Here is a 144179-nt window from a genome sequence, read left to right on the forward strand (position 1 = left end):
CGTGTGCAAATACGCCCTGAGGCGCATTTTAAGTTGGGGAAATAATTCACCTTCAATCTTGAGGGACTCTGGGGGCCAACTAGCCCACCAGGTGCTTCCAGTAAGCACCACTGCGCTGTGTTGCAGAGAGGTGGTCTAGGCTGTGTCACTTTTTACATCTCTCTGCATCGCAGCGCTGTGGCGCTAACTGGAGGTACCTAGTGGGCTAGTTGGACCCTAGGGACCCTCTGGATTCAAGGGGACTTAATCTCCCAACTTAAAACGGCCACAGGGCATGTTTACACAGTGGGGAAGGGAGGGGACGGGGCCAGAGGTGACGTGTGCAAACACACCCTGTGGTGCGTTTTAAGAGGTAGTTTTAATCCCCCTGCCCTATTATATTCTAGGGGCTTACAGAGGAGGTCATGCTAATTACCAAGTATTTTAAATGTGCTTTCCCCCTGATTGACTTTTAAACCAAAACATACTTTTAACATTCTTTTAAAAGATATTTTGCATTTTGAGGCTGATCTTACTGCTTGTGCCCTACTAACGTGTATTTTGCACCGCACTTCGCGATTCTTGCCCGCCCGCCATCTTGGAGGTAACGTGGGGAGCAGTCTAGCGTCTGCTTCCCACGCGCTACTTAGAGGGCCATGGCGCAAGCGCGCAGCAGGCGCGCCGGCGGCACGCCGAAGGCGTGCCAAAGGCAAGCCCGTCTGCGCCCGTCCGCGCCAGGACACCGCCAGGCGCCAGGGCTTATGCCATTTCTACTCCCATTTTTAGTAAGTCCAAACTTTCTTACAGTGGGGCTGAACTCGGGCGTATTCGAGCTAAATCCTCCCTGGTTAGCTTGATATTCCCCAATGTGGGACTGCACTCTCTGGAAGGACCTACTTCCTGTATACAATGTAGATTTCGTAGCAACTTGGAAGCTGAAACCCCACAAAACGCCCCTTCAGCATCTCGTTCTGGGCAGTATGATATTGCGCCCCCTACCCCACCGGATATTAAAACTGCCAGTCATAGCCAGACCCCGACTCCTAAGACTACACAGTGCAATTTCTGGAAGGGTTTTTTTAGGGAACGTGAGATCACTCCCAAAACACGCCTTCGAGATCTGGGACCTATTAAATACTGACTTACCTGACGTGGGTTTCCTGACTGAGACCTGGTTGAAACCCTCTAGTGGCCCCCGATATCAAGATCGCCATTCTCAACTGTTACAAGATTCTGCGGCTTGACAGGCAGCTGAAAACCGGGGGGGGGGGGGGGAGTTGCAATCATCCATAATGAGCGTGCTAAAATTACCATCCTAGACCAACGCATTAACGCTCAAATTGAAATTCTGATTTCCAAAATGGAAATGGTCACTCTTGATTCATGGAGAGGGGCACTGGTCTATCTCCTCCCGGGCCCTATAAAGGACTTTTCCTCACAACTAATGGAAATAATAGCCCCCCATGTGATTGCCTCCAAGAACTTCCTATTACTGGGAGATTTTAACATACACAGCGAAAACCTTTCGCTTCCCGAAATATCAGCCTTTATCTCTGACCTATCTACACTGCGCCTCATTAAAAAGAATGATGGCCCTACACACACGGCAGGGCATACTATTGACATTATTTTCTCCAACACTGACTGGCTTATCTGTAAAGCCCCCCGCCCTATGTGTTGGACGGATCATGCGCTTTTTAACTTCCACGTGCAATGTCCCTATAAGTCCACTTTATCGGCAGCACACACCCAATTTTCCTATAGACAATGGTATCAAATCCATCCTGAGTCCTTTTCATTAGCTTTCATACCCCCGAGGTACCCCCAGACCAATAATATTGAAGACAATCTTACTCTCTAACGCTTCTGTTTCAGTGACCATCAATTCTATTGCCCCTGTAAAGATCTGCACTAAAGCACCCAGGAGTTCTCTGGCTGTCTGGTTTACTCCCGAATTACGTACGACTAAAAGCCGCTGCAAAAATTTGGAAAGAAGGTGGCGTCGTACCCACCTAGACACTGATAAAGCAAACTACAGAGCTGCTCGCACCCTTTACCATAATGAAATTAAACAAGCTCGCAGATCATATATAGCCTCTCAGCTAAGGCAGACAGGCAACGCCCCTAAAATTCTCCATCAAATTCTGCAAGATTTTATTTGTCCCAAAGCATGTGATTTGGACAATAATTACTCCCAGCTTCTCTGCAATAAAATCAGCTCCTTCTTCATTCAAAAAATCGATACCATCGATACATTTTCTAAAACCACCCACACATCACTGTCTGACACTGGTAAATCTCCTACTGCCAAATACACAACTCTGTTGGCCTTTCCACCCCTCTCACGGGACGAGACCATCACACTATTGTGCAATGTTAAATCTGGCTCCCTCCTAGATGTTATGCCTGCAAAAATCTCTGCGTCTGTCGCACACGTACTTGCAGACTCTGTCAGTTTACTTCTTAACTCCTCTTTAAGAAAGGGGCTGGTTCCCCTCTCTTGGAAAGCAGCACAGGTCATTCCACTGTGAAACAAGCTTCCCATGGATGACCTCTCCAACCTGCGTCCTATTTCCCTCCTCCCCTACCTGAGCAAGGTCCTTGAGAAGCACGTTAATAAACATCTTTCGAACCATATAGAGGCAACTGGTTACCTGGACCCGTCCCAATCAGGGTTCCGCGCAAACTATAGCACTGAGACTGCCTTGGTAGCAGTCACCGATCACATCAGACGGACGCTTGATCAGGGACAATCTGCCATCTTGGTCCTTTTAGATCTTTCCGCCGCTTTCGATACGGTTGACCATCTGACCCTGCTCGGAAGATTAAGAGCGACTGGACTAGTGGGAATGGCGATGAATTGGGTAACCAGCTTCCTCTCCGAACGCACACAAACTCTTAACCTAGGCCCTTTTCGTTCCACCACGAAAGCTTGAACAAGGATGTGCCACAGGGCTCCTGTTTGAGCCCAACGCTATTTAATATCTATGTGGCCCCCCTTGCTTCTCTTCTAAGATCTCTTGGGTTCATCCCCGTATCTTATGTGGATGACACCCAACTCATCTTCCCTTTTGACAAATCCTCACCGACAGCTCAAGCATCCTTCTCCCTAGGTATGCTACCTATTTCGGAGTGGATGAGTGGCAATTATCTCCAGCTGAATGCCAGCAAAACAGAGATTATCCTCTATGGAGATGCCCCCATTATGTGGTCACCCACCTGGTGGCCAACTGATTAGGGCCCCGCTCCCCAGCCTAAACTAATAGTAAAAAACCTCGGTGTTCGCTTCGACCAGGCCATGACTATGAAAGATCATGTATCTCGCACAGTCAGTGCATGTTTCTTCACACTGAGCCTTCTGAGGAAAGCCCTCCCCTACCTCCCTGACTCTTTCCGCAAGACACTTGTTCAAGCTCTTGTGTTGAATAAATTGGACTACTGCAATGCCCTTCTGGTCGCTGCTAATGAATCTGCCCTCAGTCGCCTGCAAGTGGTGCAAAACACCGCCGCACGACTGGTTACCAACGCACCGTTTAGATCAGCCTCTCTCCCGCTGCTTCAACGTTTGCACTGGTTGCCAGTGAGGAAACGAGTCATGTTTAAGCTCTGTTGCCTGACACACAAAGCATTGTGGGGCCCCGGCCCGATATTTCTGGCTGAAAGGCTCCACCAATACATTCCTAACCACGAACTGAGATCATGTTCTAAATCTCTGTTACTCATTCCGAGGATAAAGAGAGCACGGCTAGGAGGTAGATCCTTCTCCTACCAAGCCCCGCTGGTCTGGAATCGGCTCCCCCTCTCGCTTAGACAATGCTCTGACTACTTTAGGTTCAGGAAGATACTAAAAACCACCCTGTTCACAGAATGACATCTCACCAACGTTCCCGCACAGTTCTGCCAGCGCTGAGAGACCCCCTTGGGAGGGATTCACGCGCTTTACAAACTATCTAACATAACATAACAATCACAGGGGGACCCCAACGCATAGTGTTCCCTAGTGTATGTAGGTGTTTTCACTGTATTCTAAGTGTCTTTTAACATAGCACTGGCTCTAGGACTGGTTAGTCAGACTCAGTTACCACCAGTATCCGTCTGAAAAAGTTGAGGGTACTGGACGATTTTGCAGAAAGGCTTTTTTCTGCTCTGCTGTTTGTTCTTTCTGCACGTTATCCTTCTTCCTGCACTTTTCTTCGTCCATGAGGACTTCTGTTGCGTCTTTCTGCATTTCTTTTTTTTTCTTTCTGTGCGTTTTTTCTTCTTTCTTCACATGTCCTATATCTGTAGGCATAGTTAGAAATTGGCATTTAAAAAACCTTTGAAATTCACTGAAAAAACCATAGGTTTCAGGCACATTATAGTTAGCTGGACTTTTCACTCGTACTAAACCATTGAAATTCCCCCGTTATAGTTAGTTAGTTCAGCTAACTATAACTCGCGCGCCCGCAATGCACTGCTGATGACGTCACATATTACATCACTCATGACATGGTCCGTGACGTCACTGATATCACTGATGACATCATCCTTGTGATAGAGTGGCAGACCTCCTCTCACCCTAATATAACTTTTGATACACACATTCAAAAATAGAAACTAACATTTTCAAAACAATGGACATACCAATACCAGTTACAACAACCTATTCAGTAACACATCCACTCATTCACCAACAGTCCTATACAGTCACTCATACATGTACTCACTCATCATATGTACTCATACACCTATACATCCTGTTACACAATGCCACTCATCCATAGTTACTCACACACATAGTCACTCATGCTAATAAAGAATCAAACATCCATTTACTTGCGTATACAGTTATACACACACACCACCACACTTACTTCTACAGAAACTTACACATACTTAGTCTTTTAAAAAATCACTTATAGAAACACATATTTATTCATACAGGAACACTTCTAATCTCTCACTCTCATATATACTCACTTACATACACCAATAGTCACATGTACTAGTTTAAAACATATGTAGTTACTCATAAAGACACTATTGAGACAGTCACTCACTAACACATCCATACACACACTCATCCACCCATAGAGTCCTGCACACATGCTGTCTTCAACACATACAAACAGTGAGTCACTCATTCATGCATCTATGCACTACGTAATACCCCCCACCGAACCATACAGACACTCAGACACTCATACTGATACTCAAAAAACCAACTAATAACCTATATAGACACTCATGTAGCTACTCATCAACCCATTCAGCCACTTATACACAAAGTGAGAGACTGATACAGATATTTACATATTTAAACATTACTCACTAAGCCATGTATTCACTAAGATGCACTTAATCAGTCAGTTATACAATCATTTTTTCAAAAACAAATCATCCATTTAGACACTTATATACCCATTTATTCTTCCATCGACCTTGAGATATACATATATAATATTTAATTTTCAGAAAAAAACATATTTACTGGATGATGTCATTTGAGATGTCATGAGTGATGTCACTGACCATGTCATGAGTGATATAATATGTGACGTCATCAGCAGTGCATTGCGGGCGCCTGAGTTGTAGTTAGCTGAACTAACTATAACGGGGGAATTTCAATGGCTTTGTACGAGTGAAAAGTCCAGCTAACTAGAACGCCCCTGAAACCTATGGTTTTCTAAGTGAAAACACTCACACTCACTCTCTTGAAGCCCGAAACCGATTTTAAATAAACATCTTGCCTGAAACTGAGGAGGTCTGTGTCCCCTTCATCGCCGCCTGGAGTTGCGGGAGTTCGAGTCTTCTGGACATATAATATTCCTTCTTTGTGGTGATTTTGTTTGATACTAACACGAATTTGTGTTCACATCAGACACTATTCTGAAAGCTGTAGTTATTTCAGTAGATGCTCAGACTTTAGAAAAATCACAACCTTATTGCATTTGTTTTTAAGGCCATGACTTTAATGCGAATGGGCCTCCTAGTGAAATACTGATATAAATATGAGATGTACTCTACGGTGCTGCTGATGGAGAGGGTAAAACAAAATTTTGTATACCCCCCCATTCTGCATGTTTACACTGATGAGAATAATCAATTAATTATAAGAAGTATTCATGTGTTTGTTTGCTATCTAATCAACCCTACTAATGTGTGAATTACACGTGGGATTTGCATTTGCATGGCTAAAACAATTTGTAAACTAATATATGTATACATGCTAACACTAGAAAAATAAAATATTACATGGTATATGTTGCTTTTGTGATGTAATTGTAAGTTGCACCAGATGACATCATTGGGTGAGTATAAACGCTTTAAATGTCGCCAATATGCTAGATAATCACACACACATAAGGGAATTAGTGACGGTTAAACATTTTATTCGTTATTTCCATGTTTTAATTACTTCTTGTGTTTGTTTTGCTTAAGTTGACCAATTTGGCCTATGATAAAATGGCTGACTCATGGACGCGACGAAACCGCTACCATTCCACGAGGTTTCTGACTAAGTGCGCATGCTCCAGGCTCCTGAACAAGTGGCCTCAAGATGACCCACACAGACTGTACCAGAACAAGGTCATGACTGGACTACTGCCAAGAGCTTTAACAATGGACAATTTAAACAAACCGGATGGATCATGTCTGACAGTGTGACATCATAGACTATGGGAAACCAAAACAGATGATCTTAACCATCCAATCAGAAGTGCCTAAAACTAACTTTTGCTACATTTTATCATTAATTTCATTATAAAAAGATGGTAGATGTTGGACCTGCGATGGGCAAGGCCAGCACAAAGGGGGGTAGCTTGGCTCGAGTGACAAGGCGGTAGAAGGCTGTTGTGTTAAGCCGGCTATGACCAAATAATAACTCCCTGCATACCACATAAAAAGAAGGACACCACACCACTGTTATAGAAAAATACGTTTCATTTATGTAAAAGTTCTGGGTTGGAAGAAGTTCAATTAGTTAATCACATTCACCTTTCTTACATGGGTTTGATTAGCTGTGTACTGGTTGCTTAGGAATAAATGGTTGGACTCTAATAAATAAATATACTGGATAAATATCAGGATTCAATACATTTGGAATAAATATCAGCAATGACTGGAATAAATATCAGCAAAACATCACAGTTGCATAGCAAGTTAGATACCGATCGTTTCACATAAATATCTCAGGGTCATACTGGTATCGCTGCCACCAATTAATCACTTTCAGGGTAAACACATTTAGATTGCCATTTAATGCGGAATGCGTGCTCTTACAGTTTTTGAAGTGTTCACGGGTTCGGGCTCTCTGGGCACAAGATACTCGTGATAATCCTTTAGTTGCACTTAAAGCATATTGCGCGTGTATCTGGAAGATAAAGACATACAATGACTACGGCAATTACACTCCGCGGCCAGCTGGTTTAATACTACTGCGGCCGGAGGAGTCTGTGCGCTTCTGTCAACGCAGGCGGGGTCTCTGAAGGCGGCTTCAGTTCACGAGTCCTCAGACCGTCGAACGGGCTGCCGGAGGGGTCAAACTACCTGCGCGCACAGTTCAAAATTGGAGCCGCACCTCAGTCCCGGATCTATGCGGCAACTTCAGGGGAAGACAGTCCCACCTCACTTTAGCTGCGCCAGTAAGCGCTCCAGTCAGTATAGACCTTCTCCCAAGGGCGAAGGGGGGTTCCAGGGGCTCCGCGATCCTCCCTCCGATCTCACTCACGGGGGGGGGCTCGCCCACAACAACAGTCCCCAAGTCACTCGGGCAGGGCAGAGACGGTACTCTCGCCCAAATGAAGGCCAGCCTTTCCCCGCCCCAGCGCAGCACCTCACCTTCTGTCCACGATCAGCGCTTCGACGGCGGTGGGTTCGGAGACGTCCGAACGCCCGCCAGGAGGCACTTAAGTTGAAGGGGCCCTGTCAAGGGTCGCAGTCGCGATCTCACCACTGGGGGAGGCGGGGAGGCTCTAACTATGGCCAAAGTCTCTGAGGGGCAATTAGGCACTCGCTGGCCAGGCGCTGAAGGCGAGAGGTCACTGCTCGCGCTTCTGACTGGAACGCCAGTCAGGGTCCGCGCCAACAACCTCGGCTGTACTTCTGCCTGCGCTATCAGCTGCCTCGGGGGGGGGGGGGGAACAGGGCAGGTGTCAATCTGGTGTCAAGTCCTCTTCTATGTTTCTTCTCTTCTCCACTTTTTCTCATCATGGCCGCCAGGGACTGGGCCTTTTATAGCCAGTGCCCTGGGGTGCCAGCACGAGCCAGAAGGTTCTAGAACCTTCCCTGGCTGTGTCAATGACATGGCCCTTCCAAGGTGTCTTTTTGGTCATTAGGAGCCACCATACTGGGCTTCCTAAGGCAGCCATTTTGTGTACTTGTAACTTCTGAGGGGATTCCTGTCAGGTTTGCAGGTTACACAGAGTGCGCCAAAACCTCCAAAGGGTCAGATCAGAAGGACTCCAATGGGAGTCACTCTCATAGGGGACAATGGTGTCCACCATGTTAGGGTTGACAACCTCAGTGTGTAATGCCACCGGTTCCGTCAGGCGCCTTGTACATAGGTGCCAGGAACTTGGTGAGCAACTGAGCGTCAAGGAGCATCTAGCCCCATGGGACAACACACAAAAAGGTCTTGGTAGACAAATAAAAAGCAACAAATTTTAGGAGGCACGGGGGAACAAAATAAATCATGGTGTGAGGGGACTCTCAGAAGCAGACAGGTCTAACAGTAGAATAGTGAGTTGTGTCGCTCCTTTTTTTAGCTGATTTTCCTGTTTCCTGACGTTATGCTGACGGAGAGGACGGTGTCACTGCAGGACAGCTGTTTCCCTGAATCTTTGACAGACTACATTACTGCCCATTTTCCTGATGAACTGAGGACCCTTAGACTGATGGGCATTGATTGATGTGTACACGCTTATGGTCTAGACCCAATCTTTGGGACTGTAGCGTGCTGCATGACAAATTAACTGACTTAAGAGGACGACTAATAGCCAGATTAGGTAACTATGATGTTCTGTGGATTGATTAAAATTCTTACTGAAAATTTGCATTAATTAGGTAAAAATATTATTGGGTTATATATTATCATCTGAATATAAATGAAAAGGATTATAATCACTTTTCCAAATTCAACTAAATTGATCCATCGACTAAGTGGAAGGAATATCTTGAATTCAGGATCAAGATGTGTTGGATTAAGGATGTTTAGTGTATGTTTATGTAAATAGAATTTCTTTAGATTATAAGATATTCTTTTCACGCCAGCGTTTGGAACATCTATCTCTCCTGTAAGAGCAGAACAAATGTGTGTGAGTGTTGGTGTTATGGGCCCCACCAATGAATGTATTGAGTGAAAGCGTTAGTATGGTATCTGGTTTGTGACGAAGGGAGGATAGGAAATTCCACAATGGAGCAGTTTTCCTTGGTAGCAGGATGATGGTTTTTATTGTTTTGGTTTGGTGATTATTGCTTGTAAATAGCTTATTGATTATTGACTGTGGATAAGTATTGATTTATGTATTAACACTCTATGTTGAGTCGCGTCGAGTTTTATATTGTTTGCACGCCTTCTGGGATGTAGGAAGACGGAAGTTTGTAACGGTTCCGTAGTAGAGCAGAGGTAAGCGCTGCTCTGAGGAAAGACGGTATTGTTATTGCCCTGTAGGTACACGGGGAAAACGTGTGACGATTGAAGTTGCACAACACATTGTCTGGGTTCGATTCGGTAACATCGTCGTGTGTTGCCATTAGAGATCTCCTGTATGAAAGAAGTGTATGGTAGCGAAGGTCACCTGTTGAATTTTGGTCTTAGGTACCAGGAGTCCAGAAGGCACTCTGATAACGCTTATCACTGGAAAGGTAGTAGGTGCTCCCTAAGCTTGACAGAAGGATAAAGTAGAGGGAAGTGCTACTTTATTAACGAGTGTCATAAATCTGTAGTAGGACAGACTGTTCGCTGTTCTTGGGAAAGACAGATTTCTGTGTTAATGAACTACATTTTCTGTATGAAAGTGCGTGAATGAAATAGCATTCGGGTTAATCATGAAACTCTGGTTTTATTTCTCAGGAGCATTGGGTCTCCAACTAGGTGTCTTAATTCTGGAGAAACGGTTAGCTAATGCTTGTTAGAAGGGTAAGGTAGAGGGATGTGCTACTTTATCAACGGAAGTAACGATTCCATAGTAGGGCAGAGGTAAGCACCTCTCTCGGGAAAGACGGAATTCTTGTGAAAAAAGTAAGTAACTATCCTTGGTTAGCGAAGCGGACAATGGTGGCGTTTTTATCTCGTTACTAACAGATTTGTAAGTTAGAAAAAGCAAAAAGAACTTACCAAGAAAATTATGTAAAGGAGGGGTCAGTAGAAGCCGGAGTAAGAGCAGCGGCTGCTGACGTCAGAAAGACCGCGGTGGGATTGGCCAGTCAGCTGGAGACGTGAACGCTCCGGATTGGTGCGTTAGTGTGAGTCGCGCTAGGAGTGGAGAATTACAGGGTGACGTAGACGCTCCGGATTGGTGCGTTAGTGTGAGTCGCGCTACGATTGGCTAAAATAACAGAATAGTCGTAAAGGAGAGACTACCGATACACAAAAAGACAAAATGATGTATTACGATCCACCTGAAAAAGAGAAAGTCCTGGTTTGGAAAGATCAAGAAGTGGTTTAAAAAGGACAAATCGATTGTGACAAGGGAAGGACAGTTGCTTCCCCCACCGAAAACCCCTGCATCCTTTATGGTTGTGAAATACGGATATCACACTTGTATTTGGTTAGACAATTGGGTAAAATATACCAAGAATGACGGCGTTTTAGCATTTCCAGAGCATGGTTCGTTTAATTTAGCAGTTTTGAGAAATTTGAGCGAAAGAATGATGAATCTAGAACCGAGACCTAGACCAACACAGTTTGAAGCACTGACAGAATGGGAAGATGAGATGCATGACAGAGAAAGAGAGGAGTGGCGGAAGGTATAAATACATGTTTGGCAGATATGGGCATGATACTCATGATGAGAAAATGAGAAGGTGGCTGAATGCGAGTATGACCGATGGGTTGTTTCCTGTAAGAATGGTTGAAGGAGTTGGAGGGAAAAAATGTACAGAAAAAAGACATAATTTAGAACCAAAGGGGTATGGAGTGAATGAACTAGAGGATGATTTTCTTGATGATACGTTTTATAAAAATCCACCTCCTTATCAACCAGAATCTGAAATGTTGACACCAAGTGCCCCAATGAGAGAAACTTTGCGAGTCATTAAGACAGAACAAGTACCTCAAGAATTAGGGAAAAGTAAAACGATGGGAGAAATAGAGAAAAAATCAGATGAAAAAACGAATAGTGAAAATTCAGCAGTGTTAACAAAAACAACCTTAGAATTAACTGAAAAGATAAGAGAATTGACCAGAAATTTAGAAGCTGTAACTGTTCCGGTGACTATAGGCCCTGTGATGCCTATTTTTGACAAACAGAAGGATAGTGACCCATTGTTTAATGGTTCCTTATAACAGTAATAAACAAATTGAAAAACCATGGCAGAGCTCAAATGAGAATCAATGGAGACAGACAATGGGTACGATGGAGCTAAATGCCTCAAATAACCCATTGCTAGGCCCAAATGTAGCAGAAAGCCCTACTGTGAAGATGGAATCAGTATTTGAAACCCAAAGGGACTTAGAACAAACTAATGTAGAGAAACCAGTAGGTCCATCTTCAGAAGAACTGAGCGAATGGTTGAGAAGTCTGCAGAGAAAAGACAAAGAATCCCAATCAATAGATGTAGCCAAACTACGAATGGTATTGGAAGCGTTAATAGTAGGAACTATTCCCACAGAGAAGTTAAAAACTTACCAGGATGAGGAGTTGCTGTTTCTGTGTAAAAGCATAACTTGGAGAGCAAAAAGTCTCCATGAAAGATTAGAAGAAGTAGCAAATGAAATGGGTATAGACATGGTAAAGGCCCTACAGAAACCATATCGAATAGATTTCACTGAAAAGCACATTGAAAATTTGAATACCACAGAACGAATTAGTCAGATTAAGGAAATAATTATCCTGCTGAGGAAATGGGGAGATGTGGACAAATGGAGAAGCAGATGGTATCGAAAATGAGATGATGCCTTAGACAAAACTTTTGCAGCTTTCCCTGTTAGAGAAAAGGAGAAGGTAGTAACAGAATGCCCTATGAGAGAAATTGCAAGAGGAGGATATGTACATGTCCCCTGGACTAGACAAGATATTTTGTCATTTACAAATGATTTCCCTCGACTACGTGAAAAACCCGTCGAGTGGTATAGGCAGGTAGACAGATTTGTAAAATTATCTAAAGTATTATGGATTGATCTGAATAGTCTATTTGACATAGTACCAGCAGATTTATGGATGGAATGCAAACTTATAATAAATTGGCTCACACAAGAAATCCCTAGGGATCCAAAGACAGGAGCCCCAGACCCCGAGGTAATTAAGAAATACGAGCAGGTCATTGTCTTTTTGAAAACCAAAGTACCTCCTAAAGAAACAGATTGACAGAACTCATCAGGAAAGTAAGGAGTCGGTACATGCCTACTATGAGAGGTTGACTTTGGCCTTTAAACAATTTAGTAGTGATGAAAATTTGAGCGAAAAAGACTTGTCATTTTGCATATAGATTTGTATATGGTCTACGTCCAGAAATTAGTGAGATGATCAAACAACATACCGTAGATTGGCAAAACAAGAAAATAGATTAAGTATTGAGACATGTAAAATATTTCAGTGATGAGATTGAGGCCAAACAACGAAAGTTAAAAGAAAAAGCCACGTGGGCACAAGTAAAAGTGGCAGAGAGACAGGAAGCCCACTTAGTGGAACAAGCGAATAATATAGGTCCCAAAAAGTTCATTCCTGGGAAAGGTAAGTGGAAATTTTAACACAGAAGAAGCCAAAAAGAAATTCCCATGTCATAATTGCGGTAGGATAGGGCATTGGAAATCTGAGTGTAAGTTTCCCCCTTGTACTAACAATGAAAATACATCATTGAATCCACAGGTGCAGAATGAGGTGAGTGGTCAACCGCAGCGACAGCAGCAGGTTGTAACCCAACAGAATCGGGTGCCAAAACCAACTTTTCCACAGAGCAAAAACTCCCAGAAATATAGTAATGAAACAGGATTCTACAACGAAGAACAGGTAACTAAGCTGCCGCGCGCTAACCCTGTTTCGCAGTATTGGCTACAACGTGATGAAAGCGATTCGGAAGAAGGTTATTGACGGTGCCGAAGGGAGGGAGAAAAGTGCGTACTTAGCGCAACTCTAGAAGTAGACCAGACAGGCCCATTTGTGGATGGAAAGATAAATAATGAAAATGTTACTTTCCTGGTAGATACTGGTGCTACTAGATCAACTGTTAGGTCAGCTGGTGTATCCAACAGACAGATTAAAAGTTATCTGACAGAACCTGTAAAGGTTAGCATAGGGAAATTTTCTGAAATGCACCGCTTTGTTGTGTGCGATACCAGTCCTGTAAATTTGTTAGGAAGGGATTTGTTGTGCAAAATGAATTGCACTATATTCTGTACTCCTGATGGTATAGCATTTGAGACCCCTGATGAAGATGTGTTGTATAAGATGACCATGGCAAACAGAGAAACTGAGGTTACTGAAGCCTATGCTGTATTTAATTTTATTTTATTTATAAATCTGTTTATTGAAGTTTAACAAGGTTTACAGTACATTTTAAAGCCAGAGCAACTTACAGTAGTATTTGTATCGTTGGTATTTACCCAGGCAAGTGTACACTAATTAATGAGGGGTGAGTACATCTCCGTGTCCCATACCAACATTGGAGGCCTCTCGACTGTGGCGGTAACTATAAAGTCCCTGTTGGTATCATGCCACATAGAGACCACCCCGATAGTGCTAGCACTCCACCCACTCTCCCCTAGTGTCTCCATAAACAGTTAGCAAACCATGGAATAACGGGGCACAACATCAAGTGCCCAATCAAAACAACAACAGCAGCAAAGTCTGGCTTGTGTTCTAATAACGCCTATCCCTGTCTCTTAGTTCGTCCCCCCATCCCGATTCCCCTCATACAAACTGCTTTGCAGACAGTGTCACATTTGCTTTTGCGCCTCCCCTGGTCAGCTATGCCCTCGCTACAATACTCCATGCCTCTCAACTGGGTTGGCTGGTGTCTGGCCCTTCTAGGGGAGCGCCCACATCGCGCTCCTGACAAATCACTGCGGGATCCCTCTCTGATCGCATCACGCTCTGCAAAAGTCCCTCCCACTGATTTGCTATGGGCGTCTTCCGGAGGCCTAGTGTTTCTTCCCTCAAGAGAGCCTTGCCCTCTGCCTTAGCCCACACCAGAAATGAACCCCGCCATGCCCGTGCATGTGGCGAATCAGCCGCTTTCCAGCGTTTAGTGAGCAGCCGCTTCGCCACCACTAACCCCAGGTCGATAAACCGAGAGGTGACTTTCATAGATAGAGTTCTGTGAAAGAGGTGTAACAGGTAGGCTGGCCATTCGAATGGGATATTGCGACCTGTACATGCGTGGAACGCCTCACGCACTGCCTGCCAGTACGAACACAGAGCGGGACAGCTCCACAACATATGTATCAGTCCGGCATCTAGTTCCGCACAGCGAGGGCAGCCCGCATCCGTACGATGGAAGTATCTGTTGATGGATTCGGGCGTGAGGTACGCTCTATGTAAAATGAAGACTTGTATTTGGTGGAAACGCATATTCCTAGGGATCTTCGTCGGGCCTTGCATCACCCTGTCCCATTCCCTGTCGGTCATGGGCCGAGCCAAGTCCGCCTCCCATTTACGACACAGTGGGGCCAGACTGATCGCCACATGCGTACGCAGGGAGGCCGCAAACCACCGAACCAGGTGTCTCCCCCGCCCCATTACATGGAGGTATTGCATCGTGAGATGTTGTTCCTGTTCCTCTTAGATCTCCCCATCGGCTCTTAAGCGTCGCTATCAAAGACCGGTGACGAAGAAAGTGGCCAGGAGCCAGCCCCGTCTCCTCCGCTAGAGAGGTGAACGAGAGGAGGGCACCCTCCTGGTAAAGATTCCCTAGCGTTTGTATGTCTACTCCAGTCCACAAGTTCCGAGGCACTAAGCACCCCCTACCCACTAGGAGAACCCTCGAGAGGTATGGCCGTGGCGCAAGGAGTCCGGGCCCGGGTGAGGTAGAGACTATGGCGGTAGCATTTGTAGGCCACCATCACAAGGAGGGGCACAGGCCTCGACACTTTTGCGGCCGAGTGGAATAGTTTGATGATGTCAGCTAAAAGGGGTGCTGCAGTCGCCGTGTCATCTCGCCCTCTATCTGCCAACCACCGGGCTATCCACTGTAACTGCGCAGCCAGGTAATAGTGCTCAAAGCACGGCATCGCAAGTCCCCCTTGGTCAGTGGGGAGATACAGCTTGGGCAACGCAACTCTGTGGCGTGGATTTACCCCATATGAAGTCCCGAAGTGACCGCGCAAGGGCTGCGAAGAAGGACGCCGGTATATAAGTGGGTAGGTTAGCGAAGTAGTACAGGAGTCTGGGTAAAATCACCATTTTAATTAAGGCGACTCTCCCCGTGACCGAGGGGGAGGGCACCCCAAAACTGCATCTGAGTCTTGACTGCTGCCACGGCTCTGCCCAGATTACCCTCCACGAGATCCGCCGGCTGACGATATATCTGGATACCCAGATACCGGAAGGTCTCCGGCTGCCATTGGACCGGCACGCCCCCAAGATGGTAGTTCGGGTCTTGAGTGTCGGCTCGGAACGCTTAGAGGCAAGACTTGGCAGCATTCACCCGGAGGCCCGAGAGAGCAGCAAAGTCGAGTAGAATGCGCTCCAGTTCGGTCGGGATGTGAGCCACATCTCTGACGAAGACCAGAAGGTCATCTGCATAAAGCGATACCTGATGCGTCGCATCACCCAGAGGGATGCCATCAGTCCGCACCCTGCAGAGCGTGGCGGCAAGGGGTTCTATTGCCAGCGCGAACAGGAGGGGCGAGAGCGGGCACCCCTGTCTGGTGACACGGCAAATCGGGATGGCGCCGGACATGTATGACCCGGTTTTCACCCTCACCGTGGGATCCTTGTAAAGGAGGGCTGCCAGCTGAAGGAACCTGAGGCCCAGCCCGTAGTGCGACAATGCCACCACCAGGTACCCCCACTCCAGACAGTCGAAGGCCTTTTCAAGATCCAGAACCAGGCAGCCCGCCCCAGGCCATTGCTTCACACTGTCAGTAGTCACCCGGAAAAACCGTCGCAAATTGAGGGAGGTGCTACGCTTAGGCACAAAACCATTTTGGTCGCTGTGTACCGGCACCGTTGGCGCCAGCCGCTCCGCCAGCACCTTGGCCAAGATTAAGTCCGCATTAAGCAGGGTAAGGGGGCGGTATGACCCCAGGTTGGTGGGGTCCCGTCCGGGCTTGAGCAGGGATACCAAATAGGCCTTTTGCATGGAAGCGGGCAAGGTACGCTCCTCGAGCAGCCAGATCGAGAGCATGTAGTTTGGGTACTAGTGACTCCCGATAGGTCTTGTAGTACTCCGCTGGGAGCCCATCAGGTCCCGGCACCCTCCCAGAGGCCAAAGAGGCAACCACCTCTCAGATCTCTTCCACGGTGAGGGGGCACTCGAGCGACTCCCGATACTCATATGGGACTGCGGGCAGATAGGCAGCCTCCAGAAACCGATCCAGATCCTGCGCCTGCCGGCGCCCCACCGAACGGTACAGGGCCACGAAATCCCACTGCGTGTATACGAGCGACCAGTCGGGCCCGCAAATAGCATCTATTAGGGCATGAGCAGCTTCTTGTCTGAGCAGCCACTCGGGCCGAGTGAGCCGCATAATTGTGGCAACGCAAGCGCTCCAGCAGCTCAGCATGGCGCGCCCAGAGCCGCGCCAGCCGGGCTGAGTCGCGACCTCCGCCTTCGCCATGTTGTTCGCACGAGAGAAGGCGAGATTCCAGGCTAGCCAGCGACAGTGCAAGCCGCTTACAAATATTCCACGTCGCGCCCAGACAGTGCCCCCGGATAGTGGATTTATGGGCGTCCCACTCTGTCAGTTCACTGCTCGTCAATCCCTCATTCAGTTGAAAGAAATGCTCGATTGCTGTGCCTAGGGATGCACGAAATTCAGCATCCTCCAGGGCTGCCAGTTGGAGTCGCCACGTGGGGACTTGGGGGCGGCTGGGGTTCCATCTGAGACGCAGTCTGAGAGGGTTATGGTCAGAGTGGGTCCGACCCAGATATTCTGCTTGGTCTAACAGGGGGAGCAGAGAATGGGAGCCCACCACCCTGTCTAGACGGACGTGAAGGTCGTGCACCGTCGAGTAGTACGAGTCGATGCGGTCGTCGGGATACAGGCTGCACCACATATCAAATAGTGCCCAATGCGACTTCCAGTCGGTAAGGGTCCGCGTGTTCGGAAAGGACCTATCGAGGTGTGTATCCAGGACTGAGTTGAAGTCCCCGCCCAGTAGCCAGGGAAGACCCGCATATGGTGCCAACACAGTGGACAAGTGATCAAGAAACGACGGCTGCTTGACATTCGGGGCATATAAGGAGCCTAGTAATATGTGTTGGCCATTAAGCCTCCCACGAGCCAAGGTGTATCGCCCTGCCGGGTCAGCTACTACATCTGTGCATGTAAACGGTGTGCCCGCCCTCACCCAGATCAGTGTGCCTCGGGCGTGTGCGGAATACGTGGTCCCGAAGAGCTGACCCTTCCAACGGGCACGCAGCCGATCGAGCTCAGACTGTGTCATGTGGAGGGCTATGGCCGTCTTATGTCGTTGCAGATAAGCAAAAATGGAATAACGACGCGCTGGCGTGTGCATACCCCGTATGTTCCATGTGATTACATCGGTGGTAGCCATCTAGAGCATTTAAGGGCTGCATGGGCAATGAGGCCGGGGTCCAATCGGATGAGGAGGGGAACATAGGCTCTAAGTGTCATGCCGGTGTGTTGCAACAAAAAAACGAACAAAAGAACTTTTGTGTACTGCTGAGCACACGTAATGAAGATCAATAACTGTGTAACTACCAGAGCAAATCCCCAAATGGGCATTCATCCAAACTGCAAGTTAAACGCTTATGGAGAGTGAAAGTAAGCCAGGTAATGGCTAACGGGTGCGTGGTGTGGCTGTAGCTAATGTAAGCTGTTCCCCCCGCTGCGTTACCCCTGCATTCGCTATAGGCGCCTTCTGTGATGCGGGTGTTGAGCGTATGTGAGTAGCCTAACTATGTCTATCTACACCGCCTGCCGCTGACCTCGCATAACACATGACCCCCCCCCGAGCAGGACTTCCCGCCACCCCACTCGCACGGGGCGACCCAGTGAACTTAACTGCGCCAGCAGACAGCACTGCACCATATCATACATGGGAACCTGTAAACCAACAGTCGCCATGACACATTGTCCAACTCATGTCGACCCGCGTACTAGTGGGCGCCGCCACCTCACTGCTCTTGGCTCATACGATGTGGTCGACAGTCTGGGGTGTCACCAACAGGATAACTTGATCTTCTGAGAGCATGGTGGACAGGGAAGACGATTTGCTGGTCTCGGGTTCGCTATGCCTGCGAACTTCCGCTTCGCCCTGGCTGCTCGTGGACCCTAGGGTTGCTACCACCTCCAGGGTTCCCTGACGCTCCAGCCGCATCCTCTCCGGACTGGGTGCCACAGCGGCGCCCGACCCCGCATCCCTGCGGGACTCCCTCCACCACTGCTGCCGCGGTCTCTTCTCCTGTCGTTCACCAGCTCCCGGGTCTGGGGGCCTCTGTCCTCCGCACTGCCCCGTCTCCTCCAGCCAGTCCCAGACATCTGACGGGGCGTCGAAGAAACAAGTCCCCTCCTTTGTGACCACCCTGAGACGCGACGGGAACAGCAGGGAATATGGGATCTCCAGGTCACGCAGCTGGCGTTTCACTGCCAGATAGCTGCTCCTCTGCTTCTGCACTGTCGCCGTGTAGTCCGGAAAAAAACATCACCTGCCCACTTCCTACTGTGATGATACCCAGCTTCCTGGTCTCACGAAGCACCACGTCCCTGTCACGGTAATTGAGGAGTCTGAAAAGGAAGGGTCGCGGCCGGGCCCCGGGCCTAGGTCTCCGCGCCAGGACTCTGTGTGCCCGCTCCACCACAAACTGCGGGGAGAGCACCCCCGAGGGAAGCATGTCCCGGAGCCACCCCTCAACAAACTGTTCCGGGTTCCGTCCCTCCTCGCCCTCCGGTAGTCCCACCACTCGAACATTGTGGCGCCGGGAGCGACCTTCCGCATCCTCGGCACGATCCTCCAAGGCATGGACACGGTCAATCAGGTCCTGCAGGGTATAGTGTGATTGCGCACCACAGGCTGGACATCCTGGAGCGTTTGGCGTTGTTGGGCAACTGATTCTGCCAACTTGCGGTGGTCTGAGTGAAGGAGGGTGAAGTCCACCATAACTTTGTCTATCCGGGACTCCAAGGAGGCCCTTGTCTGCTCCAAGGTGGAGCCAATCCGTTCCACTGCCGCCAGTACTGTGTCCCTTTTTTCCGCAAGTGCCGCCACCTGAGGCTCCACGCACCTATCGTGACGTCCTGGCACGGAGCCCAGGCCGTCCGCCTGCGACCGGCCCTCATTCAACTTATTCCGCAGCCGACCCATGACCAGCTGCTGCGCTGAAGGCATTCGCTGGCAACCCCGGCATCAGACGGGCGATCCGAGCCCAGGCTCCCGTCCTACCGTGATATGGGAGAGTTGGCACCACTTTCCCTCCGCTACTGTGGGGAGGAGGGACGAGGGATGGGGAGAGCCAGGACCCTCCCGAGAGCGGCCGCGGCCACCGTCCAGTAAATGCCGTCTGATGGACTTGGCCCTTTTTGCAGGGTCATCCCTAAACTTTTTGCCTTCCTCCGGTATTTTTTCTGACCTGTTGTTGGCTGTTTTATGACTCTGGGCACCTTACCACTGCTGATCAGTGCTAAGGTGCATATGCTCTCCCTATGGTAAAAAGTATACATTGATTGGTGTCCATGTTTGGCTTATTTGGTTTACTATCAGTCCCTTGTAAAGTGCACCAGGAGTGCCAGGGCTTGTAAATATAAATGCTGCTGGTGGGCTTGCAGCACTGGTTGTGCCACCCACAGAAGCGGCCTAGTAAAATGTGTCTAGGGTCTGCCACTGCAGAACCTGCGCGCGGTCTGGTACTGTTGCGCTGATTGCGCAAGTGCACCTACTTGCCAGTTCCCAAACCTTCACTTAACTACATATTAGTCACCCCTCTGGTAGGCCCAAGGGCAGGGTGCATTGTAGGTATAAGGTAGGACATGCCCTGATGTGTGTGGCATGTCCTAATAGTGAATTACAGCCATTTTCGTTTTTCACTATTGAAGGCTACCTGCTCTTCATAGGCCAGAATGGGCTGCTGGAATTACTACACGCTGTAATCCCAGTGGACTCAGAGAGCATGGTAGAAAGTCAAGTTTAGTATGCCTGAACTCAGAATAATAAAATACTTCTTTTAGTAAAGTTTATTTTAATATCCTGTGTTCGTAAATACTACTTTTAGAAAGTTAGTATTTACTGACCTGGCCATTTCAGTCCGCCTCTGCTGTGTGTGTGTGTGTGTGTGTGTGTGTTCTGCCTAGTAACAGTAAAGGAGCAGGGCTGGGGAATTCCAGGAGACAGGCTGGCTGCCAGGTGGTGGGTAGAGAGATTATACCAGGATGGGTGGGAGGAGTACACCTTTGACTCTGAATAGACCTGTGCTCTGCCACCACAATGCCGGCTCCGCCCCCTGTGGAACGGCTGATGTCTCTGCCCTGCTGCTGAAAGGAAAGAGCAGAGTCACCACAACAAAGTGCTCCAAAACTGGACTGAGCCAGGCCCAGGCCCCCTGGCGACAAAGAACAAAAGAAACTGGGTATAAAAGAAGGAGCCCTGCTCCTAAGAAATCAGATCCTGTTTGCGCCAAGAAGAAACTCTGCCTGAAGAGAAGGACCTGGGAAAGCTGCATGGAGGACTACTGTCTCTGACCTGTGAGACTGGCCTGCGGTGGGTGCCTTGCTGCAAGAAGGAGAGGAAAAGACTAAAGGAAAAGACTTTTGAATCAACTTGTGCTTTGAGCAATCTCCAAGGGCTTGCTGGTGAACTTGCCCCCTGAACTGCGCCCCAGGAACAGTGGGTGCTACTTTCCCCCCCAAGGAAAAGAGGAGCTGCTGGAGGTGATCCTGTCACGCTGACCCCCCAGAGAACCTGTGTGCTCCCCTCTCTCTCCGAGCACCGCGACGTCTGCCACCGGGGCTGCTGTGAGCACTGCCATGGCCGGCCTACCTGGCCCTAGCCCAGCAAGCAACTGCCCCCCCGAGCCGTAGCTCGCAACGCAAAGAAGAGACCCCGGACGTCCAAACGCCGAGCCTCTGCGACCCTGCGCCGCTGAGATCCCTGTGAGGGCACCGAGCACCTGGTTCGCCACCCTGAGGAAAGCCGACAGTGCTGCCAAGCGCTTAGAATCACTCCCGAGACGCCCCTCCCGCTCCTGAAATCATCGTGGCCACTGAGATCCTCCCTGAGCGCCCCACGAAGCCTCACCGTCCCCTGGAGATCCGGGACTGAAGCGCGACGTGGGACGCCTTTGTGCGTGACTACGAGGCCGCCACGAACCTCCTCTACAAAGAACCAAGGTATTGTGACCAGCGCGCCTGGGTACGAGCCGTACTGGCCTTTGTACGAGCCGTACCTGCTCTGCTGTCCGTGTGCGGCGCGTCCCTGCATCTGTACGGACCGTACAGCACCAAAAGCATTGCCGGCGCTCACGCGGGAAGCGTGAGGTTTGGCACGAGACGTCCCGAACGTGTACGACGCGTACCTATGAGGGTACGGGCCATACGGTTCACGGCCAGCATACGCGTCCTCACGCGAGAAGCGTGAGAAACGGCACGACGAGACCAAATAGCGGTACGAAGCGTACTGGAGGCGCTACGAAGCGCACAATACCCCAAAGAAGCTTATTTTGAATAGAAAAGTGCCATTTTAAGAACTGTGGACTGCCTAAAAGCATTTAAAAGTAACTGGAACCTTATTTAAGTGAGAGAACTGTATTTTGACAACCTGCTTGAAGAAATCTTTTATATAAAGAACTTTATTTTGATATAAATACAGCCTGGTGTCTTTGTGTGGTGGGGTGGTGATTATTGTGTGGGATACCTTGAACGCTTAACCTAATGCCCTCTGGAAATCTAGCCTGACTGCTCGTGCCACGTTACCTAGAGGGTGAGCAGGGGTTATTTTTAAAGAGGTAATCCTACGCCCTGACTTAGAGGAAAGGGTCCCTGCTTGTCGCAAGTGCATACCTGCGTCAACCAGATACCCCGGATTCTAACACCATCTGTCTGCTACTCCCAGGCTCCGGAGGCCACCAGAACCGCCTTGCGCTATCCCCGCAATGCACCAGTGTCCCCCGCCGGGCACCTCTCCTCCGCCTTAACGTCTATGTCCCGCGACGGTCAGGCCTGACAATTGTCCACCTCCGCTGCCGGTATCCGCCGCCCCTGGGCTACTGGTAAGTGAGGGGCACCCCCCCCCCCCCGCCACAGGCACCGTGTAGACAGCGGCACGGCCCAGTTGGCGCTCCAGTCCCAGCTATGTCAGGGCCCTCCACTCTATTGTCGCCAGCAGGGATGCTCCCTATGCAAGGAGCCCCCGCTGGCCTGCCGCCGCCAGCTCCCGCAGCCCAGCTCGCGTCTCTCCCGCCTCCTCCGTTCCGCGCTGGATACAAACGGGCTTAGGCTCCACCGCTATGTGCCGGTACCTCAGGGGCGCTCAGCAGGCCCAGATGCTCACCACGTTGTAGCGCCAAGGCGGCTCCTCCCTCTTTCACAGCCGCTCACCCCACTGTCTGTGCCCTGTCTGGCCACTGTCCACTGACCAGGCCCCTTGCTGCAGGCCCCAGGAGTCCTGGGCTTCCGTTTCACTTCTGCAGGTGTTAGGGCAGTCCACCACACCAGTCTTCCACATCAACCTCCACCGGGCCCGCCGCTTCACTGTAGCACGCAGAGAGGCCAGCCTCACTCCCCAGGCCGCATCGCTGCACCCCTCAGCCTCACCAGAACACTGAGGTCGGGCCCTCACAACTCACCCGGGCAGCTCCATCAGGCAGTCCACCAGTTCTCTTGTTGAGGCACTCCAAGCAGGAATATCGGATGACACCCCGGGGGTATCTCTGCAGATCCGCTCCACAGCAGCGCCATGAAAGTGCGCGCTCCGTATCACCGCCAGCAGGCAGCAGCCGCTTCCTCGTCCTCCCCGCATTCACCACTTCACCGATCCCATCGGGCGGGACGTAGTGTCTATGGCAGGTCACCGTCTCTGTCGCATCCCACCACCACTGGTGCAGGCCTCCGCGCTGGAGAAGCCAGTCGCAGTCCCGCCTCCGCTACAGGGATCCCAGCCCGCGCGGCCTGGTCGCCTCGTGGAAAGCCGCGGGCTGGAGTACCTCCCCGTGGCCGGTCGCGGCTCACTGCCCGCTCTGCCTTCCTCACCGGCTTCAGCTTCAGCGCTGCATAACTGTAGCAGCGGACGGTCGCTTTCTCCAGACTTCTCCGTGGGGCGGCAGGAAGCCTAGATGCCGCGGCTGGCGGTGTCAGCGGTGTTGAATAACTCAGCAGATAGGATAATTATCAGGATGATGGCACCGGGCGGCAGGAGCTTCACTTACTGGCGACCATCTTGTAAGCGCGCCACCTAGCGCCCCCAAGCCTATGCTGTATTTAACCCTGATGACCTACCCAAAGAGTTGAAACAAACTGTAAAGGCAGACGTCTGGGACTTCACGGGAGAAGATGTGGGACTAATGAGAAATGTAGACCCAGTTAAAATAACAGTAAAAGAGGAAATAAATTATCCGAATATTCCACAATATAAATTGACACCTGAGATAATTGAAGGAGTTACCCCTATAATTGAGAAAATGATAAAACAAGGTATTTTAAGGGAAATAATGAGTAGTCCATGTAATTCCTCAATTATGGGACTGAAAAAACCAAATGGAAAGTTCAGGATAGTACAGGATTTGAGAAAAATAAACAAAATTGTTCCATGTTGTCCCATTGTACCGAATCCATCTGTGATTCTGTATCAGATTCCCCATGAAGCAGAATGGTATACAGTAATTGATTTATGCCATGCTTTCTTTTCCATTCCATTGCACTATGACAGCCAGCAGATTTTTGCGTTTCGTTTTGGCGAGCGTATTTTGGCATGGTGCCGAATTCCACATGGGTATACAGAAAGCCCCTCAATCTTTAAACCGATACTGAAGAAATCTTTAGAAAGCCTAGAGATGCCCGAGAATTCAGTGTTAGTACAATATATCGACGACCTACTTGTGGCGTCGAAGACTCGCGAGGCCTGTGTATCGGACAGTATAACATTGTTGAATCATCTGGCTGATGAAGGACTTAAGGTGTCTTAAATCAACAAAAGACACTGTTCCAAAGGAAGGGTGCTAAATAGCCCCTACCGGAAAGAAAAAAGAAAGCAAGGACCTAGGTATGGGAAGGGGCCCCGCACAAAGGAGAAAAAGGAAGTCTTGTCCCCTGTTGCCCTCACACACCCCGAAAGGTGTCATGCTTCATCATCGGGCATTTGCTCCTCGTCGGGCCCGGCGCTGCAATGCCCTACGGGTCCCCCGAAGGGTCACTTTAGCGGAGATCTTTTTGGGGAAATGCCGGATGGTGCATGTGGGTGTGTGGGGTGCGGGTCCCTAAAAGAGGGTAAAACAAAGTGCGTGCAAGATAAGTAAAATTTAATCCGGGGTTACAAAATCAAAAAGCTAGAGCAGGGATATTGCCAAAATAAAATAGATTAGAACCCCTCGGGTATAAAGTTACCCCTGCAGGCATATTATGCCTGTCGTGGACCAACATGTTTCGCGCCCCTATTGCCACCAGGGTCGTTGGCGCTTCTTCAGGATCAAAAGACAGATGTAGTGAAGTGCACGTGAAATGAATGATTAAAAGTAAATACCCTCATGATTGGTCAGGGCGGGCCACCATACTGTTTCCCAAACAGGGTGGTGAGAGGTTGTAAATGCTCCTGATAAGTAACCTAGGAAAGAAACAACAAGATAGAGGACACACAGTATGAGCATCAGTACAACTTGGTGCATCAAAACGTGCCACATTCGTGTGCACGACCTGCCACAATAAAAACACACAAGACCAGAACGTAGGGAACACCTAGTGTACCCCTAATGTCACCATCCCCCCCACCCCCCAGACTCGGGCCCATGTATGCTTGCCCAAAATTTCTAAATTCTCAAAGTTGCCAATCTAAAGAGGCTTATGGTGTCCATATAGTTGACACCATCCTTCGTCACAATCCCATCAGACAATGCACAGGTTAAGTATGAATTTAAAGACTAAAAACAGTGAATAAAATAGGGGGACTTCGCATGTATGTTAAATCACTGGGCATGCGTACGAAGAAAACAGAATCAAACGGCAGGCCTTACCCGACATTATCGGGGAAAGAAACCTCTCCTCTGGCCAAAGACGCGGGGCACCCGCTCCTTCTTGGACTACAAAGGAGAGCAAAGTGGGGAAAAGGTGATTCAAAAGCGAATGGAAAACAGAGGAACCGGTAAGGTCCAAAAGCTGTATACGGGCAGAGCACTCAGAACTCAATGTGCCCGTTCACAACAAAATGCCACTACTGTACTCACGGTTCTCTCTGGGTGCGGGATATAGAGAACCTACCCCGTCCTCACGTCTGCCAGGGGGAAGCACTCAAAACGGGCCACAAGATTAAATAATGTCTGGGGAGGAGCCAGGGCGGCACCTTCTTCCGGGACGTTCAGACCCCCTGGGTGATACTGCGGTTGCGCAAAGGATCAGTTTCGGATGCCTATGCGTCTCGGGGGAGAGCTACTCACCCACGCTTGCGCGACAGTATGGTAACAGAGGACAGTAATCTAGAAAGGTTCTACTCCACTACAGTGGATCTGGTATTACTGACAAACACCGGCCCGGAATATCCGAACCACCGGTTCTTTGGCTGCAGGTAGGCAGTACCCACTGTTTTCTAGGTAATATCACGGAATCACCGGGATGGAGGCTTGTAGTCACAAAGCAACCAATGTGCACTCAAGGCTGCACCTTTTAGTCGTATATTAAATCAAACATGACACCAAGTGATCACAATGCGCATAGGAAAAAGAAGTAAGGGTGGTGTCTGACACTACAGCCCAACGCGACATCATCCCACATTGAGGGGTTTAAAAGAGAACATAACATCGGCCCCCAATAGGGGTAGCAAGCTAACACCAGGTTGGGGGGTGGTGGTGGTGCAGTCTAGTGTGTGAAAAGGAAGGGAAATAGGAGGGAAAGAAAAGAATAAGGTCCCTCGGCTGAGCCGCCGTACATCTACTAAGTCAACACAAGAAGGGGGGGACCGAGGAGCAAATTATGGTCCAGTGTCTGCGCTCCTCTGACATGATACTTAAATCAACAAAAGACACTGTTCCAAAGGAAGGGTGCTAAATAGCCCCTACCGGAAAGCAAAAAGAAAAAAGAAAGCAAGGACCTAGGTATCCGCTAAAGTGACCCTTCGGGGGACCCGTAGGGCATTGCAGCGCCGGGCCAGACGAGGAGCAAATGCCCGATGATGAAGCATGACACCTTTCGGGGTGTGTGAGGGCAACAGGGGACAAGACTTGCTTTTTCTCCTTTGTGCGGGGCCCCTTCCCATACCTAGGTCCATGCTTTCTTTTTTCTTTTTGCTTTCCGGTAGGGGCTATTTAGCACCCTTCCTTTGGAACAGTGTCTTTTGTTGATTTAAGTATCATGTCAGAGGAGCGCAGACACTGGACCATAATTTGCTCCTCGGTCCCCCCCCCTTCTTTTGTGGACTTAAGGTGTCACTATCAAAATTGCAATTTTGTAAGAAAGAAGTACATTACTTAGGCCATGACCTCGAAAAGGGTCTGAGGAAAATAACAATAGACAGAATCAGGATCATAAAAGGAATGAGAGCCCCTATGACAGAGAGGTAAGGATGTTTCTTGGAATGGTTGGATATTGTCGTCAATGGATAAGTAATTTTTCCCTAATCGCAAAGCCATTGGTACGTCTGACAAAAAGTGATGTGAGAGATCCCATTGATTTGAGCAAAGAAGAATTGGCATCTTTTAAACAATTGAGAGATGGTCTGTGAGAAGCGCCAGCATTGGGAATGCCGGACTATGAAAAGGAGTTTGAGTTGTTTTGCAGTGAGAGAAATGGATGTGCACTTTCTGTATTAATTCAGAAACATGGAAAACTAAGAAGGCCAACTGCATACTTTTCATCAATGCTAGACCCAGTAGCTGTAGCTTTACCTGGGTGCTTGAAAGCAGTAGCTGCTACCTGTCGAAGCCTGGAACAAAGTGAAGGGATTGTGATGGGATATCCTGTGAAAGTGTTTGTACCTCATGATGTGGCAATCCTTTTAACAAGGTGTCGCACTCAATGCATGACCCATAGTCGGCTGACTAAATATGAGAAAGTCCTATTAGGTGCAACAAATGTGAGCCTTGAGAGGTGCTTGAATGTGAATCCTTCAACATTATTGCCTGATGCTGAGAAAGTGGAAGTCCGAGATGAAGCAGATCATAATTGTCTAGATGTACTCGATTTCTGTACCAAGCCACGTCCAGTTATAAAAGATATACCATTGTCAGAAAGTGATTTTGTGATGTTTGTAGATGGTTCTTGCTTGAGAGCAGATGATGGAATGTTGAGTGCAGCATATGCAGTATGCACGGTTGCAGCAGTAATGGAAGCATCCTATCTGAAAGGAGTGAAATCAGCCCAAGTAGCTGAACTTGTTGCTTTGACTAGAGCATGTAAGATTGGGAAAGGTGTGAGAGTGACTGTGATCACTGACAGCCAGTATGGTTTTGGTGTTGTGCATGACTTTGGCCAAATATGGCTACAGAGAGGATTTCTGACATCAAGTGGAACGCCCATTAAGAATGCTGAAGTGGTTGGAAAATTGCTCGAGGCGATACAGCTGCCTAAGCAATTGGCTGTTGTGAAGTGTGCTGCACATAATCAGTCTGGCGATTACATCGCTGTGGGCAACAAATACGCCAATGATATGGCTCAATACTGTGCACGAAATCAGAATTCAATCAACAGGGGAAAGGAAAAGGAAGTGACTTCTTTTTCCTTACTGTTTACTAACATTGTGGGTACCTGGGAGGAAGTGAGACAAGTGCAGGAAGAAGCAGGAGATGAGGAAATAAAACAGTGGGTAGCAGCAGCATGTGCACCAAGAGAGAAGGATCATGTATGGGTCTATCGGGATGGAAGACCAGTTATGCCTGATAGCATGATGTCTGCCATGGCACGGATGTATCATGGACAGGGACACATAGGGAGAGATGCCATGATAAGGCCGTTTAAACAGACCTGGTACAATGCAAAATTTAGACTTGTAGCAGAAAGTCTATGTCAGAGATGTGTTATATGTCAGCAATATAACCCAGGAAGAAAGACAGTGGTGAGCCTCGGAACAATAGGTCGAGAAGGAGGACCTTTTACCAGAATGCAAGTAGACTTCATTGAAATGCCTCCTTGTAACAGGTTGAGGTATGTTCTAGTTATGGTCTGTTTGTTTTCGAGATGGGTAGAAGCTTACCCAACGAGAAGAAATGATGGAATCACAGTGGCAAAATTGCTTTTGAGGGAATTTATTCCCAGATTTGGGTTCCCAGTAACAATTGAATCAGATCGAGGAGGACATTTCCAGAATGAGATCATAAAACTGATTTGTGAAGCATTAAGTGTACAGCAAAAACTACATTGTGCCTATCACCCAGAAGCTTCTGGTGTGGTGGAACAAATGAATGGTACTATCAAAAACAGGATAGGGAAAATGTGTTTAGCCACAGGTATGAAATGGCCTGATGTCTTGCCTCTAGTACTCATGACAATTAGACCAATTCCAGACAGAACCTGAGGTTCTGGACTTTTAGAGTCCAGAGGTGTCAGGGAAACAACACCCGAAGACCCCTGAGTTCCTCCTGTCCCGGTGCACAAATAAACAGAGACACGGGCTTCTCGATGGTGGCGTCAAAGACCAAGGTTTATTTACTGCAGGGACACAGAAATCATAGGAACCACACAGAGGCAGAATCTACGAGACTGTTCGAATTGCATTAAGTGGGTTACTCTTTAAATACACGCAAAATGTCTTTAGGCTACATTACACGAATATTTCTCATGCCCAACCCGGTATCCCAAACAAACAGTAAATTTGACATTAAACAATAATTAGTTGTAGGTTTTCGGTATTCGATCAGGTCCTCTCGACAGTTTTCCATTCTTTGTCCGATCCTCCCCATCATAAAAATCGTAACCTCCCCATTGTAAAAGCCCAGAAGGAAAGGAGCAGAGCCAGGTGCAAAGGATTGAAATGTAGGATAAGAGGTGTTTATGGATCATAAACGGGCATGGCTACCGTCTTCGGCCTTTCAGTCAGGACAACGGACACGAGAACCAGTACAGCAGGACTGGCCACAGGCAAGGGAGGTAGCTTGATTCTGCCTAGTCATGCAGCGTCAGCCTTTCTCGGGGCTCGAGCTTACGTGTCCTTAACAAGGTGACTCTGCCGGGGTCATCGTCCGTTCATTGACTATGTGAGGGCAAGAAACAAAATGGATGCCGTAACTAAAATGGATGCCACGACTTTACCACAGAATGCCCTATTTCTCAGTGAATTCATGCTAGTTGCGTAGCGAAAACACTGTCATGCATGTAATGGATCATTTGCGGTTCATTGGTACCGAAATCGTGTCAGTACTAAGATACCGAATTCACGGGTTCGGATCGCTACAGAACCTCAGACCGTCCTTTTGCCCTTACATAGGCAATAACTCACTCTATGTCAGAATCCATTTCTATGTTCATCAGGTCACTGATATGTTGTTGGAGCATTACTCTATCCCGTGGCGTATCTCTAAAAACAGGTGGTCTTCTTACGCATGTATTACATAAGGCAGGACCACACTGAACAATGAGACAGCACGAAAATAAAAATACTAATGCAACACCAGTGACTATCAGAACCTTCCATCCCCACGCAGACAACAGACTCCAGAACCATCCCATTAATGACCAGTCACCTTCCTCTACATGAATAGAGTCAGAGATCTTATGTAACTTAGAGATGGCCTTGTACACCGTTGGCGCATTATCTGGAATAAAAACGCAGCAACTTGATTGGATCATCTTACATACTCCACCTCGATCTGCAAGTAACACGTCAAGGACCATACGGTTCTGTAACGTCATGAGGCGATCCGCTTGAAGCTCAGCTGTCAGGTTACTAAGAGCACCCGCCGTTTCAGTGATAGTGGATTCAACTACCCGTGTTAGTTGACGTAAGTTTCTACTGTTGGCCATAGGCCCCCAGAACGGGAGGAAACCTTTGAAGAAGTCTCCTGCTTCTTGGCCAGCAGTATCTTCTTTACTGAAAACACCTCTCACAACTCTAGTTTTGTGATAGTCCGGTGCAGCAGTATATGTCGGAGGTAACAGTTGAGCGATGTAACATGAGCCTGAGAAGTCAGCAGGCAGCCATGTGTATGCTCTGTCTTGGCAAACAAAATAGGTACCCTTAGCAGCTAAGAATGCAGGGGAAGACTGTGAGGGGAAAACATATGTTTCGATACAGTCACTTTTCCCTAGTCGAGCTTTCGGATTCCTCCCATTTCCTTGCAAACAGACTTGACCTTGGTGGGGTACGACCCAGATCGGAGTTGAGCTCTTACGTTTGTTCTCACCCAGAGTAATGCCATATTCCGTAACATTCCAACCCATGTAAACTCTCAATTCATCCTTGGGAATGAACGGAGTATTATTGACATCTCTCACCATGTCAGTGATTCCTTTTACCAAGGCTCTATTAGCAGAGTTATACCGGGTGGAACGCGGAGGTCGTGGAGGATAGGTCTCTAGGGCATAAGCGAACATGGTCTGAACTGCCCAGAATGATCCATTATAACTAAAAGGCAGGACCAGATAGGGGATGCCCTTGTCCATGGTATGTGGTATCAAACCACACACCCAGCAGTTTGTTGTATTAACCACTAGTTGATGTTGGTGCAAGAGTTGAATGAAAGTGTTATTTATAAACTCAGAGCGTCGAGCTTGCTCGTGGGCAGGAAAAGGATGGAAAGAATGAAGAGAAACAACAGTCGGAGAAACAGGAGCATGGGGAGATACTGTAGATGCAACAGGTGTAAAGATCAACTGAATACCAAAAATTATTCCGCCTACCAAAGTTATTAAGACAATCAGAAGTGTCAGAGTACATTGCATTAGGAAACATTTACTGTACAATATGTCATATAATTTCGTCTTGTGCACATTTATGACATTAACCCGTCGCAGTTCAGGAAGCTCCATCTTCTACAACCGTTCGCAACGGATGGTTTGTACCTGTAAAAAACTTGCCTCTGTTTATCCTGGGAGTTCCCAAGACAAACAAAAAAACCGACCTAGTGTCTGATTGCCTGCAAATTAAAACAAGGCACACGTTACGACCCTACGGTAACCCAGATGGCAAGGTGAGAGAAACAATAAAAAAATAAAAAAAGATAAAAATTTTGAGCAAACTTCCTGACTGAATGGAATGCAGTAAGATCAAAACAGTTTTCAAACAGAAGGGTAATTATGCAATGTCATTAGTTCATAACATGAGAACGTAGATTATATCTGTACTTTCCGGGTCTTGTCTGGTCTTGAAATAGCTGGTCTACAGGTACGGAAATGTTCGACTCCACAGGTGACAAATGTTCATTTTGTACAATACTCGGTTCAGGATTCAAAGGAGCGGTTCCTGCTGGGGTGTCAAAGTTCTGTGTTTCCGTTCGTGGGTGGTCCGTTATGTACTCTGCATCACTGAATGGGATGTGCCTAGGAACAGGTTCTGTCTCGGATACACCAATTCCCTGTCTAACCCAGTTATCATAGGGGTGTGGAAGAGGGACACGCTTCGTATGGCTGGCGTGCACCCAATTTTTCCTTCCAGCTAGGCGTACTGCAGTTCTTGTTGTGAGGAGGACCTGAAACGGACCCACGAATCTTGGCTGGAGGTTCCGAGTACGTTCAAAGTTCCGAACTACCACTTGGTCGCCTGGTTTCAACGTGTGGCCTGGACTCTCCGGCAGTTTAGGCAAGGATTCGAATACCTGTTGATGAATAAGGCTCAATTTAGCAGTCAGATCATGAAGGTAATCAATCAACATTGGGTATTCAATTTGTTTGAATTCCTTTGGCATAGGGACTCCCCAAACATTAGCAGGGCGGCCGAACACAATCTCATATGGGCTAAGCCCTACTCGAGAGTGTACAGTCGCTCTGGTGGACAGTAAAGCTAAAGGCAGTGCGTCTGGCCAAGAGAGACCAGTGGAAGCTTGAATTTTCGCAAGTTTCAGCTTCAGGGTGCCATTGTACCCTTCAACCAAACCCGCTGATTGTGGGTGATTCGCACTGTGGTATTTTTGGGAAATACCCAGACCCGCACACACACTCTTCATAACTTTCCCTACAAACTCACTTCCATTGTCCGACCAAACAATCCGCGGCATACCATACCTGGGGAAGTATTCTTTTAGGAGGATTTTGGCAGTGGACATAGCAGTGTTGTCCTTTAACGGATATGCCTCAATCCATCTTGAGAAGGCACAGACTACCACTAGGACGTATTTAAGATTTACACCTATCCATGTGGATATAATCCAACTGAATCACTTCAAAGGGACAAGAAGGGGGAGCAAAATGGCCAGTTGGGGTTGCGGTTCCCTTGCCAGGATTATGCATCCGGCATACCATGCAATTTTTCACCACTCTTTCTACACACTTAGTAATTCCATCGTTCTTCCATACTGGAGCTAACATTTTACAGATCCCTTTCGAACTGATGTGCGCCGCTCCATGCGCCATCGTGACTACTGCAAGTACATACGCATCAGGTAACATCCAACGCTGCTGCTCAGACAAATCTACCCAACATCCACTTGAATCCATTTTGCCCGTTTTCTCCTTCCATTCATTCTTCTCATTTTCAGTTGCTTCATTCTGGATTGTTTTCACACTTTCAATCGTATTCTCACACATTCCTGATTCCGCAATCCATCTTGCAGACGTTTCAACGTACATTCGGCTCGTCATGTTCTTGGCCGTTTCTTTAGCGACCTCATCAGCAAACGCATTCCCACGGCCAACATCATCCGTAATCTTCCGATGTGCACTGCACTTCACAATTGCAACTTCATTCGGTAGAGTCAGGGATTCCAATAGATCGCTGACTAACTGTCCATGTTGGATCTTAGTCCCATGGGACGTGAGAGAACCTCTTTCTCTCCAGAGACGCCCAAAATTGTGTGCAACGCCGAAGGCGTATTGGCTATCAGTAAACACATTCACTCTCTTTCCCTCAGCTAAAACACACGCTCTTGTTAGTGCAATTAATTCTGCAGCTTGGGTGGAATTCTGACTTACTCTTGCAGTCTCAACAATCGTACTCAAAGTCGTAACTGCATATGCGGCCGTCACATCGCCATTCTGTAGTTTGAAACACGACCCATCGACATATAAAGTGCCGTCTGGGTCTAGTAACGGAGTGTCTTTTAAATCAATCCTACCTTTTGTTTCTTAATCAGTTCTGAAACAACAATCATGGGGCTCTGAATCACTCGACTCCTGAGTAGTCGGCAACAGTGTTGCTGGATTCAATATGTTGCATCGCTTGATCTGAATGTGACTTGCCAAAAGCGTCGGCTCATAGCCTGATAGTCTAGCACTGGTGAGGTGCTGAGTTTTCGTTCGATTCATGAGTGTATCCACAGCATGTGGAACCATGACTACTAACATGTTGTTCATGACTAGTCCAGCAGACTGTCGAATAGACACTGCAGCTGCTGCTGTAGCTCTCAAACAACTTGGCAACGCTCTGGCTACCGGATCTAATGTGGATGAGAAATATGCACAAGGCCGCTGTTTGTCACCAAATTGTTGCGTTAATACACTCCATGCACAACCTTCTCTTTCATGGACATATAGAGTAAACGGCTTACTGTAGTCAGGAGTACCCAACACAGGAGCTGAACACAGCGCATCACGTAAGTCAGAGAAGCTCTGTTGACATTCATCAGACCATGGCAAAGGGCTCGGAACACCTTTTCCAGTCAGGGCTACCAATGGTTTCGCCATGAGAGAAAAACTTTGGGATCCATTGCCTACAGTATGACGTAATACCCAAAAACGCACGCACTTCTCTCTGTGTGTTTGGTACAGTCATCTGTGAAATTGCTTTGATTCTCTCTGGGGTCAACCTTCTTCCCTCCTTTGACAAAAGATGACCTAAGTAGGTCACTTCTTGGCAACAATATTGCAGTTTAGAAGGTGACACCTTGTGATGTAAGTCTGACAAATGACGCAACAAAGAAATTGTAGCTGCTTTGCAAGTTTCCTTGTCATCAGCGGCTAGTAAAAGATCGTCTACGTATTGGATCAGAGCAACACCATGAGGGAGTACAAGGGCATCTAATTGACTCTTCAATGCTTGGCTGTAAATTGAAGGGCTTTCACAATAACCTTGTGGAGCGCGTTTGAATCTGAAACTGCGACCTCCTAAGGAGAAACCAAAAAAGTCTCTACTTTCCTCGGCTATGGGAATGCTGAAAAAGGCATTTTTCAAGTCGATCACTGTAAACCATGAAGCTGAGGCAGGAATCCACGTCAGTAATGCAGTGATATCTGGGACTACAGGAAACTGTGGAATCACTATTTTGTTAACTTCTCTGAGGTCAATCACAAATCTGTAAATTGGAGGTTTGGAAGGGTCAGTACGTTTCAAAATCGGCAGAACAGGACTATTGCAGACGTTTCCTCTAGTTTCCTCAATCACATCTTTCTGTATTAAGTCTTTCACAATCAGCAAGAGTGCTCGTTCACCTTCATTCGAAATCCGATACTGTGGGATTCGTGGGAATTTAACATTAGCTTTCAGACTTACCACATAAGGGGGAATTTCCAAGAGGCCTACATCATTAGGACCAGTCGCCCAAAGAGTATCAGGGAGAGAACGCAGCTCCGGTGGGAGCTTGTCCATCGACATATACATTGGAGAGATGACTCGTTTGCCTAATGTGAGCTGTACTCCCGAAGGAGAACAGTACAGTGTCGCGTGCAGGCGTTTCAACAGATCTAAACCAAGCAGATTCTCATTACAACCGGTTGTTAGGATAAGGGGTGCTTCTAGTTCGCATGGCCCAACAGATATTGACAAAGGACTAGAAACAGGATTGTGAACAGGGGCGCCTGAGAATCCTACCGAAGTGTTCGTTAAGCCAGACAAAGGTGCGCCAGGGAGTTTCGCATGCATAATTGAACTTTTTGCCGCACCAGTATCCAACAGAAACGGTTCGACCACGCCTGAGGTAACTACTGCGACATAAGGTCCACTCTGATCAACTGGAACTGATACTACTCCCTCTCTTTGCCTGCGGCTGTCCTAGTGCTCGCTTCTTTGAATGTCTTCATTATGATCATAGTAATCTCCAACATGATACTGTGGAGATCTACCTGGTTGCGTAGGTTGTATATTTCGTTGATCAAAATAATTCGATTGGCGATCAGTCTGTGGTGTCATCGTACCACGCCCTCTACCTCTAGGAGCTTGCATAAACCCAACATTACCTCTCTGAGCTGGGACACCACTAGTTTGTGGGTGCAGTACTGGGCACTCATTCTTATAATGACCCTCCTTTTTACAATAAGCACACTGATTCCATGCTAACTGTTGTCGGGGAAAACCATAATTAAATCTTTGGGCCGTCCCTTGCTGGAATTGTGGCTGTGGCTGAAACTGGGGTCGCTGCTGTGAATCTGACTGATTCGAACGAGGCGGATACGCCTGTTGCAGAAGAACTTTGGTCTTTAGATCTTTCGTTTTCTTTTCTGACTTTTCTTTCTCTCTATTCTCGTAATACTGAGCAGTTGCAAGTATCTGTGCTGTCGTCAACACTGCCCATGCACTTTCAGAATCCTTTAACTTGTTACTAAGCTCAGGTAGTAAATTAAACACAAACTTGTCGACAAACAATCTCTGGCCTCCCTCAGTACTCATATCTTGCCCACTGTGATCTACGAAGGTCTCTTCAAATCTAGTGAAGAAGTCAGAGACGCTTTCGTCCTTCTTTTGCTTGCATGCCGATAATTTATCCCAATTGACTCGTAACGCTGGCATCAGCGTTTTCATCAGAGTAATTATTCTGCCAGGTAAAGCAGCAATCAGAGGTTCAGGTTTAGCACCGCCAACTTGTTGCGCATCTGCCGCTATAATAGCTGCCCAATCACCTCCTAAGGCGACTGGGTGGTTTTCTTGCCGAATTTTGGCCCATATAGGCTGTGGCACCACATTACCAAACAACATTTCAATGTCTGCCAAATTCATGATACACGCTTGAACTGTCTGCGTTAACTCTTTGTAATAACCAGCAGGATTTTTACGTGGGTCTGGTAACGCTTGTTTTACGGCTAACACTTCGGCCCGTTTCCAAGGGATGTGTATCCACACTCTCTGGAAATGTGCCGGTGCAGCGACAATATTATTAGCCCCATCAGCTGGAACTGCATCACGCCATATCGGTGGAACTTCCCTCATCGGATATTGTCCTCGTCGTTTCCTAGTAGTAATCGGTGAACCATCAGGGTCTCTTGTCGCTCGAAGAGGGGACTCATCCCTATAAGCTAAAATCAGTTCTTTCGCTCCCCTTACTTCTGGACCTATCACCATTCCTGCGGCAAATTTCTGTTGAATATTTGTCAGGTCAGAGGGGACGGAGTCTAAATCATCATCTTCCCATTCTTCACGCACAAGAGAACACATCACGTCAAAAACATAACGTTGAGTTGGTTCATTCCATTGCATAAAGGTATCTAACACTCTTCGTGCATCATACTTCGTAGCTTTTGACATCCACCTAAGAGCTGTCGAATCTAACGTGTCTCGTTCCTGGGGACCAGGAAGCTGGCTACGTCTCTGTATAGAGTCAGAAACGGGGGTCCCAATTAAAGACCTGTAGAGAGGAGTTAAGATATTAGTTACAGAGTCGGTTATTTTCCGACGAACGGAAAGCGGAGTCAGAATGTTCACAGGGTTCGGGGACAGGACAGCTGAAGCAGATGAAATAGTAAAGGTGGGAGTAGCAGGTAAAGCAGTTTGCGAAACGACAGGCAAAGGCGGAACGGGCGCCCCAGGAAGAGGGGGTGCCGAAGGAACATTAACCACGGGAAGGATAGGAGCTGGAATCAAAGGAAGTGGAGCAACTATTCCAGGCTGACCAGCAGCTGGCTGTACAACAGGTAGCAACTGTGGTACTGTAATACCCTGTGCATACGGTGGGGGTGAATTCAACAGGTAAGACAACAGAGGATCCTTTTCATGATCCTCCATCGGCTTAGCAGGACATGATGGCAATACAGGGTAACATTTATCAATTGCCAAATTATATTTTCTATTCGCCATCTCCATTGCTTTCTCAGTCTCGTTGACATGCAGCTGCCTAGCAGACTCCATTAAAGTCAACCCTTTCTCTTTCTGTTCTTTCTTCGTTTTCCTAATTTCTCTCTGTTTGGCTTCTTTGCGCCATACGCGAAAAGAATCAAACATTGCCGGCCGGGCTTTTTTCTTGAACAACTTCATTTCTAGATTGTCTAGTATTTCCGTTTCGAAGCTACCATGCGGTGGCCAACTAAGGACACCATCTTTTTTGGTATAACGGGCCCATACTTCATTATACGTAATAGGACCCACACCATGTTTACAATAGAGCTCATATGTAGGAGTTCCAATCGGAGGAACCGAACACGAATCCTCCAACCGGGAATCCCCGTTGCAACGTACCCAGGACAAGAAACAATTACTACTGGTAGTCATGACAACAAAGACAAATTCCAACAAAAAATGCGCAGAGAACTTAGGCCTACCAAAATGAACTAATACCAAAACAGAGATTATCTAAACAAGAGCAACCAATGATAATCTACGAATTAAACCAGAGCAACAAGGAACAACCAAACTGAGCGTAGCCCACTTAATACTTAACTGAAATGTGGAAGACGTCACCAAGGAGAACCCGTCTACGTCTCGCCGTACTAAGGTCTGCACCTCGGGTCCAAGACAGGGCGACAGTCAGGGCAGCGGTCCTCTGTAGCCGTCTGGGAACGGGAACCCTCGTGGAAGAGATCGTCGGGCCACTTTTACGACATGCAGGGATCGATGAAGCGGGGTACCTCCCTCCGGAATCTTCACACGAAACTTCTCGAACTTTTCAGGCTTTGGACCGGTACCGGATGACGTCGCCCTACGTTGGGCGCCAATTTGAGGTTCTGGACTTTTAAGAGTCCAGAGGTGTCAGGGAAACAACACCCGAAGACCCCTGAGTTCCTCATGTCCCGCTGCACAAATAAACAGAGACACGGGCTTCTCGATGGTGGCGTCAAAGACCAAGGTTTATTTACTGCAGGGACACAGAAATCATAGGAACCACACAGAGGCAGAATCTACGAGACTGTTCGAATTGCATTAAGTGGGTTACTCTTTAAATACACGCAAAATGTCTTTAGGCTACATTACACGAATATTTATCATGCCCAACCCGGTATCCCAAACAAACAGTAAATTTGACATTAAACAATAATTAGTTGTAGGTTTTCGGTATTCGATCAGGTCCTCTAGACAGTTTTCCATTCTTTGCCCGATCCTCCCCATCATAAAAATCGTAACCTCCCCATTGTAAAAGCCCAGAAGGAAAGGAGCAGAGCCAGGTGCAAAGGATTGAAATGTAGGATAAGAGGTGTTTATGGATCATAAACGGGCATGGCTACCGTCTTCGGCCTTTCAGTCAGGACAACGGACACGAGAACCAGTACAGCAGGACTGGCCTCAGGCAAGGGAGGTAGCTTGATTCTGCCTAGTCATGCAGCGTCAGCCTTTCTCGGGGCTCAAGCTTACGTGTCCTTAACAAGGTGACTCTGCCGGGGTCATCGTCCGTTCATTGACTATGTGAGGGCAAGAAACAAAATGGATGCCGTAACTAAAATGGATGCCACGACTTTACCACAGAATGCCCTATTTCTCAGTGAATTCATGCTAGTTGCGTAGCGAAAACACTGTCATGCATGTAATGGATCATTTGCGGTTCATTGGTACCGAAATCGTGTCAGTACTACGATACCGAATTCACGGGTTCGGATCGCTACAGAACCTCAAACCACAGGGCTGAGCCCCCATGAAATTATCATGGGAAGAGCAATGCGCCATGTGTTCATACCAGTCAACAAGCTGTTGCCTATAACTGATGACATGGTGTTGGATTACTGTAAAAGCCTGGCTGACGCAGTTCATTCTGTGTTTCATCAGGTTGGAGTGGATGCCACCACCCTTGAAAAGAAGCAAGCTCATGACCTGAGCCCAGGGGACTGGGTAAGAATCAAAGTACAGAGAAGAAGAAACTGTTTGGTTCCAAGGTGGGGAAAACCACGACAAGTGATTTGGACTACAACAACAGCTGTAAAGTGTGCTGGAATCAAAAACTGGATTCATGCAAGTCACACGTTGAGAATCCCAAATCCAGTGGATAGCACAGAAAAGGAATATTTTGATGAGACAGAATCAAGTACTGAATCAGACGAGGAAGAGACAAGAACAAAAGAAAACCCTGAAAGGGGGGAATTGGAGATAGATCAAACAGTTGTACCAAGAAGTATTTCCTTGAAAAGAAGATTACAAATTTCTGATACCAGCTCAGACTCAGAGATTTAACAAGCAACTTTACATTCGAGAAAAGAAAAAGACAGCGAAAAGACAATTAAAGAAACTCTTGATAGAGAAATTCCACCGGAAGTAACAAAATTAGATGGACAGGTACTAGATACAGAGAGAGAGGGAAAGATTCTTGCGGAAGACCCCCGAGGAGGTGTAGGGAATTCCAACATCCAGTTAGAGAAAGGGACAAGTAGCCAGCAGGAAGATTGTGCGCAAGAAACCCGAGGAGGGACAAAAGTAGGGAAAAGGAAAGAAGCAAAAGAAAGAAAAGAGGTTGGAAGGAAAAAGCAAGTTGAAACAGTCGGAAGAAAGTGAAGACAAAATACCAGAAGGTAGTCTTAAGAAAGAGAGCTTGGAAGACTGAACGGAATGATAAAGGAAATAAACTGAAAAGATCAGCAAAAGATGAAGTTTGGCCGAATAAGATAAAGAAGTTGAGATACCGACTGACAAAAGTAAAATCACCAAGAGTTGAACAGGTGAATGAAATAACAAGTCAAGAAAAATCAAAACACGAAGAAACAGTTGTAATTTGAGGAAAGCAAAAGAACGAGGAAGCCTAACCAGAAGTATAAGTCGCCAGAATGGACATATGTAGCCCTGCCTGAAATTAAAGAAGAGGCAGATAGCCAAGAAAATCCAGAGGTGACTATACCAGAAGTGGTTGAGGAAGATGAAGAATCGGAAATCCTGAGAGTTATCTTATCCGATATTGGAGAAGAGACGGATGTTCAGGAAATCCTATATCTAGACAACGAAGGAAAGGTGAAGAATGATGAGATGCCAAACTGAATAAGACAAGAATGCTGCTGATGGAAAGACCATAAATAAGGAAAAAGATAAAAACTGGTAGAACCAAGTAGGTGCTTAGAGCCTTGGGTTAAATAAACTAGTTGTGAAGTAGAAGAGGCTAAGTCAAAAGTCACTGTTCATTTCACGAAAATGGCTGACACAGATGGTAGAAAAAGTAGATGTACATTTTTGAAACAATGGTGTAAAATGTGTTGTTGTTGTACAGGATAACTAATGCTTCTATGGAGTATATTCACATTGATGATTACATTTAAGGTTAGCTTTGGCACAATAGGAGAACATAGTGAAAACAAGACTAATATAGACCAGATTCAAAAGATAGATCACACTAGAATAGATAGAATTTATATGCATAAAGACGGGTCAATAACTGATTTTTCTAACCATGTATTTTCAAAATTACTGTATGAATATGTAAAGACTATGGACGTAAGGGACTGCTACGTCTGTATGCAGTTACCTGCATCTGTTTTAGAGGGAGTGACTTATCACCACCTTCCTGTAACTTATGGAATAACATGTAGTGTAATAGCTAGTTTATTTTATCGAACAGGGAAGTTAGAATATTATTTTTCAGATGTAGATAACATATTTTCACAAGTACCATCAATTAACAAACTAAATAAGGTAAAACCTGCAAAGGTATTAGGTGAATTTTTCTTAGAAACTAAAGAATTAACATTAGTGTTTGTGTATATGTGTGTGTGTATGTATGTATATATATATTGAAATAATTTGACTTGCAGTCTAAAGAAAGGAGACAGGACTTTTTTAGATATGGTTGAAGAAAGAAGACTGAAAATGCAAAGGAAGGTCTCTGAAGTGAAGTTAGAAAAGACAGTTTGGGATGTAGATATGGAAAAACACTTGAAGGAAGAAGCTAGTCCAACTATGGCTTTAGATTGGCCTCAGAAAGGAAATGTGTGTATTAGGAGGAATAAGAATGCATATGACAATTTCTTTGTAGGTAACAGTGAGTGCCATGATACATACCACATCATGGGTGGATGGGGATTTAAAGGAGGAAATGATCCAGTTTTTCCAGGATTATATTTTATCTGTGGGAACAGGGCGTATTATCGTTTGCCAGACCATTGGTATGGCACATGTTATGTAGGCCTGGTTTTCCCAAAGATCTTTCACATGGAAAGAGGAGAAGATGGTGTACATACTTTAGGTAGTTATTTAGCACGTAGAAAGAGAGAATCTTGGTCAGAAATTGTAGGTGATATCTTTGGAGCATTGATACCAGCAGTGGGAATATCTCTGAATGCAAATAAAATTAGAAAACTGTCAACAGTAGTGGATCGCTTGTCAACAAGCACCGCTGGAGGATTTTTATTGGTAAATACTGAAATGGTTGCCATGTGTGCCATGGTAATGCAAAATCGACTTGCCCTTGATATTTTATTGGCAAAAGAGGGTGGAGTCTGTGGAATGTTGAAAGTCCAACATTGTTGTACTTACATACCAGATGAAAGTAAAGATTTGAAAATTTATATTAAAAATATAACTGATTTGCATGACAAAATTGCACCACTGGAGGTTGAAGGTGTTTGGGAAAAGATTGTTAAGAAAATATCTTCTATTAAAGATTTCTTAGTAAATTTAGGTACTACCTTGATAGGTAAAATCTTATTTCCATTAACATGTGTGATTAACTTAGTATTAATATTAAGATTAGGATGTCTTTGTTATAAAAGGAAGAATGTTCCGAAAAATTTAAAAAGCAAACCTTTAAGGAGACAGAATAAGAGACAGAAGAGGGAATTTGAAGAAATAGAATTGGGGGGAGATAAAAGAAGATATATGTAAAACAGCCAAAATTGAAGAAATTGGGGAGACTGAGATGTAACAATAGCAAGATTTCACTTTTATTCCATAAAAGGGGAATACAAAATTTTAATGGTGTGGTGATAAAATCACCAAATGGGGGATTGATGTAGCGGGTAAAACAAATTTTTGTATCCCCCCCCCACCCATTCTTCATGTTTACACTAATGAGAATAATCAATTAATTATAATAAGTATTAATGTGTTTGTTTGCTATCTAATCAACCCTACTAATGTATGAATTACATGTGGGATTTGCATTTGCATGGCTAAAATAATTTGTAAACTAATATACGTATGCATGCTAACACTAGAAAAATAAAATATTACATGGTATATGTTGCTTTTGTGATGTAATTGTAAGTTGCACCAGATGACATCATTGGGTGAGTATAAACGCTTTAAATGTCGCCAATATGCTAGATAATCACACACACACATAAGGGAATTAGTGAGGGTTAAACATTTTATTTGTTATTTCCATGTTTTAATTACTTTTTGGGTTTGTTTTGCTTAAGTTGACCAATTTGGCCTATGATAAAATGGCCGACTCGTGGACGTGACGAAACAGCTACCATTCCACGAGGTTTCTGACTAAGTGCGCATGCTCCAGGCTCCTGAACAAGTGGCCTCAAGATGACCCTCACAGACTGTACCAGAACAAGTTCATGACTGGACTACTGCCAAGAGCTTTAACAATGGACAATTTAAACAAACCGGATGGATCATGTCTGACAGTGTGACATCATAGACTATGGGAAACCAAAACAGATGATCTTAACCATCCAATCAGAAGTGCCTAAAACTAACTTTTACTACATTTTATCATTAATTTCATTATAAAAAGATGGTAGAATAGTGAGTTGTGTTGCTCCTTTTTTCGCTGATTTTCCTGATTCCTGACGTTATGCTGACGGAGAGGACGGTGACACTGCAGGACAGCTGTTTCCCTGAATCTTTGAAAGACTACATTGCTGCCCATTTTCCTGATGAACTGAGGACTCTTAGACTGATGGGCATTGATTGATGTGTACACGCTTATGGTCTAGACCAGGGGTACTCACAAACTTTCTCTCGGGGGGGCCAAATTTAGAGTGTGGTTTGTGGCCAAGGGCCGCACCGGTGGGGGAGGGTTCAGTGGGGGAGGGGGCGGGGCTAGAAAAAAAAACTGTGACCATGAGCTTGAACACAGGCCCCTGCAGCGGATGCCTTCATCCACTGAGCCACCAGACCCAGCATGCACATCTCTCTCTCTCTCGTTCTCGCTCTCTCTCTCGCGTTCTCTCTCTCTCTCGCGTTCTCTCTCTCTCTCTCGCGTTCTCTCTCTCTCTCCCGCGTTCTCTCTCTCTCTCTCCCTCTCTCTGTCCCTGCCTCTGTCTGTCTGTCCCTGCCTCTGTCTGTCTGTCCCTGCCTCTGTCTGTCTGTGTCCCTGCCTCTGTCTGTCTGTGTCCCTGCCTCTGTCTGTCTGTGTCCCTGCCTCTGTCTGTCTGTGTCCCTGCCTCTGTCTGTCTGTGTCCCTGCCTCTGTCTGTGTCCCTGCCTCTGTCTGTGTCCCTGCCTCTGTCTGTGTCCCTGCCTCTGTCTGTGTCCCTGCCTCTGTCTGTGTCCCTGCCTCTGTCTGTGTCCCTGCCTCTGTCTGTCTGTCCCTGCCTCTGTCTGTCTGTCCCTGCCTCTGTCTGTCTGTCCCTGCCTCTGTCTGTCTGTCCCTGCCTCTGTCTGTCTGTCCCTGCCTCTGTCTGTCTGTCCCTGCCTCTGTCTGTCTGTCCCTGCCTCTGTCTGTCTGTCCCTGCCTCTGTCTGTCTGTCCCTGCCTCTGTCTGTCTGTCCCTGCCTCTGTCTGTCCCTGCCTCTATCTGTCTGTCTCTATCTGTGTCTCTATCTGTCGAACGTGAAGCGAACACGAAAAGTTGTTCCACCAATTTCAAATCTCAGGTATATTTTCCACATATTAACGCACCGTTGACTTAATATGTTCCTCACAGTGAGAACCTGTTAAACCGAAGGGGGCGTACATTTGGTTGGTACATTTGAAAAAAGCTGTTTTATCAATAAATACAACAAAAGTACAGTGTTTAATGTCATAAGAATTTGATATTAACTGTATGCTGGGTGAGAAATGTCGTGAAACGGTAATCTTACACGGCAGGGACGCTCGGCATCCTGTGATTCTGGGCAAATCACCTAATCTCCCCGTGCCTAACAAAATGCAAGTGTTAATCTGTAACGCAGCTGGTGCTCATGTAAAGCACTTCAATACCGTCAGGTCGAGTTCCCTGCTTGCTATATAAAACTCTCCCCCTCCCGCCCCCCCCAAAAAAACTACACCTAGTGCCTATACCTGAAGCTGCATCACAAACACTTGCAACTTGTGAAAAATATATATATATTGCATACATGCCAACATATCAGAAGAGCAAAGTGGGAGATTCTTTAAAAAAATCGGGAGAAAGGGGCCTTGAATTGGGTTACTGTCATGTATGGATGGGCCTTGGAAGTGTGCTGCTGCTGGATCGGACATTTGAAACGACACTCGCTGGCCTGGCAGGTTGCTGGCAGTGCATACCCCCCCTCCCCTCCCCCCCCCCACACCTGTGTGGCAGCCCAGGCACACACACAGCCGCCCCCAGTACTTCACAGGTCTTTAAAAGACCATTCACTTGCTAACAAGCCTTTGTTGTATTTCACCTCTCAGCTCCCCGCAGCTCCACTCTAACTATCGCTGGAATTGCCGGCCCCCTCTCGGATTCCGGGCTGCTGCAACAGCGGTGTTTGGTGACACTTTTTAAAAAGAAAGACAAAAAACACCGGTACGATGTCTGCAGGCTCCGCGGGCCGCCAGGGAAGGCTTGCCGGGCCGCTGGCGGCCCGCGGGCCGTACTATGAGTACCCCTGGTCTAGACCCAATCTTTGGGACTGTAGCGTGCTGCATGACGAATTGACTGACTTAAGAGGACGACTAATAGCCAGAATAGCTAACTATGATGTTCTGTGGATTGATTAAAATTATTACTAAAAATTTGCATTAATTAGATAAAAGTATTATTGATTAACAAGCAAATGTGTTGGGTTATTTATTATCATCTGAATATAAATGAAAAGGATTAGAATCGCTTTTCCAAATTCAACTAAATTGATCCATCGACTAAGTGGAAGGAATATCTTGAATTCAGGATCAAGATGTGTTGGATTAAGGATATTTAGTGTATGTTTATGTAAATAGAGTTTCTTTAGATTATAAGATATTCTTTTCACACCAGCGTTTGGAACATCAATCTCTCCTGTAAAACCAGAACAAATGAGTGTGTGAGTGTTGATGTTATGGGCCCCACCAATGAATGTATTGAGTGAAAGCGTTAGTATGGTATCTGGTTTGTGACGAAGGGAGGATAGGAAATTCCACGCTGGAGCACTGCAGTGCTGTTTTAATGTAAAGAGGTGCTGCATGATTTAGTCCGCCTACCGCATGATTCTTTTTCTGTAGCTGAATAATTGCGTTGGTTCTGGATATGGCCACTTTTCAGAACGGGTGACAACACAACTCAAACAGTGCATTTACGATTCTATATTTGACGCGTTTTACCCAGTGATTTATGAATGGATTTCTCTTTTAGAGCGGGTCTAGGTTATGATTATTTATTAAGGAGAATGGAAATGCATCACCACCTCATGACATCTGGTACGCGGAATGGGTAGTCCTGTTGCTGTTAATATCCTGGCATTCTAACAATTAAAACATAGTTGGGAATTACAAAGCTATTTGGGATTTTCCAAAGAAGAATTCTAGCAAAAACGTCCGACTTGCTTATTTTTTTAAACTGCGTGAACATTCCTAGTTCGTTTGTTATACATTTTACTAACTATGTGCAGTACACATTAATGCCCACTAGATGACAGGCACAACACAGCGGTTTCCCACTTTAGATGTAAATAGCTCTACATATTTTAGTGCTGGCATTATCACGTTCCCACCGTAATCTACTCCACTTTATACAATTAACGTATTTTTCCTCCAGTACAAATTCCTACGGTTATGAAGATACCTTTCTTTCCTCCTATTTCTCAGAGACCGAGGCGAGCAAAGTGGAAATTCACGTTTATTTGACTGCCCTTATACCATGGACGTCAATTCACCAAACTGCCAGGGGTAGCGAAAGTGACTTCACATGCCGACCTTCACTTTCACTCACACATACACATGCTTACACATAAACACACATTCACACATGCACACACTCACACATGCACACACTCTTTTACATAAACACACTCAAAACTGCAAGCACGCAAACAACATGCATACATTTAAAAGCATTTTTTTTACTTACCTCTGTTGCCAGGGAAAGTCATATTCCAGCTATTTGTACTATAGTGAATAATGTAATATTTTTCACTTTTAGTATAAAATAAAATTGACAAAAGGCAAGGAGAATGAAGCCCCCACCGACGTCCATAGGGACGTGCTGCTTCTGTTCCTGGTACAAGTTTTTCCACTGTTGACGCTAGGGGTCACAAAGACAGTGCCATGGGTCTCAAGGGGAATGCCAGGGGTTGCAGCAGCGACCCCTAAATGACATCCATGCCTTGTATGATAAAAGCTACCGGCTCTGGACCAGTCTTCCATTTATTAGAGGCGACACATCATTAGTAATTACTCGGGGCACATCCTAGTCCCTTGTTTTTGCACACCATGCCACATCAGTTTGGACCCAGCCCTATGTAAATCAGTCTTGGCCACACTATAATGGGAAAAGTCCAACCTGAGCTGCCAGGCCAGGTCCTCCCTGAATCAGAACACAAGCAACCTATGTTAAAGTCTTCAAAACATTTTTTTAATGAATTTCTTTAACGGGTGGAATTATTTCACCTTCATCAAATAATATCACTTAATTGAGTGTCATTTATTGGAAGTGATAGTGTTAAAACATGAACCATTCATGCTCTTCCCCCATCTCTGATGACAATGCCATTAGTGAGCCAGGAGGCAAGTAATTTGTCATGAGCACCCTCTATGTGGCCCAGCATGTTATTTACATAGAGAGAAATTATTGAACATTAAATCAAACACAAGATAAGTTCTTATGCAGGTCACTTCCTGAAATTATGCTGCGGTGCTCTCATGTTATATATAATTAAGAAAAAAGGGGCAGTGTGAAATAAACCAGTTAAGCAGAATCACACGATTTGTTCATGCAGGGAAGCTGGGACTGATCCCAGGTTTTTAGTTTCACATTGGGCAATTCTGTCAGTAGATAGGTATCTTGATCCCTCTCATTTTACCCCAACAGTCACTGCTTTGACATTGATTCTTGGTGCATGATATTAGAGCATGAGTGGCAGACTAAAGCCAAAAAAGACTTGTCTTGTTCTGGGTTTGAGGATCAAGGAGAGCTCCAAGTTTGAGCTAATGCCAGGGATCTGGCTTGAGCTTGGATCAAGTCCTCAGTGGCTTGATCACCTCTATGACATAAGGGAGAAAGGCATACGAAGCACATGATTTGACCATGATCAAACCATTTGGTGAGCCAGCAGTACCAACACAGCAGAGCAGCAATTCTTATTTCAAGGCTCATAACTTTCTGAGTACACCGCATTTGAGTGAGTGACTATGGGACAGGGTGTTCCTTTCACCAAAATCAAATGGTTGTTGGGTTACAGTCCTGTGTACTTATCATATACTTACTGCAAATGTTCAATTTGATTTAAGCTCTTCTTATCCCTGCAAAAAGGAGTAAAAGAATATGTTCAAAAAGTTATAGCCCAAGAACACACAATTTGTCACAAGAGTAGGCCAGTATAAATGAAAAACATGTCTTATAGTTCCATAGTTTTCATCCTGCTCATTACACAACAACTAAGCTGAGAGTGATTCTGATTGTGAGATTCAGAGACTACTCTCACCAAAGTAATGCCTCTGTTTATGTAACCTGTCAGACAATTAATACAAAGTTCACAATCAGCATATATTGGCCAAGTGGTAAAGCCATGATTGAAACGTTCCCAAATGTACCACATCTAGAGGTGGAGTTTAGGTGTTTGTTTGCCTATCTCAGTGAATTTCACACCTTGTTGTGGTGTCTTTATCAAGGATGTTTATTTCATTTGCTACCTGTAATTTCCTCCCCAGCCTGGGTACTCGTAAATGAATGTCACACACGGAGCTTGGTATAACATAGCTTTATACCTCTGCATGTAACTGCGAACTTAGCATTTTAAACATGAACTCTATTCACCGCACCCGAACACTTAGGTCACAGTTCTATGGAGTCCATCAGGAACCAAAAGGTTCCCATCATTGCTAACTCACAAGACACTACATCTCCCTCCGTATTAAATAAATGTTTTGTTTTACAGATATATTTACATTACAATTCCTCTAGAAGTGGTTGTGGAGCTCAGATTGTGTCCTCTGAGGCTGCAAAAAGAGAAGAGAAGCGTCCATGGCTGGTACTGGTGATGTAGGGACAGGTGCAGTGAGGGTGCTCTCTACAGTCTCAATCGAACCAGTTTCATCTTTCACATCAGGAACTGGCAAATGATAACTCAGATGTCTGAACAAGAAGAATCTCAGGTAATGGACTTTCTAGGAAGGTGAGCAGGAGTGCATTACTAGTCACAACTTTGAAAGGTTCAGCTTCAAAGGGAGCATCAGATTTGCATTTCCTCCACTGTTGCACAGATACTCGATCCTTTTCATTGAAAGTAGTGTTCTTGGCATATCTACACTTGTCGGCATAGACTTTCATCATTTGCTCACGGCTCAAGTCTGTTTGATGAAGTTAAACATATGTTGTAGATCTTCTTTTGGTCCATTGTGGTAACTTGGTCTTCATGGCTCTCCTGAACATCAGGGTGCAGGACTTCCACCTGTCATTGAATGAGGAGTCGACCAGTAAGCTTGAAGAGCAGCATGGAGAGCTGACTTCAGATCAAGCTTCTCCAATGTAGCACGCAGGGCAGTCTCTGTAAGGGTGCTCATAAAGTGTTCGACAAACGCCATTTGCTTGTGGCCAAAGAGGTTGAGATGATTTTGAAAGTCTGAATTCTCGAGTGCTGAATGGTGGGCCATTGTCAGACTTTAGTATTTAAGAATCACTGCAAAAATGGCATCTAACTTCTCCATCACTCTTTCTTTGGTGATCGATGAGAGATCTCCTACCAATGAAAAACAGGAGTATTCATCGATAGCCACCATCAGGTGATGTCCATTGTCAAGAGGACCAAATAAATCGACAGCGATTCTCTCTCATACATGTATATTCAAGGTATGTGGAGTGATTTTGGGAGATAAGCAATTGCATAAAAGATAGGCCTTCAACTCTCTTTCAAATCTCTAGTCAAGATGAGGAAAAGAAACTTGGTCTCAGAGAGCTCGTTTGGTGGCACCTATTCCACAATGTCCTTTACAGGCCACTTCAATTACTTGTCCCAGACTCCCCAGAATGACATTCTCGAACCTCAAAAGATACTACCTTCTTGAGTAATAGACAGTTCATCTTTAAAATTTTTGAACTTCTGATATTCGCTGTCGTGTGAGAGGTTGACTGTGCTGTTTCCATGATTGATGTGCAATAATGTCTTTGTGTCAACATGTCACTATCTTTGCTTGTTGGAGCAATAATTTGTTCCAATGAAATAGTGGCAGGTGTACTGGACTTTACAATGAAGTTAATCTGGGCTTCAGCCGCTTTGAAAGGGGTTCCATGACACTGTACTGGCACTCGTGAAAAGTTGTCAGCAGGGTTTTGATCTTTCCCTGGTCGGTGTATGATAGTGTAGTTATATTCCTGTAGTCAAAACCCTAATGTTCAATTTGAGGAGGCATGCTGGCTTTTGGGTTGCCAAAGATGGTAGGCAATGCTTTATGATCTAATACAAAACTGAAAGGTTTGCCATATAAAAATACATGGAAATGTTCACAGGCCCACACCACTGCTAAACTTTCTTTCTTGGGTTGTGAATAGGCATGTTCAGTTTGTGACAAACTCCTGCTTGCATATGCCACAAATGCCTTCGAGCATTTGGGTGTCCACTGTGTTGGGCAAGGATTGTGACCAACCTGACCGGGATTGCGTCAACAACAACCTGTGTATGAAGCTTCGGATCAAAGCGAACCATTTCAGTGGTGTTCTCAGTTGCATGCTTGATTTTCTTAAAACTTAGTTTAACTTTTGTGTGACCAGTAAAATGAAGCACTTCTTTTTGGTAAGTCTCTTAAGGGAATACTAACTGTGGCAAAGTCACATATGTGTCCGGAACAGTAACTAGCTATGGCAACGAATGAACGTAACATGGTAAAAACTTGTGGGCGATTGGTGGCTGACAAAGCTTGTATTTTAACCAGATCCTGAGTCATACCCCCATCAGAAAAGATATATCCAAAGAATTTGTGTTTTGTTTTGTAGAACTCGCGTTTCTCAGCTTTCAAAGTTAAACCTGCATCAGCAAGTAAATGACACACTTGTGTAAGAGCTTTATCATGTTCCTTTTGTGTAGTGCCAAAAAACAATATGTCATCACTTTAATTGAAAGCATTCATGACAGGTTGTATAATACGCTGAATGACATCTTCAGAAGGTTCTGCAGCTGACGACACACCAAAACTTAATCATTTATATCTGAACAAACCAATATGGGTGGAAAAGGTGGTAATCCCTAAATCATTAAAAGCTCTTTATTTTAATGCTCGTTCTATTCCCAAACATGCTGTGGAAATCTGGAGTCTGATTGACTCGGAACATCCCGACATTTGTTTTATTACTGAAACGTGGTTGCATAAGTATGCTTCCCCTGATGTTGTCACTGCTTTTCCTCCACAGTATACTATAACTAGAGTTGACAGGGAATTAAACAGGGGTGGTGGCCTACTCATAGCTGCTACCTCGGATGTGAGTGTTATTTCTTTAGAAATTATCTGTACTAATTTAATGGAAATGTGCGTTTTTAAAATTGAGGGTCTGTTAGGTGGAACTTGGCGTGGTGCTTTAGTATATAGACCCCCTGGCCCTAAATTTGATTTTACTCACAAATTGCTGGAGACAATTGCTCCACATGTACTTGCCTCAGATCACTTTCTCCTGTTGGGGAATTTTAATTATCATGCAGAACTAGCACTTGAATCTGATACGGAGCAGTTAATTTCTAGTACTAGTACTTTGGAATTGGTGCAATTGGTGTCTGGGCCAACACATAAGGCCGGACATACGCTTGATCTGTTATTTACCAATTCCGACAAGGTTAAGTTTGAGCTCCCACAGCCATTACTTTGGTCGGATCATAGCCTATTAAATTTGGATATTCTTGACCACACTGTTAATCCCGTGGCTAGGAAGAAATCTTTTTGGCGAAGATCTTGGAGCAAAGTTACTCTACCTCTTTTTACTTCCCATTTTAGTGTGCCTCAACGTAGCCCTAGGGAAACTATCGATCAAAGAGCAGTTCTTTTAGAAAAGACAATAACCAAGGTGTTGGATACTATTGCTCCTTTTTCTAAAGTTAGAGTTGAAACCCGAGCAGCCCCATGGTTTACCGCTCAGTTAAGGTCAATAAAGCTCTCTTGTAGGGCGGCAGAGCAGAAATGGAGGAAAACTAAAGACTCCATTGACCCTAAAATGTACAAAGATTCTCACCATGAATATATGGGAAAAATTAGACAGGCAAAAAAAACATTTCTCTTAAATCGCATTGAGAAGGCAGCCAATTCTAATAAGGAGCTTCACCAAATTTTAAAGGAATTCTCTACTCCAGTTGTCCAGTTGCATTCTTCTATCTCCCAGGAGCGGATTGATTCCTTGTCTAAATCTTTTGAGGATAAGATTACTGATATTCACAATTCCTTTTCTTTCCAACAGACTGTGGGTGTTTTGGGGCCTATTTCCCCGATTACCTTTGATCCTCCTCATATTATGGAAGAATTTATTCCTTGTAGTACCGATGAAGTGTTGAAGGCTATCATGAAAATTAAATATGGTTCTCCCACTGATCCTCTACCAGCTAGAATTCTTCCCATCCTGGCTCCTGATCTATTGGTTTGTCTCACTGATTTATTTAACGAGTCATTGTCTAGGTCTGAAGTTCCTAGAATATGGAAAGCTGCCAGAATTAGGCCTATATTAAAAAAACCTACTGCGGATCCTAATCTTCTTTCCAACTACCGCCCAATATCGTTGCTCCACCACTTTGGTAAGATGCTGGAGTTTCTGGTCAATAAACAGCTTGTCGACCATCTTGATAGCTATGGGCTGCTTGACCCTTCACAGACTGGTTTCAGGGCAGCATATAGTACGGAAATAGCCCTGTTGGAAGTGACAGACAACATCAGACGTGCTCTGGATAGAGGGCAGTCTTCTATTCTTGTTCTGTTGGATCTGTCTGCAGCATTTGACACCATCTCCCACAGCATTCTTGAACGTCGACTGTGGGAGATTGGTGTCAGGGGAAAAGCCCTGCAGTGGCTAAAAAATTATCTTTCTGATCGTACTACAATTGTCCAGATTGATGACGCCATTTCTTCCAGCAGATTAGTTAAGATGGGAGTGCCCCAAGGTTCTATTTTGGGCCCTACTCTTTTTAATCTTTATGTGACCCCTCTGGCCGTAGTGATTAGATCCTTTGGTTTCGACGTCGTCTCATATGCTGACGATACTCAGATTCTGATCACTATTGGTCCTGACCCAACAGAAACTAGGCTCCGTTTTAAAAACTGTATGTCTCACATTGAAAATTGGATGTGTGCTAATCATCTGAAGGTAAACAGAGGAAAGACAGAGATAGTGCTTTATGGTAGGGCTCAAGAGTTTTGGTCCCATGATTGGTGGCCTTCTAACCTTGGCCCTTGTCCTACTCCAACGGCAACTGTGCGCAATCTTGGTTTTCAAATGGACAATAAATTGTCCATGAAAGACCATGTAAACAAGACAGTGAGCACCTGTTTTGGTGTTATGCGCAATTTGCGTAAAGTTTTTAAATGGATTCCGATTGAGGCAAGAAGGCCCTTAGTTCAGGGACTAATTGTTAGCAGAATGGACTATGGTAATGCCTTACTTGCAGCCATAAATGATAATCTACTGTCAAGGCTTCAGGTCGTGCAGAATACTGCAGCTAGGCTGGTACTCAATCTTCCACCCAGATCTTCATCGGCTCCCACTCTGAAACTTCTGCATTGGTTGCCTGTCAGGAAGCGTATTCAATTTAAGATTCTTTGCTTGACACATAAGAACATGTACGTAAAAGGTCCGGGTTTCTGGACTAAAAAGCTTAGCTGGTATCTCCCAGGTAGAACGTTGAGATCCAGTAACACAGCCCTTCTTGTATCCCCCAGAATTCGTACCGCTATTAACGGAGGTAGATCTTTCTCTTTTCTGGCCCCTCTGTTTTGGAATAAATTGCCTCTCCAGTTACGTACAATAATGGATCATAGTTGCTTTCGTAGGAAGTTGAAGGCATTGCTGTTTGACATCTAACTGCACAAATTCTATCTTATTTTAGAGTTATCCACCAGCGCCATGAGACTTTTGTAGTGTTATGTACGCTTAATAAATATCCCTTGATTTGATTTGATAATGTACCTGCAATTTTCCTTGAGCTCCAATTGATTAGATCCTTTGTTCAGATCAAGGCGAGAGAAGATTTTAGCACCATATAGCTGTGTGATCATATCAGCAATTTGTGGACCAGGATGTCGTTCTCTTTTAATTGCCTTGTTAGCTTGAAGCATATCAAGACAGAAGCATACAGCTCCTTTACTGTCCTTTTTGGGCACTACCACTATTGGTGAAACCCAGTAGATTGCTCAATGATATCATGCTTTAGTAATGGCGCAAGCTCTTTCTCAACAGATTATTGTAGAAAGATGAAATGCAATTTGTCTATGTCTTTGTGCAACAGGATGAACATCCTCATTGATATGCAGTTGCACTTTCATGGTCTTAAGTTTTCCTAATCCATGAAACAATGACAGGGGAACTGACTTACTATTTCATGAAGAGCATTCATGTTGTAGTTCATAGATATCCGTCCCATATCAGCAGCAGTAATGAACCTTAGTAAACAGGCACTTGACACAGTACCTTGAAGTATATGAATTGGTTCTTGTTCTTTTGTGTCTCATGGTTGCTATGAATAAACCTTGACTCATTAATGGCATCGATGCAGCTCATTTATACACTTTAGTCTTTGACAGTCCGAGACAGGGCAATGGAGACACTTCATTGTATTTCTTCTCAGGCATAATGTTTATCAACGCACCACTGCCAATAATAAAAGGTATGGAGCAACTGTTTGTTTTTAGTGTCATTTTCACACAATGGTTTAATTACTTTTGTGATTTTACTCAACAACTTTTTTTTTGTTGACTTGTCTTCTTCCTTGCATGCAGCCAGTCCAACATGCTCAAATTTTTCTGAGGTAAACCTAAACATCGCACATCCTTCTTCCTCACTGTCAATTGACAATGAAACTGAAGAACGATTGGACAAAGATTTAGACGATGATCAACTTCATTTTGTGTTGATTTGGACCAGCTGATGTTGCTGCTTGGCCTTGTGGGCATGTGTGGAACGTTGCTTCCATTTTGTTTTCTCGTCATGATGCACATTACTTTTCCTTCACTTTGTAAAGCTTTACAAAATGGTTCTCCTTCCCACAGCCTTTGCATACTTGTCCAATGGCGGGACATTTACCTTCATATGGAAACAAAAATCCAAGTCTAAAGCACAGTTTCTTTTTCTTTGGAGACATCACTTTGTGTCCTTCTGTGTTTCTGCTTAATTTTCATGTTCATGACTGACTCATTCTGGGCACCTCCAGCCTTCATGAGAGCAGCTAGATGATCAGCACATTCCTCAGCTCTGGCAGCCATTAAAACCTGCTCCCGACTAAGGTTTTCTCTCAGTATTCATCATCTGAATGAATCTGACAGACATACTTTAATAACTCAGAGACATATAGCTTCTTCATCATCAAATTCATTGAACTTACCTGTTTGAGCGTATCAAGTCTCTCAACAAATTCACAGATTGTTTTACGAGCTTTTTGATTTTCCTGACTGAAAATATAGCTTTCATAATCGACATTCGGCATTGGATTAAACCTGACATTTAATGCTTCTTTGATTTCACGGTATGTGATATTGTCAGTTTGCAGCTGTTTCTTTATTACCTCCTTTACTCCTGCACCCATCAAATTCTTCAGAAATGTAATGATCTTTTTGTCATTTACTACTTCCAGTGCATCAATACAATAGTCAAAGGTTTTAATCCAGGCAGTCCATTTGTCACCAATATTTTACTTCTTGGGGGTATTGAAGTGAGGCAGGTGTTTTAGGATTGCAGCAGCATCATAACTTGTGTAACTTTCTGCTATTGAGAGCAGAGCTCGCTCCGGCAGTGTTTGCTTACCGCTTGTACTAGCTCCTTCATTAAGCACTACCCGCATGCTACCACCCTGGTCATCATGCCCACTCTCTGGCTGTGAGGCACTATCTTCTTCTTTGTCGGTGAGTAGCGGCTTTGTTTCTTGCACGGGTTCTTTACCCTTCTCACCTCTTTGGATTGCATTTCATTTCTCTTGCCTTTAGTGTATCTTCGTGTTAGAAATGCTTCCACTTTGACCGCTTCCTTGCACTCAACTAGCACTGTCTTTAACACCTCTCTGTACCTGGTTGTCACTGCCTTTAGCATTGTTGTACTATATGAATGATGGCTCTGTGTTAGGCTGTGGCATAGTATTTCTTGTCTCAACTTCACCAGCAAATTGCTAGCCAACGACAAACTTTCTGTATTGCCTTCCACTTTCTTCACAGAAGTTGCACTGGCTGGAGTTGCGCATTGACTCTACATACACCAACCATCAATTTTCACTTTGACTGATGCACAAATGGCATGTACGAGCAGTTTGCTTGACCATGGCAAACTCTCTGGGAAATCACTGTTGATCTTCGGCTTGCGTATCCCCTATTTCATCGCCAGTTGTAGCATTCCCCCAGCCTGGGTACTCATAAATGAATATGCCACACACGGAGCTTGGTATTACACATCTTTATTCCTCTATCTGTAACTGCGAACTCAACCTTCTAAACATGAACTCTATTCATCACACCTGAACACTTACGTCGCTAATTCACAAGAGACTACACTACCTTTTACAGAACGCCACAGCTAGACTCATCCTAGACCTCCTTCGTTGCACCCACACCTCAGAGAGCTTCACTGGCTACTGATACAAAAACCTAGCAAAATCAAACTCCTCACGCACACACACAGGGAACTGTATAACATAGGAACTGCATACCTCCGCCTTCACTTCCACCAACTCGTCAGACATCTGTGCTCTGCCTCACTCGCACACACTCCCCATGTCCTCAAAAACAGAACAGGAGGCCTAGCCTTTTCCCACATTGCACCCAAAACATAGAATGGCTTTTCTATGCATTTAGGCCTCCTCTTTGCTTCCTGAATTCCGCAAGAAGGTGATGACCTGGCTCTTCAACTAACTACCTGCTGACCACTCACTCTCTTCCTCCACAGACCCACAACTACTCACCTGCTCCAGCGCCTGGATATGGGTGATAAGTCCCGCTCTACAAATCCAGCTTACATGACATAACAGATAAGAGGCTAATGGCTTAAGGAGATTGTAAGGCCTACAATTCTATTTCATTCCGATTGAATAAAAAAGTTACTTTTTTTGTACACCTTTCTTGCCAAAAGTAGCTAGAGCAAGCAGAGACGGCTTACTCCTTGGTGCGGTAGAGGGACAGCAATTCAGATACAGCATAGCACAGCATCAATCTATGTCTCTTCTGGGGAATAAGGACTTAATTTAGAGAACAGTATGGAGTGAAACCCTAAAAATAACTCAACGGCTTAAAGTGTACACTATGTACATGCCTCGCTCGCCCTATGCCCAACTAACCCTCGCATCTTGACCCCACCCTGCTCCCATCAATGTGACCATTAGTCACACCACAGACCTTACTTTTTGACCTCTAGGAAAAGGTTTGTGAGTACCCATACTTTAAGCTATTCCACTTCTGAGTACAGTGTCTTTGACTGAAATTTCTATAAAACTTTGTGAGGCAAAGGGCATATTCTAAATTGAAATCTTCCTCATTTTCCAAAATCGCCAATGACTCGTGATCCTTTGACTCCTTCCGGTCAGTTGCTAGTTTTTATTGTCACTTACTTTTGATACCACAGACCACTGTGACTCCCAGACACTGCAAACTGGCATCCACATTAAAAGGGGTGGCCTGACGCAAGCTCAGAAGCTGTATCACATAACTGTTAACCCTGATAGCCACATTTACAGTGCATGAAATTGCTTAGCACTGTCTGTTTATCACACAAAAGGTGATGCTTGTAAATAGTCCAACTATTGGCAGTCATTCCAGCCCATCATTTTACAGCCACTTTGCCACTCTAGAAAAAGGCTAACCTTATGCAAATCAGCACTCACCCTGCTCCTCTTGGGAACAGTTCATATCGAACTGCTGAGCAGGATCGAAAAATTACAATTTCAGCTCCTAACCTAAGTAAACTGGGGAAAGTGTTGGACTTTGGAGGGGTACAGATTTCATATTCTGACTCCACACTAACCACATTGGGGAAAGTGTTGGACTTTGGGGAGTTCAAATTTAGTATTTGAATTCAAAACGTTATCACATTGTGAAATGTATCGGGTTTGGGGAGAGGGTGTGTTAAAATTTTCTATCCCCACTCAAAACTTAATCACACTGGGGAAGTGTTAGACTTTGGAGGTTTTAGATTTGATATTCACACTCCATACTTAACCATATCGGGAAAGTGTTGGGCTTTAGGGGGAGGGAGGGATATTTACTATTCCCACTCCAAAGTTAACCACATTGGAGAAACTGTTGGGCTCTGGGTGGGTCAGATTTACTATACAGATTCCAAACGTAACTGCACTTTGCAAAGTCTGAGGATTTTGCGGAGTTCAGATTTACTATTCCCACTCCAAACTTAAACAAATTGTAGAATTTGTTGGACTTCAAAGGTTTTAGGTTTAATATTCCCACTTTAAGATTTACAACATTAGAGAAAATGTTGAAGTTTGGGTATTTAATATTTACTATTCCTACTCCAAAGTTAACCACATTGGGGAAAGTGTTCTTTGGGACTTTGGCAGGTGGTCAGATATACTATTCGAATTCCAAACTTAACCACATTGTGAAAAGAATCCTAATTTTAGGGTAGGGTGACGTAACCACATTGGGGAAACTTTTGGACTTGGTGGGGCCATGAGGGGTCAGATTTACTATCCAGCTCCCAACTAAACTTCATTACAGAACGTGTTGGACTTTGGGGCAGGCAGATTTACTATTCCCATTCCAATCCAAATGTCAACGCATTAAGAAAAGTTTAGGACTTTTTTTGGGGGGCGGGGGTCAAATTTACCATTTACTATTCCCACAACAGACTTAACCTCATTGCTTTGGGGTGGGGAAATGTGTTTTTCCCACTTCAATCTTAACCACAATGAGGAAAGTGCTGGTCTTCGGAGGGGGGAGGGGGGGTCATTTTACTATTCAAACTACATACACATTGGGGAAGGTGATGGACTTTGGGGAGATCAGATTTATATTCCATTCAAACTGAAACTTAACCGCATTGGGGAAAGTACTGTAATTTTAATTTGCCAAATTAAGTATTCTCACTCAATTATAGTCGAAGTTGCGCTAGAAATAATACATTACAGGTAACCATTTAATGTATCCCAAAAAATAAACCACATGATAGAAAAACGAGAAATGGGGAGTACTAACAAAATGTTTTAAAGATTAAAAAATATTTACTAATATTAACTATAATTTTCGAAAATATTAGTTTAATTTAATATACATGAATTTGAAAAAATAACAATATTTTAAATGTAAAAAATAAATCACATTCATGTTTAACTCCCAATGAGAAAAAGAAATATACAGATTACAAACACACCTTTATTTAAAACCAAAACATATATTAGAATTAATGAACGTCATTCAAAAATTAACACAACAATAAAAAAAATTACACTTACTCCCTACCCTATTTAGCGATTAAGCTAACCTGTCTACTTGTTCCCTGTTTTCTGCTGTCTCTGTGAGCTTGTTGCACTTATATAGAGTTTAGTCCCTTGAGTGAGCATGATAAATAAATACATAAAATGAAAAGAATAAAAATTGAGTAAGTCTGCTTTGTTTTAAATAATAATTGGATGATGCTACCATTGGATTGGTAGGATTCTCCATCGAAAATATGGAATAAAAATGATGCCACAGGTCTCTACTTTATACTACAGTGCAATAAAACAGCCTTTGATTATTTTTATGCAACATTTTACTGATTTTATCTCAGACATATATAGAAGAACAAAGCCTCAGTCACATAAATAAACTTTGAAAATAAACAACGTAGTTTCCACATTGAAAGCAGCCTACTAATCACATAACAAAGGCTCAATGTATCACGACCAACCCCCCTGACCATCTCCCCGGGATTTCAAACTGACGTATTGTTTTCATAGGTCCGAATTTCGTTATCCCGAGAACAAAGCAGGTCTCTGAGCCGTTCAAGGAAAATGTCTCTGTATTGCCACCATTCAGCTCATATTGTGTAATGTTTCTGTGGACACCCTCTGGCCCCATTTTTGGGACTTTCCATGCTCATGCAATGGTCCAGTCCTATTTTCCATCTTTCCAAGGGTGGACGGCCCACACTTTTCCAGGCTTTAGCAAGGTCCTTTTTGGCCACAACCAGTCCCAACCTCATCAAGGCAGCATAATATCTGTCACTGCCAGTGTCTAGTTTGACATGGAGGAGAGCGAACCTGGGATCGCTGGGTAACCTCTATCCTAGCACTTACCTCAGGCATGCAATCACCACCTGCCAAAAGGGAAGCAATGGCTCACATGTCCAAACTGTGTCCCCTCTTTGAGTCCCACATCTCAGACAATTCCGAACAGCCATCACCCCCATTCTTCAGTCTTTCCCACATCCTGTGTAAATATTTCAATTGGATGAGTATAACCTATAAGGCAATTGTTGCCTCCTAGGTAGACGGCTCAAGCATCCCTCCAAACGTCATCTGATAGCGGACACAGGTCCACGGCACACGCTGCTTTAATTGGTCAAGTGTGTCTTTTGAGTTAATCACCAGTAAATGGTGCATGTGGGGAATCTTATGGACAGTCAGTTCATCAAACTGGATCTTAGCCAGTATTGGGCTATAGTCCAGTAGATATTCTAGATCTGCTATGTAGGGCGCAAGACAATACTGGAGCTGCAGATACCTGAAGAACTGATGATGCTGTAGATCATATCCATCTGTAGTTCTGCAAAGGATTTTAATATCAAGCCCAGCATAACATCGAATTGTATCCGAAGACTTGAAGCCCTGTAGCTCAGCCATGTTTCTTGGTGCGGTCCCTAATCACAGAGGAGTCCCTCTAGTCAGATCCCCTTGCCACCCTAGTGCTCTGTGGATGTCTCTCTCAGTACTTGGAGAACCACTGTTGTGCACAGAGGAAGAGACATGGGGAGAGGGCTCCTCAATAAAGCAAGTGTAGGAGAGGTGTGTCATTAATTGCCCATCTTTCAGATGAGAATGCAGGGGCTCCTGTGTTATCAAACCACCACTCATTGACAACTATTAGGTGAGCTGCCCTGTAGTAAGAAGCAATATCTGCAGCCAATAATAGCATTTGGATAGGGCTGTTCTTGGAGATTGATAGTTCCACAGGAAGTCCCGCAGGAGTGAGTATACTTTCCTGAAAAAGGAATGCGTCAGGGGATAGGGATAGTTCTGTAGTTGAAACAAAAGGCTCAGCATGACGACCATTTTATAAATGGAGGAGAGCCCCGTAATGGACAAGGGGAGTGCCGTCTAAAACCAACGTCCCGGGTCAGGCGATCCAATTGAGGTTAGATTTTCTGATCCCATGCTCTTTGCGTGTCTCCTGTCACGTAAACACTGAGGTATTTGAAGCCATCCCTTAAGATCTGTAGTTTGGAGGCCCATTGTGCAGCAATCTATGGGATACACCAAGGATTTGGCCCTGTTGATGGTCAGCCCTAAGAATCAACAGAAGATTTGGAGTATCTTGAGAACCTGAGGTCGGGACTACTGTGGGTCATCAAAGAATATTAGGATATCACCAGCGTATAGCGATATCCTGTCAGAAGTACACGGCACCCCTACCAGTCATTTGAAAAGAGCATCTATCCTCATCCATCCTGCAACGGGTTGAATCACAATGGCAACTAGCAAAGTTGAAAGAGGGCACTCCTGCCTCATCCCTCTTTGTACCAGGAAAGTATCAGAGAGAGCTTACTCAGGCCATCAAGTCGTTGAAGAATAATCCGACCTGACAAACCTGGGGCCAAAGATCATTTTTGTTCAGAGGCAGAACGATGGACAGGGATGCAGCCCCAAGTGATTGTCAGTGGCTGAGATTAATTCAAGCATTCCATCCAACATTTTTTGTATACTTTAATATAGGGGACGTGAGAGGCTAGACCTGTAATACAGCATGTCCAGTTAACAACATAACTTTCAAAATAAATAGGTATTTGTAGACATTATGGGCCTGAGCCATAAAACTGCATTTTGTAGTACATAACGTACTAAAATAGTATGATTTACTTACTTCAAAATGCAATTCACAAATGTATGAGTGGAAATCACACATTCCACCTCATCTTTTCTGTCGGGTAATCTCTCCCTGGTTTCGGGTGGTGGAGGAAAGTAAGGCTACACTTAGGTGTAAATCTACACAGATAGCACAAATGTGTAGATCTACACCTAAGTTCAAGAGAAAATGTACACGTGAGTACATCTACCCTGTAGATTTACCTTTCTGAACAAGGCCCATGGTAAATCTACAGAAGTTATGAAAAAACTGGAGATCTTAGGAAATTTTAGTGAGAAGACATTAGCCCAGTTTTGTAGTGCTTGTGCAGTAAGTTACTACAATTCAAATCACATAGGCCTTTTTGGAGAATGTTACCCTGTGCGGCAATTTTGTTAGTTCTTAGCTTCCTAGGAAAGTCTGGGTTTCCATCCTCTTACTGTAGTTCTGTTTACAGTCTCCAGTCAATGGAACAAAGGAGCAACATAATGCCACAAAGTGTCAAGGATGGGCGCTAGAGGGCGCACGGCGAAAATGGCCGCACCTGAGTGAGGTTCTGCCTGGCTGAGCCAACATCCGCCTAATATCCGCCTTTGATTCCTGCCATCCAAATGATTTAAGAGATGCTACTTACTGCCTGGATCTTGCCGGATAACTTGGGGGCCGCTGTATGACTGGAGCTGCAGGCAGGACGGTGCAAGGCTCCTGGTGCGTGTATGTGCTTTGCCTGCAACATGGCGGAGAGCGCGGGAAGACTCCCGCTACGTTGCTGGGTGGCTGGCTCGGTGCTGGCGGCGAAGACATTGAGGAGCAGAGTGGAGGCGCCTTTCTCGTGGGAGCCTGCTGCCGGATCCGCGCTGTCTGGGCTCTGGCGGCGAGAGGAGTGCTGGCGAGACCTGACGCCATTGCCGTGGCCTGGTGGGGGCTGCTGCGGGCGGCCGCGATATCCTTCCGGCCCTGCGGAGCTGCAGCGGGCGCTGTGTCCCTCGTGACATTGGCGGCATTGTTGCCTGCAGCGGCTGTGGTGTGGACATCGACGCCAGGAGGAGGTGTCCGGGCCTCGACTCGGGTGGCGGTGAGTGGGGGCGCAGCTCGCGTCGGCCTGCGCTTGTGGAGGCTGGTGCGGGGCAGACGCGGGCTGCGGCCTGTAGCTGCTGCCTGGGGATGGGGTGCGGGGGCATCTGTTCCCAGGCGGGCGGAGCGATCCTGCGGGCTGGTCACGTTGGACCCCTGACGGAGTAGGGTGGTTGGCCTCATTCGTGCGTGGACTCGGCGCCTGCTACCTGGGGATGCTGGCTGGAGCGGAGTGCGGCCTACTGCTATATCGGCACTGCTGCTGGGGGCCTGAAGAGTGAATGGCAGCTTTGGCGGTTGCTGGGGTAATCTGAGCTGCAGTGTTCCTCAGTGGTATCTTTTGGCATCCACACCAAACCCTGTCAGGTACTGTGCAGCCCTTCCCTGCGCTGCTTCTGGTGGTTGCTGGACTAACTGGGCGAAGGGCCTACATTGTGGATCTTGTTAAAATCAGACTGCGGAGGTGTGGTGCCATCTGATGCTGGGGTCTCCGGGCCTGTTTCTGCAATCGTCCCTGCGGCTGCGAAGGTCCTTGCTGTGACGCTGCTGTTAGGAGTACGGGGCTCTGCTGCGGAGTGCATGGGGATTGGCTAGATCCTTGTGCGTGGACTGGGGTCTTTTGGGGCGCTGCTTTGCCTAAATTGACTATCAAAATGGGACGTGCTGACAAATCTCAACCACGCCTCCCATTCGAGGCGCGACAGACCCCTAAGCCTTCTCAGAAGGCGGCCGCGGACTCCGAGGCGGGTGCTCAGGACGCGGGGCAATCCACATTGGAGGCCACTCTTATGGCCATGCAGCGCAGCCTCCAGGCTATAGAAGGGACCATGGCGGCGGTGAACCACCGCTAAGACCACATGTCGTCTTAACTGGAGAAACATACTGCACGTATGGGGGAAGTGGAGCAGCGGGTCTCGGGCACTGAGGATGGGCTGAGTGATATGCAGGGAAAGACTCTAAATATGGAGAAAGTCCTCTCCCTCATTCAGGCAAAGAATGAGGATTTAGAGGCACGCTCTAGGCGGAACAATATTCGCATCACGGGGCTGCCGGAGTCCACGAATGTGGGGAGGATGGAGGTGTATGTTGAGCAGTTGATCACAGATATTTTTGACACTGACCACCTGTCTTCGATGTTCATTATTGAGCGTGCTCATAGGTCTCTTGCAGCTCGTCCAGTGCCCGGCGCCCCACCTCGCCCCATTATAGCTCGAGTGCTTAACTATAGGACCGTGATGCTATACTATGCATGGCACGAGACAAAGGTACAATCCAATATCACGGCAACACGTTCTCCTTTTTCCCAGACTTTACTGTGGCGGTGCAGGCGGCCCGCAAATAGTTTGGCGCGGTAAAGACATTTTTAAGATCCGAAGGAGTCCCGCACGCCATGCTCTACCCTGCGCGCTTGAAGGTTGGCCCGGACAGTGACTGCAAGATATTTACCAATCCTAAGGCAGCCCTGGATCCTGCTAAAAAATTAAAAAGACAACGACGCGCAGACTGCGGCTGAGACTGAGGCACGGGACTAAGTGGGGGGAAGGAATGTGTTATATTGACATTCTGCAATGTTAGAATGCGAGGATCTGCTCCCCCTTGTTATTCCATTATATCCGTACAGCACTGAGTAGTGATTGCCTTTTGGTCGTCTGGGCGGCTTCATTTAAAAAAAAAAAAAAAAATGTTTTAACACAGGCATTTCTACCTGCCAATACAACTAGGCTGTTGGGTATAGGCTTGGATTCAGGCACAGTGATAGACCTGCTCAGCCACCTCCCTTATGTTGGGAGGCTAGTAGTTCTCAAGCACCCCTGTTGGGTGTACCCCGATGGTTATGCTGTCTTCTTGTTCAACGTTGGGGATGGGAAGGGGCATGGGAGAATGGGATGGCTTTGGCAAGTTGGGGGTGCTAAAGTGGATGGGGGGATGGGTCGGGGGGACTTCCTGGACGAGGAAGAATGATGTGATTTTTTCTGTGTATGCTGTGGTCTGTACATTGGCGGATTTCTGTGGAGGGCTGGGGGAATGCTGAAATATGGAGGATTTGTTCACTTTGCCAGAGGAGGTATTATGGTTGGTAATGTTAAATTTCTGACCTGGAATGTGAGGGGACTCAACACGCCGAGAAAGATCCAAATGATGTTTGCGTATCTGGATCGCATGGGAGTGCATGTGGCTCTGTTGCAAGAGACTCATCTCACCACTGACACGGTAAAGAAGGTGGGTGCACGATGGGCTGCCACTAAGGTGGCGTCTTCCTACTCTAGAGGGGTAATTATTCTTGTTAAAAGGGTGTCCCGTTCACTGCGCTTAGAATGGAGAGTGACGAGCAGGGGCGGGTGGCGCTGTTGCATGGGAGACTGGGGGGTATGACTGTGTTGTTGATGAATGTGTACGGTCCAAACTTGGATGACCCATCCTTCTATTCAGATGTATGGTGTAGGATTTCGGCCTTTCCTCCTGCTGTGATCATTTGGGGGGGTGATTTTAATATCTGCCTTGACCTGACTCTTGACAGACAGGGATGTAGTGAGGTGAGACGGAAACGGGCTTCGGAAGTACTGCTGGGAATATGTGATGCTGGTAATTTGCGTGATATCTGGCGACTTCGCAATCCTGCAGGCCGGGAGAGTACGTTTGTCTCCTCTGTACACAGTTCCTGGTCCCGTATAGACTTCTGGCTCATAGCTGAGGAGGCCAGCTCTTGGGTTGTAGAGGTGAAACATGAAGCGCGTACGCTGTCGGATCACTCTCCGGTGCTTCTTACTATGCAGATTCCCACATGTGAGCGGCCGCCCTTCACCTGGCGATTACAACGTACTGAATTAACAGATCCAGTGTTCAAGCAAACGGTAGCTGATGCTATCCGGAATTTTTCTCGTGAAAATGAGGGCTCTGTGGACAGTGCAGGAGTGCTGTGGGAGGCTTTTAAAGTCACCATCAGGGGTGTCTGTATTGGAGCACAGGCAGGAGTATTATGCGATATCTGGCGCCGCATTAAAATGCTGGCATCCGAAATTGCTGCCTGTGAGCGGGAGTACGAAATCAACCCATCCTCTGAGGCACTGGGGGCTATCCGTACGCTGGTGACGGAGTACAATGCAACAGTGGAGCAGGAATTACTTCACTGCTTCCGTCGGACGACAGCCCGCTATTATGGTGAGGGAGGGCGGCCTAGTCATTCTCTAGTGCAAAAAGTGGCGTCTCCGCGCTCCCAGGCATACGTAACGGAAATGCGGGACGCCAACGGGGTTGTCCACTATTCCACCCCTGAGATTAGTGCTGTTCTTGTACAGTTTTACACCCAATTGTATGCAGCGAAGGGGGTCCTGTCCCCTGAAGAAATTGGTGAGTATCTAGATGATGTTGCACTCGGCTGGCTTTCTGACTCCCATCGGGAATATTTGGTGCAGCCGTTTGATGAGGAGGACGTTAAACTGGCCATTATGTCGCTACCGACTTGTAAAGCAGCAGGAATGGATGGTCTCCCTAGCGAGTTTTATAAAACATATGTGTCAGAGCTTGCTCCTCATCTCTTGGAGGTATATGCGGAGGCATACGAGAAGGGGGAATGGCCACCATCCCTCAAGGAGGCGTTACTGGTGACGCTGTTAAAGCCGGATAAACCTCCAGATCAGTGCGACTCCTATAGACCTCTATTTATTATTAATATAGATGCGAAGATTCTCGCCAAAATGATTGCAACTAGGTTGCAGCCGCTTATTCCCCTCTTGGTGCTGCCCGATCAGTCTGGGTTTGTCCCTGCACGGTCCACGACGCACAATCTCCGCACTCTATTCTCCACTCTGCATTATTTTGCCCCTGACTTTCAAGCAGTTGCTGTGCTGCTTGATGCAGCAAAAGCTTTTGACTCTCTGCAATGGCCCTACATGTTAAGGTGTTGCTGTGCATGGGGTTTCCTCCCTTTTTTTAAAAATGGATCAGGGTACTGTACGAACACCCGGTAGCCCGGGTTCAGGAGAATGGTTGGGTGTCATGCTCACTTCCTATAGGGAGCGGAACACGGCAGGGCTGCCCACTATCGCCTATGCGGTTTTCGCTTGCCCTTGAGCCTCTAGCCTGTAAGCTCCGGCAATTGCATGGAGCTGCTGCCTCACGATTCCGTCAACGGCCACTGATCGTCTCGCTATATGCGGACGATATGTTGCTATATGTGTGAGAACCAGCGGTCTATTTACCGCAGTTGCTCCGGGAATATGCTAAATTCGAACGCTTTTCCGGTCTTGGAATAAATTGGTCCAAGTCTGTAGTATTTCCGTTGACGGCACATACCACGGAGATTGACCTGGAGTTTCCGCTTTCCTGGTCCTCGGACCCTGTTAAATACCTGAGGGTCTGGGTACACAGGGACCCAGAGGTTGTGATATCAGAAAATTATGGCCGGGCAGTAACGCGTATGGCGGATCAGGTTGAACGCTAGAGACGTTTACCCCTCTCCTTGGCTGATAGAATAGCAGTCGTTAAAATGGCCTTTCTTCCTAAATTGCTTTATTACTTTGTCAATATCCCTGTTAAATTGAATAAAGCATTCTTCCGTACTCTTCAATACACATTGATAACGTTTGTGTGGGGAGGGAAGAAACCACGGTGTAGTTGGGATCTCTTGGCGCAGACCTATGAACGGGGAGGGTTTGAAGCCCCAGACTTTAGATTATATTTCCTTTGTGCCCAAGCACAATTTGCGCACTATTGGCACTTTCCACAGAGATTTCAGCCCCACGCGGCAGTTGAATCTGAAGCGGTTCTTCCCCTGCCGATACAGGCGGCAACCTTATTGGGGGGCTCGGGCGGACCGCGAACGGAGATAAACCCTGTCTACTGCACGGCGTGGCGGATGCTGGCTGAGCGGGCTAGGTTACCCTACGTGTATGCTCCATCGCTGCCATTGGTATTACATCCTGATATCTCCGTGGCGCGCGAGCCGCAGGCCCGACATGAGCTAGCCAAGGGAGGTATTCTGACGTTAGGGGACTTGTATTTAGGTGGACGTTTTAAAACATTGCAGGAGGCCCAGAAGGGGGCTGATTGTGGCTTTGTTTAGCTTTACCTATATCCGAGTGCGACAGGCCGTTAAGACTGTATACCCAGATTATCCTGTGGAACCCACCGCGCTGCGAGCATTGCAAGTGCTGCTGACAGATGAAAAGCGTCGTAAGCTAATCACTAAGCTCTATAATGCGTCTTTACAAGAACGGGACATAAGCGATCACCCCTCCTGTGTACGCTGGCAGAGGGCATTGGGGGCAGTTCTTACGCCTGATGTGTGGACGGCGTGTTGCACTCTGACAGGTCGACTTACGGCTAGTTGCAACCTCAGAATGATTCATTTTAAATTTGTACATCAATTATATTATACGCCGCTGCAACTGCATAGATACGGCTTGCGTGACACTGCTAACTGTGTGAGGTGTGGCATGGTGGATGCAGACTTTTTGCATGTGGCATGGCAATGTGCGGGTGTTTCTGCCTTCTGGTCGGAAGTGACGAAACTGCTCACTGATATTGTATTGGAACCCGTGCAATGTGTACCTGAGGTGTGTCTATTGGGTTATATGAACCGCCTAAAGCCCTGTAATAGACGCATTGTTGCTGTATCTACCTTATTTGCCAAGCGGGCTGTGGCGCAATGTTGGGGGGGCAAAACATACTCCGACAATTAAAAAATGGCTGCGTGAGCTGTTGTATTGTAAAACTCAATTATTGACTTACGAAGAAGAGTTACCTGAAACCTCTCGTCCCAGAGACTTTTGGGCTCCGCTAACCGCATACCTGTTGACAAGGCCGGACTTGTAGTGACACTCTATATAGGCCCTCTATATCAACACTGTGTGCCCTCATGTACTTGCTGATTTGCTGTAACTTTGATCCCCTCATCATCCGCGGAGTTTGGTTTTTATTGGTCCCCGTCCGTGGGGTACCCATTGGCTGTTTCTCAGTGTACCCTCCTTTGATAACTCTGCCTCTGTGTAATAGTGGCTTGTTTCTATTTTGTCAATGTACTTGTCCTTAGCTTCTTCTGCCTCAAGGGGGGTGGGGTTGGGTGGGCTGGAGGGGTTGGATTGGAGTTGATCTCTGGTGATGGAATGTGGATCTTGTTAACATTCTCTTGGTTGAAACTAATGAACACATTAAAAAAAAAATAAGTGTCAAGGCTGCTATGGTATGTCTGCACTCTTCCCAGTTTTTTAGCACCCAAGTGCAGCTGAGTATCTACAAAAAAAATCCAAATACTACAAGTAGGTGGGTGAGATTGGCACAATTTTTCTTTGAGAAAGTGGTCAAAATTCATGACTTCTCACTAGGTGACGTTCATAGCAGCCCACCCGCCACCAGTCTATTTGGTTCAAGAAAGTTTGAGACTTTTTACTATAAGGAATCATTTACGGCATGTCTATTCACGCAAAATTGGGCATTCAAACAGGGGCAATTTACCAGCTACTGCTATGATCTGGCCTTACCCCTGCGTGCCAGCGGGCAAACAGCTACAGCTCAGCAGCCAAGTCCCAGCCCTAAGAAGGTGGGGCTTCCAGCCCCAGAGAATTGCAGTGTGTGACTGCTGAGAGGCAGTGGGTTTAGTCGTAGTAGGGTATGGCGCTGAGCTGCAACAGGAATGCTTTCACTACTGCTCATGGCTTCTAAAACTACTCCCTTCATTTTCAGCTGTGTACTTCTCACAGATTCTGAAGTTTAAACAAGCATTGGCATAGCCAATAGGTCTCGCTTTTGGGACCTTATAAGTTATGCAGCACAATATTCTTGGTGCAAAAACATCAACTGTTACATGCCTAAACACTTACAAGGTCCCAAAGGCGAGACCTATTGGCTAGGGGAATGGGTAGGTGTATAAAGGTTGAACTGGTGGTATAGCAGGGATGACCACATAAATTTAAGACCGCATGGATTAGATGTATGGCCTTCTACAATCTACATGAGGAAGATTAAAGACAAATAGAGAGCCCCTAGGTAAACAATAAGCGAAGCCCTAAAAACATGTCACAAGGAAATTATTGTTCCGAATGGAAATATAGAAAACCTACGAACTGTCAACATGCAAATGACTATAGAACAAGAAAAGCAGACTGGAGACCAAAAACTTAGGCTGTAGCTTGTGAAAAGCAGAGAGCACTGATGTTCTTTAAGTCAGACATGCTCTCAAATTCGGGCAAGCGGTGACAGCAAACCACTGAAGCTATCCTGGAGACTGGCAAGACGGGCTCTTTCTCAACATAAAGCCCACATAAAATGAGGAAATTGAATGCTGTTGTATCATTGCTCATACCCACACGTCAAGGCATTCTTTCTCATCAAGCACCACTCTCAAAACGTAGTTTTGTATTGTAGTCTGGTCTTGCCTAGAGACGGATTGAGCTATAGTGCCATTCCATTCTTATGTTTTACAAATAATTTATAATAAAAATCTAAACCAATATACATACATACGTACAGGAACTTTTGATCATCCATTTGTCCATGCCGGTGTCACTCAGATTGTGCTTCTTCCATCCACACAGCATAACAAGACCTGGTGTCATGAGGGGAAACAGCAGCATCCAACTCAACAACTGCGGATGAGGGTTGATATGAAATCTGTACCAGGAAATACAGAGAACTCAAAAACGTATACTAAACAGATACAGCGAGCATTTATATAGTTGGAATGTCTGAAGGTTAATTCCATACCCTAAAAGCAAAAATAATTAAACCAAAAATAACTGTTAAATCTGTATTAAAATATGATGAAAATGAACCTCACTAGAAAGTTAAGAAATATACATTGTGGGTTAAATTTAAAGTCTGAATACAAGGAAAGAAGCCAGGCCCCACGAGATTCATGCCACCACAGGTGGCAGACTGATGGAGCAGCCCCCCTAGTGATGATTCTCTTGAGTCATGGACCGTTGTTTCTAAAACCATGATGTCCTCGTCTGGTTGGATCTGCGCCTGTTGGTTGCCCCATGTGGATTTCAGTTATCTCAGCTCTTAGATTAAAGAGCGTAATTAGCAGGATTTTCCACATGAGATTTTATGTGTGTGGCTCCTCTCAAGAAGCATGCTGCACCGCACCTGCAGGGACAGGGCAGCAGTCGTGCTTTTCTAAGGAGTCATACAAAGTGGCTCCCCGCCAGTGATCTCACGGTCCGGCTGTCCTGAGACTTGTTCTTCTCTCCGGGTCGTGATGGATAAATGCCAACTTTAGTCCATACATAAATAGAGGGTGCTGGTACCAATGAGAGGCTGGCTTCCAGGTCACCTCTCTTGGTGGATGGAAGGCAGTATGAAAGTACAATAAGCATCTCGCTAACTCCTCAGCTCAGAGTTCTGATGAACAAATAGTTTACATTTGCAAAAAAATACTTTAGATTTGTATGTGCGCAAGTTAAAATATGTTCAAACACACATGAAAGAGTCTAATTCACAAAACGTTTCTATAGATGTGGCTCATAGCTCCCAGAATGTGTCCTAGTGCGCATTTGCCCTTACAGGGCATTTTCCAAGTGTGTGGTGTGCTTTAATGCCAAGTCTAACATAGAGATAGATAGAGAGGTACAACCATCGCACGACACACACCCTCCTCTGTAAACTAAGCACACGCACACAATATGTGATTTTGATGCAGGTAGTGCTTAGGAAAGGCACTACACTTATCTTGGTGCGTGGATAAGTGTATCAGTTAAACTGGATTAGTAAATCTCAACCACATTTAGTGGCATGACCTCACCGCACCCTGTGGGGAACTTATCCAACCACCAAGATAGAATTTGTGCCTTTCCTGGGCCCTACCTGCATCACCGTCGCCTACTGTGTGTCTGTGGTCTAACGACAGCCTATGTGTCATTCGTGTAAGGATGTGCTCCCTTTGTGCGGGCATTCATCTGCACTGCCGATTGGGCTGCAAAGCATAGAAAGGTTATTGCTCAATGTAAACAGAATGTATGCACTGCACGAGGGCTTCTGTACAAAAAATAAGTAGCTCCCTTTAACCCGGATAGAAGTAATATTCCTCTTTGTGGCGAATGCTGGGCAATGGAATGCTTGACGAGATGCACCCAGCATATTAGGAAGTCAAAGAACAGGGTCTTTTTGCATCTCACTGTTCAGTGGACAGCAGGGCTGGTAAGGGAAGTTGGAGGATAATGGGGCACAGTGGAGGAAGGTGGGTGCACCCCACCCATAGCACCAAGACAAGGCTACCACAGACCCCAGCATGTGCCCAGGCTTCTCCTCCTCAGACAATGGGAGAAGCACAGCTCCCACAAAAGCATGCTTTGCCTCTCCTTTTTGGGCCTGCCTGTACATTTAGTAGGAAATTACAAATTAATCCAGTGCCACTGGCAGTTTAACGGAAATCCTCACGGGAGAAGCGGTTAATCTCATAACTGAACTGCACGTGTGATGTAGCGCAGCACAGACGTGAAGCTCCGTTCATTCGTCCCTGGCCTTATGTGGTGAAAGACAAGCATCGGTATAGCTTTTGTAGTAGTAACTTACTTGCTGTGAGTGTCATCATTTCAATAGCTGAGGAGAAAGGAAGGCGTGCTGCAGAAGTTGAGCTATTTGGGTGCGTGGTGATTGGGCCCTCAGGCCCTCATGCATACAAATGAGGGACGCAGGACACTGGATTACTGGTTCTGTGAACTGGCCACGAGCACGTGCGCTCGGCCCCTTTTATTGACAGGGTCACCTGACTCGTGACGCCTGTGGTGGGTGGGTGTTCAGTGTGGGTTACAGTGAAATGGAACACTAGAATGTATCCAGCCGGATACTACATCCCTCCCAAACTTTAATGAAAGTTCAACCAAAATGAAGTCCGAACCTGTGGGAGTAAACACAAATTACAAATAAACCAGAAGTTGGTGATCAAGACTTCCACGTAGTCTTTTTGCTGATGGTCAACTGCCGGCGAGGGTGTTCTGACAGCCGGGACCACTCCGTCTCCTTGGCACGATGTCCGAGTGCTCTACGGATGTGTTCTTTTGGACTTACACCGTGGAAGTGCGCCTCACAGTCTCTTTCTTGTACCGCCAACGGTGGAAGTGTGGGTGAAATGAGGGTGGACCATTGTTATTCAACTTTCTGCTGTATGCCCTGGAAGAGGTGTTTCCTCCAACTAGTAGTTGTCTTCTTATAGGACTCACCGTTGCAGGATATCCCTCTCACGGATACCCCTCTCTCGTGGGTGTCCCCTCTCACTGGACGACCCGGAGGCCCTTTTGTTGCCAGGCTTCCACTGGAACGGTTGACCACGCCTGGTCGCTCCAATCGCGTTGGAGGAGTCGCTACGGGTCCTTTTCCGTGTCCGAAGTTCCACCTAAAAGGGTGCTGTTGGCACTTGGTCCTTCGCGCTCTGCCTCTGTTCTCCTAGGATCTCCAGAGCCAGCTTCAACAGTCCATCTCTCGTCTTGAGATCCGCTGCCACCGGTGTCCCTGAGGCCTCTGCCCCTTGGATGTCCACGGTCCTGTTTCCGTGACGTCCCAGAGGTGGTTGTTACCAACGGACCGGCCTGCTCGTCTCTGTCATCCCCTGGTGACCTTCGGGTTAGCGCATCGACATATACTCCCAGTGAGGCTGATGTTGTTTTCCAGGTACTGGGTCGGGGTGTCCACGCACCTTCTCACTCCCCTCTTCGGGTACTCCTTCCGGTGTGTGTGTTGATCTGTCACGCACACCTCTGTGCTCTTCTCCTTTCTTCTTTGGGTGTTCTCCTTCTGGTGTGTGCGTGTTGATCTGTTCCGCACACCTCTGTGCTCTTCTCCTTTCCTCTTCGGGTGTTCTCCTTCTCCTTCCACTGCGACGTGATCCAGTCTCCCTGCCTTTTGCTCGTCCTTACCAGGCTTCCTCGTGTAGCGTGCACTCTACGCGTTTCCCTCTGGTCTTGTCCCGCCACTAGGACACTGTCTTCTTTTCGCTCTGTGACTGGACCGGTCGTCGCGACCTTCTGTCTCGTAGTTGCTTTTGATGTTGCTTCTGATGTAGAGTGATGTTACCGGACCCCTCTTCCTGCTCCTCCTGGTCCTCTTAGTGAACCTCTCATGGGGTCCTCTTCACTTTCTTCTCTCCGGCTCTGACCCTTGGCAGGTCAGTGTGCTCTCCGACCTCTTGTAGGTCTGCATCCTCCTTGCGACCAACTGGTGGTCAGCGTCGTCCTCCTTGCGACCATCTTGCTGGTCGGCTTCTTCCTCCTTGCGACCATCTTGCTGGTCGGCTTCTTCCTCCTTGCGACCATCTTGATGGTTGGCTTCGTCCTCCGCGCGACCATCGTGGTGGTCGGCAACCTTCGCGCGACCATCTGGGTGGTCGGCAACCTTCGCGCGACCATCTGGGTGGTCGGCAACCTTCGCGCGACCATCTGGGTGGTCGGCAACCTTCGCGCGACCATCTGGGTGGTCGGCAACCTTCGCGCGACCATCTGGGTGGTCGGCAACCTTCGCGCGACCATCTGGGTGGTCGGCGACCATCTGGGTGGTCGGCTTCACAAGGTGCGTCACGTCGTGCGACTACCTGTGTTTGCTGAATTGCCGAGTGCTGGTGCATGCTTCTCTTCGTACCGTCGCGGTACATCTTCAGAGTCGCGTTGCTCCTTGCGCCGTGTGATCTCTGGTTGTCGTGCACCCACTCTTTTCCTTCAGTCACTGTGGCCGTGCTTCAGACTGCACCCTTTGGTTGCTTGCGTGGGGGCACTTGCTGCGCACTTCCTTCTGATCCTCTTTTGAGACTTGCTGCCTGATCGAGTCTCTTCAAACCGTGCCACCCGAGGCTGGTGCACTCTGGTGTCTTCACTCCTGCAGCGACTACCCCTGGCCAGTAGGCGTCACCGCACTTCACGCAACCTTGGCAGCAGGTTCTTTCCTGGAGGATTCCTCGTGTGCTCACTTGTCGGCGTTTGCCACCCCAGTGTGGGCAGTTGTGCTCAACCCCGCTCTGCTTGACAGTGTAGCAGCTTTCCTGCGCCGATGCGCTTGTGCGCGGTGCTGCGCTTTCCTTAGCCCATCTACCTGTGGAATTGCCTCTCCCCTTGCAGTCTCTGCGTGTCTGGGCAGCTTCCTTAAAGAAAACCACATGGAGAAACTTCTTCCCTGGCAATATTCATGGGTTGCAGCAAATCTTTCCTTTTGCTTCTCAATGAGGGTTGCCGTGCATTGTACCAGGTGCTCTGTCATGCCGTTTTGCTGTGTACACTGGCTTTGTGCCTCAGCACCTTTGCCCTTATCGCAGCCGCTATACACCTTTCACCGTCATTTGTATTGTGGGTGCGCTGTTGTACTTCGGCCACTAGATGGCAGTGCAGTACTTATTTCAACGATCCCGCAATTATGCACCATGCTGGGGACCTCGCAGCAACGTAGGTGCATCTCCTGTTTACTTTCACCCTTTTCTTTTAAATCTGTTTTCCCGATGCAGAGCGTGTCACTTCGGGCTCTCTCTCACCTCGTGGGAGGGGTGTGGGGGGGGGGAACCATTTCCCAGCTCGTGTGAAACGTGGCCGCTGCTGCTGGCACCTTGCAGCATCAGGAACACCCGGTGTCTCGCTCTCCGGAGGAATGTATTTCCCGGCTGATGGCAGTGCCCGTTCAGGATTGCCGGCTACGCGCTCTCCGGCCTCGTGGAAGGACTCTTTTCCATATGGCTGTTGCTTGGGACACATGCAGGCTGCAGGACGAGTACTCCTTCCCGCGGTAGGTGTCCTTTCTTTATTTGGGGACCATGCTCTGACCCTCGCTATGCGCCCGCTGACACGGCCGCCTAAAACCCACAGCTCTCCTCCTTGCTTCAGCCCCCCCAGCAGCAGCGTCTCCGAGCTCACACGCTGCGCGGGGGGTGGATTGAGTAGGGGCTGCCGCCAGAGGCTACGAGCTTCCTTCGCTCCAGGCAGTTTCCCCTGGGACGGTCGTCTTCTCACCTCCTCCCCGCCGCCTCGCTCAGCACACGCCGCGTGGGGTGGGGGAGGTTGCCGCTGCACCCGGGGACTGCTTGCTTAACTTCTTTACGCTATGGGCACAGGTCACTTTGTTTGTCCCTTCAGTGCCTCACCTTCGGCCAGCGGGTGGGCTCCGCATGGTCCACGCCACTCCGGGGTTCGCGGCCGATGCGGGTGAGCTCCGCTCGGACCGCTCCTCCTCTGCTACTGCCCCTCAGGGGGGGGGGGCTCACCGCGCCAGGCTCGGGGTGGACACCCGTCGTCGTGTTGCGGGGTCACGGTGCCGCGGCCAGATACGGGTGGGCTCCACTCGGCTCGCTCTCCTCCCCCAGGGCTCTTCCACGCAGGGGGCAGATTAAATCAGGCACATGAGGTGTGAGGTGGGCTCACAGACACCTCGCTTCACGCCGGGGCTCTTCACACGCCCGCAGGCGACCAGGTGCTGTTCTCGCCTGCTGGGGGGGGGGGTCCTTCACGCGGCCAGCTCTCTCCCCCTTTTCCCAATCGGCTGGGCTGCTGCAGGCACGGCCAGCTCTCCCTTCGCTACCTTCCAACAGGTGGCTGCACACGCGGGATTAGCCCGCTCGTCGCCAATGTGGTGATTGGGCCCTCAGGCCCTCATGCATACAAATGAGGGACGCAGGACACTGGATTACTGGTTCTGTGAACTGGCCACGAGCACGTGCGCTCGGCCCCTTTTATTGACAGGGTCACCTGACTCGTGACGCCTGTGGTGGGTGGGTGTTCAGTGTGGGTTACAGTGAAATGGAACACTAGAATGTATCCAGCCGGATACTACACTGGAGAGGATACAAATCGCGATCAGGAAACAAAAGAGCATTTTGCGAAACAAAAAAACTTGAGTTATCTGCGTTATGGCCTCTTTCTGGAAATGGATCTTGTGGCAGATTGCTCCTAATGAAATAATTTCCAGGTCGCGCTATCTTCACCTGTGCGGGGACCTGCGTACCTAATTAAGTAGGCCGCCTCCCAATCCTCGTGAGGAGCAGCACAATGCACGTGTCCTTGTGAGCCGACACTTAGAAATACTGCGGCGGGTGCAATCCAATCTGGGCTGAAGTGGCCCTTCATTATTTCCCCCATCCTGCGAGGATGCCAGGCTATTTGTCAGCATTTAAAGAATAGCAGTTCCATTCCTCCTTCATTTATTTTTAAATAAACGTTGTTTTTCACTCAGATAAATGCTGGCTGCATGTTGAGGCTGGCTGGCCCCTGATGGTATGTCGGTGCCACTCCTGATTCATACATATGTACCTCTGATTACTATCTGCCATCGGGGCAGGACGCTGCGCATGATGGGTTCGCTTTCGGCAGCCAGTCAGGTGTGACATTGCTGGAGCGAGCCCGCCTTTCAAACCAAAGGCCTCCCTTCAGAAAGTCTACCAAAACATTAAAAGTGCCTGCCTGGTCGCAAATCTTTCATTTCGTTTACCCAGAGGTTGAGGTACATAAATAAATAAGAATGGGAACTATGAGTGCATTTTGGGTGCAGGTGGGATTAAGCGAATTTGGGGGCAAGCCAACAAGAAGCATGGGAACTGTTAGTGAAAAATTAAACAATCCCGCGAGTGGAGCGCACGAGCAGCCCACCTCTCTTTCCTTCTTTCATTTAGTTGCTTCCCTGTGAAATTGATCCAACAATGAGAGAAGCTGACGAGGAGGGAGTGGGAGAAGGGAGGGGGTAGGAGAGGAGATTCACGCGCTGTAAGGCTTAATGAGTCATTACAGAAAGCCAGATGGCCTGTGCACGTCCACGCGCTCGGGATCGCAAGCTGGAGGCCAGCAAAAGCCTTTGGGTAGGACTTTTCAAAGCCCACTACTACATGTCTCGCAGAGCGAGCAGCGCATGCGCTGGCTCAGCGAGACATAAAAACATTCTGCATACTTAAGAGACACCTCCTCAGACAACTTGACAGATGGAGGCCGTCCGCCAAAGTTCAAATCTGCCCTTAAACTGAAGGTAGTCGTAGCAGACATGGTCTAGGCGTGTTACACTACAGTGAATGGTGTGAGAAGCAAAACGCCATTTGTCCTCCTGAGGTTAAGAGAGGTGGAAGCGAAGTTGGTTTCATTATGGTTAAGCCTACTGTGCTGGAGATAGGATTGTGGAGGAGACAGGGCAGTGTGTTGGTAACATATTGCGTGAGTAGAGGCAGCATGTGTGCATGCTTAGGTGAACTGGTGAAGGTGAGGCAAGAATGGTGTTGTTTGTACAAGACTGTGTTTCGCAGGCAGGTCCGAATTGAGAAGGTGAGTGAGAATTATGTGTTGCTGAAAAATGGTCAGAGGTGGAACGGTAGGAGCACAGAGGCCTATCAGGGAGTGAGTCATGTGGGAAGGAACAGAAGTGCTCATGGCATTGAGAGATGCATTGGTCCACCGTCTACTTTTAATGAAGGATGAGAACACAGGTGTTGGACACCGGCCTTAGACGGTAGAAAGAGGTGGCGGAGATGCTCGTGGAAAGCGTGGCGGGAGTAGGTGGGGTTTTGCGGAAGAGTGGGGAGAGGTATGGCGCGTAGAGTACTGGTGAAATTGGACGCTTGTTTGGTGGGGTGACTTTTCATATGATTTTATGTTTTTCTGGTTGCAAAATACCATGGGAAGATGGCTGATTTTACATTGGGTTGATTATATTTTTCTTGCCGTATTTATTTATGGAATATGTGTAGTGTTCTTATGCGTGGGGTTTGGGAGCTGGCTGGTGTTAGGAACGCCACACTTTCTAGGCAGTTTTCATAAGCCTCTCGCCGCGTTCACCACAGGGACCTGAATTGTAATTTTAATTGCATTTATATAGCGCTTATGTAGAACCGGCTTTTGGAGACCCCTCCCCACTGGAGGATCAAAGCCAGCAGTGCAGGGGACACCTAGAATCTACGGGTTCACCTTCTTTACTTTATGCATTACCAAAGAGACCAGGACAACTTAGCTGTGGAGGAAAGTAAATTACTTTATTAGCTCGAGCTAAGGACAGGGTCCCAGAATTGTACTAAGACAATTCTACGGAGACTGCTGCTTCACTCCGCAGCGCACACATAATTATAGCACTAGCCACACCCTTTACACATCCAACAAGTTCCTCATCTGTCTCAGGTGGCGTAATCGTGGCCAGAGAGCGTCTGTCTCTGATTGCGCAATGTACACAGCCTCTTGCTTCAGCGCCAAGATGGCGTGGTCACGGAGCACAGCTGATGGTGTAAGAGGCTGAGTTACCAACAGTGGACAGGATGTGGCTAAGTCTCTGGCACAACCGGGGGGGGGGGGGCGAGGTACACAGGCAGCTACTGTAATCGGCTCAACCGCAAGGAGGGTTAAGCAAGTTCTAACAGGGTCATAGAAAGCAATCCTTCACCAGGTTGCCGAGAGCATGGCAACACGAAATGGAGTCTCAGTGGCCATTTTAAGCATAGTTCAACAGTCCCACCTTTTGCCATGAAGAGGCAACTTTCAGTCATCACCTAGGTCAATGTCCATCATATTCTGGACCTCCTTCTCAAGCATCATCATGGCATTCTGGTGGTGTGAATTTACTGGCTTGGGTGTTAGAGAGGTGGCACAGAGGCCACATAGCGCTGGTATACATTGAACACAGAGGCAGCAAGAAAAGAATGCGGCTGCAATGATGGCAATGAAAATCAATATCTTCCATCCCCACGGAGAGACCAGGCCCCAAAACCAACCGGTTAGGGACCATGAACCCTCAGCCTGATGGATGTCGGAAACAATCTTATAGAGCTTCTGGATTGCTTGATAAACTGTTGGTGCATTATCAGGTATATATACACAGCAGCTGGTTTTGATCAATTTACAGACTCCTCCACGGTCCGCTAGGATTATGTCAAGAACCATCTGGTTCTGCAAAGTCATGAGGTGGTCCGCTTGAAGTTCAGCAGTGATGTTACTGAGAGCACAGGCAGTCACGTTGATGGTGGCCTCTACCACTCTTGTAAGGTGTTGAATATTGCAACTATTGACCACAGGGCCCCAAAAGGGGAGGAACCCTTTAGCAAAGTCTCCAAATTCTTGGCCAGCTGTGTCTTCAGCGTCAATTACACCTCTCTTCTGGATGTGGTGTGTTGCATCGCCTGTGTATGTTGGGGGAAGCAACCAAGCGATATAACAGGTGCCAGCCCATGACTTGGGCAGCCAGGTGTAGGCCTTGCTCCCGCACACAAAATAGGTATTGAGCGAAGCCACCAGAGCTGTGCGAGTCAAGCCATTAAGCTGGAGCGTGTAGGCGCAGTCACTCTCCCCCACCCATACTGTTCCACTGCTCTCGATGTAGTATCAACCAGAATGTGGGTAGACAGGAAGGTCCCTGAGGGGTGGCAGCCATCGTCTCCCTCCACTGCCGGTGAGGCTCAGTGGATAGAAAGACCCATGGTTGTTCTCATATTCATCCTTTTCGGGAGAAGTCCTATTCATATTTGGCCACTCCGTAGCCAAAATGTGGGGGAATGCTTGCTTGCTACTATTTTTCCCTGGGGATCGCGTAGATGGTTTACCTGAATAGAAGGCGTCAAAGAATACCGTAAACCAACCGTAGGCTGAACCGGCTTGAGAAAAGGGAGCGGGAATCGGGGGCATCCCTGTGCCCACAGTATGGGGCAGCAACCCACATACTCAACAGTTCGTTGTATTCACCACAAGCTGGTGCTGGTGTAACATCTGAATGAAAGTATTGTTATAAAATTCTGCCCTTCTTGTTTGCACGTGGGGGGCAATGACACATGCTGATGAGGCGATTCTATAGCGGTAGGAGACTAAGGTGCTGCAAGGGCAGCATATGTTATCCACCCGAGGCAGGCCAGTACAAGTAAAATAATTATGAGTACAAGTAGATCGTGTACCGTCCATTTATTATCTTTATGTACTTTCTCCTTCATTTTCCTGTCCTTCAAGCTTTCAGCGTTCATTTTTGTCACCGTCATACCTCACCCGGTCTTCCCTAGTTGCTGCCTGTGATTGGTGGTTGCTTCACCGGACAGTGATTCCAGCAGTCCTATTGACACACTCTGGTCCGCTGCACCGGCACCAGTCAGATATATCCGCCGGCAAATATCACAGCCCTACAGCGAACGTCAGGCCAGGGGAGGTAGAGGGCAGAGACCTTTGTCTCTTCAGTCCTTTTTTCTGGGTCCAAGGTTGTACCTGGTGGATCCAGGCGTTGTTTGATCAGGAAACAACGGCTCCAGCTGTTGAGTGTCCCGCAGCCTCAAACGCGGAGGAACAGTAGCTTGCAGGATGTCGTTGTCCTCTCGCTCAGATGAAGCCCAGGCAACGTTAGCGTCACTGAAGGGTACAAAGCGTGGGATTTGTTCACATTCGTCGTCTCCCAGGCCCTCCTTGACCCACTGGTCGTATGGCAGTGGCAGAGGCACTCGTTTGCAGTGCGTCGCGTGTACCCAATTCTTTCTTCCTGACACTTTCACTGCAGACCTGGTAGCCAACAACACTTGCTGGGGCGCTTTCCACCTCGGCTCCAGGTTCTTGTTCCTCTGGAAGTTGCGGATGCAGACCCAATCACCTGGCTGGATGGTGTGGCCAGGGCCCTCGGGTTTGGGTGGCAGGATGTCCTGTACCTGACGATGAATAAGACGCAGGTTAGTGGTCAATTCATGTAAATCATCAATCAGCAATGGGTATTCGATATTAGAACATTTCTTTGGGCGGGGCACTCCCCAAACATTAGCTGGTCGACCTAACTCTATTTCATAAGGAGATAGTCCAGTGCGGGAATGTGCCGTGGCTCTAGTGGATAAAAGGGCAAGGGGCAGGGCGTCCGGCCAAGACAGTCCCGTTTCAGCCTGTATTTTAGCCAATTTCAATTTCAATGTCCCATTGTGGCGCTCAACCAAACCCGCTGACTGGGGGTGATTGGCGGCATGAAACTTCTGTTTGATCCCCATCCCCACACACACTTTCTTCATTATTTTCCCTGTAAAGTGGCTTTCATTGTCGCTCCAGATAATTCTGGGCATTCCGAATCTGGGAAAGAATTCCTTCAACAAGATCTTAGCAGTGTTGATAGCAGTGTTGTCCTTAAGGGGGTATGCCTCAATCCACTTACTAAAGGCACACACAACTACCAGGACATAGCGGAGGTTGTTGCATCTTTCCATCTGAATATAATCTATTTGGAGCACCTCGAAGGGACAAGATGGGGGCGCAAAATTCCCAGCAGGTGCTGGTGTGCCCTTACCTGGGTTATGCATCAAACAAATCATGCAATTCCTGACTAGCCTCTCAGCATATTTTGGGATGTGCTTGTTTTGCCATACCGGAGCGGGAAATTTGCAAATACCTTTTGCACTAATATGAGCTGGGCCATGAGCCATAGTGACCACTGGCAAAACATAGGCATCGGGTAACAACCACCGCTGTTGTTCAGACAGATCCGTCCAACAGCCATTCTCATCTAATAGGCCTGTTTGCTCTTCCCAGAGAGTCTTTTCCTTTCTAGTTGCCTCTGCCTGTATTTCCTTCACATTTTCAAGAGTGTCCTCATGCATCCCTCCCTCCGGTACCCAATTTGAGGGGCCAGCTACATACATACGGGTGGAGACATTTTTTGCTGTTTCCTTTGCAGTCTGGTCAGCAAATGCATTACCTCTTCCTATGTCATCTGTTACTTTCTTGTGGGCGCTACATTTAACCACAGCTATCTTGGAAGGAAGGGTCAATGCTTCTAACAGTCTGCTGACCAGTTGACCATGTTGTATCTTAGTACCGTGAGAAGTTATAAATCCCCTCTCAGCCCACAGTCGCCCAAAATTATGGGCCACTCCGAAAACATACTGGCTGTCGGTGTAGATGTTGACGGCCATCCACGTACTCAATTCATACGCTCTTATCAGCGCCACTAACTCAGAGGCCTGTGCTGATTGGTAAGGTATCCTCTCACTCTCCACCACTGTCTGTAACGTGGTGATAGCATAGGCGGCAATAGTGCTACCATCAGGAAGTTTGAAACGAGAACCAACCATCTTGCTCGGGAATTCTTATCTACCGCCCCCCTCATTCCAATACTTCTCACTTACCGGCTCTGGTGGATTATGTTATTCAGCTTAGCACACATTACGCTAACTTCACCGCTTTAGGAGACTTCAACCTCAATGTTAACAACGATTCCTGTTTGCACAGCAACTACTTCATCTCTACGCTAGCGGCCTGCAACCTAGTCCAAATAATAACCCTACCCACGCATAAAGCGGGTCACACTCTGGATCTGATCTGTTCCAACTTACCATCTATTCGGGCGACTCCCCCTACCCCGGTTATTTGGTCGGGCCATTTCCTCATCCCTTTTGAGATTGGCATTCCCTGCCACATTAGACCCGTTATCTCCCCCAAATCATCAGGCAGAAACTGGAGTCGCATCACCCCTGAAACGCTCCTGGAATACCTAAAAAAATACCCAACCTTGCCTGTCGTCTGATCCTGACCTACAGATTGACCACTTGGACGCATGGATCGGTCAGGCCTTAGATGCTTTGGCCCCTCTTAAACCCATCAAAACCCACAGGGCTGTACCTTCAGCACCTTGGTACTCTGACGAGCTCCGGCAGAAAAAGGCCTCCTGTAAATCTCTTGAACGCCTCTGGAATTATTCCCCGGATAGCAAAATCACCTACAAAACAGCCCTCAAAGAATACCGGAGAATGATCGAGGAGCACAAACGGGATTTTCTGGCCTCTAGAATCAAACTCGCCAGCAATGGCGTCAGGGAGATTTTCAATATAGTTAGATCCTTCACAGACCACAATGTGTTGACTCGAACTCAGCCCGCCTCACAGTCGCTATGCGATAAACTCTCACAATTTTTCGAGGACAAAATCGAGATTATCTATTCCTCCTTCCCCACCCCCAACACAGAAGGACAGGAAGAGGAACCCACTATTCTCTCGCCCCCGCTGTCCACCCTATTCGAATTTGCAGCCGTCTCAGAAGCCGACTCCATGGCCGAACTACTTAAATGCAAATCAGGCTCTCCAAATGACCCTTGGCCAGCCAAGCAATATAAAAAACTAGCACCCCTACTTAATCCCTACCTGAACCACATTTGGAATGACTCCCTCAGAATGGGCAGTTTCCCTGCTAAATGGAAACATGCTTCTCTGGTCCCCATCCTTAAGAAGTCCAATCTGGATCCGGACCACCCCAGCAACTATAGGCCTATTTCTCTCCTGCCTGCCCCAGCTAAGATCCTGGAAAAGCTGGTACACTCTCAGTTGGCGAATTACATCGAATCCAATGGGCTTCTCCATGACTCCCAGCACGGCTTCAGGTCGGGCCACAGCACTGAGTCAGCCCTAATTGAAATGGCTGACTCGGTGAGGTGGACGCTTGACCGGGGGTCGAGGGCGGTGTTAGTGCTGCTGGATCTTTCAGCAGTATTCGACACCGTCTCTCATAAGATCTTGCTGAGAAGGCTGGAGGACTTAGGTTTGGGCGGTGCTGTGTTGAAATGGTTCTCATCTTATCTCTCGGACCGCACACAGCAGGTTTTCACCCCTCCCTACACTTCCCCTGCCAGACCACTCAAATGGGGAGTCCCACAGGGTTCTTCCCTGAGCCCGCTCCTATTTAATGTTTATTTCACCCCCTTGGCCAAGCTGATCGCCCAGACTGGGATTAAATCCACCTCCTATGCTGACGACATTCAGCTACTCTTCACCTTCGATACCCCCTCCGTTTCAGCCTTTGATCCGCTGAAATCCTGCTTTAGGGACATTTCCAGTTGGATGGATGCTAACTCCCTCCGACTTAATGCCGGAAAAACGGAGATCTTGTTTTTCAACTCACCATCCCCTCTGGATTCTAGTCTGTGGTGGCCAGAAGATCTGAGCCAAGTCCCCACCCCCAAAGACTCGGTGAGAAACCTAGGAGTACGTTGGGATAACCACCTCAGTTTCAACACTCCGGTACAAACAGTAGCAGCCTCCTGCTTCGCAAAGATCAGGACTATTAAACGGCTTATTAATTACTTGCCGGCGGACTGCCGTAAGACTGTGATCCAGGCATTGATAACTTCCCATCTTGACTATGCCCTTTACCTTGGTATCACAGCAGGCCTCTGTCATAAACTTCAGATGGTCCAAAACGCCGCCACCTGGCTGGTGGAGAGAATCCCTGCTAGATATCATATTTCTCCACACCTTCGCAAACTGCACTGGCTACCCATTGCTAAAAGATGTGTTTTCAAAGCCATGACGCTGGCCTTCCGAGCGTCAAAAGGCAATGGGTCGGCCCATTTGAAAAACACCTTGCGACCGTATGTTAACTCCAGGACATTACGCTCCAATTCCCTATTTTTCCTGGAAACTCAACGATTTAAACTATCTCGTGCAGGTGGAAAAACCTTTGAGGTCTGTGCCACTCAGCGTTGGAACAAGCTCCGTCTCGCCTTACGCACCTGCCAAACAGAATCAGTATTCCGTAAATCCCTGAAGACCCATCTCTTCTCTTCTTAAACAGGCTTTCTGATCCTATGCTCTCTGTTTCCAGAGTTCTCAGCGCCGGGACGCCCCGTTGGGGCAGCTGTGCGCTTTACAAAATACACAAATAATAAATCCACATACAGGGTACCATCAGGATCAGTGAGGGGTGTGTCAATCAAGTTTACACGGCTTTAAGTCTCTTCCTCCGTCCGGAGGACACAATCATGCGGATCAGAACTAGTGTCACCATCAACAAAGGGTAACAATGTGGCTGGATTCCGTGTAGTGCAGCGGCGGATGGTCATATGACTGGCTAAGAGAGTCAACTCATATCCAGACAAACGTGCACTAGTAAGTTGTTGAGTTTTTGTCCTATTTAATAAAGTATCAACTGTGTGAGGAACCATAACTGGTATCAAGAACCAGACCAGCATATTGGCGAATGGATATGGCAGCTGCGGCTGCTGCTCTCAAGCAACTGCGCAACGTGCGTGCCACGGGATCTAGAACTGCAGAAAAATATGCACAGGGGCGTTGTCTGTCACCAAAACGCTGTGTTAATACTGACAATGCGCAACAATCAATCAATCAATCATAGTATTTATAAAGCGCACTACATACCCGTGAGGGTCTCAAGGCGCTTGGGGGGTGTTAAATGTGAGTCCAGCCACTCACCTGAAAACCAGGTCCGTCTGCAGGAACAATGCTTGTTCCACAACCCTCCCTGAACACCTCTCAGTGCTGCTGACCAAAACAGAAGCCCTGGCAGGTGCCCAAAGAGGGAAGGGGGTTTGGGAGGAGAGATAAAGAAGAAAAGAGACTGCTACGTTTTGCACTTCACCAAGAAGTGGGTGTACCGTCTGGACCAGCCAGGTTCTGTAAAGTTGACACGGCAAACCACCTATGTGTATCCTAAAACATACAAAGAATATATATATACATAAGCATAGAAACCCCTCACTACCCAGAGTTAAAAGCAATACTACACCATAATATTTTTACATTTAAATTACCTTTTCTTGGTGTTAGGTTACTTTGCATAAGTTGTCTCTCATAAACATTAAAGGCATGGAACTTTAGTTTTTCTATAAACATAAACAAGGATTGTATTAGACCTTGTATTCTGTTTTATGCAAATTCACTTAGAATATTTGTTATCTCAAAACATTATTATCTCACCTTATTGTGCGTTACAATGTCTCTTCAAAAACAACCACATAACACCTTGCTCAACTGTGCTTAAGGTCCCCAAACTCTGGGAAAATCAAAATTCAAATAAAGTCTTATGTGCTTTTAAATGCTCTCAATAGGGCCCAATAGCACCCAACATGATATGCAACAAAATATAAAACAATTCTCATTACACAAGATCGCATTGGCCACACGCTGCCAAATATGCGTGCACACAACTTGTTGGTGTTTTAAAAGTTCCAGGAATACTGATTACTTTTTAACTGCTCAAAGCGCGAACAACAAGTACCTGCTAAAAACATCAGCATCATAATAATTTTTGCTATTTCGAACAAACAAATCAACTAGTGACAAATTACCCAAAGATCTATGAGTTAAAACACATAAGCTTTTCAAGTTCTTTCAGACATGACAAATAAACCAAATGAATTTGCGTGACAAGAACACTTAGCTCTTTCACGCGATGTCCGATTTGCCCTGCACACGTGTTTTCTGAAAGGTCCTACACTCTGTCTGAGCCGGCTCGAAGACGGAGAGCTTTTCCTGAAGACGTGGTCACGTAATGTTGACACGGCGAGGCTCTAATCCTTGATGATGCTCTCCTTGATGACGCGCAGAGAGGAATCCTTTTTTGATGGGAAAACAGAAAGCCAAGCAATGAGTGACAGAAACCCTGGGCTATTTATAGTCAGGATCTTGGGCGTCGCCGGGTGTGTGCTCATGTTCTCAACTGCCAAGAGCAGCCCTCATTTTAATACAGGTGTCCGGGTGTGTGCTCATGTTCTCAACTGCCAAGAGCAGCCCTCATTTTAATACAGGTGTCACTGCTTAATAATCACAACAAGCATTGATACATACACTTCAACAAACATTGGCAAAGGATTCCTATAGACAATAAGCATTGGCCAAAACAAATAGAAAACTAAAACATAACAAAAGACACAGGTTTCAATTAAGGCAATTTTTGTTGGAGTATTGCAATATGATTAGGTTTTCCACCATATGGGTGTTTGCAAATAACGCAGGATAAACAATGATTTGTGTGACGGGTATTCCTGACGGGGTGGGAACTCTGCTACTGTTTGAAGAGCCAGGTCTTGAGAAGTCTCCTGAAGGTAAGGAGGTCTTCAGTCTGCCGCAGGTGGATGGTGAGTGTGTTCCAGGTCTTGGCGGGGAGGTGGGAGAATGATCTGTCGCCGGCGGTCATTCTTCGGATGCGAGGACGGTGGCGAGGACGCGGTCTGTGGAGCGGAGCTGGTGGGTGGGGGTGTAGAGGCTGAGTCAGCTGTTGAGGTACGCTGGTCCGGTGTTGTGGAGTGCCTTGTGTGCGTGGGTGAGGAGCTTGAAAGTTATCCTCTTGTTGATGGGGAGACGGTGCAGGTCTCTCAGGTGGGGTGTGATGTGGCTGTGGCGGGGGATGTCGAGGATCAGGTGGGCGGAGGCGTTTTGGATGCGTTGGAGCCGTTTCAGGAGTTTGGCCGGGGCTCCTGCGTAGAGTGCGTTGCCATAGTCCAGTCTACTGCTGACGAGGGCCTGGGTGACCGTCCTTCTTGTTTCGGTGGGGATCCACTTGAAGATCCTGCGAAGCATGCGGAGGGTGTTGAAGCAGGAGGAGGAGACGGCGTTGAACTGTTTCGTCATGGAGAGAGTGGAGTCGATGATGACCCCTAGGTTGCGTGCGTGGTCTGTGGGTGTGGGGGGTGCTCCTAGTATAGTCGGCCACCAGGAGTCGGCCGAGGGGGTAGGTCCGAGTTCAGCTTCAGTCGGCTGTTTCTCATCCAGTCGGCAATTGCCTGCATTCCTTCGTGGAGGTTGGTTTTGGTGGTGTGGGGCTCTTTGGTGAGGGAGAGGATCAGCTGGGTGTCGTCGGCGTAGGAGATGATGTTGCAGTCGTGTCGTCGTGCTACGTGGGCGAGCGGTGCCATGTAGACGTTGAACAGCATTGGGCTGAGGGATGAGCCTTGGGGGACACCGCAGATGATTTTGGTGGCTTCGGAGCAGAAGGGGGGGAAGCGGACGCTCAGAGTTCTGCCGGAGAGGAAGGAGGTGGTCCAGTCCAAGGCCTTCTCTTGGATTCCGGCATCATGGAGGCGTGTTCTTAGTGTGTGGTGGCAGACCGTGTCGAAGGCGGCTGACCGGTCCAAGAGGATGAGGGCCGCGGTTTCTCCATTGTCAAGCAGGGTTCTGATGTCATCGGTGGTGGCGATCAGGGCAGTTTTGTTGCTGTGGTTGCTGCGGAACCCGGACTGGGATGGGTCCAGGATGTTGTTTTCTTCGAGGAAGCTGGTCAGTTGTTTGTTGACTGCCTTTTCGATGACCTTCGCTGGGAACGGGAGCAGGGATATGGGTCGGAAGTTCTTAAGGTCCTTGGGGTCCGCCTTGGGTTTCTTGAGTAAGGCGTTGATCTCTGCGTGCTTCCAGCTCTTCGGGAAAGTCGTTGTCTCGAAGGAGAAGTTGATGGATTTCCGGAGGTGGGGTGCGATGGTGCTGCTGGCTTTGTTGAAGATGTGGTGGACGACATTCATGAACTTGATGGTGTCGTCATTGTTGATGTTGGTCCAGGTCAGCAAGCGGTTGGTGCTGGTGGTGGTCGTGGGGGCGGGGGTCTTGGCGGTTGCTGGGGTGGTGACGGCGTTGAAGCTGTTGTGTATGTCTGCGATCTTGCGATGGAAGAAGGTGGCCAGCGAGTCGCACAGGTCTTGAGACGGTGGGATGTAGTTGGTGTTGGAGCTGGGGTTGGAGAGTTCCTTCACGATGTTGAAGAGCTCTTTGCTGTTATGTGCGTTGTTGTCTAGGCAGTCTTTGAAGGGGTTCCTTTTGGCGGATCTGATGTGGTGGTGCATGCGGGTGGCGTTCTTGTGAGCTGTGTAGCTTTCCGGTGTTTGTTCACGGGTCCAGTTTTTTTTTTTGTTTTCGGCAGGTTCGCTTGGAGGCCTGGAGGTCTTCGGTGAACCAGCTGGCTCTCTTGCTGGTGCGGGTGTTGGGGGGGGTTTCTTGAGCAGGGCGAGGGTGTTGGCGCAGTCGTCGATCCACTGTCTGAGGCTACGCGCTGCGGTGTCGGGGTCGGTCAGGTCTGCGGGTGGGCTCTGGGCGAGGGCAGTGGTAATCTGGTCCTCGGTGACCTTGCTCCAGTTGCGGCGAGGTATCTTTTGGATGTGGGGGTGTGTGGTGGGTTTCTGGAAGGTGAAGTGGATGCAGTGGTGGTTAGTCCAGTGGAGTTCGGTGGTGTGGTTGAAGGAGACGTGGGTGCTTACTGAGAAGATGGGGTCAAGTGTGTGGCCGGCGGAGTGGGTGGGTGTTGTGACGAGTTGTCTCAGTCCGAGGTTGGCGAGGTTGTCGATCAAGGTGGAAGAGTTGGAGTCGTTGTTGTTCTCGAGGTGGAAGTTCAGGTCCCTGAGGAGGATGTAGTCCGTGGCGGCGATGGTGTGTGTGCTGAAGAAGTCGGCGATGGTGTCGCTGAACTGCGGTTGGGGTCCGGGAGGTCTGTAGACGAGGGTGCCTCTGAGGGTGGTGTTGGGGTCGGTGTGGATCTGTAAGTGCAGGTGTTCGGCGGTGCTGAGGGTGTCGTCGGTGTTGGTTGATACTTTGAGAGTGTTCCTGTGGACGATGGCGATTCCTACTCTGTTGGTGCGTTCTTTGCGGGTGATCTGGGATGGCTATGGCGATGTCGAGTGCCGAGGAGGGGTTCAGCCAGGTCTCCGTCAGGAATGCGACGTCTGGGGCGTTGGTGTCGAGTAGGTCCCAGAGTTCGACGGCGTGTTTGCGGGCGGAGCGGGTGTTGAGCAGGATGCATCTGAGGAAGGGGGGTTCTTCGGTGGGCGGGTTGGAGGGTCGGATGCTGGTGAAGCTGCAGTTTCGGCAGGAGAGGGGTCCTTGGGTGCGCCTCGGAGTGGCCAGGCAGCAGGTGCGTGATTGTCCGTCGTTGAGTGCGTGGAGGGTGTTGGAGTCATAGCGGTGGCGGGCGTCGTGGTGTTCGCGGTGACCAGGGGTCCTGGCGCTGGGCGCGGTCCAGGCACGGACGGGCGCAGACGGGCTTGCCTTAGGCGCGCCCGCTGCGCGCGTCAGCTGCTCGGCCGCACAGCGGCCGGCATATATGGGGAGGTGGGAGGGAGAAGCAGCTGGGAGGTGGTTGGAGGGGGCAGCGAATGGGCAGTCAGGGGGGCGGGGCCGCAGGGGAAGCAGCGGCGGGAGTGGTTCAGGACGACGAAGGGCACAGAGGCAAAAGGCACAAAAACAGAGGAGCAGCGAGGGTCACAATATGCACAAAAATGGAGGGGCAGCAAGGGTTACAGAAGGCAAAAAAAATTCCTGAAATGCGGGGGCAGCGAGTGGAGCAAAAGGCAAAGCGGGCGCAGGGTTACCGGGGCAGCGAGGGAACAGAGAGTAAAACGGGCAGAGGGACACTGGGCCAACGAGGGGAACAGAGGGGGAAAAAAACGGGCACAGAGCAATTTCAGGCAGCGGGGGAGGCCCGAGAACAGCAGTTACGGATACAACAATGTTGGAAAAAGGCAGTACAAGCAATGCAGTGAGACCAACCTACCTATGGCAGCTTGGCAGACACACAGGCGGTGCTGCGCGGAGGGGGAGCAACCTACCAGGTATGAAAAGAGTGAAGGGTTTCTGATAACTAGGGGTGCCTAGCACCGGGGCCGAACACAAGGCGGTTTTCAGTTCGTCAAATGCACGCTGGCACTCATTTGTCCAAGGAAGCGGGTGAGGAACATCTTTAAGTGTGAGGGCCAACAAAGGTTTAATGAGTAGAGCAAAATTGGGTATTCATTGGCAGCAATAGGAGGTGATACCAATGAAAGCACGGACCTCTTTCTGCGTTTCTGGTGGGGGCATTTTACTGATAGTCTGTATTCGTTCAGGGGTGAGGCAGCGTCCCTCCTTCGACAGGAGATGACCTAAATAGGTAACCTCATGTCGACAATATTTGAGCTTGGAGAGGGAAACTTTGTGATTGAACTGTGCCAAATGCAGGAGCAATTTCATCGTAGCTTCTTAACATAATGCCTCGGTGTCTGCTGCTATGAGCAAATCATCAACGTACTGGAGTAATGCGGTACCTTGAGGTAGGGACAGGGAATCAAGTTGGCCCTTGAGGGCCTGACTATAAATGGGAGGGCTCTCTGGATATCCTTGTGGAGCTCTACAGAACCGGAAACTACGACCTGCCAATCAGAATCCGAAAAGATCCCTACTCTGTTCATCAACGGGTATACTAAAGAAGGCATTCTTCAAATCAATGACAGAAAAGAAACATGACAACGGGGGGACCATAGTGAGTAAGGCAGTGATATCTGGGACCACAGGAAACTGACAAAACGATAAACAGGGGGCTTGGAAGGGTCGGTGCGTTTGAGGAATGGCAAAATTGGGCTGTTACACACATTGCCTCTTGTCTCTTCAACCACGCCCTTGTCAACAAGTTCAGAAATGATCTGGAGTAATGCCCTCTCCCCTTCCTTGGGTATTTTGTATTGGGGAAGTCGGGGGAGGCGAGCATTTTCCTTTAGGGTAACAGAAAAGGGGGGTATGGACAAAAGGCCGACATCCGTATCATCTTGGGCCCAAAGGGTGGGAGGGACAGTTTGAAGTTCCTGGGGAAGGGGATCTGAGGAGGCTAAATATACTGGGTGTGTGGTGGGGGGCCCATAGTGATGTAAACACCATCAGGAGAACAGTATATGGTGGCATGTAATCTTTTCAATAGATCTAAACCCAACACATTTTCTCCACATGTGGAAGTCACAACCAAAGGGGAATCAACCGTGTAGGGTCCTATCGTTAGTTCCAGTGGTTGTGAGACGGGGCTAAACACTGGGGTACCAGAAAACCCCACAGAAACGTTATTTGTGCCAGACAAGGGGGCCTCAGGGACTTTAGACCTAGCAATAGAACTTTTAGTTGCACCAGTGTCGACCAAGAATGGTTCCGTAGAACCCAGTGTTGTAACGTGAACATACGGTCCGTAAAATAATTGCGATCTTCATACTTAGCTGCATCAAATCTATTCTTGTGCATAAGGGGGCGCCTGCCCTGTGACTGTTTTCTAAGTCCGCCTCGTCCTCGTCCTCTCTGGGGCCGTTGCCCTGTGAAGCGGTCAGAAGGAGCAGAGTGGTTCCGGACCAACAAGGGACACTCATCGCACCAATGGCCCTCCTGGCGATAATAAGCGCACTGATTGGACCCCAGCGGTGGGCGAGGAGTCACGGGGGCACGTTTCTGAGCAACTCGTTGAAACCTCGGGGCACCCCTGTTTTTGGTTCTGCGTCGGGTATGCCTGTTGGAGTAATACCTAGATCTTTAGTCTTCTTATCTGTTTTGTCTTACTCTTCATTCTCCCTATTCTCATAATACTGTATCATTGTCAAAATGCCAGACAGGGTGGAAATGGGCCAGGCACTTTCCGACATTTTGAGCTTAGTCCCAAGTTCTGGTAACAAATTGGACACAAATATATCCACAGTCGCTGTCCCCCCTCTGAAGTCATATCCTGTCCACTATAGTCGGTGAACGTGCTTTCAAGTCGTGTGAAAAAGTCTGAGACACTTTTATCTTTCTTTTGCCTGCAAGCAGCTAATTTATCCCAATTAATACGGTGAGGTGTCAACATCTTTTTCATAGCGGTAAGTATCTGGGCCGGAAGGGCCAAGATCATGGGATCAGGTTTCTCACCGCCAGTTCGAGCTCTGTCAGCCTCCCCAAGTTGTTGCCAAGTGTGGCCAAATTCTGCCTGATCATTATGACGTATTCTAGACCATACTTCAGTCGGTACTACCTGTCCCATTAACATGTTGATATCTGTTAAAGTCATCACGGAAGACTGGAGGGTCTGAGTCAATACCTTGTAATAACCCGCTGGATTTTTACGCGGGGTCAGGCAATTGGCTTTTAAGCTGGAGGACATCAGACCTTTTCCAAGCGACATGGACCCATATTTGCCTAAAACCCGCCGGTATGTCAGGCTGGTCACCCATGCCAGCAACGCGGTCCCTCCAAACAGGCTGTACCTCCCTCATTGGAAAACCCTTATTCAGCATGGCATCAGATAAAGAGTCCCTAAAGGCTACTAACGTGATCAGATCGCACAATAGTGCGAGGCCCTGAATGTCCCCCTTCACAACCTTATTGCGAAGGTCCGACAGATCTGGGGGTGGACCTGATTCTACCAAATACCCACATTTGGGTCAGTATGTCACACATATCACAAAAAGTGTCAATCTGTTGGATGCGCGTCCACTGATCCATGGTCATCCATATATCCTGAGCAGTGTACATAGTGCCATTTCCCATCCACATACGAGCCTGTTGACTCATAGCGAGTTGTTCCTGTGTATTACCTATCTGTCTGCGCAAAGTACGTCGTCTGGGAGTGGGTGGTCTATGCGGAGTTACATAAGGGATATAATCACGGACCTCTGACCAAGCATTTGCTAATAGCCCTGCACTGGGGGAAGGTGTTGGATGACTGTCAACAGAAACAGATTAGTTGTGACGGGAGTTAAAGGCACATTGGGTTGGACAGGCATGGGACCAGTGGAAGGAGCAACAAGGGAAGGGGAAGGGTGGACCTGCACCGGTACAGTGGACTGAACAGTCGGGGCATCGGGAACGAGTGGCTGAGGAATCGGACGAACCAGGGCATGGGCAGGGGCAACAACTGGAGCGGCAGCGAGGGCCAATTGTGCGGGATCAAGGGCCGGGTACATGGTGGGAGCATAAGGTGGAGGGGTGTCCAACATGGAGGAAATGAGATGGTCATCCTCCTTGTTCCGGGCCTTTTCGGAGACCTTCTTAGTAACGTAACATCCATCTGTCTGCATTCGCTGTAATCTATCATGTATCACTCTATCCTCTTCTATTTTCTGATCATCATGATTCTGGGCCTTCTGAATCACACTCATACGCATTGTTTTAGCTTCGCTCTTTTTGAGTTTGATTTCCTTCTGCTTGGACTCCTTGCGCCAAACCCGAAAGCAATCAAACATCGCAGGTCTAACTTTTCTTTGAAACAATTTCTCCTCCAGATTGTCTAATACAGGACGTTCAAAACTACCATGCATTGGCCATTGTAACTCCGCATTACCCTTTGTATACTTGTGCCAGAGTGAGGAAAACCCAATCTGGCCAATACCATGTTTAACATAGACTTCGTGATTAGGGGTCCCCAAGGGAGGAATCGGACAAGATTCCTCCAATGCGGAGTCCTGTGCACAACAACAACACCATTTCCGAAATTTACTAAATCCAGGCATCTCTAGACGCGTATCCTTGTACCAAACATCAAAGGGTACAATCGAACAGTTACAGCATATGACTGTACTTACCCCTTGGCTTCGGCTTTTGCAAAAGTCGAACAATACCCAAAACCAAATACAATTCACCAAAGAAGTGGGTCACTCTCACTCTTACCTGACCGTTAATCTTTCCTCGCACGGCAAGTGTCACAAAGGTCTCGATCTCCAAAAATTAGGAACCGGAACAGGGGCGTGAGTCGGGGCCGCAGTCGGATTGCCCCTAGGAGGGAGGAATCGCGCAATCAGAGACCTCGGGCCCACAAGGACAATTTTCAGCCGATGTAGTGGCACGCCTTCCTTGGAATTCGATCGCGGATCCCTCATGACCACCAGGCTCGATGACGACCACCGAACACGCCCCACATTGGGCGCCAATTGTAGAACCAGCTTTTGGAGACCCCTCCCGACTGGAGGGTCAAAGCCAGTGGTGCAGGGGACACCTAGAATCTACGGGTTCACCTTCTTTACTTTATGCATTACCAAAGAGACCAGGACAACTTAGCTGTGGAGGAAAGGAAATTACTTTAGTTCAACACTTACTACCCCTGACTAAGCGTCAAAGTGCTTTTTCGGTGAGTAGCACGCTACTCCAGGACCCATAGAGGATTAGTGTTGAATTAGTATAGTGAACATATGAAAGTAATTTGAGTGGTGTATAAGTTAGTAAATTATTAGGATTGAGAAGCATAGTGGAGGGATAGAACAGGGAAAAGCTTTGCATTTATATAGCGCTTGCTACTCTTGATGAGGTGTTGGTTTGCTTTCTCGGAGAGTAGCATGCTACTCCGGAACCCATAAAGGATTAGTGGTGATGAAAGTGAAACCCAGAAAGTGGGGTCTGCCCCTGAAGTGCGATACAGTGAAACATCTGTAGAGGACGGAAGCGAAGTCATTACACCACTGGGGCCCTCGAGTACCCATTTGTTGTGCACGTGGGATGGACAGTGTATTGTATTGTATTGTATAGAGTATTTATAAAGCACAACAATCACCCAACGGGCATCTGGGCGCTACAGTACATGATACATTGGCCAGTAGCTAGGGGGAGCCAGAAATATAGCAAATAGAACCATAAAGAAAGTTAATAAGCTCTAGGAAACAGCCTAGTCTTAAGTCTTCTCCTGAACTGCAGAAGATCATGAGACTGTCTGAGTTCCAGGGGAAGGCTGTTCCAGAGTTTAGCTGCAGAAAAACTAAAGGCTCTGCCCCCTGACTTGGCTTTCCAAACCTTTGGAACTTTCACCAAGTAGGCAGTGGTAGAGCGAAGACACCTGGTGGGTATATACCACGTGAAGATCTCTTGAAGGGGTATGGGTCCTAGTCCGTGCAAGGCCTTAAAAATCAGACATAGAGACTTAAACTGGATCCTCTGCGTTAACGGTAACCAATGAAGCTCAGCAAGAGCCAGCGAACCTGATGACCAATTGGCATCAATGCCAATTTGGCCGCCATGGTCTGTACTCTCTGGAGGCGTTCAGTCAAAAATTTAGGGGCGTCCAACAAAAGAGCATTGCAATAGTCTAGTCTACTGAGGATGATACCACCAGTGACCAGTGCTCTGGCCGCCTCTGGTAGTAGTGGAAAAATTTTCTTCAGGGCTTTGATCAGAGAAAAACAGGTTCCTAGCACCTTATTGACATGCATCTCCAGAGTTAAAGTGGCGTCGAGCATAACTCCCAGATTGCGTACAGCTTTAGCCGGCACCACAGTAGGCGTAGATAAAGAAGACCAAAGATTCTCAGGAAAAGTGGGGGGAATCCTCCCGGTGGTGCAATAGATAACCTCAGTTTTGCCTGAATTAAACTGCTCTAAGCCAGTGGGCAGTATCTCGCATACAATCATGGAAAGCAGTCAGAGGGATAGAATGATTGCCCTCTAAAGAGAAGATTTGAGTGTCGTCGGCATAATTCACAAGTCTCACACCATGCGTTTTTATAAGTCCAACCAGGGGTCGCATGTAAACATTAAAAAGAATGGGACTAATCGCCGACCCCTGTGGAACGCCATGCTGGACGTCAAAAAACTTGGACTGATACGGTGGAAGGGAAACCGCCTGACACCTGTCCAATAGGTAGGATCGAAACCAATCAAGGGCAATACCAGACACCCCAATTTCTTCCAGTCTGGTCAGCAAGATTTCATGATTGACAGTATCGAAAGCGGCAGACAGGTCGAGCAAAATTAAAATACCTGATTGCCCCCTGTCAGCTCGCATCCGAAGATCATCCAATACGGTCACAAGTGCGGTCTCAGTACCATGGCCAGGTCGAAAGCCGAATTGGGCATCATCCAGCCTGAAATTGGATTCAAGGAACTCAGACAGACTTTTGCTAACCAGACGTTCAATGATTTTTATCGGAAAGGGAAGGAGAGAAATGGGTCTGTAGTTAGCCGCACAGGTCGAGTCTAGAGTTGGTTTTTTCAGAAGTGGAGTAACCACTGCTTTCTTCCAGCAAGCTGGCACTGACCCAGAGGTCAAAGAGCTATTGCAAATCTGACAAAGAAGGGGGAAGAGCTCAGAGCTCAACTCCTTCCAGATTTTATTAGGAAGGGGATCTAAGGGGGACCCAGAGGACACACTCCCTGCATTTCTAAGAAAGGTGTCCTCCGAAAATAGCTCAACATGGTCCAGGGTGGGCAATAAGCCCATCTCTGTTACTTTAGCCCTGTCCGACTACAGTGCCTCTGTGTGATTGTCCACAAAGTCTTTACAACTGGGTGGATCAGTTCGTCTTAGTCAATCAATTATGTTACTTATTTTTTCCAAAAAATAAATGGCTAAGCTATCACACAAAGCTTGGGTCGGCAGAACTTTGGATTGCAGACATTTAGGGGCAGACATGTCCTTCACTATTTTAAAAATTGTCCGTGAGCTATTTTTTGAGTTTAGAATAATATTGGCAAAATATTCCGACTTAGCCATATTGATTTCCTTCCTATATTCCCCTAATAACACCTTCCAATCAGTCCTGCCCTTGTCTGAATAAGTTTTCCTCCATTTCCTCTCAGCTTGCCGACAGGCCAGTTTCAGAGATTTAAGGTGGTCATTATACCAACTGGCCGATGGCCTACCTATTTTTCTACAGATTTTTTCGGGGGCAATTTGGGCAAGTTGACTTTGAATTTGAGTACAGAGGGCCGTATAATTATCTTCTACTGTACAACAATCGTTAAAAATGTCTTTAAAAGAGAATACGGGAAGGGAGCTAGTCTTTCTCTTAAGGAGTTCCCTCCAATTTCTACTTTTGAACATCAGTGTGCGATGATGGAGTGTGTTTTTGCTCCTTCTATAAATATTTCTCTGTTTACAGGAAAGCTCATTTCGGGCTTCAAAAGCTGACGTGAAGTAGAACATTTTGGCAACAGAAAAGAGATGTTGACGTGGCCTGGGCGTGTGAGAAATTGCCATTGTATTCTTTTTTTGTATTATCCACGGTAATAAAGTACTAAAAACAAGAAAAGGTGCAATCCTTTGTCCAGGGCAGGAAAATGCACAGGAGACAGCAGAGTGTGGGAAAGAGGCGAAGTTGAAAGGGGACTGGAGGCAGAATTCTGCAATACTGTAATGAGCGGGCACAGGAGGGCTCTAATAAGACTGAATGTTTATGGATCCCTAATTGGAAGGAAGAAGTTGTCAGCATCCTTCGCAGTCACAACATTGTGCAGATGGGGCTCCACTGTGCCAGAAATAACCATGATGCATCAGCGGCCACTATTTCTGTCTGTGGTGGGGATCCGCCGCTTGAGGCTTTGTTTGCAGGACAGGCGTTGTTAAGGGAGGGGGTGATGGTCCTTGGAGTCCGTGCATGTTCTTTCACGTTTCAGAGTTCCGGGTTGTTCTATCAACATTCTAACATAGCTGGTGATAAATCACAGTTGAATATTGATGTTTTTCTTCAATCTCTCAGTGCATTCGTATGTCTTCTATTTCTCCAGTACATTTTACATCTGTTATACTGAATGCACAAATTACCAAATTAAATCTAACACCACATCGAAAGCAAATATTAAAAAACACAATTGAAGGAATTAAAAAAAATCACTGCAATTCTTAACTATACTAAACGTTTTACAATTTGAAATTCGCTATAGCTAGGTAGTTCTGACTTTTTTCCCTCTTTTTTGCAGACGGCTTTGGCCAGAGAAGCTCCTGTTCGTTCTCTGTAATTCTGGGTCTTCAGAACTGGAAATTGATGGGGCAAGAGAAGCCTCATTCTCTACTCTTTGGGTGTTGTGTACACAACAATGCCCTCGATTTAGCAAATATGAAAAGTTCCTCCATGGATCATCTTTTTATTTTGAGTTCCCCATGAGATGGTGAACTACTGAGGGTGTCACCTTTTATATATAACTTTTGGGATGAATACTTTCTGCTCTGCCATCTTCCTCATGAATATTGATCAGAGAAGGTGTCTGACCAACCATTTGTACTATACACATGCTTTTCAACAGTAGATTAGTATCCATATTTTGAAATTATTAAGTGTAGCCACTTTTTGGACCAATTTTTTTGATTTAAAAGTTGAATTAACACCAGTACCTTTGGGTCGCTTGGCAAGGACTGTGGGACCTGGTGACCACGGCTGCTTGGTGCACCTTGATTTGCCATTCAGGACTTGTAGCACCTTATTCAGCGTACCCTTTAGGTTTGTTGTTAAGACGATGAATCATGCATGGCGTCATTGAGGAAAAGGCAGACCCCAATAGTTACAAAATACCCTTCTCTGACGTGGTCGAGTGCTTTAACATTTTCCTATATGTATATACTTTTTTTAATTGTCTGGCCAGAAATAATCTAACTTCTGCTCAAATTTTTTGCAAGAATACCTAGTTGTCTTTCTTAGCCCCCAAGTTAGAATCACTTTTTGTACAATAGCTTAGATGGCTGATGTGTAATTGATTTCTTTGAGTTTCCAAGTTGGGCATACATTCCCTACCAAATGATCTGGATTCTTGGCTTTTGGTTTCATTTATACTGGATGTGGATTATGTGAGCTGGTGTGTGGTTTTCTGCAACAAAAACATCTACCCACTGAGCTGTCTTAGTTAGACTACATGTCTTTGACATAACATTACAGTCACTACTCTGGAGCAGGCAAACTAAGCCTCCAAGTTATTTTATTAGTTTCCAAACCTGTGACCAGTGGTTGCACAGAACTCTGCCTCCAGCAAGTGTGATCAGCACTAGCTATCAAGCACCCTGTTACTTACAGCAGCTCAGAATAGCACAGCATGAAGGACTACTACAAACACGATTCATACGGTGGTTCCTGAATGCAACTGTACCTGACTCTAAGTGAGATCAGACTCACCAAGGCTGCGCTTAGTTTATGTACCTGAGTTCACAAGTATGGACGGATGGGAGACACCTTAGGAAAACCAAAGAGTATGGTGTTTGTGACATGACCCAAGCATCACTAAAAATCACTGGTGCGCAACGTGAAGCTCTGAGGTTGACCTCTTGCTACACATGTGGGCTGGAGAGGAAAAGCAGGTGCTTCTGCTACAAACAGAGTGCGAGACCTAACTTCAGCTTCTGAAGCAGTGTTTTCCCAAGCCCTGAACGCCACTGCAAACATTGGTCTAGCCTGTAGCTCCAAGTCACTTGAGCCATCTTGGCACTGGCTTTTAGAGTGAGTGACAGACAGTGCTGGAATTGGAAAAAGAATACTCCTGGAATCCATAAATGGGGGGTCAAGATGTGGCAGAAGAAAGGGATGGAGTCTTAAGGGGCGGAGCTTAAAAAGCAGTGTCTGTCAGTCAACCTATACATTTAAAAAAACAATTGCTGCACGGAAATTGACAGCAAAGACACGTGTGACAGCAAATGTGTTCCAGGTTACTTAATTGGTCACAAAGAGGCTGCATTTTAAACTATTTTACTGGGTTAGGACACCTGCTGCAAAGATCTTTGGATGGTCAGCATTTTTGAGGGGATTATAATAGTGGTAATATAACTCTGGTGGAGGTATGTGCTTTGCAGTCACAGTTCTGACTCAAAGTAGCGTAGAGGGTTAGTGTGCCTGTCTCAAAGCACATTGTGTAACATGCAGGTCATAGATTTGCATTTTTTGCAGATAGCTAAGTGAGCTACTGCTTTTGACAATGAGATAATTTTGCTACTTCCAGTCATTCTAATAAAGCACACTGATCTTTTTACTGGCACCAAGGAGCAGCAAGAAAACTGTAACTAGGGTGGCAGTCTCTATCTAATTTTTGTAGACCTGAAATCTGCATTCGATCTGGTCCCAAGAGATTAGTGTGGGCAGTCCTGCTAGAGATGGGGGTCCCGTTATATTTTTGTCAATTCATGACGTGGCTACACGAAGGAAACTACGTGCAAATAAGATTTGGCAAACACAGGGAACTCACCACACCCATCCCTGTAGGTAGAGGAGTATGCCAGGGTTGCGTTCTTGCCCTGACCCTTTTTAGTCTTTTTATAAACAGGTTAGTTGACTTTTTAAATACTGAGATGGATTTAGATGCACCCAAGTTGGCAGCACGTAATATCCCAGCCATGATGTTTGTCTACGATACTTTGCTATTATCAAAATCCCCAATGGGTATACAGAGGATCCCAAATAAATTTGATGCCTTCTGCAAGGAAAGGGGGCTTGAGATTAACCTGTAAAAAACATTTATGGTATTTAACTCAGCCAAAAGTACCCGACCAAACCCATATTTAGACGGCAGACCCCTAGAGAGGGTATCAGTCTTTGATTATCTCGGCATTACAACCACTGAAAAAATGCACTGGGGGGTACAAATTTAAAAAAACACCCTGAAGTTAGCACAAACAGGGCTTTGTCCAAGGTGTTCCGAAACTCTAGCCATAAACCTGTGGGCCCAGTATTAGAAATATACAAGGTTCAAGCTAGAGGTGCTGCTCTATATGGAGCAGAAATGTGGGGCCACGGTCGCATTGATAGCCTAACAGAAACGGAAAACTCCTTTGTTAGACAATTGTTTGGTCTCCCCTTTAGTAACCCACTCATACAGCTACGATTAGATCTGGGGGTCCAGTCAATTGAGGAACAAGTTTTTCTGAGACCCCTTTTATTCTGGAGACGCTTGTGGGTTACTCCAGAATTGTTTGAGTATAGAGAAGAACTAAGAGGTGATGAATCTACCTGGGGCGAGGAGACTACCATGGCTCACCTATGTCAGGAAAACCCTAACGCTTATGGGTCGGGGTAATCTGTGGGAAAATCCAGAAACGACATTGTAAACGGGTCACAGCTTCTCAGGAAGAGGTACGGGATAACCAGGACTGGTGGCTACCTACACCCCCACTATCTTCTTCTTTTACCCACCCGTAGGACGATTGGGGTATGCGTGAACATACAGAAGTGGATAAGGATTACGAGACGGGTCCCTTTAAGCAGCACTGTCTTTTCGCGGAAGCCACGCCCCCGTCATCACGTGGTCGCACGGGATTGGATATTGGGGCGGAAGACCAGACCTCGGCGTGTGACATCACCGACGAGTGGATCCCGGGAGGCGAGCTGCGGAGAGGAGGAGACGACCCAGTGGAGCAACCAGACGAGAACTACCCGACGGACTCTAGAGGAAAGCCAGGAGGCCAACGTACTCACGCAGCGCCGTGCCACTCTCCCGGAGGAGGGTGGCTACCCCAGGTACGGGAGCGGGTCAGGGGCTTGATGGGCTGGCGAAAGAGCGTTTAGACCGCCGTGTTCCCCTACTCTATTTCCCTACCCCTGCACTAATCACACGTGTAAGCGTACCGCACTGAACTCAAGAGTAGGTGTGTCCTCACCCCCGGTCCCGGTGTTAGGGTGTCTCTACGTCCCAGAGTAAAGTCCTAACGGTCCTTTTCTCCCTTCCTTCACATACGTTCTGTGGGTCCTGGAGTACCGGAGTGCCAGCGGAGAACGCTCCCATAGCCGAAGAGAGGACCAACACCAACGTCGCAACCACGGAGCCAACAAAGAAGGAGGAGAGACTGCCTAGCAGATTTAGACGTGTAACTTCCTCAATAAAACCTTACGTTAAACATCCTGGCCTGCGTGCTGTTAATCCCACACCTCTACAACTGGTGTCAGAAGTGGGATTACCGTCCATCAGTACTCCCGTGATGGAAAATGTTATTCAGCACCTCATAAAAGGCCAAGAGAAGTTGGAATGGGCGGTAGGACAGCAAATTGCCACGTCCCAACAAGACAGAGAAGTGCTCCAAAAATTGATTACCGCCCAAGTGGAAGGACTACGTACGGCCCAAACGGAGTCCGGGCTCCATACTGCTCCGGAACGCCGCTCCCAAGCACCGCATCCAACAGGGGTCACGCTACAAAAATACGTAGGAGGAGAGGACCCGGATGCCTTTTTCTCCAACTTTGAGCGAGCAGCAAGGGCCTATGGGTGGCCCGAGGACAAATGGCCCTTTTTCCTGGCCCCCCTTCTCTCTGGGGATGCGCAGGCTGCATACCAAGTAGCTAACGCCACAGGGACATCCCCGTATAACGAGATAAAGGCTATTATTCTAGATCACCTGGGGCTCGATGAAGAAGCGTACCGAGTGCGCTTTCGTAAGGAGAAAGGTACACCAGGTGAAAACCCCAAAACACTGTTTTTTCGACTAAAAATGGCAGCAGATAAGTGGCTAAAGCCGATAACCAGTACTAAAGAAGAGATCATGGCCCGCATCTATCTAGAACAATTCTTGGAAGCTCTTCCATATGGGACCCAGAGATGGTTACGGCAACATACACACTTGACCCCCGAACAAGCCATCGAAATGGCTAGCACGTATACGAGAGCCCAGCCGAAGACCCTCCCGTGGGACGCAGAGAGGCATACCAAGACCGGACAAAACCTAAAAATAGAAAGGAAAACAAGAGGCCAGTTTGAGCCCCGAAAACCGATGCCACTTCGTATCGAATCACCAGCGATAAAAGGACCCCAGTGTTTTGAGTGTGGGGAGTGGGGCCATGTAGTAAGAATGTGTCCCCGGAAAAGATCCTCAGAAGAACCCATGGAGGTTGGATACCTACCCAAAGCAGTCCTTTACTCCGCCGAAATGGGGCCCTCCTTCTATGTAAGCACCAAAGTTAACGGCAAAATGGTAAAGGCCCTGTTAGACTCGGGGTGTAAACAGTCTGTCGCCCAGAAAGAGTTGGTAACACCTGACATCATCCTTCCAAACACCCTAGTACAGATTAGGTGTGTCCATGGGGACGTGAAGCCTTATCCAGTTGCTATATTGACTCTAGAAGTAGACGGTCAAAATCCCTGTACTGTAAGGGTTGGGGTGGTGGACTCCTTGCCTGAAGATCTGATAATAGGCATAGACAATCCCCAGTTCATAGAAATATTTCTGACCCACCTGCACCCCCAAAAGACAGTGACGTCTCTACCTAGTGCTGCCTATACTGTACAGGAACCCTGGCTCTTGGACCGGAGTTTTAAGTTTGCCCAGGCAAATGATCCAACTCTTTGTAACGCCTGGGAAAACGGACAGGCTAATACCGATTTCCCTCGTCAGGTCTATCCTCGTTTTATCATCCAAAACGACTTGTTATACAGAGAAGGGAGGGAAGGCGAACACCCCCAGCTCGTGGTACCCCTGCCCTTCAGAGACCAAATCTTATTCTATGCACACACACATCTTACAGCCGGACATACCGGCGCCGAAAAAACCACTCAGAATGTATTACGGCAGTTTTTCTGGCCCGGTATATATAAGGACATACAGAGATATTGTCAGTCCTGTGACATATGTCAATTAAAGAACTGTCAGCGGCCCCCCGCCGTTCCCCTGCAGCCCTTACCTCTGATTGGAAAACCGTTTGAACGGATAGGTATGGACCTTATAGGCCCACTGCCCAAGACTCCTAGGGGACATGCCTATGCGTTAGTCATTGTAGACTACGCTACACGGTTTCCAGAAGCTTTCCCGCTCAAATCTCCAACAACGAAAAACATATCGGAGAAGCTGATTGAACTGTTCTCCCGGGTGGGCTTCCCGCGAGAAATTTTAACCGATCAAGGAACACCCTTCGTGTCGAAGTTGATGAAGGAAGTGTGCAGTACGCTCAACCTGCATCACCTAACGACCTCAGCATACCACCCCCAAACTGACGGTTTGGTCGAAAGATATAACCGTACCCTCAAGTCCACACTGAAAAAAATGCTTTCCCTCGAAAGTACGGACTGGGATCGCTTGCTCCCACTTGCCCTTTACGTAATTCGAGGCCAAGTACAAAGCAGCTTGGGCTGCTCAGCATTTGAAATGTTGTATGGGAGACAGCCTAGATCACTGCTAGAAATCACTAGAGAAGCGTGGGAAAGAGAAACCACTGAGGAACAGAAAACCTTCCTAGAGTATACGACAAAACTGCGTTCTCGAATTGGTAAAATACGGGAACTAGCCCTCCTAAACCTAGAAAAACATAAGATGTCGCAAAAGGTTCAATATGATAAAGGGAAGAAACTGAGAACCCTGAATCTAGGCGACTGGGCCCTAGTCCTTCTCCCATCTTCTACGAAGAAGTTTCAAAGTGAGTGGACAGGTCCCTTTAAAGTTATAGAAACACTGGGAAACACCACATATCGGCTACAAGTGACCCCCAAACGAAGACAGTGTTATCACATAAACCTGTTAAAAAAATGGATAGGTCCGCCCCCCAGAAATGCGCATGGTATATGGCCTACTGGGAGAAATGAGTCCACTCTGCCACAAATGCCCCTAAATCCGGAATTGTCCAATGACCAGCGAACAGATCTACTTCTGACTCTGAGCCCCTTCTCGGCCTTGTTCTCTGACCTTCCTGGCCGGACTACCCTGGCCGAACATAGAATTAACACGAAGGAAGGTCTGACTGTCAAACAGAGACCGTATCGCATACCTGCGGCCAGAAAAGAGATGGTAAAAAAAGAGGTGAAAGACATGTTACAGCTAGGTGTCATTCGCCCCTCCAAAAGCGCTTGGGCATCACCCGTTGTTTTAGTCCCGAAACCAGACGGCACAACCCGTTTCTGTATGGACTTTAGAGCGTTAAACGCCATTTCCTCCCTAGATGCCTATCCGCTACCACGAGTAGACGATCTCATAGAGAAGTTAGGGGAGGCAAAGTACATTACAACATTCGACTTAACAAAGGGTTACTGGCAGGTGCCCTTGAGAGAACAGGACAAACAAAAAACTGCCTTTGTCACGGATGAGGGATTGTATGAATTTAATGTACTGCCTTTTGGCCTACACGGGGCCCCGGCCTCTTTTCAGAGATTAATGAACACCGTACTACAACCCTATACCGCATTCAGCTCTGCGTATTTAGATGATATAGTAGTGTTCAGTAGCTCTTGGGCCGAGCACTTGCAACACCTCACTATCATCCTGTCCGCCCTGAGCAAGGCAGGATTACACGTTAATGCGAAGAAATCTTGTGCAGCTTATTCACGGGTGAAGTATCTAGGATATGTCCTGGGAGATGGGGTAATAGCACCACAACAGGAGAAGGTGAAAGTCATCAAAGCTGTCCCTTTCCCTGCAACAAAACGGGACCTCAGGGCATTCCTTGGCCTTATTGGCTATTATAGACGGTTCATTCCTCAATTCGCGGAGACTGCAAGCCCCCTGACCGATGTACTGAGGAAAGAAGTGAAACAAACCGTCCTAGCAAAGCCCACAAAAAGAATGTTAGAGGCTTTTGTTTCATTAAAGAATGCCATAACCACCGAACCTGTACTGGTCTCTCCTGACTTCAGCAAGGAGTTCATATTGTCCACAGACGCGTCCAATTGCGGACTGGGGGCAGTGTTGTCACAACTAGGAGAGGATGGAAAGGAACACCCTGTTTTATACCTCAGTAGGAAGTTATTTCCACGAGAAGTCAGATATTCAACCATAGAACGGGAATGTCTGGCTATAAAATGGGCCATAGACAAACTGCACTATTACCTGGATGGCAGACATTTTCAACTATACACTGACCATGCCCCCCTTCAATGGTTGAACAAAGCCAAATCGCAGAATCCCCGAGTCCTACGATGGTTTCTGTCCCTACAGCCCTATTCCTTCACCATCAACCACCGTAAGGGGAGTGACAATGTGAATGCTGACTTTCTCTCCCGTGTTCCCCCTCTCCCCGATCGGGAGAGTCTAAGGGGGGAGGTGTGTAAACGGGTCACAGCTTCTCAGGAAGAGGTACGGGATAACCAGGACTGGTGGCTACCTACACCCCCACTATCTTCTTCTTTTACCCACCCGCAGGACGATTGGGGTATGCGTGAACATACAGAAGTGGATAAGGATTACGAGACGGGTCCCTTTAAGCAGCACTGTCTTTTCGCGGAAGCCACGCCCCCGTCATCACGTGGTCGCACGGGATTGGATATTGGGGCGGAAGACCAGACCTCGGCGTGTGACATCACCGACGAGTGGATCCCGGGAGGCGAGCTGCGGAGAGGAGGAGACGACCCAGTGGAGCAACCAGACGAGAACTACCCGACGGACTCTAGAGGAAAGCCAGGAGGCCAACGTACTCACGCAGCGCCGTGCCACTCTCCCGGAGGAGGGTGGCTACCCCAGGTACGGGAGCGGGTCAGGGGCTTGATGGGCTGGCGAAAGAGCGTTTAGACCGCCGTGTTCCCCTACTCTATTTCCCTACCCCTGCACTAATCACACGTGTAAGCGTACCGCACTGAACACAAGAGTAGGTGTGTCCTCACCCCCGGTCCCGGTGTTAGGGTGTCTCTACGTCCCAGAGTAAAGTCCTAACGGTCCTTTTCTCCCTTCCTTCACATACGTTCTGTGGGTCCTGGAGTACCGGAGTGCCAGCGGAGAACGCTCCCATAGCCGAAGAGAGGACCAACACCAACGTCGCAACCACGGAGCCAACAAAGAAGGAGGAGAGACTGCCTAGCAGATTTAGACGTGTAACTTCCTCAATAAAACCTTACGTTAAACGTCCTGGCCTGCGTGCTGTTAATCCCACACCTCTACAGACATGCTCCACAGTATCAAGGAAAGAGTTAAAGGTTTGCTACTGGAAGTATAAACTGGCCCAACTACAGGGGGACTACTCAATAGGAAAACTTACTGTAGCCTTCATGGAAATTAAAGAGCAGTAAATATTAGAGAGGCACTTAATGACATCAAGCCGGCTGCTGCAAGGAAGCTCTACTTGCACTTTAGGCACGGGGTATTGCCACTGCGTGTTTTTACGAATAAATGGGCGGGCCTACAAACATTGGGTTGCCCGGCCTGCAATGGCGCAGAAGAATCTGAATACAAGTTTTTTTTCTGTACTGGCTATAAGAAAGCAAGAAAACGATGGCTGGTCCAGATATGCAGAAATTTGGGAACTAGGGAATGTTCAGAGGCTTTCAGGTTACTGAAATATGATGCTAGTCTCCCGATAGCTTTTTCGGTGGCAGGCTTCTTATTTTCTATGTGGTGTACCCGTAGAGTTTTCCTAAAAATGTCCCCCCAAGATGGCGATTAAATCTGTGTACATCCCTTTTTAACTTTAGGAATTTTATATGAATTGTATGTGTATTTTAGTATTTTAATAATGTTTTATTATCATGGTGTACATTACTTCGGCGAGCAGGACTACTAAGAAGTAGAACTGCCGTCTAAGGGTCTACAACAATGTTTTTTTAGCCTTTTCCTTGACTGAAGCAAATTTCTAATATATGAACTGTTCATAAATTAAATAAGGCATTGTAAATTGCTTAATATTTATTGCACAAGCACTTTAATGTAACCAGTGATGATGTTTATAATCTACTTATTGACTGATACAAGCACTTTATACAAACACATATTTACGCTTGAATAGTTGATCTGAGAGATAGAGCAAGAGCGGAAAAATATCCCGATATTGTAAATTGAATGTATGCACTGCATATGTAATTAAATGCAGATCGGGATTCAGATCTGATTGCAATATAGATTTCCGCAGGTTACATTGTGTATTTAGTATACAATGCCATGGGATGACTGTATATTTTTTATTTGTTTTAATATAAATGAAATGTTAAATTCTGTTCAACTGCTTTTATGGTCAAATTGACCGAAATAAAGTTTTACAAAGTAAGTAACTGGATCCCTGCTGTTTTTCCCTAAATCTGTTATTCTAAGATTGCAAAGCCAGGTTTCTCAGGGAATTAATAAAGTCTTGTTAGTATAGACCACCCCAATCGCTGTTACATTTTATGCCCTGACTTTGTGTTTCTCCCGACCGTTCACTCTTAACATATAATATCTAAAAGTATTGATAATATGTGATTCGTACACCTTACAGAGCTTATTGTCTTAAGTAACACTTCATGTACACTGATTTGTACACATATTATTTATGATGTCTCTGTGTGTGATACATTGGGATGAGTCACGCTATAAAATAACTAAATAAATAATTTAATTTTTTTTAAAAAAAATTCAAAAACCTTTATTGGCAAGAAGGAGATACACAGGGCAGCTGCCCGCAGTTCACTTAACAAAAACTAAGCACCGCCAAACGGGCGGGTCCCCTCACCGTCACTAACACAGCCATTCAGCCGACATCCCGGGGGACCGGCGGCGTCTCGGTTACCCAGTGTATGACATGTACATCTTACTACGCCTGACTACGCGTTGCAGCTGCGCCACTTCTGGCCATATAGTAATCTGTGGGTGTCACGGGGGATCTTAAGCTATCAGCCTGAACTGGCGAACCCCGCCACACGCTCACGAAATCCAATCACAACTCTTACCCCCACCCCCCCTCCCACCCAACGCACGTTCACTGTCTCCTCTGGTTATCCTTCCCCGCCAGAGTGTGTCTACTGTCACATCAGTCCCACTCAGCCAGTCACCGCACTCTACTACTGTCAGCCGGCATACCACTCTGCACGGCACCTTTATTCTCACATTCCCCTCGCCCCGTGGACCCCGTGGGGCTCTCTGTAAGCTCCCCAAGGTGCCCCTCGGACAAACAACCACCCCAACTCGGGAACCAGCAAACTAAATAAATAATTAATTTGTAGATAACATTTAAAGCACTATTTGTGTAATTACTCATACACACAGATACATCTTGCATTCTAACAGTGCATGCACATCTCTTAAATGGGGGTGGTGAACAAAGTCAAAAACTACCTCCAAACTATAGTTTCTCAAAAGCACTTGTGAAGTGTTCAACTATGTGCCTCTGTTTTCTTTCATTACATTGCCATCTAGGTGTTAGGCTCCCATCCAGAATGATACTTGACCAAAAGAAAGGCTGATGGCCCTTTAAATTAGGCATTTCTGTGTGCCCTCCTTGATGTGAAAATAAGAAAGCCCCTTTCGCTGCCTTCAGGTTGCTACTTGTACCAGAATGCAGACAATGTGCGGATACTGCTGAATTATGTCCTGGTGTCGGAAAATGACAACAGGACAACTTCAATAAGTGGATTAGTGGTGTCTACAGAAGATCAACGTCCCCACTAAGCACTCCGTGGGGTATAATTCCCTAAGCGAATATTCTTCAATTATCTTGTTCCAGATATCCAATAAATGGAGTTTGAATCACTCTGTTCTTTTATTTTAGATCATGTTCTTCATGTTATAAACTCACACGAGTAAACAGAAATCATAATTAATTAATTCAATTGTTTCCATTATGAAGAAAATTATTTTGTTACTAAGAGCGTGGCCCATCCAATTCATGGAATAAAATTACAACAGAAGGTAATCTCCCCCAAAAATCTTTTGCTCCTTCAGATTGTCTAAGACAAAGTCCACAGCTCGCCCGAATATACCACACTAAATCATCTCTTACAACAAACGTAAGTGCACCCTAATTGTTCAGCACTGCCAACTGCCTGAGGAAATGTGCCAAATAATAATAAACACCCAGCATGGTCATGACTAGGCACCAACTAGGTGTGACTGGATACACAACTTACTCTGCTTCCTCTTTCCCCCTTTTTCTTCTATTGCAGTAATTGAACTAGGAATAATAACACAGACTTGAGCAATTCTACAGCAGAGATCGGTGGATCTCAACAAAAGGTAATTTTTTGTAAGGCCAGACCTATACGGAAGGAGTGGCTTGTATAAAAGTTGTGTTGCAAGTGATAACACAAGCACTTTTTTTGTTTTTCTTTGTTTCAGCTCTCTATCGTTCTAGGTCCTGAGGAGAACCCTTACAAATAATTTTAGGGTTCGAAACGCGTTGACCACAATATGACCATATAAGTGTGTGAAAGTACACTATCAGGCTAACCCTCTCTCTTATTTAGAAATTTTTGTGAAATATTGTTCAAGTTTGTTGGGTACCTATACACTGTCTGTTCACTGGCTTGACCAAGGTTGTCAAAAAATTGAGTTTAGAAAGCCTCAACCTATTTGGGCTCCATCTTTTTGTTTCACTTTCAATTTTTTCATTTTTTATGTGTTCACTTTTTGAAGCACTGAACTCGTGCTTTTTCATATTTGAAATGTTGAGTTTGTTGTCTACATCATGTTTTGTGTTGTCCTATGAGTATGATGCAAAATATATGTAATACATGTAATATATGTGCAAAAATGTGTGGTTTATGTAAAATCTGTCTAACGTGGTTTTGTGTAAACCATTGAAACCCTGAAAAATTGAGCTTCTAATAGAAGTTAAAATTTAAAGAAATGAAATGATAAACAGAACACATTGAGTGTCACGTGTGATCTTATGTAGTGATAAGTGACTAAGTATCAGTACTGGCGTGTGTGTTGTTGTGTACTTTCTAAAACTGGCATTTGCAGAATTGCAATTTAAAATCCGAATTCACAATAAATTAGGATTTTAAATTAAGCTTCCAGAGACATCCAACATGAACCACCTATCTCTTTCAATTTAGAAATTACACTTACGAAATGTAATGAGGCAACTCCAATGTTATCCTATGGGAGAGATAGGCCATGCAGTAGTGAAAAACTAATTTAAGAGTTTTTCACTAACATGACATGCAAAGAGTACATGTCCAACATTTTAAATACAATTTATCCTGTCCTTGGTATTGTCCAGGACCTACCTTAAGGGTGACCTATATGTATTAAAAAGGAAGGCTTTGGACTGGCAAAATGTTATTTTTCCAGGTCGACATGGCAGGTTGCATCTGTGCATACAGGCTCTGCCATGGCAGGCTAGAGACATGTTTAAAGGGCTGCATAAGTGGGTTGCACAATTAATGCTGCAGGCCCACTAGTAGCATTTAATTTACGGGCCCTGGACACATGTAATGCACTTTACAAGAGACTTATAAGTAAATTAAATATGCTCATTGGGTATAAGACAATGTTACCATGTCGAGGGTAGAAAATACCTATCCTTAATAGTGACCATGTCCAAACCTTGATATCAATGCAAGGTCTTAAGTCCTTAATCTTATTAGCGACAAAAAACATGGAAGCACCAGCTGGAGACCACTGAACAATTAGCCCATTGTGTATGTTCTCCTAAAGATGTTTTGAGTGTTCCCTTTTAATTTCCAGAGACAGATTAAATTATTTCAAAGAGTATTAAAGCTTTTGGTTCATAGGAATGGCACAGTGAATTTCTGTCTGCTGGGTTCAAGATAATTCATCAGGTTTTTTTTGAAGATATCAGAGAAATCTTGCTACTGCGGGGTAATCCTCATCAAGGTGGTAATAGTCAGATTCTGTGTTTGTAATTTTCTGTAAAAGATGCTCAATGTTTCCCAGAAGAGAATCATTGCTCTTGGCAGATATGGGAAACATGGACTTGTTTTGCATTACTCAATGCATTGGTTCTGTCTAGCTAATCAAGGCAGCCCACACATCATAGCATAATTGGTAGAAGTAATTATGTCAAATTAAAACATTTCCTTATGATTGCCAAATGACACTAGCAAATTAGCAGTCTTTCTTCCACAGGACCAGATGCCAGAGGTGTTCCATATACGGTCTGCACATATGCTCATCCAAAATATATATAAACAAACTGTTTCATTCTTTTGAGACTGGATGTACAATGCTTGATGTGTTGAGACTTCCTTATCACATCAGGTGGATCCCTTCATTATTGCTTTACACCGTGCTCTATGGCCGATCAGACTGAGCTTTTAATCCATGGAGATGGTGTTTAATTTCCAAAAACCAGTACCAGCTTCTTATTAAATCCCATTCCTGCCCATCTCGTACTTGTATACTGCTGTTCGAATTTGAGGCTTTTTTCCACAGCCTCCCAGTGTATTCAGCACATCTTAGTGTGGATCCTATTGAGCCAGTCTTCAGTGTTGTATTTCTTCATAATAATTAACTTTGTGAAGCCTAAGTGATATGAGGCTCCTCCTATACATGCTCAGTTTACTCACCACATCCTGATGATGACCGCTATGGTTTGAAACACCCTCGAAAAAAAAATACTTAGAGCATTATTCAATGTTAGATGTATTCCACCATCAGGGTGGCAAGGGACATTACCTCCTCTATCCTGGCATACTACCATCTGTCAAATGTAACAATAACTGCCGGTCCAGCAGTCATCTTTGTATATTGAAAGGAACTGCCATCAAATCGTTTCCTTTCAGTGTACAAAACGTTTGGTGGATGGCAATTGTCGTTTTTCATGGCTGTAAACCAAACTTTACAAAAAAAAAAAATTCTGAATCAAACTAAAGCAGGAGTTTGTTTCAGAAAAACGAAAGAACAAATGTCCCCCTGGGAGATTTCCCCTTGGGTGCAGGGGGTCATTTTGTTTTATCTGTCCTTCACTGCCAGGATTTTTATGGCAGTGACGGACAGAAAGGAAATTACATTACACCATTCACCCTAAGTAGGTCAGGCGGTATAATGTCATTCCTTCGGTGACCGGGCGTGGCCGCCACATGTGAGAGCAGTGGAAAGGTAGTCGGGGCGAGGGGGGGAAATGACATATGATGGGATAGGGAAAATAAATAAAAACACTTGCCTTGCGCTCATCGCATTGCAAAGTCGGCGATGCGGCAAGCGCAAGGTAAATGATTTTATTTATTTATTTTATTTTATTTTCCCTATCGTATGTTGACTCCCCGCCCCCCCACCGAACTTACATGTACCTGCCGCACCTGCCGATGACCCCTACTCCATTGGGCTGTCAGAGAAAGATTTCTATTGACAGAGCCAACGCAGGGTCTGTCAGCAGAAAACTTAAGGTATGGCCGTGTCTAAATGAGGCAGGTAGACAGATGGTTATGTGGACAAGATACTATGTCACCAGGACTAATCGTGAAAATTGTTACTGTGGAAGAGATCTAAAAGAATGTACTTGTTAGGACTTTATGAATACTGCTCCCCTCTGCAAATACATGTACAGAAATTATCGCTGTGATATTCATGTCTTCGGACTGGTTTTTTTGTTCGCCTGCAACGTGTTTACTTCCTCGCCATAACCACATATTTTATTGAAAATAACTGCTCTCCTCATGGTCTTTGTTTGACATATCATTGATTGTTTTTCTAGATGTGTTGAATATATTGTTCAAAAATTGTTAATTTCTTTCAAATGACACTGTGATGGGGACTTGCTTTTTATATACATATAATCCATAACCTCCTATGGTCTATGGATTGTTCCTGTGGGTTTTTGCTGCTGCCCCTCCACATTTTAGGCACACCCCAGGTTTTTGTCTGCTATCCTCTTCAGGCTCAGACAGAGCGAGCATGCCTGGCAAAATAGGTTCTTTTAGAATGGCAGAAGCATCAGAGGGGCTGAGCCCTATCCTATGGGAACAAAAGCAGAGATGTAATAAGGCATTGACAAAGTAGGCATTTGCGCAGGGGGCCCACCGCCTATTTGGGCCCCCAGTGAAGTGATTGTGACAGTTAAATATACAGCTCTAGTAAAACTATGCATTTTTTATGTAAACTTTCTCTCATTCTTGGAGAGTGCATTAGAGGCCTATCAGTGGATTTGTCCACAGCTGGGTCCAGGAGAGTGTTAAAAAATCCCTACCCATTATTATTATTGGGTATATAATTCCAAGAAGTTGATCATATACCTCCTCAAGCGGGGATGGATCATCTATATTAGGGCCTTAAATAATATCCTACAAAGACGTACCCCACACTATGTATTTTAGAATTACAAATCAACCACCTATCCCCTGGGTCAGCGATAGTGTTTTCCAAACTAGCTTGTGCAGAGATCTTAAAGATAATTGCTACACCTTTAACACTACATGTTTGGTTAGTGCATGCAAAATGCGGGCTCCATTTATTCCCCTTAAGGATGCCATTCCATTCCTCCTGACGTAAGTGTGTCTCTTGCAGTATAATGACATCACTATTTGGTTCTTTAAGAAATTCCAGAATCTTTAATCTCCTACCTTTAACCCTCAACCCATTTACATTCCATGTCAATACCTTCAGGTCTTGGGCCTTTCTATGGTTTGCCATCCTTGATATATCGGTTGACTTCCTTTCTCCTATTAGTCTTTGGTCTTCTTATACACCTGAGGACTCTCAATTGTTTGTTCCCTACTTTGCTCCCACACCTGTGCTCAAATGAATTATCAAGAAGTGAAGCCCTTCCCTTACCACCCCCCCTAACCCACCCCGGGGAACCCTCCCTTACTCCAGACTGGGTATTGCAGTATAGTCAATGAGCCTCTTTGCTCCGATCTTTATTTTATAAGCCTTTCCGAGCCTTTATCTGTAAAACCAAGTCTTCTGTCTCGGCGGCCTCTTTTATAGTATACATTTTATTATTCCATATCACTTTCAGCAATGCTGGTAATTTCAACTGAGCACTTGCCCCCAAAGCTCTCAATTCTTTATGTGTCTCTCCAGCTCCCATTTTTTGGTGAGTTTGAGTAACCTTTGCTATGTCAGCTCCTATAGTGAAAGACCAGTCATCCTTCTTGAATTGTTTTGCTTTAAGAGCTGCTGTCAAGATGACTTCCTTAATCATGTATGAACGAAAATGTATTAGAATTTTCCTTGGTTTTTCTCTGTTGGGGATTCTTTTAAATGGGTCCCGGTGCACTCTCTGAATGTCCATTTCCAAATCATAGCCTACTATTTCTGTGATAAATTCCTTTATCAATTTGATAATAAGTACTTTTATATCCCCTCCTTCCATGCCCTCTGGGATATTTAGGTGTCTTAGGTTGTTTCGCCTTGAGTTGTTTTCCATTGTTTCTAGCTTATCTCTAATTTCCTTCTCTCCATTTTTTAAACTTTGAATCTCCTTACGATTAGACTTTACCTCCTCTTGCAGTGTTCCTAGGGACTCTTCCATTGTAGTAAGCCTTTCTGTGATGCTAGCCAACTTTTCCTCTTAAATTTTCGCAGACCTCTTGTATCTTCTCTTGATTTTTCTCTAAGATTGCAAATTTTTCTTTTATGTCCTTTGATAGCGAAAGCAATATTTGTCTAACATCTGCGCTAGCCGATTCAGCCTTCTTGGTGGCAGTTTTGCTCTCTTTCTCTGAGAGAAATTGTACGTCCCCCCGATGGATCCTCTGTCTGCGAGTTATCCGTTAATTCTGCAAACTGGTTAGAGGTAGGAAGGGACTGAGAAACATTGTGAGGGGGCCCTAAACTGTCCACGTTGAGTGGAGTCTCAAAACTATGTGTCCTATTCATTTCCGTAGAGGTAGGGCTAAAGTTAGAAGTTTTAGTTTGGCTCTCCGACTCCTTAATTTAACAAAAAAAGATCTTGGCGATGGGGTGATTTTAAGTTATTACTGAGCACCCCAGCCGTTTTTGCCCCTCTCCAAGACTAAGAATCTATACTTTTCGTTTGTGAGGGGGGATAGGATGAGTGCTTTCTTGGGGGGACCCTGAGACACACACTACTACCCTCTCAAGTATCTGTGTATGATCTTTGTTATACCCTACTTAATTGTATAACATGTACTCCATCCCTGCTGCCTCTAGCTGCTCAGCCAGAGCGTGAGATGGTCATGGAATGTTGGTGTGCCTATGATGCATGGAATGCCTGGGTGTCTGAGTGGATGAGTGTTGGGAGTTAGAGATGGGCTGAGCAGCTAGGCAGGCTGCTCCTGGTGGGGCTGGTACCACACTAGGCTGGCTGGAGTCAAGACTGATGTATCTTGGACAGAGAGATAATAAAGAAGACTTAAATATACATCCTGGCTCCAGGTGTCTATGTCTATCTTCATAGATCACAACAATCTTCTTCTCCAATTGCCTGCACTTGTCGTGTTTCGAACTCACTGGTTCTCAGAGCGTACCTATTTCTTCCCAATCTCACTACAGAAGGGTTTTTACTGCTAATTCAGTGCCTGTATTTAGCTGAACTTTAGCGTCCTTAATGATATCTGTTAGAAATGGGGATCTCTAGTTGGCAAGGGCTTGCACCTTTGTCCAAGTAGGGAACCTTCTTCCTAGTCTGGATAAGGGAGTTATACTCCTAAAATAACCCCTGCTCACCCCCTTGGTAGCTTGGCACGAGCAGTCAGGCTTATCTTAGAGGCAGTGTGTAAATTATTTGCACATAAACAACAGTAATACAGTGTAAGTACTACAAAAGAACACCACACCAGTTTAGAAAAATATCCAATATTTTTTTATATACTTAAGACAAGACCAAAAACGATAAAAATCCACTATACAGTACTTAGAGATCTTCACTTATTAAAATAACCTTGAAAAACAGTTCCTTGAAGTCGATAGCTCCATCTGGGGCTGTCACAGCGTCGTGAACAAAAATAATCTAAGCAGTTCTGGCTGACCGCGGTGTTGCGGGCCAGCTACGGTGTTGGGAAGACCTGCAAAACAGTACCTTTAGAAATGCAGGGCATTGGTGACCTCTTTTTGAGCTTCCGAGAGCACGGCGTCCGCAGGCGTCGGTTCAGTAGATTGGTGCAGGAGTCACCGGGCCCTTGAAGTCACACGCATTGCAGATCAAACTCATGGTTGAAGTCAGGAGCGCTGGCGTCGGGGGCTGCGGTCCGAAGTGCAGTGGTGCGGCGTGCGATGCCCTCAGGTCGTGGTGTGAGCAGCGGCTCGGTGGCGGCAACTGATTGCGTGACGGTGAGACCAGGGTTGCGGTGCGAAGTGATGCGGTGCTCGTCACGGTGCTGGCCAGTCACGGTGCAAGCAGCGTCGTCCTCGTTGCTGTAGCGCTGTTGTCGGCTGACAAACTGGAGTCGTTGAGCTTGCGTCGGTCGGCCAAGGCTGTGGAGCAGGATGAGGGCTGTGCGTCATGTAACTTTACTGGTGGTGCCGTTGAACCACGGTGCAAGCAGTGGCATCGATTTGGCGTGGAGCCGCGTTGTTTGGGATACCAAAGCGGCGTCGTGAAGCGAGGCGATGCGGAGTGCAGTGCCCACAGGTCGCGGTGCAAGCAGCGACTCGGTGGTGGCATCAGCAGGCGTCATCGGCAATGTTCCCTCTAATTTTTTTCCTCTGTGTGCGGCAGTGTAAGGTCTCTGTGCGCTACAACCAAGACTATGTGCACCAGGCACCAGACCACGCGTGGGGTTGCAGCGCCAAATATCACTCCAAACTTTTGCTTAAAAAAGTGAAAAGACAGTGCATTTCCACACATGCAGCACCACATGAATGGTCTTAAAGCAGGTTTTCAATTTAGATACACATGCCAAGACATGAATTGGTTACACAGGCAAGTACACGGATTCAGAAAAGCACAGGACTCCAATGGTGGTACCGTAATATGATTTTACTAAAGATCCTCAACTTGAGCACTGTTTATAGGGTGGGGAAATGTTAGGAGCCTATACAAGATCGCATATATACACAATTACATAACATTTATAATTTGATGTGCAAGCTATGGAGTAATGTGTGGATATCCCGTCAGAGATAGTTTGTGAAATGTGTGGCGTCCAGGAAAACATGTAGGGCCTTATGTAGGTGGCCTGGCATTTACCACTTCATAAATACCGAATCATACCGATTCGGTATTTATGAAGTGGTAAATGCTATGTAGGTATTTATGCGGTAAAAATCACCGATTCGTAGAAATTCGGTAATTACCGAATCGGTATTTACCGATTCGGTAATGAGGCATACCTTCCCATTGATGGGAATGTATGCCTCATTACCGATTCGGTAAATACCGATTCGGTAATGGGGGGAGCACATGCAAGGGTGGCAGGGTGTCACATTGACACCCTGTTGCACCCCTGATTCGGCCATGTGTGCACATGTGGCGCACATACATGCCCTAAGGGCATGTATGTCTGCCACATTGCACACTTAAACGTGCACAAAAATGCTTTTTTACACCTATTCGTCATTTACCACCAACCTTTAGTTGGTGGTAAATAACGAGTCCCCACACCCACCACACACTCCCCCTACATCTCATTTCATGATTCGGTATTTACCGAATCGGTAATTTTACCGATTCGGTAAATACCGAATCATGAAATGATCCCCCTACATCTCAAAAGCCTAAATACCGGTCGGTAACGGTATATTTACCGAAAATCGGCCTTTACCGACCGATATTAGGCTTCCTACATGAGGCCCGTAGTGTGGAAGAGGGCCATTCACACAAGTCAAGTGCCATCACTGTTAATAGGAGCATGGCTGCGGGGCAGATTGTGAGCCTTTTTGAAAGTATTTATGCTATTCGCTGCAGCAGTTATGCATGTACAAGGCGCTGCACATGTGTACTTTCGAAAGGCACACAATCTGCCCTGCAGCTGCGTTCTATTAACAAAATAAATGCAGAGTCTCAAACAAGACTTGTGCTTTCAAAATCCTGAGTTTTTAAACAACCACAAGGCTGAGGACCTTTTTCTTGCTGAATTTTTTGGTGCCTAAGATTATTCTAATATGACCCTTGCATTTGTTTTAATATTGTTGTAGGAGATGTTTGGTGTAGGAAGGTGGATATCTGACTATGGTTACCCCCAAATTTTTGCCTAGTGTCTAGCTGGTTTTTCGACTTAGTTGGCCTGAGATCCTGCTATTCAGGATCTCAGCCTGGCTGTTCTCTCTTTAAAATGGACTCCATGTACCCTAGGTACATACCCAATTGGTTGGATCACCCTGTCAGCCCCTGTACCAGTGTACACTAGGTACCCAGGGCATTGGTGTACCCAAGGCCTGCCAAGGGCTGCAGCATGTATTATGCCACCCCAGGCTTGGCCTAACAATTTGACACAACTGGCTGATCACTCAGCTGGGGTAAGTTGGTGTAATCACCTCTTACTTAGGTGTAGTATACCTATACCTAACCTTAAATGGGACACCTGGTAACCTATAAGTCACTCCTATGGCAGGCCTTAACAATCCTGAAGGCAGAGTGCTTGGTTCCATGTGAGATGGTGCTCTGGCATGAGCTGAGCCTGTCTGCAGTGGTCGGAACAACTTCCTTCTACTGTTTCCAGATATCGTCATACCATATACTCTTAAGTGCATTATGAACCTCGCGGTTAAATGCTATCTTTGGTTTGGCTTTATCAAAACATGTCGAGTAAGGTGTCATACGAATTGGAATACTAACCCCTCGCCAATTCTGGCGACGGGGTTAGCATTCCACCCTTCTAGAGGGACACGACATGTACAGTGCCTGAAACCCGGGTAAAATCAGACATAGCCTCAGCTCCACAAAATGGATGCTGCCACCACAGACACAAGTCTGCCCTCCTGCTGCTGGGAGTCCTTTCAGCTTGGGAGGTGTGGACAAAGGGTTTCCTGCCAGGGGAGGTGCGTGCACCACCCCAGACAGGATTTTGTGTATTGGTCAGGTAGGGCTTGAAAGAAACCAGACATGCCTGTGGCTCACAAGGAGCCTCGGTGCATATGCCAGTTCAAACCGGTCCTGGGGCACACCAGTCCCGGGCCTGGGGCGAGCTGGACAAAGGATTGGGGGTGTAACCACCCCCCTTCCTGGTCCCACCCATAGGGAGGGACCTAGCAGGTAGTCCGGCCCCTAGAATCCGAATAAAGGTAGGAGCTGTGTCCTAAGACTTCAGACATCCTGGAATCAACTTAAAACTAAGAAGAAGACGGGAACTTCGACGCTCTGCTGCACAGAGGACTGAAGCCAATCTCCCCTGTGGTCAGGGAGTGACCACCTTGCTAACGCAAGCACCATCCAGCGAATCAACGTCTGCTTTGCCGCCGCCTCCCGCCGGAGCCCGAGCCCAGAGACTGACAAGACCTGGACCTCCAGACCTCTCACCGCCCGATCCACAGTCCCTGCAAAGAGGAGACCCGTGGAGGCACCGAGACACGTGGAGCCAGCCATCTTGAAACGACTACGACAAGCTGACCAGTGCAACAACCGAGGCTCCCTCCAAGTTGTGCTTTGGGTCCTGAGAAGCCCAACCCTCGAGCAGCATCTGCACCAAAGGTGAGCCCTCCAGCATCTCCACGATCTGCGTGGGGCCCTTCTGCATTTTGCCACTCGACGCGCCTAACCGGTTGCTGGCCCGCTGGCTAGTGGCCATCTTGGCGACGAAATCTACGACAAACACTGCTGGTCTGGTTGCTCCAGACTGGCCCTTGCTCCCCTCCAAAGGAGCAGTTCCTCTGACCTTGCTGGTCAGAACCATCAGCTTAAACTCCTTGCCTACAACAATTGCTTTTGCCAAGGCTTGTTTGCTTCGATCAAGTCGCCGACACCGCCGACAGCGAGAGCCTGCGTGGGACAGCTCGTGACTCGACTCCTGGACGTCGTCGACCTTCAGGGACCACGTGGCTGCAGAGTCAAGCTACACCTTCCTTCCTGTTTGCACCCGACATCGCCTGGTACCCACCTGGTGCCACGCTGGTCACTGGCTAGTGACTGTGAACACTGTCCCCTCTGCTTACAGGTCTTCAACATCTCCGATCCACTCTTGGATCCACTGCATCTCTTCCCGACCGACCGCCTGCAGCACTTTTGTCTACAGGCCCCACGGAACAGATAGAAGAAACCCGACGCACTTCGAGGCCTATGCACCCGCTTCCTGTGGGTGAGGTAAAGCTGGCACACCTGTGCCCAAGTGTAGTATTACATCTCTAGTGCCTGTGTTCCAAATCTTAAGTTCCTAGGTCATCCGGAAGATTCCTTTTGCAGTAACTTTGTACTTTTTACGCACCCATTGAAACCTATGGGAGCACGCGTGTGACTATTTGCTCTGCACACGCCACCCGTGGACCTCCTGGTCACTAACTGACGTTAGCTCCTTGTAGGCCCAGCGATTCTAGAGGCCCTAGGCCTTTTCCCTTTTCTGTTCGTGGTACTTATACCACTATTTTAGTATATGGTTCGAGTGGCCACCAGGGCCTATCCATATAAAGTGCAACTTCTGTGTATTCTGTGATAATCTTGTTTGACGATTTGTGCTCCTGTGCTCATAAAGAGACTAGGGGTTACTTTGAGAAATAAATACATATATATTTTGAATATATATCTGTGTGGTGTCCTTTCATTGGTATAAAAGGGGGTTACTATTGGTAAAACAGCTTGCTTAACACGCATCACGAGTTTAGCCTCAAAGACTGCTTAGCCTACGCTACCACTAGGGCAGCTAGTCCGAAAAGGTTGACTTACAACCACACCATAAGGGTTGCTTGGCATGGTACAAGGTGGTCACTAGAACTAGTGAACAGCATATACCAGGCCAACTTCTCACATTGGTGAGCAGCGGTTGGATTTGAGCTTGCTGTGTTTTACCATTGTAATCTCTGGGTTACCAATTGAAAGATCACATAGGTACCTGTAGGTACATATAAAACAAGATTAGATATACTTAAGTTCTACTGAACTTAGTTGTGGTAGAGCAAAGGGAGTAGCACACCCTGACTACAACTACTAGATAGGTTTAGTAGGTAAACCCAAGTGTAGGTAGATTGCAACACATCCACCCACACTTAAGAGCAATGACTGGGGCAGAGGGGTCCACTGTACCCATCTCTGTTGAGAGTGACCCCCCGAGGGCACCATCCATCTATGCTACCCTTAATCAAAATGAGCTCAGGCAGCTGGCAACTCTTAGAGGCCTTAAACAGCCCAAGAACCCTACCTCTGCTTTGCTCAGAGAGCTCTTGCAAGAAGATGAAAATCAAAAAGAGCTCAGGAAAGCTTCCCAGTTAGCCCCCTTAGGGACAGGAACAGGAGGCCCCCCTTCTGAAGATGCCACTGAGGTACCCCTTTCCAATAGTCACCCCTTAGATGGGATGCCTACCACAGAGGATGAGAGTGAAAAGGATACTGACAGTAGTGAGGATGAAGGGAGAACTAGCCCAGTGCCAAGTGTTATACTTGGCCCAGCTAAACTAAGGCTATTGGGGACTGACAGTGGGTTCACCCCACTGGATCTCCCCAGTGGACTTAACACAGGGCTTGGAAGGCAAAGGAATCGCTCAGGTGACTCCAATGCTTCCCATGGCTCTAGAGGCTCTCAAGGTCACTCCAGGAGAAGGATGACCACCCCTCAGAGGAGGGAACATGAGGCCAAGATGCAAGAAGCCCAGCTGAGGATCAGGAAGCAGGAGCTAGAAGTAGCCCTGATGGAAGAAAAACTGAGCAAGGCTAGGCAGCATAGAGAGAGTGGGTCTATACCCACTGGTGGCAGCAATGTCCCTAGGGACAAAGATAGGGTCTTTGACAATAGGAACCTGTCCAAGATTGTGCCCCCCTACAAAAGTGGGGATGACATCCACAAATGGATGACTGCTCTTGAGAGAGCCTGCAAAGTGCAGCAGGTTCCTGAAGACCAGCGGGCAGCAATCTTATGGCTCTCCTTTGAGGGGAGAGGCAGAGATAGACTCCTCACTGTTAGAGAAGAGGATGTCAGAAATTACAGAGTCCTGAAGAGTGTCCTAGTTGATGGGTTAGGCTTAACCACTGAACAGTACAGGTTAATGTTCAGAGACACCCAGAAGACACAGACTCAGGACTGGTCTGAATATGTGGAATGTGCCACTAAGGCTTTGGAGGGTTGGTTGCTGGGAAGTAAGGTGTCTGATTATACAGGATTGTACAATTTGATGATGAGAGAGCAGATTTTAAGTAATTGTCAAAACCAGCTTCTCCATCAACACCTGGTAGACTCAGATTTGACCTCTCCCCAAGAATTGGGAAAGAGGGCAGATAAATGGGTCAGGACCAGGATCAGGCCTAAAAACCAGGGTGGTGACCAAATGAAAGATACCACCAAGCCTCAAGAGAAGGGTGGGGATAAAGAAAAAGAGAAACCTTCCTCAGGGCCCCAAAACTCCACACAGGGTGGTGGGTCCCAAGCTCCCTCCTCTACCACAGCCAAAAAGCCCTACTGCCATGAGTGTAAAACTCCTGGGCATTGGAAAACTGACAGCGGTTGCCCAAGGGCTAAAAACAAAACTGTTCCTCCAATTACTCCTGTCACACCACCTATTACTGTCAGCAGTAATCCCCCAGGTGGTGGGAGTGCCCCCAGAAATCTGGGTGGGTTTACTTGGGGAACACAGGGGGACCCTGGCTTAGCCAATTCCCCTGCAGCAGATACTCTTGTCTGTGATGGTGGCATGGGGTTTGCCAACTTCACTGCCTGTCCCAACACTTTGGGTAGGTACAGACAGGAGCCCTACATCAATGGTACAAAAGCTGAGGCCTACAGAGACACTGGAGCTAGCATCACAATGGTGGCCCATTGGCTAGTTCCCTCTGAGCAGCTTTTGCCTGGTTTCTCCTACCAGGTGACCAACATTGATGGCAAACAGAACAGTCATCCCATGGCAGAGGTATGTCTCAGCTGGGGAGGTGTCACTGGCCCTAAAAGGGTGGCAGTGTCCCCAACCTTGCCTGTAGACTGCTTACTGGGGAATGACTTAGAACTCTCAGCTTGGGCTGGAGTTGAACAAGACACCCATTCTAAAATGGTAGGCCTGTCACAAAAGGGTAGGGGGGTTGTGCCATTCACAACCCCTGTCCAAATAGATTTCCTCCCTGAAAAGGTTGGAAGGGCAGTGGTAGCCACAGCCCAGGCACAGACAGACTTCCCTGTAGAGACTGGCAGAGCTGTGACAGTCACAGCTCAAACACAAACTGAGTGCCCCCCTGAAAAGGTTGGCAAGGCTGTAATGGTCTCAGCCTATACTCAGACTGACATAGGTGTAGTGAAGCCTGAAACAATGGATCACTCCACACAAACTGAGAGTAGTGGGGAGGAAGAAAAGTCTCCCTCTCCCCAGACATTAGGAAAAGGTCAGCCTCCTCAGGGATCTGACCTCACCCCTTGTGAAGGAACTGCCCCAGAGGTAGCCAGGCCTGGCCTGGCAGAGCCTCTGATGTCAGTGGCCCCTTCCAAGGTGGGACCCAGTCTGGTGCAGGTAGCCTGCCTCTCTCTACCCTGCCTCAGTCAGCCCAGGGCTGCAGAGGTCAGGGAGGCCAGTGGACCCCCAGAGGGCCCCTGTCCACAAGAACCCCCCCATCAAAAGAATGAGGATTGCCTGGCTAGTAGCCCTAGTCAGGTGATGGGTAAAAACATTCCTGAGGGATCTCCTTTACAGGTAGTTAGGGACCTCCCCCAGAGGGATTCTGTTGGGCACAGGCAAACCTGGGACCTTAGGGCCCCAAACCTGACCTGTCCCTCCAGTAAGCCCACAAAAGGGACCCAGCCTCCAGCTTTAGGTAGCCAGAGGCTGACCCTGAGAGCACAGTGCAACTCAGTTAAGGAAAGAAAGGCATCCATGGTGGAGGGGGATTGGAGGAAGCTGAGGCCTCACTTTGAGGACACTCACTTCAGTACTCCATCTCAACACCAGCCTTTTACTTTGCCAAGACACACCAAAGGTAGAGATTCCCTATGGTGGAGACCCTCTGATACCCTTAGGGTGAGGGATTGCTTAGTGGACCATGAGACAGGGGGTAACCATGCCAGTGCTGGTTCCTCCTTATATGGCCACTTGGGCAATATAGGCTTACCTGGTCAAGGTCAGCCTTATCTCCCTTCGTTTGGGGGGGGGTTGTGTAGGAAGGTGGATATCTGACTATGGTTACCCCCAAATTTTTGCCTAGTGTCTAGCTGGTTTTTCGACTTAGTTGGCCTGAGATCCTGCTATTCAGGATCTCAGCCTGGCTGTTCTCTCTTTAAAATGGACTCCATGTACCCTAGGTACATACCCAATTGGTTGGATCACCCTGTCAGCCCCTGTACCAGTGTACACTAGGTACCCAGGGCATTGGTGTACCCAAGGCCTGCCAAGGGCTGCAGCATGTATTATGCCACCCCAGGCTTGGCCTAACAATTTGACACAACTGGCTGATCACTCAGCTGGGGTAAGTTGGTGTAATCACCTCTTACTTAGGTGTAGTATACCTATACCTAACCTTAAATGGGACACCTGGTAACCTATAAGTCACTCCTATGGCAGGCCTTAACAATCCTGAAGGCAGAGTGCTTGGTTCCATGTGAGATGGTGCTCTGGCATGAGCTGAGCCTGTCTGCAGTGGTCGGAACAACTTCCTTCTACTGTTTCCAGATATCGTCATACCATATACTCTTAAGTGCATTATGAACCTCGCGGTTAAATGCTATCTTTGGTTTGGCTTTATCAAAACATGTCGAGTAAGGTGTCATACGAATTGGAATACTAACCCCTCGCCAATTCTGGCGACGGGGTTAGCATTCCACCCTTCTAGAGGGACACGACATGTACAGTGCCTGAAACCCGGGTAAAATCAGACATAGCCTCAGCTCCACAAAATGGATGCTGCCACCACAGACACAAGTCTGCCCTCCTGCTGCTGGGAGTCCTTTCAGCTTGGGAGGTGTGGACAAAGGGTTTCCTGCCAGGGGAGGTGCGTGCACCACCCCAGACAGGATTTTGTGTATTGGTCAGGTAGGGCTTGAAAGAAACCAGACATGCCTGTGGCTCACAAGGAGCCTCGGTGCATATGCCAGTTCAAACCGGTCCTGGGGCACACCAGTCCCGGGCCTGGGGCGAGCTGGACAAAGGATTGGGGGTGTAACCACCCCCCTTCCTGGTCCCACCCATAGGGAGGGACCTAGCAGGTAGTCCGGCCCCTAGAATCCGAATAAAGGTAGGAGCTGTGTCCTAAGACTTCAGACATCCTGGAATCAACTTAAAACTAAGAAGAAGACGGGAACTTCGACGCTCTGCTGCACAGAGGACTGAAGCCAATCTCCCCTGTGGTCAGGGAGTGACCACCTTGCTAACGCAAGCACCATCCAGCGAATCAACGTCTGCTTTGCCGCCGCCTCCCGCCGGAGCCCGAGCCCAGAGACTGACAAGACCTGGACCTCCAGACCTCTCACCGCCCGATCCACAGTCCCTGCAAAGAGGAGACCCGTGGAGGCACCGAGACACGTGGAGCCAGCCATCTTGAAACGACTACGACAAGCTGACCAGTGCAACAACCGAGGCTCCCTCCAAGTTGTGCTTTGGGTCCTGAGAAGCCCAACCCTCGAGCAGCATCTGCACCAAAGGTGAGCCCTCCAGCATCTCCACGATCTGCGTGGGGCCCTTCTGCATTTTGCCACTCGACGCGCCTAACCGGTTGCTGGCCCGCTGGCTAGTGGCCATCTTGGCGACGAAATCTACGACAAACACCGCTGGTCTGGTTGCTCCAGACTGGCCCTTGCTCCCCTCCAAAGGAGCAGTTCCTCTGACCTTGCTGGTCAGAACCATCAGCTTAAACTCCTTGCCTACAACAATTGCTTTTGCCAAGGCTTGTTTGCTTCGATCAAGTCGCCGACACCGCCGACAGCGAGAGCCTGCGTGGGACAGCTCGTGACTCGACTCCTGGACGTCGTCGACCTTCAGGGACCACGTGGCTGCAGAGTCAAGCTACACCTTCCTTCCTGTTTGCACCCGACATCGCCTGGTACCCACCTGGTGCCACGCTGGTCACTGGCTAGTGACTGTGAACACTGTCCCCTCTGCTTACAGGTCTTCAACATCTCCGATCCACTCTTGGATCCACTGCATCTCTTCCCGACCGACCGCCTGCAGCACTTTTGTCTACAGGCCCCACGGAACAGATAGAAGAAACCCGACGCACTTCGAGGCCTATGCACCCGCTTCCTGTGGGTGAGGTAAAGCTGGCACACCTGTGCCCAAGTGTAGTATTACATCTCTAGTGCCTGTGTTCCAAATCTTAAGTTCCTAGGTCATCCGGAAGATTCCTTTTGCAGTAACTTTGTACTTTTTACGCACCCATTGAAACCTATGGGAGCACGCGTGTGACTATTTGCTCTGCACACGCCACCCGTGGACCTCCTGGTCACTAACTGACGTTAGCTCCTTGTAGGCCCAGCGATTCTAGAGGCCCTAGGCCTTTTCCCTTTTCTGTTCGTGGTACTTATACCACTATTTTAGTATATGGTTCGAGTGGCCACCAGGGCCTATCCATATAAAGTGCAACTTCTGTGTATTCTGTGATAATCTTGTTTGACGATTTGTGCTCCTGTGCTCATAAAGAGACTAGGGGTTACTTTGAGAAATAAATACATATATATTTTGAATATATATCTGTGTGGTGTCCTTTCATTGGTATAAAAGGGGGTTACTATTGGTAAAACAGCTTGCTTAACACGCATCACGAGTTTAGCCTCAAAGACTGCTTAGCCTACGCTACCACTAGGGCAGCTAGTCCGAAAAGGTTGACTTACAACCACACCATAAGGGTTGCTTGGCATGGTACAAGGTGGTCACTAGAACTAGTGAACAGCATATACCAGGCCAACTTCTCACATTTGGAGTGTAGTTTTATGGTTTTTATTAAACACTCTAAAAACATACATTCTGATAGCATGAATGACATGATAGTCCTACACCTTTAAATCCCCATTGTTTTATGTAACATTTCCTGTACTCTGATTTACACACTTATAAGCCTTCATGTCTGTGTAATATATGCGTGATGTAAAGTGATCCAACATCCTAAACTGGTATGAGAAGCACTATAAAATAAATGAAATATATATGATAGAGGGTCTATGGAGAGATGAGGGGCACTCTTGGAGAGTGGCAGTGGGTGAACTTGTGAAAAAGAGAGCTATGAGAGGAGGGCACCATAAAAAGAATGTTGCACCGGGTGCCACCCGCGAAAGCTGTCTATGTGCAGCTGTATCAACTGCTCAAAGTTAATTTTTGTGAAAAGATGGAATCTTCTTGCTGTAGACTGCAGCGTTCATCTTCATTTGGCAACTTCAACAATTGCCAAATACTGCGGGAAACAGTGCTTAATTTGTAAAACAATAAGTGCCGGTCCTCAAAGCTTAGCTCAGAAGATGTGCATTGTTTTCTGTCTGTGGCTCTGGATGAAAGTTTGTTTAGGAAAAATATGTAACGGTCCCCAGAAATTAGTGCTGCTGGGCGTGGGATCACTGGATTCACTTGAAGGTGACTAGTACAAAGCAATTGGGCCTGGCTGTGGTTGCATTTATAGCAGGACCTCACCCGAAGCTAACAAGTTTTGGAAATTTTGTGGCAAAATCATACAGCTACGTCGGTATTCTTGAATGTTTCATGTTATAAAAAATATTACTTTCAATAAACATCACTCAGTTCCATGAAATAATTGTTTACTCACCATTGAAACACTTTAATATCATGAAAAATCCATGTTTTTCTGTTTTCTGGTCTACCATTTTCCTCACATTTGTTACCCGAGTTACATCTTTTATGGCTCGGCTCGTGATCTGGCTCTTAGAGCCAGGCCAGACCCAGGTTCAGCTCTCCCCAAGGCTCTCCGTGTCCCCTAAGAAATGTAGTCTCTTCTATGCCCTTTGATGCTGCAGCACCTGCCCCACCCCAACTTCCAACGCAAGTCTGATGTGAAGCACACTGGGGACGTCCTCCATGCCCCCCCTATTGACCTCATTCTCAGATTCCCTCACTGTCTCATGTCACAAGTGCCCCCCATCTCCCCATAGCCCCTCCCCCTCATGGCCTCCTCCTCGGATTCCCTCACTGCCACCCTCCACCAGTACCTCTCATCTCTCTGTAGCCCCTCCCCCTCATGACCTCCTCCTCAGACTCCCTCACTACCACCCTCCACCAGTGCCCCTCATCTCTTCCTAGCGCCCCCTCCACCCCATGACCTCTTCCTTGGATTCCCTCACTGTCACCCAGGGCACAAGTCCTAAAAAAAGAAGTGGGGGGACAACAGGAAATGACGTCACGAAAGGTGGCTTGCACCATCAGACTCATTGCCTCCCCTCGCTCACCCCTTAGATGCCATTGCATCAGAGAAGCCAGCGCATGAGCAGCGTTCTGAATGAGCTCCGATCTCGCCCCAGAGAGGCCAAAGAGTGAATGTGTAGCTCCATTTGCTCCAGTTATCAAGCTCCCGGTAAAATAAGTGGGGGGACGCCGTCCACCCGCGTGGTACCCCGACTCGAGCCCTGCTGTCACCCTCCACCAGTGCCCCTCCTCGCTCCACAGCCCCTCCCGCTACCTCCTCCTCAGATTCCCTCACTGCCACACTCCACCAGTGCCCCTCATCGCTCCGTAGCCCCTCTCTCATATGCATTTCATTTGTTGTATAGCGCTACTCATATCAGTGTAGTGTGTGTCAGTACTTTACACCACACACACATTGTACAGAGACAATGCATCATACAAGTATTTAAATCAGTCTACAGGGAATGTCACATAAGTCAATGAGGATTACAAGGTGTATGAATCACATGTCATCCATACTTGTGGGCAGTATGTTTTAAGAGGGTTTGGTCTGGGGAAACACAACCTTAGGATTTAAAGAGTATTCCATGGGGGTCAGCTTTACTGATAAAAATGAATATCTGCCCAGACATACTCATTTTAACAACATTAGAATAATGAAAGACTGAGGAAGTTCTAACTATATCACAAAACAAAAAAAGCGAAGTTCTAACTATACCATTCATGTTTGTGTGCAGCTCTTTGATGACAGTTCATTGGTCACTGTCCTATGTTAGGATTGTAACTTCTGAACTACAAGTAACACAAGGATCTCTGTGACAAAGGCGTAACCCACTGAGCTTCCACAGAAAATACAGTTCATCTGCATTTAAAAACTACTAACAGACAAATGATTGCTCTCCAGCAGGATCATAAATCACCAGCGTTATCTGGGCATTTTGTATTGTCTGATTGTTGTCCTGCATCAGCCATGATAATGATAAAAACTGTTTAAATGAAGCGCACACTAAGTAGATGTCCTACTGGGCCTCTGCAGATTTTTAAAAGAAAAAACAAATAGGAAAACATTCTCTTTCCTACTACTCCATTAGTCAAACTTTGTGTCACAGCCTGATGTGATAAGCAGCTGCAGGGGTCAGGAAAGGTGAATAGGAATAAACAAGCTTATTTTCTCTTGTGCTACATAGAAAAAGAAATATCCACGCAGAAGGACAGTAGGCAAAGGTTACCCTTGTCAATGAAAGGATGTGTCGCCTTTCGCCATGTGGAGATGAAGGGGTGAAAAAATAAACAAAGCCTTGTTAACATATCAATGGTCTTTTAAAGACCTGTGAAGTACTCGGGTGCGGCTGCGATAATGTGTGTACGCCAGGGAAGCTGTCCCAGCCCGGGCGCACACACACACACAGACACACACAGACAGCCCTTTGAGCCCAATGCCGTTGTAAGTAAAGACGGCCCCTACCTGCCTGCGTGAGGTCCGAGTCCAGGGTCCCCCGGCGTGGCTCCCAAAACTAGCCAATCAGTCTTAAGGCGGGGAGAGGGCATTCATCCAGGGGTAGCGCTGAAGTTCGCCCAGGGCGGGCTGTGCGTCCTTATCCAGGGTCCAGCACCGTTCATGTAAATTGCAGCTCACAGGGGCGCCGAAATTAACATTATACTCACACAAAGGATCACAATCGGCCCCGTAGCTGTGCACATTCAAGAAAGGAAAAGCAGAGTCTCCAACACAGCGTGTCCTAAAGCACACGTTGTGTTGGAGACACTGCTTTTCCTTTCTTAACAGTGCAAGCTGCGGGCTGTTTGTGACCCTTTGAAGTAGTATTCATGTTAATTGCAGCGCACACGGGTGCCGCAATTAACATGAATACGGTTTTACAGGATTAGATGTCGGTGTGTGCGCGCTAAATTCAGCGCAATGCGCGCTTGGGGTGACTTCGGTGGGCGCGCGCGCAGCCGCGCGGCTTTTTGGGAACAGTGGTCATCGGTGAGACCAGAGTCGTGTTGCGGCAGTGCCCTCTGCGGTGCCAGAGTCGGCAGCGGCGTTGTAGATGGTGTCTGGTTGCTTTTTCTTCTGTTGCAGAACAAAACACACAGTCCCCAGTGCTGAGGGCAGAAGAACTTGAAGTCTTTGCTGTTCCTGAGACTTCTTGAACAGGGGGCAAGCACTCCCTCAAGTCCTTGGAGAAACTCACAAAAATAGATTGAAGAAAGTCCAAGTCCAGTCCTTTCACTGCCCAAGACAGAAACAGCTACTGCAGGCCCACACAGCAAAGCACACAGCAAAGTGGTAGTTCCTCCTCACAGCTTCTCCAGCTCTTCTTCTTGGCAGTCTTCTTGGTCCAAAAGAGTCCTAAAGTTCAGGGGTTTGGGTCCCATTTTTATAGCTCAAAATCCTTTTTCCTCTCAGGCAGAGAGTGTCTGTGCCCAGTCAGAACCAGTTCTGCCCTCCCTGGTGTGGCTTCCTGGCAGGAGGTGGAGACGGCATTGTCCGAGGCAGACCAGGCCCATTCAGGTGAAAGGAAATCTTCTCCCCTACTCTAAATGCAGCCCAGGTCTATTCAGCCCTTTCCTGGCCCACTTAGACTATCTGGAGCCACTGCTCCTCCCCAGCCCCTGTCATCCAAAACCCAGACAGTCAATCCACAAACACAGCGGAGGCCTACTGGATGACTGAGCAAGAAAATACCTACTTTCTAAAAAATGATATGTTCAAACACAGAATGTAAAAATCACCTTTACTAAAAGATGCATCTTTAGATTCTGAGTTCAGGCATACTAAACTTTATTTCTCTACCTAGTTCCCAGGGCCAGTTATGTTTATAGGATGTTATAAACAAACTCCCCATTCTGTCCTATGAGAACAGGTAGCCTTGCAATAGTGAAAAACGAAATTGGCAGTAATTCACTATCAGGACATGCCACACACACACCAAGGCATGTTCTACCTTTCACATACTCTGCACCCTGCCCACAGGGGTACCTTGGGCCTACCTTAGGGGTGACTGACATGTAAGAAAAGAGAAGGTTAGGGCCTGGCAAGTGGGTACACTTGCCAAGTCGACATCGCAGTCCCAGACTGCAAACAGGCTCTGCAATGGCAGGCCTGAGTTACATTTATAGGCTGTTTGTGTGGGTGGCACAATCCAGTGCTGCAGCCCACTAACAGCATTTTATTTACACGCCCTGGCATACTCAGTACACTTTATTAGGGACTGACAAGTAACTCAAATATGCCAATCATGGAAACACCAATCCATAACACAGTTTACCACAGGAGCACTTGCACTTTAACACTCATCAGCAGTGAGAAAGTGCGCAGAGCCACTAAGCCAGCAAAAACCGAGTCAAAACCGGGAGGTCAGGAAGCAAAAACTCAGGGGAAACATGGCAAAAGATGCCAAGTCTAACAATGGCGCTATGGGTTTTAAGGGATGGAGGGGGCGGGGGTTAGGCAGCAAACGTTAGTATTTTTTTTTCTGCCCTCTTGTTTACCCTGTTTTTCGAGGAGTCATGTGTGTTCCTATTAGTTACCCTCCTGTAGACAGCGTATCTTCTGTGGTAATCCAGCTTGAAATTCCTTGGACATCGACTATCGCCGCCACCCATCTGTCGTGGCGAATCAACTGCGCTGCAAAAAACCATGGGAGGCCAGCGGTTACAGCTGCTGCCGAGAATGCCACTGCTGCGGCTACGCCGGCATGGTCGGAAACGCCAGCGTCCAAGAGAGGTATCCCATGGTCTTGTGGTGCTGATCCCTCTGGCAGACGCTCTCAAGTAACCTGGAACCAGGAAGAGGCACCGGGCAAGACTGAGAAGGACGCGGTGCTCGGGTAGGGTACATGCTGTAGAATCTCCTAAAGCAGATCGGAGCTGCAAAGCTCGTGGCTGGCGAGCTAGCGAGCCGCTATGTTCCCCGACCAAGAACTTGATATCTACATCCACAAATAAGAATCTACGACTAGTAGATACCTGAAGATTAAAAGAGGGATGGAAGAGAGAATATATCTTCCAGAAAAAAAATCTCATGCCTCTATAATTGATCTCTTTCTAACAGATTATAAAAGGATTAGCAGAATAACACATCAACCGATACATTTATCTGATCATGCATCAGTAAAGCTAGAGATTTCATTAGATAATTCTCTAGTCCAGGTTAGATGGACACTAGATAGAACTCTTCTAGGGGATACCGATGTTATAGATTCTTTGAGGGCCAGCATGATTGAGCTATTTAGTCTAAATGAAGGCTTAGCCTCGAGACACACTGTTTGGGATGCTTATAAAGCTTTTATTCGTGGTAGGTTACTAAGCTTGGCAGCATATAAAAGGAAGTTAGGTAGGAACAAAATCTTGAATGTTGAAACAAGCATTAAGGAAATTCAGGAGGAGCTAGCCGACTCTACGCAACCTATCAATTTTGTGGAACTTCAAATTAAATTGAGAGAGGCCAAAGACTCTTTAGGAGAATACCTGGAAGGGATAGTGCAGAAGAGGTGGAAGGCTAGCAAGTTGGCCCATTATGAATAATGAGAGGGGTGTGGGAAGTTGTTGAGACAGGATAAGATTAGAAATGAAATCAAAGAGGTAGTGAACAATGTAATTAAAGAGCAATGTACAGAAGATCGAGCTATTGGGGAGGATTTTTTTGCGAAGAATACACAGAGGATACAGCAGCAACTCAGATTGAGATTAAGAAATGGCTGCAACAAGATAATCTTCCCAGTTTGAGTACAAAAACAAAACGCATTGCTGAATCAGGAAATTGCAAGGGAAGATCTAGATAAGATCATAAATAATCCCCAGAAAAGCAAGGCCCCCGCTCGGATGGTCTGTCAAATGAGATATATAAGGTACTAAAGGTGGAACTCACCCCCCATGTATTAAAGTTAGTAAATGGGATTTATATGGAACATCTTCACCTGCCTCCCTCATGGAATGAAGCAAAAATAACATTAATACCTAAACCCAACAATGACCCTTCAAAATGTGAGGCATAAAGACCAATATCCTTGGTAAACTCGGATTATAAAATCTTTAGACAGATTCCCGCTAAAAGGTTGGATAAGGTCCTGCGAGATATAATACATGAAAACCAGAAGGGTTTCATGAGGGGAAGACAGCTGGCAGAACTTACTCAGGATTTAGTACATGCAATTGATGTAGCCTTGGTCTCAGGAATTCCCTTAACCATAATAATGGTTGACGCAGGTAAGGGTTTTGATAGTACTTATATCAGGTAATGGAGGGAAACGGATTAACGGGAAATTTCCTTAGGGCAAATGAAAGCATTTATCAAGCACCTATAGCAAGAATACTGGTCAATGGCTCGTTAACTCCATTCTTTGAAATAAGTAGACGTACGAGACAGGGGTGCCCACTATCCCCCCTACTTTTTAATATATTTATATATAGCCCCTGGTTAGAAGATTAAGAACAGAACAGAGAATCCTCCCTTTTCGCTATCTTGAATGGACAAGGAAAGAAGCTCTATATGCTGACGACTTAATAATTTACACTAGTGACCTTCACAATTCATTACCAGTAATAATGGACTTAGCAGTCGACTTTGGGAACGTTTTGGGATATTTTGTGAATGAAGATAAAACTGAACTCATGTCTTTGAACGAACCATTAGGTACCTCACCGGGAAAAGCAGAAATCATAGATTTAGGAATACAGCTGGTAAAAAATCTGGATGAAATGGGATACATTAATTTCAACAGACTTATGAAAGAAACTAAAAATCTACACTGATGGGTCTCCCTCCTATCTCTATATTAGGAAGAGCTAACACTGTAACAATGGTGATTTTACAAAAATGTACATTTCTTTTTAGCTCCCTCTCTCTATATTTTAAGCCAGATTGGTTTAGAAAATTACTGGGTGAATTAAATAGCTTTATCTGGGGTCGTAGGAGTGTAAGAATTGCATGGAAAAAGCTTAGAAAGAAAAAGGTAGATTGCGGCATTGCATTACTGGATTTTCAACTTTCCTACTGGGCCTTTGCTTTAAAAAACATAAGGAAACTGTTAATGGATTCTAAGGACACTACAGTATACTTATGGGCTCTGACGAAAAATCTTGCAGAAGAGGGACATTTTTCCTAATATAAGTTTGGACACCCCAAATTATACAGGTTAAAAGAGTTCTGGGAATCCCCTACTATAGTGCTAAAGCCCCAATTTGGAACTCTCCTAGAACACCGCTCTGCCTCCAAGATCACTTAGCAACACCGTTGATGGCAGTAGATATTGAGAAGCGGGCCAACTAGCTGAGCATGGTGCCCTACTATCCTGGGATAGGTTAAGAACATTACGGAATTTAGAATATCTAGATTAAAATATCAGTTAGGAGGCTGGTCTCTAACCCAGTCGAACTGGGGGCAGGAACTGGAAATTGAAGACGAGCTACAAAAGTACCCAGAAATGCAAGAAGGAAGTCGCTAGATGGTACTGGGCATTAGCACAGGGAGAAGATGTTTCCCGAGTATCGCCGGAGGTGATTTGGAAGCTGGACATGCCGGGCTGCAATGTAACATCTCTGTGGAGAGTATCTGCATCTATGCTTTGGTCCTTAGTGAAGTCACCTCCACTCAGGAGGAATCACTTGTTTACATTATACAGGGCGTACTGGTCACCAAAGAAGCTAGCAAAGGTTGGGGACGGCAAGAAGAGGCAAAGCCCGAAATGTGTCATGGAGAATGCGGATGATGCCCATCTCTTCTGGCGGTGTCTGGCTATCCAGTCATTCTGGCAAGAAGTTGGGGGAGTATTAACTAAAATCATGGGCATTGACATTCCGGTGAGCCGTACTTTAGTTACCTTTGGAACACTGCATGGGAAAGGGATACGTCTGGGGAGGCTTAAATTGCAGTTCATTTTTATTCTGATGGTTATAGCATGGAGAGAAATTTGCTTAAAATAGATTTCAGAGTCACAACCTACGTGCGAGGGGTGGAAGGCCTCTGTTGGTCATGTAGTTAGACTTGACTCTCAGTCCGGTTCTATAAAAAGAGAAAGAATGTGGACACCCTTCTTTTCACTTTAAAGTGTTTGTTTGGATGAAACGTATAGTATAGGGGGAAGGAGTAATTTAGCGTAGGGCTTAGGAGAAGGTCCAAGGATTACGACTACTTTTCTATCGGTTGCTCAGGATAGTGGTGGCTGACACTTTTTTTCTCTCCAACTACTTGTTTGAAAAGGGAAAGGTTGGCAAAAGAGTCTAAAGCCAGGTGGAGAGGTTGAACTACTTTTTATGCTTGTTTAACCATCCCTTGAATATGACTCTTACCTTTTACCCTAAAGTTGCATATGAGGACTTAAAAATAAAAAAGTATGCATTTCTTTTTTTTGCAGTTGGACATGCCTAACACAAGTTTTGTGTGCATTTTGTCTGCCCAACCTTAACCCTCAAACTCTCAGGCAACTGGCAAATAAATTAAAAATTAATAACCCTGTGCGTGTCTCATCTTAATTCACATTTCTATTTAAAAATTATTCTATTTCTCTTCTCTCCTTACCTCTCTCTCTACCTACTTTTACATTTCTGTGTAACTATAATCTCTCTGACTTTCTCAGTACACGCTGACTCACCTAGGCCTACCTCCCCTCTCCTAATATACCTCTGTCTACTCCACCTCTCTCTACTCATCAAATTACTTAGCCTTTCTCCAACCACTCCCTGCACCTATTTCTCCCGCTCTAAGTCCTTAGTATTATTATTAATTTTTGCCGGTGAGCTTTAATGTTTTATCAAGACTTTAACCTGGTTGTACTAGATTGTTATTTTTTTTTGTTTGTTTTTAGCATGTTGTTAATAGTTTTATCTTTCTATGCTTGGTTACAATTTTTTTTGTTTGGTATGGCTTTCAGCTGAAACATTTGTAATAAACTGAATGAATACTATCTACCTCCTCTATCTCAGCTCTTCTTTACCTCGCCCTTTTCTCTGCACCCCACTACTTTGATTACATATCACACCCTTGTATCTCTTCCATTTACTTCACCACTCTCTCAACCTTATCTCTCTCCTTACCACACTTCACTTCGTTATCTCTCTCTTGCCATCCATCTCAACCCTCTCACTAAATCTCCTCGCTCTGCCTCACCTGTCTATCTCATTTCTTACCCTATCGCATTTTTCTCCCAAAACCTCATCCTTCTCTTTCGTACTCCTCCCTCTTTCACTATTTAACTTCTCCATTTATCTTATCGATCATTAGCTACCTCCCTTCTCCACCTCCCCTCTGCCGTTCTCCCTCTCTTCGCTCTGCTTCATGTTACTCACTACGTCACTCATGTCTTGCTTTCTCACATTTTCTAACTTTACCACTTTTTCCTTTATAAATCATGAACTCCACTCTTTCATCTACTTCTCTCTTACCACCTCCTTCACTTCACCTATTTCTTTCAACTTGTCTGTTTACAAATGTCTCCAATTCACAAGTCTCCACTTATATTTGTCATCCAGGCTTTCGCTTTCTGTGCCGCATGCTCTCTTGCTCTTCCATGAACCTCTCTCACTTTCTCTTCTTCAACGGTGCTTCGATAATTCTCCTCTTTAAGCTGTGTATGCCATTTGTCTTTACGCCTTTGACCCCTCTACCTTTCCGACTCTCTATTCACTTTGTCAGGGCTATCTTTCAATAGCCCTTCTTATGCTTCTCTCTCAACTGTCTGCACAGCTTTCTACCTGGTGTCTCTCCTTTTCTTTCCCTGCCTCAAGACTCTCTAGGTGTCTAATTCCACCACTCTCTGCCTTTTCACCTTCTCTAATTTACATCTCTTTACACTTTAACTCTCTCTACCTCAGTCCTCATTGTTTGGCTTTTTCTATTTCCTTCTTTCTTGGTCTCTCTCATCCCCTTATCTATATTTCTATCTCTGATTCCCTACACCATCCTCTTTTCGATCTCTCTGTATGTTTCCTTGTGACTACTTCTCTTTTCACCATTTACCCGGCATCTCTCCCTATGTCACCTCTCCTTCCACGTCATCTTTCCCTCTACTTCCCTTTTACCACTTTTTCACCTACTTGCTACGATGCCCCTTGATTCTTCCCCTGTCTCTCTCCCTCCAATATCTCTTACTTTGCAGAGTCAGATGTCTAGCCAGAGAAGAGCACAAACAAAGGAGAAGGCTGAGGCACAGGAAAAGAAAAAATAAGAAACCATAAGAAAGTAATGAGATTTCACCAACGGAATGGTGCTTTGATTTCCACTGTTGCAGCAAGAACGCCAGCAGTGAAGGGGGTTTGTTTGTGACTGAGAGCATCCAGATGCAATATCAAGTGCTACATGCATGGATCTTTTTTAATATAACACATTAGCCTACTAAACATACTCCAGTGCACCCATGCACTGCCTTTCCTACAATGGGAGTAACAAACTAGTTGGACTCCAATATCCATTAAATTGTCATTGTGAAAAGTAAAAAAATAAAATCTACATTCAAGTGCAAAAGGAAATGGCTTGATTGATTTTTCTTCAAGTGCTCTTATGTTACTGTTTGAGTGGCAGACACCCTGACTTACGCCTGTGCATGCCGCTGTTTCTGAAAGTTTGGCGTATAATTCAATATTGCTTGGCATCAAAAGGGCTCGAGTTAGGTGAAAAGTGGTAATAAATTCACAGTTGTCCCTGAAGGGGACCTTAAAATGTATTTTGACCCAATAATCCTTTCATTCTTATTTTCCGGGAGGCGCTATTCAATGGAAAGCAAAGTTTCTAATAGCTCAGAGAATGATAACGGGCGAGTAGAGCAAACCAGCTCATCCCTAATTCATGCCTCAAGACCCTGCCTAAAAAGTGTCACCTGACTTCTTTCATTGTTTCTTGCAAGAATTCAGTTAGTTTCAGTGGTCAGCTTAAGAAAATGAGTCACATAGAAAAGAATGTCACTATTGCCAGGTTGTATTCCACATAAGGCTTCTTCAGTTGAAATTATCTATTTGCTCTCTCAAGCATCTTCTTGAAAGAGCTCAAAAAAGTTGAATAATCAGCCAGATATGGGGTTGGCTCCTGTACCAATGGAGCAGTCTATGCCAGAGCAGCTCCAGATAAACAATCAATACGGTGTTCCACCTTTGAGCGATAAGAGGTCAATTAAAAGTGATGAAAAGCAAAATGAAGTAGAAGTGAATCCAGAAATTCTTTTAACTTGGTGAAAGGAATAGTGCTTAGATTGGCTACAAAAAGATCTTGAGCACCCAATGTTTAAGGATTTCAATCTTATTTCTCAACTGGTGGAGTTATTAAGCCTTCTGTCAAATTGCTACTGCCAGGTCCTGCAATGGAACCATTTCTAAACCAGAATTAAATGAGTTTTTGGTGTCATAATCTGTCAATAACTGGACGCAATGATTGCATCTTCCTCTCTTGTAGAAGCTGCCAGGAAAAAGGGCAACTCCTTCTGTAGCCATTGTGTGGCTTAACACATTAGGAATATCATATGGAAGCAACCTTTGAACTCCGTGAATGGTCACTGAATGGAGGGAAAAGGAAAGCAGTGTTAAAAACTCCAGGAAAACAGGATATACAAGCTAGAGAATTGTAAAAGAACCTTGCACTCACAACACCAAGCCCAGAGTGGATGATATTTGGATCCAGATGGAGCAAGGTTCCAGGAAATGGAGCAGGACAACTAACACAGGAAACCAGGAGCAGGTAACTGGGAGGCAGAAACCCACCGACACAATTACCAGGACACTTGTGATTCTGATGGTACTGATGATTCCAGCTCCTTGTAGTGGAAAACAGGAAGTGGGAAAAGAAGGAGCAGGATGTGACATACAAGAATTTACTAAACCATAATGGATTGGGAAAAGGATAAATGTGGAATCCATGAAAGATTGGGCAAAACAAAATATGACAGTTCCTGTTCCTGAAGAATAGAGAACAGGTAAAGGAACCATATTTTGCTGAATCCAAGATCCGGAGGTGGTGTTAAAAGAGAGATGGAAGGTAAGTTAAATAATACTGAGTGCTGAGACAGATTTAGAGGAGAGAGTGTGTCAGTCTTTCCCCACACAGCACCAATGGAGAATGCAACTAACTTACGGGTCCGAGTTTGTTAAAGATTGAACTTACAACGTAGTTTCCTCCTCCCGACAGCCACTCCAGAAGAAAAGCCAAAATCCATCCTCCGCATGAAAGAGAGGACTGTTAATTAGAAAACAGTGCTGTTTGCAGACCCGCTGAGAGTGCAGTGTCATAGTCCCATTATGGCACCAGGCCCCACCCTTACCACAACAGAGTATGCATGCATAAATAAATACACAACACAACTTTTGTTTGGGAAAAATAATGCTGCAGGTTTATTCCATACAAAAGTATGCAATATGGTGGGTTATCTTACGGGCGATCCAAGGGCAGGCAGCAGTATAAACCTCTGCTGCCCTGCCCGCCTGATGAGCCACGCACTGTGGAGAAACCAATCAGCGCTACCCTTATGGGGGGTGATCCCCTTACTGGATCACGGGTGATCCCCTTACTGGATCATGTGACACATTGGTCCCTTATTACTCACGCCCTTTTCAGGGCGGAGCGTAGCAAGGCAAACCCCCGGTTGTTCAGGCCCACAACCGCCCGAAGGACTAACGGGGCACCGACGTAGTTGTTCCAGGACCCTCCACACGAGGTTCCTGTGATTTGGCTCTGGCACCCCTACTGTGCTCTTGCAGAGGTAAACTTTCTGTACCCATATGCTTCCAGATCGCCCTGTAACTCCGCCTGCAACGACAAAGAAAAACATTACAACATCCTATGTAATTCGCCTGCCAACCCCACGCCGGGTAAGCGGTAGGGTGGGAGACGGCGTGTCCGGCGCAAAGAGGACGCCAAGATGGCCGGGGTAGGCATAAATACCTCCCCCTCCTCTTTGTGCCGGAAGTGACGTGTCTGGCCAGGGGACTCCTCCTGTAGTCCCCCGTATTGGTGGGGGTGGGGGAGTGCCAAATGTGACTAAGGGTGGCCGCCCGCTTAGGATGGCCCCCTGCGGGGGCCGCGGGCAGCCGCATATCACACCACTGAGTCCTGAATGTTCCATCATCGTGTTTAGGATGTGTTAGCATTAGGTTTAGACAGTGGAGCTAAAATGAGGGACTGCAGCACCCCATAAACCTTGAAAGACTTTATATGGAGAATGAACAATAAAAAGGCCCTTCAAAGTTTTTTTTTCTGACATCTTTTATATATTGAATGAAACACTGTCATGTATCATCTTGGCTTCAGTGAGACGATGTTATGGGACAGCACCCACACTCAAATAATCATTCCAGCACCACTAGTTTGCTTAAGGTCACGTGATTCAATTTTGTGATCGTAATTAAAATTTGATAATTAGTAAAAGACTTCTACTTTTTATTATTATCAATATGTAATTCGCTAGTTTCTTCGAAGTCTAACTACATGGGACTTTAATCCCATGTAGTTAGACTTCGAAGAAACTAGCGGATTAGACCATTTTAAGATGGCCGCCATCATTTCTCCGACATGCAAATAATAAAACACGTCGCCGTATTTTTAATAACTACTTTATAAAAATACAATTTCATCCCCCGTCATATAGATTACATATTGATAATAATAAAAAGTAGAAGTCTTTTACTAATTATCACATTTTAATTACGATCGTAAAATTGAATCACGTGACCTTCAGCATATAAATCTGCATCCGGATTAGGCTGCTCTCTACATCCTAACCCGGAACACGATCACAGGGAGCCCGGAGTTCTTTTACCAGGTGTGGAGAAACGCTAGTATTCTTAAACTTAAGGAGGAGAGCCCGTTAGAGCTATAAAATGCAATTCCACAACATTAGATGTTTAAGTTGTAATAGTGGACGTTTAAGTCCATAGTTGGAGTAAACTCAGTACCTTAAAGGTGGGCAATGTTAGCCACGAAAAAAACGAAGAGGAATTTTAGTAATAAGTTGGCACTGTAGCGTCGCGCTCTAGTCTTCACGCGCCGCGTGATGACGTAGAGCGTGGCGGACATTTTGGGTGCTGGCAGAGAGCGCGGAGTCCGCGAGTTCGGCAGACGTCTCCCGGCGCTCTCCCAATAAGGTGTTATATTATAGTTCAATAAACCTATACTTACCTGCAACATCCATGGGTATGAGCTGTTCTTCCAACCCTTGACCCCTACACTACAAATGGCGACGAGGGTCTGGGCTCAACAAGGAAGAGGACCAAGAAGCAACTGAACCGGGTGCTACACGTGGCCAGGTGCTCTGGGAGTACAGCTACCAACCTACAACAGGTACACACCAAGGGAGAGCGCGGCAGTGGGGACGCACAGCGCCAGAAGCAGTAAAACACGCAGATACACGCAGCGCACTCAGCAGTGGCGTCCCAGCTTCTGAGGCAAGTGGGTCTGACCAAGGGGCAAGGAGGATCGGCAACATAGACTACATCCACCCCCAGGAGCACACTAAAACGCGGAAAGACGGGACGCGGCAGATACTCTTCTGTCCAATAAAGCGGAGAGTATATAGGCCCAGAAAAACAAGCACCAAGGTGCAGAAACAAGGCCTCCATATCACAAAAGAGAGAAGAAGCGCGTGAGGCCCTGGCGGAGCAGGCAGAACATAGCAGTGGGGGTGGACCGGCGTCGCAACAGAGCCCCTCACGCCTGCACAGACAGCGCGCCAGGCAGTCCGAGGGGAGAAGAAGAGTCACCAGGGAGGAGAGCAGAAATGTGCACCCAACCGTCCTCGCTCACAACACCGATCCCCTTCTTACCCAAACCGGGGGTTCCCTCGATGAAATGGGAGGATTGGAGGGAATACTTTATGAACTATCTAGAAGCCCTAGAGGACGGGAATGGAGAAGCATTTCCCAGCAAAAGGAGGAAAAGGATATTGCTTCATAACCTAGGACCGGAAGGCATCAGAGTATTCCAGAACATACTTCCCACTCCAAGGCAGGCAGCGGATGATGATGTGTTCCAGCGCGCGATAGATGATTTAAATAAACACTACAGACCAGCGGTGTGCACGTCTATAGACAGATACAACTTCCAACAACGGAAACAAGCTGTGGGAGAGTCCATAGATTAATACGTAGCAGCGTTGAAGA

The sequence above is a fragment of the Triturus cristatus genome, chromosome 1_1, assembly GCF_964204655.1.
Source record: "Triturus cristatus chromosome 1_1, aTriCri1.1, whole genome shotgun sequence".
Classification (NCBI taxonomy): Eukaryota; Metazoa; Chordata; class Amphibia; order Caudata; family Salamandridae; genus Triturus; species Triturus cristatus.